Source organism: Anopheles moucheti, chromosome 3, assembly GCF_943734755.1.
Source record: "Anopheles moucheti chromosome 3, idAnoMoucSN_F20_07, whole genome shotgun sequence".
Taxonomy (NCBI): domain Eukaryota; kingdom Metazoa; phylum Arthropoda; class Insecta; order Diptera; family Culicidae; genus Anopheles; species Anopheles moucheti.
Genome location: NC_069141.1, coordinates 88,930,266 through 89,073,985, shown reverse-complemented (window position 1 = coordinate 89,073,985; position 143,720 = coordinate 88,930,266). Strand labels below are relative to the sequence as shown.

General features: G+C 43.7%; 8 protein-coding genes across 11 annotated transcripts; 3 read left to right on the top strand and 5 right to left on the bottom strand.

Moving 5' to 3' along the window:
- Positions 1–26,246: 26,246 nt before the first annotated feature.
- On the top strand, positions 26,247–34,517 carry LOC128305241 (troponin C). 2 transcript variants are annotated; one of them, XM_053042607.1, is made up of 5 exons: positions 26,247–26,261; positions 29,425–29,452; positions 31,846–31,989; positions 32,102–32,353; positions 33,846–34,517. In XM_053042607.1, exons 1-5 carry the CDS (start codon positions 26,247–26,249, stop codon positions 33,869–33,871), a joined length of 465 nt encoding a protein of 154 aa, XP_052898567.1. In that variant the 3' UTR covers positions 33,872–34,517. The 2 variants fall into 2 exon arrangements, with proteins under 2 accessions (XP_052898567.1, XP_052898566.1); XM_053042606.1 differs by lacking the exon at positions 26,247–26,261 and adding an exon at positions 28,487–28,625.
- Positions 34,518–34,630: 113 nt separating this feature from the next.
- On the bottom strand, positions 34,631–36,719 carry LOC128305240 (mitochondrial sodium/calcium exchanger protein-like). Its single transcript, XM_053042605.1, has 7 exons — positions 36,645–36,719; positions 36,354–36,574; positions 35,870–36,285; positions 35,451–35,783; positions 35,038–35,391; positions 34,906–34,973; positions 34,631–34,852 (listed from the first exon to the last, which is right to left on the bottom strand). The coding sequence occupies exons 1-7, from the start codon at positions 36,717–36,719 to the stop codon at positions 34,631–34,633; spliced, it is 1,689 nt and encodes a 562-aa protein (XP_052898565.1).
- A 147-nt stretch (positions 36,720–36,866) lies between these two features.
- On the top strand, positions 36,867–38,752 carry LOC128303109 (mitochondrial sodium/calcium exchanger protein-like). The gene is made up of 4 exons (XM_053039965.1): positions 36,867–37,112; positions 37,175–37,958; positions 38,010–38,366; positions 38,430–38,752. Exons 1-4 carry the CDS (start codon positions 36,867–36,869, stop codon positions 38,750–38,752), a joined length of 1,710 nt encoding a protein of 569 aa, XP_052895925.1.
- A 325-nt stretch (positions 38,753–39,077) lies between these two features.
- Positions 39,078–47,865, bottom strand: LOC128301878 (myosin-4). The gene is made up of 8 exons (XM_053038541.1): positions 45,353–47,865; positions 45,095–45,278; positions 43,245–43,599; positions 42,567–43,176; positions 42,326–42,497; positions 42,090–42,260; positions 41,866–42,024; positions 39,078–41,802 (listed from the first exon to the last, which is right to left on the bottom strand). Exons 1-8 carry the CDS (start codon positions 47,710–47,712, stop codon positions 41,518–41,520), a joined length of 4,296 nt encoding a protein of 1,431 aa, XP_052894501.1. The 5' UTR covers positions 47,713–47,865; the 3' UTR covers positions 39,078–41,517.
- Positions 47,866–83,297: 35,432 nt separating this feature from the next.
- On the top strand, positions 83,298–89,854 carry LOC128303178 (E3 ubiquitin-protein ligase Bre1). Of its 2 annotated transcripts, XM_053040045.1 has the most exons (6): positions 83,298–83,394; positions 83,719–84,192; positions 84,280–86,246; positions 86,375–86,566; positions 86,831–87,417; positions 88,438–89,854. In XM_053040045.1, the coding sequence occupies exons 2-5, from the start codon at positions 83,808–83,810 to the stop codon at positions 87,401–87,403; spliced, it is 3,117 nt and encodes a 1,038-aa protein (XP_052896005.1). In that variant the 5' UTR covers positions 83,298–83,394; positions 83,719–83,807; the 3' UTR covers positions 87,404–87,417; positions 88,438–89,854. The 2 variants fall into 2 exon arrangements, with proteins under 2 accessions (XP_052896005.1, XP_052896004.1); XM_053040044.1 differs by having other exon boundaries at positions 86,831–89,854.
- Positions 89,855–89,975: 121 nt separating this feature from the next.
- LOC128304908 (tektin-1) lies at positions 89,976–91,352 on the bottom strand. Its single transcript, XM_053042151.1, has 3 exons — positions 91,207–91,352; positions 90,618–91,133; positions 89,976–90,555 (listed from the first exon to the last, which is right to left on the bottom strand). Exons 1-3 carry the CDS (start codon positions 91,350–91,352, stop codon positions 89,976–89,978), a joined length of 1,242 nt encoding a protein of 413 aa, XP_052898111.1.
- A 1,706-nt stretch (positions 91,353–93,058) lies between these two features.
- On the bottom strand, positions 93,059–126,455 carry LOC128300240 (ribosomal protein S6 kinase beta-2). The gene is made up of 12 exons (XM_053036239.1): positions 126,314–126,455; positions 124,611–125,353; positions 98,454–98,494; positions 98,244–98,370; positions 98,039–98,170; positions 97,816–97,949; positions 97,536–97,727; positions 97,356–97,446; positions 97,032–97,280; positions 96,851–96,958; positions 96,227–96,708; positions 93,059–96,153 (listed from the first exon to the last, which is right to left on the bottom strand). Coding segments are annotated over exons 2-12 (1,638 nt in total). The 5' UTR covers positions 124,692–125,353; positions 126,314–126,455; the 3' UTR covers positions 93,059–96,152.
- A 543-nt stretch (positions 126,456–126,998) lies between these two features.
- Positions 126,999–134,158, bottom strand: LOC128303222 (rab GTPase-activating protein 1-like). Of its 2 annotated transcripts, XM_053040098.1 has the most exons (8): positions 133,149–134,158; positions 132,227–132,773; positions 131,851–132,050; positions 130,035–131,422; positions 129,249–129,956; positions 128,867–129,187; positions 128,620–128,790; positions 126,999–128,557 (listed from the first exon to the last, which is right to left on the bottom strand). In XM_053040098.1, exons 1-8 carry the CDS (start codon positions 133,822–133,824, stop codon positions 128,327–128,329), a joined length of 4,242 nt encoding a protein of 1,413 aa, XP_052896058.1. In that variant the 5' UTR covers positions 133,825–134,158; the 3' UTR covers positions 126,999–128,326. The 2 variants fall into 2 exon arrangements, with proteins under 2 accessions (XP_052896058.1, XP_052896059.1); XM_053040099.1 differs by lacking the exons at positions 131,851–132,050; positions 132,227–132,773.
- Positions 134,159–143,720: the final 9,562 nt, after the last annotated feature.

The following is a 143,720-nucleotide window of genomic DNA, read 5'->3' as shown; positions in this document are numbered from 1 at the left end:
GCTGATACCACGCACCGAAACGACGACCGACCCCGATAGGGCTTTGACGTGTATCAAGTGACGGACTGTGGACTGTGTGCCGTTGGCCGTACCGTCGAACGGGCTGTCCATCACTACAACTTGACTGCAACTCCACGCTAACCGAGAGTCCGCTATGAGTGAAACCTTCTGCATCGTGACATTGACGCTGGCGCTTGTCCTCGTGCGTGACGCGCTATTTGTGACAATCTGTCACTTTTGTTTTGCGGGATCCATCAAATGGAAATTTAATGTACATTTGATCAGTTTGACAGTGTGTCCGGAATGTATCTTTCTGTATGTGTGTGTGTGTGTGTTTGTGGACGTGATTCGATCGGACCGACTGTCGAACAGCAATTCGAAAAAGATGGATGATACTAAATGGCATGCAAATGTGCACACACTATTCCAGGGGTCTTCAGGGTTCAATCGATGACAATGGGCAATGGACATGAAACTGCTCATCGTGGCTATTGATCAATCCATCTGCTATTAAAAATCTTTCAGATTCAACACAGACTATGTTATTTTGGTAAAGAATTTATTTCGGTAACCCTTTAAAAAGGATACTTGAAATAAGTTTCATGTTTGTATGGTGTTGCACGGATTGCATATTTAAGAGACGTTTTTAACCTGTTTTGCTTGAAAGCAATACGTATGACATAATTTTCCTTTTAGGGCTTTGCTTACAGATTAGCTTCAATCCAAGTAATCGTTGTGCTGCGTATAATCTCCAAATCAAGCACCATTTTCGCTGGAACGTCAATCAGGTGTGCCGTAACTTTAACTGCAGCTAAATAAATCCAATGTTTGTGTCGCAAATGTCGCAAACCCGCTTTATTTCAACTCTCCTAAACATTTTGGCTAATTGAACCCATTCCCTGGAGAGCCCTGTTTCGTCTAACTGCAGCCCAAAAAAGGAGGTTTTGGTCGGGTTAAATAAATTGACGGTTCTCTTGATTGGGTGTATAGCCCAACCGGTCCAATAGACGCATGAGAATTGATGATGTCGATTTCATCTCAATCGGTGTTCAAACTTCGACAGCATACCAGCAGCATGAGGGTTGCCAGAAAGATACGTACCATCAAATAAATCGCAATGGAGACACGCTCGGACCCACTTTGAAATGGTTCTGTGCTCTAAAATTGAAACACACTGCGGGTGTAATTAATTGACGAAAAAAACACCCCGCTTTTCTGTCCCTGATGGATCACATGCCCAATTCGTTGACTTTTTTAGCTTTATTTGGCTACAAAGCAAACAAAAAACCAGCAAAATTTAACACTTCGATGTTGTACTTAAAACACCTCCATATGCAAAACACCCCTTTACAGCCGGTACAAGAAAAAACAAAGTGGAACACTGTTTATGGGACATTGGTCTCGTGAGATTCGCTCTTAATTAAAGTGTTCCCGTGCTTGATGGACCAAATTTATTTGCCCGGTCCAATTTTTCACGCCACAAAGCGATGGATATAAATATTCCCTCACTCGTTCCATTGGGTGTGCAAAAAAAAGGGAGGAAGAAAACGGGTGAAAATAAAAAGGACAACCACAACATTTTTGCTGACAGAAAACGGGGCTGCCCGGGGTGGTGTTTTCCACTGGTGCATCGCGGCATACATATGTGAGAGGGAAAAAAATCGCCGCATTGTACGGTGGCCCACAATATCTACATTGTCCACACCTTCGGTGAGAAGGCGAATTGTCACACAAAATGGTGCATCCAACAACCGCCCATCCACCTATTGCCGCCCGCCCCCCGTTTTGTGTTTGGAACGTTGCCAGAAATGGTCGATAACAACCGATAACTAATTGCTTGCGTTCGCCTTCGCCGGATGTGATGGCAAATGCAAATGTACCAATTTCCGTGTCCGTGGGCGCATACTGGCTCGTCGTGTGGAAGGAAGCCACCGACGGAAAGCGGAACTTCCCACCGTTCGAAGGTGGAAGTCGTTGCCAACTTCATAACGCTAACAGATCGCGACGAGATACAAAGGGATCGAAAGATCTGGTACTTTATTTTCCTTACGTGCCGCCTTTTCTTCACACGACGTAGGATAGGGAAGGCTTCCACACAACACAAAACCGTATCCTTTTATCAAAACCCAAAGCGGAACAACGAACCGGGAGGGGAAGAAAATGCTTCCACTGTCCACGATGCAACGATGTGCATATAGGCGGCAGCGAGGCGAGAAAGAAGGGGCTTAGAATCCAAATAAACTCCAGATTCAATCACCGATCGCTGTGGGTGTTCCGCAAGGCAGAGGTCGCGATAACTTCGTTCACTGATAGAACCTGATTCTTCTGGCCCGGGGTTTACGGTCTGGTGTGACGACGACAACTAAAGCCAATCCACCAAACGAGATTCTATTCTATTTGGTTTTTCCTCGCCGTCACGCCGCACGCCGTGTGTTCGGAATCCGTTTTGTCGTCGGTTTCTTGATGTCATTGCATAGATTCAGGCGCTGTGCATCGGGACACTCGCCACCGTAAAATTCTTTTTTTCGCAACGATTGTTCGTTCGCGTATCTCGTTGCTAAAGATCTGTACCACGATGGTGTCCGGGATCGCTTTTTATTTGATTTTTTTCCAGTCGTATTCTTTTTTGCTCGCTTTTCTTGCATCTTTCCTCTCGAATCGGTATGAAGTGTGTGAAGCGGGTGTGGAAAAGAAAAGTCAGCCCAAAAATGTATCCAGTCAGCTTCTTCGTAAAGGCAGCCGAAGCTTCCGATGGTGGAACCACCGCGCTTTGGGGAATGCTGAAAGCCTTCTGCCAGCAAAGGCCACATTCGGCTCGTTTGTTCGTTTGCATGTTGGTTTTATTTTATTCCTTTCTCTATCTCTCTCTCGCACACGCCTAGCCCTTTCCCTTTTTAGAGGATGAACGTGCACGGAAAGCCTCACCACCATTTTTTTCTTTGCGTTGCTTTGAATCACGTGAAAACACAAGAAAACCACAGAAAATGACAACTCTCCGTTTGGGGTGGATGTGGCCACGAAAGGCACTATGTGACGCCTGCTAAAGACAGGGTGGTTTAGGTGTCTACATTTGCACAGCGAAACGCGAACGATGCGGGAAGGCTGCAGGATGCAGCGAACAGATGCACATCGCACCTTCTTGATCGATTACGGTCGAACGTGGAGGGGCACCACAACGCGACCTATCGTCCAACCGACCGACCTACAGGCAAGACAGACAGACATTACCATCGCTCACGATCGATCAACGATTTGCATAACCCCGTCGTTGCTGTCCAAAGCCGCTGCAATAGTGACATTATTCTGCTCATCCTTTTCTTGTTGGAAATTTGGCATTGACAAGCTCAAATCGATGTATAACCTCTGTTATCCTAAATCGGGACATCTTTTCTGTTCTTCGTTTTTTTTTTCATTTCACAGCAAAGCTTCTCCACGCTGTGAAATCATGCGGTCTTGTGTGAACAAATCAACTCACAGTCAGTTGAACGCCGTAGTAGGAAAGAAGTACAGTAGTAGAAAGTAAAATAAAACATCATAAAACTACCAAGTCCTCACAAGCCACTACATCTCAGCAGGAGATGTCTGCAATAGTTGTGAAAAACCCCGTCAGACGTGACATATAAAAAATGCTCCGCTGCAACAACCGACCCTAAACAAAAACAGCACCCAACCGGAACATATTTTCACGGTACATTTTGCACCAAATCTGGCTGCTCTTCGGAGAGCTTTCTTCTGAAAGATTTGTCAGCGCTTGCTTTTGCTGCACAAAAGGATGAGTTTTAATTTAGCTAATTGCAACACAAGCGCAAATGGTGCAACGCAAACTGCAGTGAAGTATCTGCTATTTGATCTTCTTCTGCATAAGATTCGAAACGTGTGGGGTTCACTAATTTGAAAAATTAGTGATTTCTGTGTCGTAGGAAAATGATCTTGCGATTGTACATGGCAGAATAAACGACTAAGGAGTTTAGCGCCTAAAGCTATGCAATTTGCCGACTCAAATTTTTCTTTTAAAGGCTCTCGTTACATCTTTTCCACATTTCTTTGAGCAAAGCTTTCAACGAAGTAAGAAACAGCTCGAATTGCTAAGCTTTCCTGGTCGGTTAAGCATAGAAACTATGAACCGTTTATCGGGAAAAATCAGGACACACGATTGAATACAAGAAACTGAAGAACTACACAACCATTTCTCATTTCTTATCAGTTTCTTTCAGTGCTATTTATCACGTAGTAGAACCGGCAACATCTTTTCTCTTGTGTGAACACGTACAATTCCACGGGAACTTCGAACCCAATCGTAGCCCGTTCACCTCGAATAAGCTCGTTCTCTGAAACCATCAGCAAATATATATATATCGTTACACAGCAGCTCGCACTTATCTCGAAAGGGCACCCTGGAAAATAATTTTCACCTGCATCCAATGAGCTTCGGTGAATGTGCTCGAGAGGGCTACCGTGGCTTACAGATCTCTTGGAGCAGTTTCATCTCTGCACAAAAGTGTGGCCGATGGCTCGATACCGATCATACCGAAAGCTCTCGAAAGAAGTGCACTCCTGAACCGGGGACTTGGCCGTACATTCGCACTGTATTCGCAAGGTGTAGGAAACGTTTCAACCATTCTGTCACGAGCGTTGGACTGACCGATTACCAATAAAGTCCTGACCATTCACCATTATTTTTTTGCTGGTGTCTCGCCTCCAACCCAAACTCACTTGAGCTTGTAATCGTAGAATTGGTCTCGGTAATGAACGCCTACAGCGGTAAAAGGAAGGATTTTCTTCCCTGTCTTGTCTTGTCCTGCTTTCGTCAGGTGGAAAAGGTAATCTTCAGCACTCAGCACAAGAAGCGTCCTTTAGCAGCAAAGGAAGATTGCAACGAAAGAGATTATGAGACACTGAGCTTCGGACTCTAGAGAACGAATAAGAACCATCCCCACCGAGTCGAGTGAATGAGTTGAATGAAATCTGCCGCCTGTTATCGTGCTTTATGCAGTACCCGAGAAATAATACCTACTTTATAACCGGGGTTTTGCCCCGCCCGGGCGGAAAATAGTTGCTGATAAAACGAAATTAATAATAGTTTGAAATGGATTTATGGTGCTTTGCGTTTGAATTTATTGCCCGACCGGGTTACCACCGCCAGCTGTCGACGTCAACGTTTATTACGGTCAACACTCCTGGTCACGGCACCACGTCATCACCCGCAACCAGTTGTTCAAATATTGGTCAAGCGGAGTAAACTTGGAAGTAAACTTGCTTACACAACTACTCGCCCGTCCAGCAATTACACTGCCCTTCTGTGTGCAACCGCTCGGAACCGATGTTACGTTTACTGCCCAATTAATGTGTCAGAAAATGGGTCCAATCTTAAACCCCTCCCTCACACACACACACTCACAGCCACATGGACGTGTCTAGTTTAGGGGGAAAGCTTTGTAATAGCGTTTTGGCCTCGCAGTGTTTGGTTGACGCGCCCGGAGAAACCCCGAAAAGGAGCAAACGATACTTTATATCGTCCTTTTTTTGGGAAAAAAGTTAGCCCTGGCGTTGGATAAAAACTGAAGACCATCATCATCGGGGGCAGTGATTGTGGTGTTTTTTTCCCTCCCCTGGCGAGCACATAAATCCCACGCTACTGGTGGCTGCTAGCTATTACTGCCCTACCACTAACACACTAGCGTGCCAGAGTTCGGTCCGGAGCGGTCCCGCATTCAAAAGGCGACCCCACACACTCACTCGAAACCACACGCGTTGTAGCAATTAAGGAACGATCCTCCAGCGTTTGAGAGTACCCCCAAATATCCTTTTCATCCTCCGGTTTGGTGGCCACCTTCTCGTGGTGACACCAGTCGGTCAGGATTTTCTCACACGAGCAGCTAGTCCAGCGCGCGGCACGGGACCATCTTTGTCCGTAATAAAATTTACACTTTTACGACCGACCTAGCAGAATCGAATGGGCGGGGAGTGTTTAAGTAGTCAGGACAGTTTCTTGCCACATGACTCTTTTTTTTGGAGCATTGAAATACGGGTGATCTTTTATTTACTGTCCCAAAAAATCCAAACGTCGATAAGTGTCGCTATACGGAGCGAATCGCTTGGTAACTACTTACACTACACTACGTCAAGCACGGGGTAGTGTACTCGGTGACACCATTTGCGTCACTAGGCGATTTGTGATTGTATCTTACAGAAGGCACTAGTAGTCCTCTACAGAATCCAGCATTCTAACCCGCTGGTCCATCAAAGTGCACCACCATAGACACCCAACGTCCAAACCGTTGAATGCATATGGATGGATGAATAACGAGTGGCTGATTTATACTCCTGAATCGTATTGTACGGCTAGCTTGTGCTTCAAGGCACAATAAAACCCAGGCCCAATGGCTTTTTCACCGTAATCGTTAGCAGACGATGACCGACAGTGTATGTGTGTGACATATAGTCAAACCGTGCTCGTTCGGGACCTCCCAGTAGTGCGGGTTCACTGGGAATCCAAATCTTTCTCATCGTTACCATCATCAGTGGGCCGTCGGTCAAACCAGTCGGAATAAACTAACCTAAACCAGCCAGGCCAACCGTCGTCAGGTTCCCTGTTCCAAAAGGTACCCCCCATAGGTGCCTTGCTTAAACCGAGAACAACGGCTAACAACTATTGTAACCCAACCTCTCTCCGGGACCGTGGCTCGGGTATGACGATGGCGGATAACATGGGTTTTATATTATTTCGTCCTCGTTTTTTTCATCCTCCTCTCCGTTTCATCCTTCCAAATCCCGGAGTCCTGCAAACATTCCGAGATGATCCGAATGGAAATGGACCAGCGAGCACTCGGGGCCCTGCTGGCCTTGGTTGCATACTCGTACAGGGAAAAAAAACAGGGACCGTGCTGCGCGGGGGTAAAATGTACAATTATTTCACAGCTCCAACAGCCGCATCAGTGCCAACCCCGATGGGTAGCGGTATGTCCTCTGCAGAAACTTTAATAATTCAAAATACTACTGCTGCTACGGCTCCACCCAGCAGCGCAAGGGATGTCCCATTTCTATTCCAGCCCAGACCAGGCTGAAAGCTTCCAAGAGCAAACGGCTGCAGATAATGCTCTGTGTGCTTCCGTTGAGGGAGATCTGCTTTCTGCCGGTTCACACGCTCGGGCTCCGTACTCTTGTATGGTCAAGTAGGCTCAATCATTCGCTATATCTAAGCAACCTTTTCCGTTGGCAGGTCGCTGCACACATACGGTGTGTGTGTGCGTGCGTGAGATGACATGTACATGAACATTCCTGCCATCACACACACACACACACATACAGCAAAGGGAGTCGAAATGATGATAAAATGTAACTCCTCCTATCGTTCTCACAGTTTTCGGTGTGTCCCACTATTTGTCTGCGTACTTTCCAGTCCTATTTTGGTTCCTTTTCAAGAATATCATGACCCTTCACCAACTGGACGTCACGTGGCGACGTTTCTGGAAACATGTTCTAGTTCCACACACGCACTGTGGGCAAGCAGTGGGTTTCTGTTTTCGTTTATTTCTATTTTCCCTTGTAAAATGATGCGAAATGTTGTGCAGTTTGCCTAACCAAAGGCGCGTTAAAGAAATTCATGCGATACCGCATCGAGTTTTCTCTTCTACGATTGGGTTTTAGTGGTAGTCCCATGATTGCTCTTTTTATTTTTATATCTTTACGTCCTCGCAAACACACTCACACACCCTGTCCACCCTGTCTGGCCTACGTTCTAAAATGGCATCAGAGGACTTGATTGCACCTGAGCACATATGGGGCAGAATTAATGGCTTCCGGGGAAAGAATTTTATTGCACTTTACTGGAATAAAAGGAAATTGTCAAAAAAAAAACTAACGTCTATACGCTTGATGGGGTAGCAGCTGTTTTGAAGCGTTTGAAGTAAGAATTTGGTACCATTACTACAAAACCTTGTCTGCAGATTCAGGCTTACTGGTCCTATGACCACACATAGAACATGGACTTACTGGTGAAAAACGAAACTTTTGTCGACATTGCACAACGAAAGTCGTAGTTGATATTAATTTCTAAAGAAACAGACGAATTTATGGATTAAAATACACACAAGAGTTCTGCATAAACTCGTGCTAGATACTACGAAGAGAAGCTTCCCCTGCAATCTCCTCTTTGTGTCACACTTTGAACCGATTAGATGTTATTTTTCTAGTTTTCTTTAGAAATTCCACTTACACGGTATGGTTTCTGTTGGAGATTGATGAATTTTTCCGTTCTTGCTACAGGTATCAAGGATATCAGCATGACATATCTTCAGCAACATTTCACCCCATCCAGCAGCGTTCATATGGGATGATCATATGGGAAGGTTAATACTTTGTATGAATCCTTAATCACAAAATGATATGGAGGGGGGGGGGAGTGTGTGCTGGAGTGATACGCTTCAATACATGGGTGAGATTTCTTTCACCGGTGAAATAAAGCATGAAAGAACCCGTTTTGATATGGGATCTGTTTCTACCGAGAACAGGGTAGAAACGTTGTAGCACAGAAGTTTAAATCTATTTCATTGGAAAAAAACAGGTTTCATGCTGAGCTTACAGATTTGCTCCACCCAGTACCGATAATCATAGGAAGGATTTTTCTCGGTAAAAGGGAAAGAAAGAAAAAGGTTAGCTTTGATTCTATTTGAATGGTTTCAAAATTTCATCATTCGTTTATTTTATCAAATCTGTCATCAGAAATCCAAACCTGATAGAGTGTTTATGTGGGAGAAGAAAAATAACACAAAATTGGGTTTTGTATTGCGCATTGCATAACTGTGGGCGTCGTTTCGTTCTAGAAATATAGCTGGTTCTTTTTTCCACCACTCGCTCAAAGGCAATATGTATGCAGATATTATACCCCATCGAATCGAACGCAAACGGGAACATATTTCCTGACCAGAACGATGGTTTTAATGTCCTCCACGCGACCGTTCCCGTCCGCCTTTTCGCTTTGCAGCTGATCTGCGGTTGTTCGATAATGGCGTAAAATTGTCATGCTTTTTAGGATTATCGCGCTTAGATAAACGATCTAATCGAGCGGCTAACATGCCACAAATCCCGCACCCCCCCAAACTCCTCCCCCGTGTGTGTGTGTGCGTGTGTGTGTCTGACGGGAAATTGCCACCCAATATGGCTACGGAAAAGGAACGGGGTCCTTCCAACGAATGTCGCTTTATCCGCTCAATTTGTGGCTCATTCTCGCACTGTGTCTCGGTAATTTTGGATTTGGTCAATTTGCTGGAAAATCTTCGTCCAAATGGAATAGTATCGTCGTGTGGGTCGCATACTGACCACACCCTTCTCGCTCCTCCTTCCCCGCCAACATATCCTTCCAGTTTAGAAGCTTTTCGTGCGTCGGTGTGCGTGTATATTTGTGCGAAACAACAAGTTACAACAAGTTCCGCATCACTAAACACGAGCACGCATTCAAACACAGCCACAGCCGCCCATGAGATGAGGATCAAGTGAACGGAACCACATCACAAGCGATTGCTAACGTTTAGGTCAACCTATCAATCAGGATTAGGAACACGCTTTTCCTCTCCTCCCCCACCCCGTCTCAGTTCCCGGAAATGGGTTTCCCTACCTGTCCCTGTTCCTAAACACCGAAAGGTCTAATTGCAAAGGTGTGAAGTTTACTGCTCATATTGGCTGTTATTTGTACTGCCAGAGAGGGAAAAGTTCCGACGAAGAAGACGAATAGAATCGACAAAAAGAACCACTCAACCCTTACCCGTTCCCAGCACAGGACGCCGTCGGGTCGGGTCGGGTCTGGGAGTGGTGGGGAGAATTGAGGATTTTTGAAGTTATTTATCGTTGTCAAGCTCGCCTAAGCTTTCCCGGTAAGGTTATTTGCTACCGAAAGAACGGGATTAGAGGCAAAGTATGAAAAGCCTACACCGGATCAATGCCGAACAAATGTGGCCCATTAGCCGGTTGGGATGGGTCGCAAAAAATGGCCACTCATAAATGTGACCACAGTGGACAGGTGACTAATTTGAACCATTTACGGATATACCTAATCCTTTTCTGGATTAATTGAACGCATTCAGACAGCGTATTATAGATGCTGGTTAATGACCAGGATTCAAAGCGTGATTTTACAGCTTTGGAGCTTCGAAAGTTCGTCTAAAGTGCCTCGCCCCTAGAATGTTGAATTTACAGACACAGATTTATGCCAAACATGTTATTTCGAGGTTATTTAAGCATCTAAAATAGGCAAAATATAGAAGAAACGAACTGGAGTATCTGGTTTGCATAACGTTACACGCCAAAACAGCCTGAAGGTATGCAATCCGCAACACTTAATTCGCTTGAGCACGGTGTTCCGAAATGACTGGGAACATTCTTTATTGGACCGCTTTTTAATTGACTTTTAATTCTTATTCATACAAACACATTATCTAGTACCTTGCATAAACGTCCCCATTCGTATTCAAAACCCGTATCCACTACGTCATTCTGGAGACGACCATCTAATTTCCTGCACCTCTTGTTCGCATGTCACAAGAAAGAACTGTGCTTAATGTGTAGCTCAGGTTTTTGGAGCAGTGTTCGTGTCTCATCACTGCGTTGTCACGGCACACTGACCACCATTACGGCGTGACAAGTAGAGCGATGGGTGGAAGTGTGTAGCCTGGGCGCCATAGTCGACCCCTGACTGAGTTGGGTTTGTCAAAAGGTACACCCGCCTTACCGTTACCAATCTTGCGCGAGATGTCCCGTCACGAGTAAGGTTCTTTTCTCGGTACACATCAGCGCCGGTAACTTTCACGTGACCGCTCAGTTGTCGTGACCATGCAAGAAAAGGGAAGCAGAAAACGAAAACGAAACAAATGGCACAAATGTAGCACCGCGGGTTGTCCCATGTCCCACCGGTAACTGGGACACGCTAATTCGTGCACCACAGCGTGAGGTTTGTTAATTTTCCAGCTCGCTCGTGATGGTTCGTTGATTTTTTCCTGCCTTCGCTCGCATTTACTTTCCTTCATGCAATTTCGGTACCCAAAAAATACCAACCGGCGGTGTGGTGGTGGTACCACCGGACCTAGAATGGGACTTTATTGGAAGTCTCATAATCGTGACTGAAATTGCTCAACCTTTCTCAAATTCCCGCTTTTTTTCCTTGTGGAGCAAAGAAGGGTCAGTGAGTTTATAAAAATATATTTACTTTGCTGTGAAATGAAAAATGTGTGACAAGAGTTAAATCCTTTCCCGTGCTCCCATGCTGGACATCAGCAGCGAAATGGGTAGCTTAATAAATAGGGGCACAGAGAAGAAAATACACCACACCGCAATCCATTTCATCAAACAACCAAAAACGCACGCCAAAAAATCCAAACCCTGATTCGTTTGCTGGTCAGTCACTAACCTCCATGTCTGTCACCCACTCAGCAAGTTGTCAGTTGGGGTAAGCTTGAGCCTTACACTGCCCCGCAGTACTTAACACACGGCGCAACAAACCCGTACAGCCGTACCCGGGACTATAATAATGAATGCGATGTTAACTCGCGATTTCAGCAAAATTCATCTGACCGCGTCCAAGGCCTCCCTCGATTGCCCACACCCGTATATCGTGGGAATGTAAAGTTGTGGCAGAGAGGGGATGGCAGCGGGAGGGACCGAGGGTTGCGTAAATTGTCACATTATCGTCAGCGAACCGTGTGAACATCAGCGTCATCATCGTCATGGCCGTATTATCGTTATCATCATTCGTCACCTCATCGATGGAGACGCCTGGTACCCCGTTCGGTCTGCTGCCAGCACTGGGCACATGGAGACGCCTGGTACCCCGTTCAGTATGCTGCCAGCACCGGGCACATAAAAGGGATGAAATCGGACCGGAAAAGTGTGACGACGTCATCATCGCTACCGCAACCCGTTAGCGAGGTCATCCTGGGGGCAGAGAGTTCTAGGAAGCGGACTGTTCTTTTATTTTTTATTTTTTGCAGTCGCTTTTTTGTTGTCGCATTTTTATTTGCATGTAACACGTCCAGTGTGAGCTTTACGGGCGAAAGGAAGTCACAAAAAGCGGGGTGACACAAGCGGGAACTCTAGGTTTATATAAATATTACTTTCCATTTCTGGATACCAGGAGTTCTCTCGCTCTCTCACACACACCGCCTGCTTCGCTGTTTCCACCTCGGGCAACATGTTACACGCTGTGCGCCATTCGTGCGGACGTCATCAGTGTAATAAAAATAAAATTTTACAAAAAAAAAAACAAACCCACACATATCCCTTTTAGAACGGACACATTCGTGCACGTCCCTTGGTCCTTTGCGATGAAAAGCGAATAATGGATGAAGGAAGCGTTTCGGGAACGTGGCAGGTTGCGACCCGTCATGGTCACAGCAAACTGCTGGACATGGCGCTGGATGGTGAATAGCTTCCTTTATAATTTTCTTTTTTAACACACAAATCTACACAATTTCACCATCTCTAAAGCTTTCCCTATCGTCGTTAGCGGGAATGATACGAAACAGCAGTGGAATGTTAAATTAAACTCTTCTGCGCCTGGACTGATGTGTCCTGTTGCGAGGATGTGCAGTAACGTTCTGCAGTGAAACAAACTTTTTTCTTTTACTTCTTGTATAAATTAACGAGTTAGAATTTTAATAATACCACCCTCAGTATTTTTTCGCCCAAAAAAAGCTTCATCCTACTCATATGTTTTAAATTATTTTCATACGACTTGTCGACCAGAGAATGTATTATTCAACAGTGTAATTAAATGTTTTTGCACAGAAAATTACTGATTTTTCTTCTTTTCATACTGCCATTTTTGTGCGACCATCAGACCATGTATACTACGCGTACCGTGAAGCTAGACTTCATAAAAGAATGCTCTCATTAGTTTCGTATGTCATTAATATACTCTCGTCTCTCATGCGCTGCCTCATCCGAGCAAAAGATAAAATATTCTTTACAAACCATTCCACCGGCGGAACTTTCGATCATTAAAGCACATGTCCAGCATTAACGACCGTACCCGAGAAAGGTCGCAGCCCGCCGTGCTAGCAGCGAGGGTCCACCGAATTTCATCAGCTTGCAAGCTTGCATTCCTAGCGCGTTGCTCTAGCGTTGGGCGGCGGTAAATGGGGAACCCTTCGTGCGGTACCACCACCGAGCGTTGCATTCTAATTATTATAATTAGCGTCAGTGAAAAAGATGGACCCCGTAGCCTGCAAGCTAATGCGACGCGCGAGCTGGCTGGGGCGCTCATCCCGTTCGGGGTCAGTGCAGACGAGCGAGCTAATAAATCCTAACGAGCTACGTCCACCACGAGCGTTGATGCACTGAATATTGAACCAATTCTAGCGCCGCTTACGTCAGGTCTACACCATCCCAATCCAATGTTGGCAACGAGCTGCTCCTGTGTGTGTGTGAGCGTGTGCTTAGTGTTCGATTTACAAAAAAAAAGTAACCCCACTGAAGTGGCACACGACACGCTCCAGCTAGTCTCATGTTGCCATAGCTGGTTTTGTTATTCGATAGCTTTTCCCTCTGCACGAGATGAACAAACAGCACACAAACGCATTGGTCCACTAACGTACGATTTGGAAATAGCGTCAGCATCATTTCGCGTACCATTTCTCGTAGTCCCGGCGTAGTCCGGCATGCTGTGCACATCGAAATGCAGGACCGCGTCCCGTCGTTAGGTGGAATTAGCGATGTGGATTGGAAAATGCTTTGTGTGTTGCACTCGATTAATCCAGACGCATCGGGGCTAGCGATGATTAGACTTTATTGCAAATGGTCTGGATGGTTTGCATTTTGATCAAAACGCGTTAAGTTAATCCATGGGCCAATTTCCATTCCAAAGCATTGGTATATTTCTGTTGCTTTCTTTGGAGGTAGTAGCGTTGGAAAATGTTTACTGTATCGTTTCGCATGTAACGTTCACTATAGTTTCCTCAATGCTCAAAAGATAGAATTACAAACTCCCACTGAATCGTGTCATGTCATAAAGTATTGCTAAACAGGATTAAATCCATCAAAGCACAGTGAGTTGACATTAGGTTGTCATGCGGATTGCACATTTCGAGGAGTTTATGCAAGCCATTTAATGTTCAAGGGTAGTATACCAAAACGCCTAAAGTTATCCAATATGGCAAATGAATATGTCACAAACAGAACTAAACGTATCAAACATTTTGATAAAAAAATACTTCGTAGTGTGAATTGCATACTTTAGGGGAGAATTTGTCCGATTGCTTTAGCGCTTAAAGTTATGCAATAATCAAACTTCAATAAAAAAAATTGCACAGATTCTACAACTTTAGTCGAAATGTTTTATCTATGTGGTAAAATAGAGTCATAGATTCAAAGCTATGACTTCTCCGCGTTGTGACATCGAGAGGAGTCCTGTCAGGACTACTGATATACCACAACGAATATTTTCTAAAAGAATCTTTTCGTATCAAAAACCACTTATTCTCCACCTTTCTCCCCTTACATTACAACTAACAGATTTGGAAATAAAACTCAATAACATAGAATTCGAGTCAAAAAAATAAACCCAACCCAACTTCAGAACCTAACACAAAATGTTCTCCCTTCGAAGGGGAAAACATCACAAAAAGCTCCAGCCCTCAAGGCCATACGACCCATACTCTAGCAGAATAGTAGTAGGTGCCCACTGAACTTCTCAAAGAAAGCTTGAAGTTTCGACCCCAACAAAAAAAAACGACATCAAAATAAAACACCTGCAAAACTTACCTTGTGCCACTGGCGATCGGGATCGTGTGCTGTGTACGGAGCGTATGTGCGTTTTTTCGCTTACTGCTTTCCTTGTGACTCCTTTCTTCTACACTTGCCAAATGGCTCGAGGGCACCTGGAGTCGGCACCACGCTGTTCACTTGCTGGACGTGTCCGTATACTACGTTTGCCACCTTCAGGGAGTCTGCGGACGTTAGAAGTTTTTACACGTTTTGCACATATTCACATACAGCACTGCCAAACACATACACGAACCGGGTTGGTGGGGGGGCTAACGAATTTTGCTGTGCCCCCTTATCGAATGTGTGTTCTGCAATTTTTCATGCAGACGTAGCTGGTTTTTTTTTGCTTTTTGCCCTTCGGTTGAGTCTTCTAGGCATCCGATCGCAGGGTGGTTTTACACACCCTCCACACTACAGTCCATTATATAAGGTTCGATTTTTCAAAACAGTTAAACAGTTCTTAACACAACGTTACCACGATGTCAAACTCCACTAACTCACTTGTTTTAGCACTCATTTGTCTTCACACGCCTTTTTTTCCACAAACACTACGCACTCACTCACGCTGAAAGTTATACCGTTTTGCGGAAGGCAAATAAAACGCCAACACTCCCCCGCCACACACTTATGCCGATGGTACCGATTTAGAAAATTTACCAAACACTCGATAAAAACTCATCACCAATCAATAATATACCTTTTCAACACTGAACTGCTGCGCGAAGTTGCGAAGAGAGGGAGAAAGAAAGCAGAAGAACAAAGATGAAAAATAAATACGCCCAGCAACACCACGGCGGCCCTCAAAACCCCATTACTAGCAGTACCGCTCCGTTAGGTATTGTTTCAGCTCAAATTAAATCGATTCGGCCCCGGCCGTTCAGTAATGTTTAAATATTCAGGGTGTTCGGCTTTTGCTTTACTTCATGTTCCCGCCTCGCGCACAAAGCTTTCCAATAGAACGTGTACGTGTACGTGTGTGTGTGTGTGTGTGTGTGTGTGTGTGTGTGTGTGTGTGTGTGTGTGTGTGTGTGTGATTAGGTACTTGTGAGCGTGTGTGTTGGGCCACACATATCCGCAGTCCGCAGAATGTGGTATGGCCTTCTGGGTGTGTGTGCTGTATGTGCGGAACCGACAATCGAAGGCCTAGTGGCCTTCTAACCGACCAACCAACTAACCAAAGCCAGCCAAAGTTAGTCCCACGTCCGTGTTACGCGTGTGGAGTGAGTGTGTGTTTTGTTGGTCCTGGCAGCGAAAGCACTGACCCACTGGTTCATCCTATCGCGCTTGGTTCCGTAGCATCCCAACAACCGAACATGGGGCTGCTCATGGGAACTGCCTCGTGTCAGCACCACGGTTTGTGAGTTACTGTTTAGAGGGTGTGTTTCTCTCTCTATTTCTCTATCTCTATCTATCTCAATCTATCTCTCTCGTTCGTTCCTTAAGCCGATTTTCCTGCACCGACAACAAATGGCTTCGGATTGAAGTGGCCGAACCGCATGAAAACAGGACATGTTCACTAGCAACACACACACTCAGCAACACCACACGTCCTGAAACACGACCCGAACAGTCACGTTCGGACGCATGTAATGGGGAGCTTTTAATGCTGAGAGTGTTCCTTGTTTTTGCTGTGCCAGTGTTTCCACCCAGCTCAGTATGCTGCTCACTCTCACTGCCGCTCACGGTTCTCCGCAGTTCTCACAGTATCGTTTATGTTGTCCATGTCCACGAGCAGCGCCAGTAAGTCTCTCATACCCTGACTTCGGCTGTTCTGAAGGAATGCTCCTCGCCGTTTACCGTCCAAAGCTTCTGACCCCGAGCCCTGATATATCTGTCCGCCTAACCACGAATACGTCACTCTCACCGGGGATACCGCTTGCGTTCGGTAGCAGAAACATCATCTCCACCACCATCACCACCAGCAACATCATCATCATCAGCAGCAACAGCAGTAGCAGTACTTTATCGATATTTTTGGGGCTGCGTCAAGGATCAAACGGAATGCCAAACAGCGTGCATTAGATGTTACACGCAGCGCACGAGACATGTACTTCACAGAGTTTACTAGATGCTAGCGCCGTGAAGATCCGCGTTGTATTGAAGTCTCTTCGGAAAGTAGGCTCACTCTTGGGAGCACGTATTGCGGACCACTGCAGATGACCGCACGTTCTGATACACCCTTGTATTCGTATTCACACCTGACACGAGTGACATCCCTGCTACCCTATCCGCATTATGTATGCCATGCTATCGGAGCTTCCCTTAACATACCTTCCCATCAGGTTGGCTGTGGTTTTCGGTCACTAAACAACCATTTTAGGCTGTTGTTTTTCCCATGCACCTATCAACCTGCCTTATCGTCACAAGCGCTAGTGCACAATAATACGAAACAGTATGAGCAATCACCTCCTCCACAACACCATCAACTTCACGTGGAAGCGGGATGTCTTTTCATTCGAAAACGAAAACTAAAACACTCAACCATCATCACCACACGCGGCCAGTGTACACGCACTGGAGGGACACACAGAAACTGGGCGAACTACTGGGAGGATAAAACCACACACAAAACACACACCGGAATCGGCGAACAACAGTATATCCCTGGTGTCGCTGCTTGCGCCTTGCTGGTTTGGTGCGGAACCGCCCTAAAACATCACTGCTGGGCAATGCTCAAAATCGTGTTCTCACCTCAGTGTGGAGTGTGTGCGTTTGTTGTGAGAGATGGTCTCTCCCGGGGGTGGTGAGATCTCGCAGCGTGAGAGAGCTGATAGCTTCCCGCAAATGGAATAGCAAAAAATCCTCCTCCCAGCAAGGAGCCAGTGGTGGTGTAGAAGAAGCATAGGTGGACAACACCGGAGAGAGAGAGAGAGCGCGAATTTATTCAAAGCAATTCAAAAAGGAAATGAATGAGCATCGCGGACGGACCACTCGTCGGGCATAACCGTATGTTTGTCAGTTTCGGAAACACTCACCAAACGGATGTTGAGGAACTGACGGCTAGTGGAGAGCTTTTGTGTAATGCTTTTCTTACATTTGTTTTTTTCTTCTCCACTGTTGTATGTGGAGAAAGTACGGCAGAAGAAAAATAAAACAGATTCAATGGACAGCATGGCATTTTTCTTCTGGATAAAAGGCCGAAGCCTTGAAGGAGTAGTGCGGAAGAACTTATGGAAAGAACTCTTGCATTTGATTGCAGAAGGAACCGGTTGCGACAAATAACCAAGGGCATGGACAGTCGCAAATCTAAACACTCCCTGCCTTTCAATCGCATACAAACACGCCCGTTCGCGTTAGCCAATCGATATGTTCTGACGCGATTCGTCTAAACTCCTGCGTAGGTAACAACGTGGACATCCTTTCTTTTTACCCTGCCCTGCACTGGCTGTCATTTTTCCTCGATTCAACCAGATGCTAAAACTTCGTCTCTAAGCATTTTCATCATATTTCCTTCGAATTCGCGTAACATTCTGCCACATTGGATGCGCGCCACCAATACAGGTACCACTGCAGCAGGGTGGCTCCACCGCAATACACTCACACAAGCCGACATACGCAGGCCTCTCGCACACACAGGCGAACACCCTGAAACACTAGAGCACTGAGTAGCAGGTAGCAGTAGAGATCAATATCGTCATGCAGAGGCCACTCGGTCGAAACACATGTCACGAACGCACAAAATAACACGAGAAAAGTCGCTTGTTGGACACTGTTTGAAGCATTTGCAGACACATTTAACACATGCACCACTTAATAAACAACACTTTTACATTTTTTCTTACATTTTCCTACGGCGATCGCACGTATCATCAAACATTCATCCAGCACGGCATTCCTCCGCTTGACCCTCTATCGCTCGCACGCTCTCTCTCTTTCTTTCTTTTGGGATAGCCTTACACTGACAGCCCACTGTTGGGAGGCCCCGCCAGTAAATGGCAGTGTCTCGACGGGTCCTGCCTCACTGTAGCATACACGTTGTGATCACAAAACGGCCAAGATAAGGTTAAACGGAATGCACAAACGTTAGTAGATGGGCGCGCGTGGGGCACGCGGGCACACGCTCGCACACACACACACAGAAAGAGAACGACGAGGAAAAGAGGAGCGTGGTGTCTTCTCACGGCACGACGTCACGTCCTTCACGTGCGGGATGGCAGAATACAACTGAAAGGATTTGGGCTGCTGCTGCTGCTGCTGCTGCTCGGAATCGTTTCACGCTTCACGCAGGAGAAGAGATCTCCAGCAGATGAGCCAGAGAGATAGATGAGAAGGTGAGAGAAACTGTAGCATATTGGGAGCGAACAGATAGAGGCGCCTGGTGAGTGGTTTCCGTGCTGTGTTTGGCAAATGAGTTACTTTTGGCGGAGGCTGAGCATGGTTGTGATACACAGCTCACTTTTCCTCGATAGTGTTAGTGCCGCGAGAGTTTCTATGTGTTGAATGTCAGGAAGTTTGACGCGAGGGCGAAAAAGCGCGAAGGACTGTCAAGTTTTCGCCCGCAAAGGAAAAAAAGCTCAATCAAAGTACCCCTCTGATTAAACGTACCGTTTACTCAATTTATGTATGTTTTCATACAATGAAAATGTTTCTTTAACAAATGGATTCATATTACATATATTGCAATGGCGTGAAACATATGAAATAGACTCCCACAACGAATAGTTAAATAAATTTGTTAAGTTAAACTTTATTAAAGGCTACATGTAATGTAAATTGCATGAACTTAGGCTGTTTTCTAAATGGTGGAGTTTGTTATACCACCAGTTATAAATCACAAAACATAGCAATGGAATAAAATATTTTTGGAGCCAGCAAATGCGGCTTCATAAAATGTGAATACATGCAAGATGAGCTTAATACTCTCTTAAGACATCTACAGTTAAGCTCGCAAACGTTTATCTTTAACTTTTATGTTCTTTAATCACACCGCATTAACCACCGATAATTAGATTAGGACTTCAAATCCACTACTTAACACTCGCACCAACTTCACAAACCCAAATTGTACAAATAGTATCCCCCCTTGCAGAACATTCACATCCTTACTATCCAAATAATCGACCCACATCAAGCTGCATTCCTCACAAGTCCTTACTCTCCATTTGCGTTTTTCCATTCCATACGAGCGCCACACGCAAGTTGATCCAAAAGCGGAACCCATACAATCCGCATATTCTCCGCCACCCTCTGTCCCATCTCTACCGTTAGACAAATAAACGTTGACCCAAACCGTTCGCCGGAGATGCCGACAAACGTCACCAGGACCGGGCCGTCGGGAAAAGTTAAAGTTCACATAACATAATCCTATTAATAGCTTCCTGATGCTGCCAGTAGAAACAACCGCTTCAACTACAACCACACTATCGCTGCTAATACTTGCCATTGTGAAACATCCAGCCAGGACAGCATCACAAGAGAGGACTCGACAAAAGGTGTGGAGAGACGGCAGGGAACGCAACCGAATCGAACCGAACCGAAGGAACGGTACGGCAAACCGGGAGCAGCATTAAATGAAAAGTTTGGCATAGAAAAGCACAAACCGTTTGAGAATTGGTCGTACGATTTCCCACCGCACACCGAAACGTTCTCCCGAGGGAAAGTGCTTTGATTGTCTCGAGCCCAGCACGGCCAGTGCGGTGGAAAACCCCGGGAAAACAACCCCACCGGGAAGCCCTGGGAAGAGTTTGGTGGGCCTTATCCCCTTTTCTCGTCATCTGCGCGCTCAAGGGAAACAAAGTCACTCTCTGTGTTTGCGACAAACTTTCCTTTTTTTCTTTCTTTTGCTCACCCTCGTTCTCTCTCCCTCTCCATTTTGCCTATTCGATGTTGCTCTCGGTGCGCTCATTCCCTAAGGTCGCAGGACATGATGCAACCCGTTTGGCAGAACTTTGTCCAAAAACTTCGCTTAATAATACCAGACGGAGCTTAACCACTCGGCCCATTTGCTTATGGTCGACGCAGTGGAAACCATTCTGAAGCATGTTTTGAGTTCCTCCTGTAGGCTTCAGAATAGTGGCAGTGTCAAGGAGATTTTTGGAGACTGCTCATAGCACGGACTACATTCAAAGCAATGTAACCGTAACAGTCAACCGTTCAGGGATGACTTACATATTGCAAACAATAAAACTTCTAAAAACGGAAATTCTACGGGGAAAATACATAAAATTATACTTGTTCGATATGCTTAGTAGCTCAGAGTGAATAAAGTTTCCTGAAAGTCAATGCAATCTGATTCACAAATCAGCCCAATTCATCGCTCCTCGCCAAACGACCTTATTAATGTGCATCTTCTTTTATCCATAAACTTGTTGCTCGTGCCGGCTTGGTTCCACCATTAATCAAGATGTGTTTAAATAATGAATGACACCATTACACAAAAGGATTTGTTGGCAGTGTATTGCCTCTCCGACTTCCTCGGCGTATTACGGTGGTCGATAGGTCAAGTCCACACCGATAAGAAAACCGTTCATGGCATACCTCAATGTTCAATAAATCACTCATAGACCAGAACCTCTTTCTCCACATCTGCTGGAGCCTGTTGGCGCTTCCAGCTTGAAATGATCCCTGGAACTTGAGAAAAAATTATATGACCGGCAAAGGCAAAACTTACATCCCATCGACCGACGTAAAAACACGCATCCATTTGGATTAAATTTTATAGCTTTACGATTATTAAGCAAAGCCATGCCCGGATTGGCCCGAGGTTGAAGCAGACGCGGCCGAGTGTGCTGATGCCCGATCAGGAGCTGAAGTGGATGCAGTCGTAAATATTGCTCCGATAGCGCTGCTTTCGGTGCAAATCTTGCTTTCAGCTTTCCATCGGGCGAAGTAAATGGTTGGAGGGGATGTGGAGCCTCGGCGTGCACACCCCACGTTTCCTCATCGGAGCCGACCATTTTGAGCTCGTAAAACCTGTGATACGCTAGAAACAAGCCCCGTTATTGCTGGTGGCCTTTTCTTGTTCGTGAAAGTGGACGAAGGAAAAAGGATGTGTTGAGTGGGTCTCATTGAGTATTTTACGACGTACCTATCATCCGCGCCACAGCCGCCCGATAACGACGTGCCAATGCTGAGGTAGCTTTAAATTTCAAGCCAACGAAACCTTAAAAGAAATCTGCTTATTGTTTGTAATCGTGCAACGAGCTCTTATTTTTAGCAAATATTTGAACCGCAAAGCAGTTAAAAAATACTCCAAAACTGCAATCATCCGCGTTCACTGTTCTGTTTTGTCGTGAGTTTCCTTGCTCACCATTTCGTTTCATTTCCACCGATCAACGCCTGATAGTATGCAATTTCATTTCATCTTCACCCAGCAGAGGGTGCGTCTCATTTCCCCATTTTCTTTTTCCCCATCTTCAACCCCTCGAACGCACCAACATTCAAGATCAAGAGCAACTTGTTGGATGTCATAAATTGAGCCAAAATTATGTTTCCTCTTTCTTCACACATGGCACGTGTGAAAAGGAAAACTCATCATCACAAGATTGCTTGATCGCATTCATGCACAAGCTCAAATTAAATTGCATCATTACACATCATTATCGTCACACCATGATGTTGCTAGTTTTTGCAAAATGCATTTAGATTTCTCCGAATAAAAAATTGCAAATATTTCAAGGCGTTTCAAGTCGAACTGCTTCGGGGAACTAAATCGAAGCAGATGGTAACAATAAAAAAGATTACACAATCACTCAGCTGGCACAGATTGCCACCATTTTATGGGCTGCTAATTGTGATCTCTTACACTATGGACGTAATAAAAAAACAGACGCCATGAGGTTCTATTTATTACCAGTACAAAGAAATAATCGCTGTGCTGATGGATATGAATGGGCTGAAGACATAGTGGCGGTTTGAATTGTCGCATATAATCGCGATCTTCTCGAAACGCGATCTACAAACCAAACATTTGAGCTAGTCAAGTGTACCAACTGTCTTAATTCCATCCCTAATATCGTTTGTCCTGTCTGGAGATGAGTAACTGTAACGCCGCTCTTCATTCCAATGTACTTTCTCCAATTCCATTGAATATGCATCTACTTGAAATTTATTCAAAAGGCTTGCAAGTAATTTTGGCTTCTTGCCTATTTCCTCTATCTGCTCTCTGTCCCCTATATAATTCCTTTCTCATTTCATCCCTTGATTAGCAGCCAAATCTGGATTAAGATTTGTTAGGAAAATCAAAGTTTGTTACGCTGCGTTGGCAACGCATCGCGATCACTCTTTTACAGCAATATGTACATCTTAGTAAAGCAATTATCTTCCCCTGCGTCGGTCACATGGCTGGCGTGTAACAAACCTGTCAACTCTGTTGAAAGGTGATTCACAACACGGATCACAACAGGTCGCTCAAGTGTGACGACGTCTAATTTTCCGCCGCCCTCTCACACGCCAAGTTCAGCGACTTTCCCTTGCACGCGATCATCACCGCGGGACAATCGACCGCGCAGCGTCAGCAAGTCTCACAAACAGCCAACCCACCACGCCCGCCCGAAAAGTGAGGGACAATAAAAATAAAAAAAAAAAAACAAATCAACAAGAGCGCGAGACAAGTCGGTGTCTATTCCAATTTTAAAAGGACGGGATACAAAAATTATGGCTTCTCTTCTTTGCCTTTCCTTTTTTTCGTTTGTCAATGAAAAATGAAGCTGTGTAATCGTCATCGTAGCGAACCGCAGAGGTGACGATCGTACAGAGGACTTTATAAATAGCTCGCTCATCCAACTCTTTATGATTTATGCGTCCTGAACCGTTTCCGAGAAGCGATAAACGAAATGTTCCTGCTGGTTGGCCCCGTCGAAGATTTGTCCCCGTCTGGAACTAGCCTTGTGGAAGCGCGAAGAACCGGCTATGTGCTACACGTCCAACGCAGATTAGTTGTGTCTGGAGAAATGGATATTTTGGAATCTTCCAAACCCCCAACCTTTCAGCACGTTCGGTTCCCATCGGAAGATCTTCAAGCGTTTCACTCGCAGTACACCCACTGGGGGTTGGTGGCCATTCGGCAAGAGCGCATGTGAAGATCACAACAGTTGTTGATTTATGCCAGACAACAATACCAGAAGCGGACGGTGCTATGTTGTTGCACGATATCTACAAACCTTCGCCTCTCTTGGACCAGATAGTTCCCAGGAGACACGGCTCGTTAGTTGAGGGAAAAAAACTTTTGTTAAGCTACTAGCTAAAATTAAATTTTCAAAGATGATTTTTTCATGCAGATTGCATACATTTAGGCGTTTTAAAGAGGTAATAAATTTTCCTTACAAAACAACCTTTTAGTGAGCTTATGTTATAGCTTCATGTTTCCCAATATGGCCGTCGGCTGGGTGGATTTAAAGTCAGCACTCCACGCACGCCTTGTCCGACTGGTCAACCTGTCGATTGTTTGGACCATAGATTACTATGTTTAATTACCATGGCCGGATCATTTTCATGCTTTGTTTGGCCTCTCTGGGGACCAATAGAAGATCGCATGGGTCGCGTCTCTCCCATGTTTTGCGCTACTTCGTAGGTGTTTAGCGCAATCTTTTGTCTAAGCGTCACGCGTCTAAAGACCCGGCCCCGGTGTGTGCCCGCCGTACGGGCTCCGCGCAGAATAGCCAATAAATATTATGATTAAGCGTAATGTACACAATGTAAATAAACGAATGCTACAGTTTAGGTGCGTGTCTTTTTTCGCCCCCACGACCATTGCTCACAGCCTCCATGGTGTTACAGTCGCTTGCAAACACGGGCGCAGAAACAACTGTTGGGTGTTGGGATTATTTTTGAACATCTTGTCACTGCCGCCGCTGGACAGTACAATGAGGCAGTGCAGCTCGGAGTTTGGTCAAAAACCGACTATACGCTCGTAGGTGTGTGCCATGAGCTATGAGCTAAGGTAAGAATGAAGCAATAAACACAATTCGCTTCACTCATGACTAATTCGGGCCGTATGTGGACGGACTACTTCCAGTGTGGGTTTCTTCTCTTGTTGCACACCTGCCATCAATGTCACACTTGGCCACACTTGGCTGCCTTTCGTTAAATTAAAGGACATCCTATCGCACAATGGGGTCCATTCATCCCGACGGACATTCGAGAAACGTGGCCATTTCACATTGACCCATATTGCACATCCCTGTGCGTTTCGGCAGGAACTGTCCGGGTGCATACCTACTATGTATGCGCACTGCACCCTCAGTCGCAATCCAGTTCGCACCGGTGCATTGGAAGCTATTTTTATTCCACACTTTCTCCGCACTGCCGTCGGTTGGCAACGGATGATGGAAACGGCTGCATTTTTCCCATGGAAGGCACCCACAATAAGGCAAATGGCGAAACAAGATAACACCAGACACTTTTCGGACAATGTAAGTCCTGACCCACTGTGGATCTTGTTTTTGTTCCATATCTCCATATACATCACCACACAGTTCGTTTGAGTCAATCAACACGCGGGACTTTGTGGCAGTGCGACCGAGAAACCTTGAACAAGTTAAACGATTCGAATAAACTCGCCGGTCGCCTGGCACCGAGCAACGTCACCGAAGGGTGCTGGACGTACACTTGCACTTGCAACTGTCATCTGTCAATCTTGTGCATGTGGAGTGGTACCGTGTAGTAAAAGAGACGACCTTTTACCGCTGGATGCTTCTTGAAGCTCTTGCCATGTGTTGGGCGTAAAAGAAGGCAGATCGTTTTTAATGAAGTGGAAATTATGAATACAGACACTGGAAAGTTCAGAGTTTAATACTTTCTTTGCAAAATGTAGATTCGACAATCCTTTTTGTCCTTTTTGAATAGTAAATGGATTATACTTTCGATTGATATTCGCTTCATTTAGTTAGAGAGAATCTCGTGTTAATAGTCTCATGCATGATTAATGACTAAAAATGTTCATCACAGCGCGTTTAATCTACAATGACCATCGTCTACCTTACTGTCATTTTTTTCCCGAAAATAATTGTCATAATGGTCTTAGACCCGACTGTAATTTGTCATTCTTCTTCATATACTTCAACTGTATACTGTTTATTGCCTCTCTCTCGTGGGTCATTGTGCGCTCTTTGCACCCACATCCACAGCAGCACTAGACAAATAACGCATCGCCATTCTGCCATGGCTCGAAAGTGGCGGGAAAATACTCATTACCGTACATCATTCAAGACGACGTACCGAAACGACAACACGTGTGCTCACAACAAACCCAACACGCGGGAGGAAATTGAAGAGAATACAAAAAATCGAAAGATGAAATTGTACGCCAACTACAACAACCGTACACTTTGTTGCCGACGTATTCCCCAGCGACGAAACGCCACCGAGACAGGATGCAAAATCATCCCATTCAGTTGCGGATGGTTTTTTGGTTGCTTTTTAATGTGAAATTAATTTGTTTCACGCTTGGTTTGTAAGTTTTCCGTGTACCGATGATCGTCAGAGTGGACAGTGGTTCACGATCAAGTACATCCTGAAACCCCTTTCGGTTGAACGATTTACGCTTAGCCTACGGAATGTCGTCTGTCACGGCAGTGCATCTCGATTAATCTCATCCGTTTTTTTGTGGGGCTCGACTCATCTTCGCGTCACGATTTCTTCTCCTTGTTTGCATTGTGTGACTATGTGCGCTATGACGATCCCATCATCATCGAACAAATGACGTGCTTTTCTCGTACATTGTTTTCCGTTCCTGCAGTGTACAGGGTCACGATAATAAAACTACAGTTTTCTAGCCGATTTCAAATGACCAGCCCTTCATTATTCGCCACGACGCGTTGTCCACTTTGTTGATCAACAAACTTCACCTTTCCACCCTTTCCTCAAGAAAGTTAATCTCTCAGGCACCCAGTTGAAATTGACATCGACAACAAAACAACAATCGACCATTGTTCCTGATGCGGCGTGTGCGTAGCCAATATTCTAGAAGTAACGGAATTGCGTTGTCCCCCGCAAGATTTCGCTCTTCATTGATATCGTTTTCTTGGTTTTGTTTCCTTCTTTTTTCATCGTGTCTCCCAACGACACAAACAAAACCAACAAAACAAGCAAACAAATTAACATCACCCATGATAATTGCGCTTCTTCACTACTACTGTCGGGGCACTGCAAAGCAGCTCGTGCGGAAGATTTCTTTGAAAGAAATGCGTCGCGTCGTTAAAGATTTAATGTCTAGGAATTTATGAATGCACTCAGTGGAAGCTGACATGTTCTTTTCTAGACTTGGGACAAACTTTTATGGTTCTGACGTAGTGGAGAGAAGTGGAAAATTTAGATGATGGAGTAATAGCTGCCAAAGCCATAAGCATTGGCAAAAAGTGTTGTACGAAGCTAAAGCGCTATGGTGGTTTTTGAAATGGTTTATTTTAGGCTTGAAAAAATGTCCACTAATGATAAGATTTCAAAGCTTGGTTATTTCATAAAATGTGCAATAAAATCATTAGTTGTTCCCATTCCAGCCGTACAATAATTTATTACTGATGTTAGATACTTATATCCCATTAATTCAATAGTCTATAACGAATAAGTAATCATTCATACTCCTGGTCCAAACACTAATGTTTGATACATGGATAATATTCTAATATTTATTACATGTTTGTCGTATTTCTTTTCATTCCTATTCAATCAAAAATTAAACCGCGCTTTTCAACGACTTCTGGAAAGTCCCCGGACGTCCAGAACAGACGACAGTTTGAGTACGATCATAGATCATCAATCTTTCCCTTGTAAGCCTCCCAAGACGGGTGAGGGAAAACTCTCGACACGACCGTGTTTACAATCGTTTGACCCTAACCCTCACCGCCATCTCTTCCTCCACACTCTTCCCGCCCCATTCCATCTCCGCCGACCACCTTGCACATTCATCGCAAACAACAACGACTGCAACGACTGCGGGTGAGGTCAAAATCTCACTGCGTACGGAAACTGGCCGCCATCGCACCCTGTCGCAGCAGCTTGGCAGTGCAGTGGGCTAACGGCGATACAAGCATGACCCACGATTCGGTTCCATGAAGGTGGTGATCGTGCACAACACCACACCGACACTGGGGGCCGATTTTCCACAGGTGGAAAACAGCTATAATGAACCGTGCACGAACGCGAACACGATCGCCGTCCGTCTGGTTGTGTTTACCCATTTCACACACATGCATACACACAGGCAGGAATGATCGTACGCTTCGAGTGGGTGATGCTGAACGATGAGCGTCTGAGGAAATGTTTGTCCCAATTTTCCCTCACAGCGAAATCACACTACAAAATGCTGCTGCTTTCTGGGTCCGATTCTAGCTGGTGCAGTTTACACGCGCAGTAAAGCGATCGTGTGTGCGCACATCAAGCACAAACACACTGGCAGCGATCCCTTTCCTTTTCCACAGTCCCGCGATACGCTGGGAAGAGGAGCAGAAGGCACGACGAGTGTTCCATTTGAACAAGCTAATAAAAACGAACGGTACGGCCGTGGGCAGCGATAGTTTGTTGGGAAATTTTGCAACCGCCAGGCGACAAGCGGAAGAGGCACCCGAAGGGAGCAGCAATACAACATCGTTTTTTTGGAACAGGAGATTTCCATGCGCTTTTGAATTTTGGTCAAAGCCGAAATCAACTACACCACTACATATCGGGCAATCGTCCGAGGGCAGAACAAACAAGTGTGTCTTTGTGTCGATTTTGGCCTACGGTTTGCTACGGCGAGCGTGAAGAGAAAGTGAATTAAGATCCAGCGATCGGGTTCTAACGATCAGTCGCTAGTGGACGATCGTGTCGGAAGCAACTCGTCCCCCACCAAGTGCAAGTGCAGTGAGAGAATTCGTTCGACCCAACGTTTTCGGCTCGACGGTTGATAACTTGCTTTCAGTGATCTTTAACCCGCAAAAGCAAGCACACTAGTCATGGTTAGTAGAAGACGGGGTGAATTGTGGTTCCGTTTGTTTCTTTTGTTGGTGAACAATATGATAAATATTGTTTAAAATGTAACCAAGGAGGAGTCGAGGGCGTTTTATATTTTTTGTTCCAATGAACTAGTTGTTTCATTACTCAAATAAACGTGAATTTGTAGTGATAGTGCTATGTGTGATATACTACAGAAATTCAGTTCAAAACAGGGGTTTAAAAATATTTTGATATATATTATGTAAATATTTTTTATTCAACGTGAATTTTCCGATAATTCTTTAATAGATAAAATCATGAATTTCGTTAAGCGTTCATTTGTAAATTATTATGGAAGTGTAGATCAGTGCGAATATCAGTGTTTTTATCTGCATACTTTACGCAAATTAAAATTAAAAATGCTGATAAACATGATCATTTTAATGAAAAATTTCCCACTAACTATGAAAAACACCAGGCGTCTCCATGTAGCTTGCATTCTTTTCCCTTCGCATTGCTAAAACATAAATTCCATGTGACGTATTTGACAGAATGCCTTACATGACACTAGAGAAATGGCTACATGAAATTTGAAAATCCAGGTCAGCCAAGTTCGTTTTCTAATTTTCGAATCACTTTCACCTCCCGCGCCCCCAGTCGTGGTGGGAGGGAATCTGACACTCGGTTACAACCCAACAACAAGTGACCAATGCGACATTTCTAGCATACCGACATGCTGTCAAACCCGTATGCTAAGAAGATTTGAAGAAGCGTGGTTTAGTTTCACTTTCCTTTTTTCTTCCATTTTCTTTTTTGTTCCAGGATGATCTCACCCCAGAGCAGATTGCGAGTGAGTATTAGCGACGGGTTTCCAATCAAATAATTCGCCTGCTTCGATCTGTTCGCCGATGATGACACATGAGAGAAAAAAAAATAAACCGGGCTACAGTTTTGCACGACAAATTGACCAATAGGGAATACGGGGGTGGAACATTTAACAACCCCCTTCACGGTATGACGTTGGTGCTGTTACACATTACACCGAGGCGCCATCTGTTTTCACATGTTGTATGTGTGTGTTTCTTTTTTTTGTGCTATGTTTTGTGTGCCAAAGTGCGACCCACGCTGACGACACGCGACACACACGCACCGGCCTCAAGGTCTCGTGGACGAAGGTGACAGCGTACGGATAATTTCAAACGCAAGCCGCATGTGACTAATTGCCTGTATCCGGTCGTACGCGCATAAGGGAAACACAAACCGGATGAGTTTTGTTTTGACTCGTGCCAAGAAGAAGGACTCCTTTCCATTTGTTGCTTTGTTTACAACCGTATTCCCGTACACGTATTCCACCCGGCGGCTAAGTAAGCCATGTTTTGACAGCCATCATTCATCGCTTAGCAGCGATCACTATCGATCTGCCAACCTGTCGGAGCGTATCCACCGAAACACATCCGACGAAACAACCAGATGACTGGCTGCACGTGAATCATCACAGGCGCGCACATCCCATAGCTTGCTTTGTTGATGTTTTCGCCCGTTTTTTCCAGTTTTCAACACGGCATTTTCCCCCGTTCTCTTTTTTTCACCCCGAGGGAGTCGTACTGTTTAATGAGCAACTGATGAAAACCGTTTCATAGAGTGACCGGTTTCGGGCTGGCTTTTCATCATTTTCTTCGCTTCCCGCTTAAAGCCGTGCCCGATGGTAATTTTTGCCATGAGTCGTGTTTCCCTATTTTTTTGTGGTTGCTTGCTTCCACAAAACCGATCCAAAATTTGTAACCGTTCCAAAAATAAGCATCGTGTGTTGGTTGTCTTTTTTTCATGCTCTTCGCCACGCAAAAGAGATGGATAGTGTGCGTATTTCGTGCGATGGAAGTCTTTTTGCTGTTGTTTTGTTTGGTTTAACTCCAACCTTCTACCGCCTACTGAGGTTTGAGGTTGGTGTGTTAAAAGGAAAAGGTGCTAAATGTATTTATCGAGCTCTGGGGTAGCTGTTTGGTGGGAAAATTAAAAGTGAATTATTTTCCTATTTGAAGCGTTGATTGGCCCAGATAATGGAACGGATGATGCATGATGGATGGATTTTTTTGGTGTTGTTGTAAAAAGTCATCACCTTTCAGTGATGATCTTTAGGGGGTTGAGGAGTTGGGTGATTGCGTAGGGATAAATTGCCTTAAAAACAACTACCATGCTCCTGAGTTTGAGAACGAAGATCCTCAGGTTAGAAGAAGTTAGATATTTAGCGGTTTTCGCTATATGAGCTTCAATAGGCCATGAGTTAGTCCTAAATGTCTGGACCTTAAACTTGAGAGCAACATTAACCACCGCCACTAAAATTGTTCCAATGGGCAACGTTCCAATCTAAATCTCTGAAGTAACTTCTCGATTCTTTGTAGTAATAACGCTGTTTGGTAAATAAATGAGCATTATCTTGAACTTTGTTGTGTTCGTCTGAATATCAAGTAAAAGTGTTCATTAACACACCATTTATCCAGAGAAGAAAGATAGGATTTGAACTTAACCATCCTTCGTGCTATTTTTTCCTTCAGGAAAATCAGGAACACATCACATCAGTACCATTGTTATTCTTCGCTTACAAAGTTCATTAACCTCCACCAGGTAAAGGCTTTACCGCCATACACAACCGACCAGACGGTCAGTCTTTCACGGTCTAACTATTCATTTTCGCTTGATTGTAAGCATTTATTACAACATTCAGCAACAAGAATCCCACCGGCACGCGTTCCCCGCCGCCGTGCCGTAATTAAAACTATATGGCAACCATCGTACACTACATTTCTACGATAAATGATTCAGCAACGATGACGGTCGCCCAATATGTCCGACGCCGCACCTCATGACGATCCGGTAGACCATTTTCACTTTCACACCGTTGGCACTCGGCCAACCATTACAACTGATGATTTGGGAACGTGCATCATGTGTGTTCCACCAAGTCATCTCATCGTCTTGCTCCTTGCGTGAGCAAAAAAAAAAGAACATTTATACGACCGCTGACGGGATGGAACGTGGGAACGGATTATTAAATCGAGCCTGTCTCGCCCGATTGACGACGCTAATTGGGCGGAATTTATTGTTGGCAACGGCACACGCTAATCCGCCCCATAGCGAAGGACGTGTATAGCTAGCCTCTTATTAATGATCATTCACTAGCTGCAGCCCAGCTACAGTGTTGCTGTTTCTTACCCGGCTTTATCTATCTCCCTTTTGCACGCACAGTCCTGAAGAAGGCATTCAACAGCTTCGATCGCGAGAAGACAGGCAGTATCTCATCCGACATGGTGGCGGAAATCCTGCGACTGATGGGTCAACCCTTTAACAGCAAGATCCTCGAGGAGATGATCGAGGAGGTTGACGAGGACAGTAAGTTTAGAGGGCGGGTGATCTTTTGGCTGACACTTGTTGATGTTTTCCGTTTCTCTTTTTTTTGTCCCCCCCCCCCCCCCCCCCCCCCCCTAACTCTCAAACTAACCAGAGTCTGGACAGATTGAGTTCGCCGAGTTCGTGACCCTTGCCGCCAAGTTCATCGTTGAGGAGGACGAGGAAGCGCTGCAGAAGGAGCTGCGCGAAGCGTTCCGCCTGTACGATAAGGAGGGCAATGGGTTCATTCCGACCACCTGTCTGCGGGAGATCTTGCGCGAGCTGGACGATCAGCTTACGGACGAGGATCTGGACATGATGATCGAGGAGATCGATTCGGACGGTTCCGGTACGGTTGACTTTGATGGTAAGTGGTTTGCCGCCAAACACCTCAACAGCGGTTCTGTTTCATTTGGCTTTATCCTTGCACGAATACAAAACTCACACACCAAGATCCCGCATTGCCTCCGCCGTGGAAAATTGGAACAGTTGATGTTTATCTCGAAAAACCGAACAAATAAACCTCTACGAAAATTGAATTTTCCAACCGGGTGATGTTTTGCCACACCACCGCCAGGCCCACTCCAGACGGCGCTTGCTATAAACATTTCATAAATGCTAATAATAACACAGCCACGTTGACTCCGCGCCGCGGGAGTTGCGCAAACAACACTTCCGGCCCAACTCTCTAGCCCGCGGCTCGCGGAAAAATCGATGCCGAAAAATTGATTGTGAGGAAAATAATTTCTCATCAAGAGCATCGAAACGATAGTTCCTAATGGGTTTAGGAACGTTTCTCGTTGTTTTAAAAACTTTCAACATTAATTATGTGGATATGGTTGCGAATATGTTATCCGGCTTTCTTTGGTTCGTTTGTCTGTGGCTTGATTGGACATCGAAATGAGATCAGCACTGCGAAACCGCGTGTTGGGAATAATCGTAAAATTGTGAGTTTTATCCTCCCCTAAAGTGGGTCGTGGTGTGAAGGGAACACTACTTTGCTTCTGGCGCGCCTTTTATTCGCACATAAATTACATCCGAGCTCAGACGACGCTTTCCAAATTATGACACTGTTTTATCCACCCGGTTCGTCCCACTGTGCCATAAATCATCGTCTGCTTTGGCCTGTGACGAGGCGACAACCGAGTCAGCCATTGCCTTTGGTTCAATTATAGTTAAAGCATGTTTCGTGTTTTAACGTCGAACATGTAATGGTTGTAAAGCAGCTAGATCTCGAACAGAAGATCAGCGAAGATAGATCGTTGACAAAAGGGTTCTCAACCGAACGAACACACTGCGAGAAGTTAGGGGAACCACTACACGTCGTGTTTGATTTTCCATACATTAGGCCACCAGAGTTGTCTAAAAATAGTGGCATGACTTTCCCATACCCTTATTGTGTCATTGTCCAGCGTTCAAACGCTCACCTTACTACATCTTTCAACGTACCTACTGCCGGGAGCAGCTCAAAGTGAGACATTCCTTTCAAATTTCATCCAGATGTCTTTTGTACCACTACCCACATCGCGCTCGAGTCTCCCGTGGGTCGATTAATTTCCCTCCGGAAAAACATAAAAACCTCCGACACCGAAAGCGCGGCTGGTGAAAGAAACCATTAACGTCTTACTCCATCGGTGTGTACAAATACACGCAAAAACACAAGAAATGCAGCTGTTCGCATCCATTTCATTGCCACCGTCACCTGACGACACACATGCCATTGCATTCCGCCGATTTTCACAGCTGCATCAAAAGCTGCATTTGCAAACTGTTTTGCAAATCACTTACCGCTTGCTGGGAAGATTCGCATTAAAAGCTAATAAAACCCTCTCACACTTCCTTTACAACCTATTTTGCAGAGTTTATGGAGATGATGACCGGCTAAGGTGATCTTGAGTGCCGGCAAGCAGCGCACAGCCGCCACGCTGTGTGTTTCACTATTTATTGCATCTTCCTATCTCATCCGACCTACCCTACCACTCGCCCTACGATCGATCCCGCTTCCCAAGCTCCGGAGCAAATATCTTCACCACAAATACTTCATTATTACACCCGTATCTCATGCAGTTTGTTTCATTGTTCATAACATTAACTGTACTTAGTTTCGATATACTATGAGCACCCCTGCCTATGGCTTGGTACGGTGATGCATAGCAAATTCTTAAATTAAGAATGAGAACTTGGTCTGTACTGGTATCCACACACCACTTGTACTGAACTTTGCTACCGTGGCACTGTCTTCTCGTCCTTGCGACTCTAGAGCACATTTGTGAAAAGTATTTTGAACGTTGCGTTTTGTTTCGAATTCTTCCAAAAAACACACAGTAGCTCCGTAACGAATCTTTACAAAGCCAAATTCAGGACTTACAGATAGGCAGTGGTTCAACACGCATTACATAAGCTCAGCAGTAGCCACCAGACTGTTTCATTCTTTTTACTACACACGGAGTTCGTCGAACGCTGGTTCTGATTTGATACTGTTTTTCTTTCTGTACTGTATTATTAATATTTAATAAAGCTACAAGTTTAATAAAGTTTCGCTGTGAATATTGTGTGAATATTGTGAATAGGAACTGGATGTCTGTTGGTGATATTTCCATCCCGAAAAGCTCACCACATCCGAACAGCAAGAGGGGGTCTTTAGTTAGCCTTCGTTTCGATCCGGATGATGATCCGTTCCGTACGGATGGATTAGCTCAAATTCGCCCAAAAATGAAAATGTCAAAAACATTAGGTACGTTACAATCATAGCGAGACCAACGCTTCGGCGTCCTTGAAAGTTAGTAAACAACAAACACAACCAGGTTGTGGTGAGAATCTGGAACAGATAAACCTCGCAGTTTTCTCCCATTACTCCTTTACGGACCTGAAACAGGTTGTTAATGAGCGTTTAATTTGAATAAAAATTGCTTTACTTACATCTGCCACAAGATCATGGACACCGAATGCTTTTGTCATGAGAGTTAGACCCAATCCTAAGCAAAGATCTGCAAGAAAAGGATAATTAGCATTGGAGCAATTCTCTTGTTTTTCTCAACGACCTTTACTCACTCAATAACGGACCTCCGAAACATGCCGCGAATGCCATTTTCCCGTAACCTAGCCGTGCCAGAGCCACGTTCGAGAACAAATCTCCGACACTGTTACCCCAGGCAAGCAGCGAGAGTCCCAGCACAGACTTGGACAGCTTCAGGACGATACCTACCGTTTCGAGCACACTCACAACTTCCTGTGCTATAACGTAGATAACTTGAATGCAGCCTAAGAAGCTCAGCAGCGTAAACAGCTTGTGATACCGTGGACATCGATCCGTTCTTGATGTGTAGTAGATGACAACCATCACAGGTAAGGCGAGTACGATGACCAACACAAAGATGTATACCTTTACAACCCTTAGAAATGCCACTGAAAAATAAGCAAAGTAAATTACTAGCATGTTAAAGTGCTTTTCCTGATTTTCTCACCTCCATTTACGAACACTACCAGCAAAGGCAGTGTAAGGCAGTGACAGATATTTAATAGCTTACACCATCCGTCACGTTCGACATCAGTGTCCACGATAGGAATTGTGAGTAAAAGAAGCAAAACAAAGGGCGCTTTAAGGAGACAGAAGATTCGCATCACCCATCCTCCATTATTCCAATCTTCCGGATCAAGAGGATTCAAATGATTGCAGAAATCGACCAGTAGTCCCTCATTTGCTGGATTGTTTGTTTCTTGTTGTTCACTGCTACTTAGGTTTGCTGTAGTAAGCTGCCTGTTAGTGACATTCACCGGTCTTTCGCGAGTTTCATTATCTGAGGAGATATTAGACACGTTCGATCAGTGATGTCCAGTTGTCTGAATAGTAAAAAGGTAGAAATAGTAGTAAGAGCTCTCTTACTTGTTAAGTGTATCCTGGCCATTTCTTGTCGCTCTTTAATGAACTCCCATATAACCAGAGATAGAAAAAGTATATACATTCCAATCAATATCGCACTGTCGTACAGGCTGAACCTTTCGTCAGCCGCTTTCAGCGTTATCCACACGATCGCAGCTATAAAGAACGCCAAATCTCTCGAGATGCTCCACGGTGAAAAGTCGAATGGTTGTATCAGCAACACGGTACCACCAATCACACCAATCACAAACGCGGCAGATCCGAGCAGTTCCGAAAACATCAGCTCCGTGTCCGCATCTGGATTAGCGACAGCCGTGAACAGATCTGGTGATCCATTGCCGAACGCGAGAATTGTTACACCGGCCAATGCTTCACTGATGTTTAATGCTTTCGCGATGGCGGCTAGTGTGGGACAAAAGCTTGAAGAAAAATATACTAGACATTAGAATACAATCAACATTAACCATAACCTTCAATAGATACTTACAACTTATCAGCCGTCGTGCCCAGAATGACGAAATAATAAACACAAACGCATAGCAGTAGTACAAATCCCAAGTTGAAGAGATACACTTGATCGGAACCAATAGTACAATACAGATATCCGACGTAGTTGAAATAGTATTGACTCTCCGCACAAGCTTCTGTCATCTCCACAAACTCACACTGCTCTCCTATCGGTAGGGTGTGTAGGTAGGAACAATCATCCTAGAATGACGAAAAGGTAAAGAAATAAGACATTTAAGCGTTGCTTAATGAATCGCTATTAAAAACTTACCGGACGCGGGAAGTTCACGTACGTGGCGTGACGAGCGAACCTCTGGAGCAAGGAACCATTTTGATGAAATATCATCGTGGAATCGCTTCTCAATAAGCAGTAGGCTACTTTAATGACATCACTTCCATTTCTTGTATATGCACAGCAGAACTGTTTTACTAATCACAGTAGTCCAATCTGAAGCACATCCTTGATCTCTCCATCAACAATCGAATTTTCGCAATGTATCCAGTGGAACCCTTTCAGAACCTAACTCCCCGTTACGAAGCTCACCAGAATATCTTCGTATCACTCCGGGCTCAGCCATGCAGCAACGTCCATTCTGTGCTTGATGATGAACGTTGTCTATTCGTTCGGGAAACCGAAGAGTGTCGTGAATCGATGCATTACATCGATTATATGCATTTTATGTACTGCATCGTTGACAGCTCTAATTTGGTTCTCTTCACATCGACCATTATTGCTTTGGTACGAGAAAATGCAACTCACGAATGTAAATTCGGCTAATAACAGTTCTTCTTCTCCAATAGCTCCTATTCGTGGTGTGTCTTGGAACGGTGATACATCAGCTGTGCGTAAATCGTTACGTCGATAGCGTCCTTTATGTGGCTAAAGCATGGCGCTTGAATGAATACATCGCCGGTGTTACACTGCTCACGTACGGCAACGGGATGGCACAAGTACTGTCGGAGCTGAAGCACCACAAATCTGGTGACACCGAGTTGATCTACAATCAGTACCTTGGAACGGCCGTCTATCAGGTTTCCTTCCTTGCGGCACTCGTCATCTGGCTGGGACCGTTTGCCATCTATCCGGAGGTGATCGTTCCAAACATCGTTAGCCTGTTGATCGTTTCCGTGCTGGTGGAAGTGTTCATGTACGACGAACAGGTGGGCATCTTTCAAACGATCGTCCTGGGTGTGCTTTATGTAGCATTCCTTGGTGCGCTGTACACAGTAGCCCTAATGATGGATCGTGAGGGTAATCGATCACGTAGTCAGATAGCGATACGAGACGTCGGTGGGAAACTTGTGGACATAAAACTCACAGAAACTATGTCGAATGTGGAGGGCGTTCCAAGTGTCAGTTGGCTGGACGGTATCTGGCGAACGGTGAGGACATTCCCAACCGAACATTTTCGTAATGCCAGTTGGTACGGGAAGTTATATCTCATCTGTAGCATTCCTGTTGAGGTTGTTGCGGTTCTGCTCTTACCAAAGGTGAACTATGCCCTGCCCTTACATGGATGGAACAAGACTCTGTTTGTGATTAATCTAAACCTGTTTCCGTTATTCCTCATCTGGACTGCTCTTGGTAAGTTACGAAATAGTTTTCTTATTCATGTTCTTATAATTCTTCTCGCAGTTGATATGCTCTCCAGTACTCATCTTGGATGTATTTTTTTGGGAAGCATCGTAACCACTTCCTGCATGAGTGTCTTCGTCTGCGGCATTTCTAATGACGATCGGAAGCCATCCTTTTTCAACTGCATTGGGCTGCTAACCATTTTTGGAACATCCTACTTGATCATGCTGCTATCTTACGAGCTGATTGCCATCTTGGAAACATTATCCATCATTGCAAACATCTCCTCAGCTTCGTTTGTCATAACCATACTTTCCTGGGGCAGCTGCTGGATCGATTTGGTCACATTAAGGACGCTCGCCATGCGTGGTTATCCCCGACTAGCCTTCGCTGCCTGCATTGGTGCACCCGTTTTCAGTAAGTATGCCTTGTCCAATTGTTTTGTACTACACGACCACTAACACTATGCTTCTTTTGTAGACATTTTAGTCGGACTGTGCACCGTATTTTGCATTCAAATGATACGAACGGGCTCTGCCACGATTCGCGTTCGCGATGGTACATCAGGGCCCACCTGTGCTGTGTATCTTTTCACCATTTCATTAACACTTTTACTGTCGGTGCTGTTCACACGTTTTCAGGCACGGAAAAGCCTTGCTCTAAGTTTGACAGTGCTTTATGTCACGTTCATCACGTATGTTGTGTTCTGTGAATTGGAAATAACGCATGGTTATGGAACAGATCACAACGATGAAGGGGAATACTTCCAGGACCGTATACTCCACCATGGAGCTAGTAAATAAATCCGGTAGCTGGAATTAAAATGATGATAATTACTTCAAAGCTAATTCGTATTAAAGTTGGTTCATTTGCAATGACGAAAAATTTATACAATACAATGGAGAATGAAATTCAACGGTGTGATTTGAATGAGTAGAAAGAGATGATCAGAATAATATTTAAGGGCTCGTAATATTTCACGAATAATTGGGCACTTACTCTTTTCGGAGCAATGTTGTTTGCATTACATTAAGTCATTTAAAATTCAATGCATGCATGTAAAGCTTAACTGTGGACGCATCCACTGTAAAACCCCAAAAATAAATCACGATCACGATGCACTTTATTTAACTTTTATTCACAAAATAGTTAGGTAAAGTTGCTGTACTTTATTAATTTTAACCTTTCGAAGAGTAATATCAAGTATTGTGTGGGTGTGTCTGTATCGATCCACTATTTGCAGCATTCTTAGCCGTATTATACGTTGCAACATTTTGTCAACCTTCGACACTGCTGTTCTTACACAACTTTTCAACAACACATTACATGCAATATATGCTAGTTGTTTGTTGCGGTCTCTCCCACACTCTCCCATGCAAATGGCATATTTTGATTACTGATTGGTTACTTTCATGTTCACTCGCAACGTCTAGTGCACATTTACTATACTTTAGTCTGTATTATTACTTTACGGACAGGGGTATCCAATTACAGGATATAGCATTAAGATTATTCCATACTGTCGCGTTTTCTTTTTAAAGGCTTTCCTCATCGTATTTTTTCAAATTGGCTCGATTAGGGTTTTATCAATGCTTATTTTTTAATTAAATTCGAACGAATTTTGTTTTTCCGGAAAACCGGAAGAACCGGTTTTGTTGCGGTGTTTTAAAACGATTTTGTTTTTATTTGCTAGCAGTCCTCAATGCTTGGCTTTGTTGTTCGACAATTTCACGATCTGGCGCTAATATCAGTTTATGGTTTGTTTCATGTCTACACCATCACGCCATATGCCTCTTTTGCCGGCATGTTTCCACTATTTATTCTTCCTATTGTTTGCTCTTTGTTTTCTGTAAAGTTTGATACATCGTGCAAACTGTGTGAAAGCTAGAGCAGTTCGTTTAATATTTTGTGAATGTAGGTGTGTATGGTATGGTTGTGTGCTGTTGGTATAAAGGGGTATCTTGATTCAAACACCAGTGCCAAAACGAACGCATTATCCCGGAGCAAGGAAAAGAAACATAACTATACACCAAGGACAAATTTGACATAAATTAATAATGTAAGAAGAAAACCATGAAAAAAGATTCCAAAACAATAACATAAACTTAGCATGAAGAGAAATAAGTTAGATAAGAAAAAGAAAACAGGACAACCTAAAAGTAAAATGTACAAAATTTACATCTTCATGTTTCATGTGTTATTGTATGCCAGAAATATTTACAAAGCACAACAAGAAGTAGGGCCCGGGTAGAGCAACACATTTTGGATTAATTTTGACAGAAGAACCGAACGTAATCGTAAAATACAAATCTACATGACATGGTGACAGCGTGCTTGCGTCTCTGTTGAGGAAAGTCAACCAGAATGTACTCTCAGCAGTGAAGCTTATATATAGATACGTTTTCTCCTACACCGAGAAAAGACTATAATAAATGCTAGAGAAAAACAAAAACAAATGAAACAACTAACATGGGAAGGATTTGGTGACGTACTACTGACGATAGGGTTTCGTCACCGCGGTGTACGGATATTGCATGGTGATGGTGTAGACAGAAGCAAACTGCATTATAAAGGCTTTCGGTTATCGGTTTCGTCACTACGACATTCAATTCCGTTTGTTAAAATCGCTTTCAATACGACTTGTGTGTCGCGCCGCCAATGAGAGGTTTCTTCTGTTTTCCTCTTTTTGTCTTTTTGTAACTATCTACCTTAATGGAAGGAATTCTAGAAGTGTTTCATATTTCCTACAGCTAAAACGTACGGGCATGGAACTTTCAACGGAGTAAGGAGAAATATTGTCGCCCTCGGTGGAATACCAGACGGAGGGTACGAACGTGCACATGGCTAAAACAGTGTAGTGTGGTGCAGAAGTGGGACTATCAATGGACCGATTTCTTGCTCTTGCTTTTGTTTATTCTACAACATAGGACCTTATCTACTTAACAGGGCTAACAATCTTTTTCCCTTCCATTTGAAGTATGCATTAAACAGGAAGTATGCAAGTGTCGCCGCATATCCAAATGCGTTTAAGAAATAAATTATTATCTTAACACTTATTTGTCACCAGTAACACATCTGCAATGGAGATAAATCGTTTGATACTCTGGATTTCTACCTTGCCTGCTCTCTAAACGGCTTCAATAATCGAGTCTATGCAATGTCAAGAACGGCGAATCACAATCATAACCTACGATTTAGCATTAAACTATGGAACTAGTACGGGGCATTGTTTATTCGTTTGCTATTGTTTAAGAACCTCTTTCTCTCTTCTTTTCATAATCTCTCTCTAATATCTTGGACATTCGTTATTTGATGTGAAGCTCGAAAAAACGTTTTGTTGTAAACAAGTAAATTAAATAAACAAAATGCAATAAATCGTCACTGCAGTGGATGCCAACGATTAATCTTGAACAATAACAAACAGAAAGATGGACATTTACACAACCACCGAAAGTAATGTGAGAAAAAATCACGATAAAACTGAATGCCACACAATAATCCTGGTTGGAAGGTGGAAAAATAGTAATAAATAAATCAATATTACCTATTAAACTGGTCCATATTAAGATTAAGCAGTCGAATCAATGTAACAGCTCGGATCAGCTGCAACAACGCTTCCCGCCTCATTGGCGAGTGTCGTTTCGTTCGCATTCAAATCTATAATACCGTTGCTGTTCACAACACCGGCCCCGTTGCCGTTCGTACCGACCTGGCCACAGTTTAATTGATTAAGCTGGGCTGCCGTTACAAGCGGGAAGCTAGACGCTGAGGCAAAGTTCGTTTCCTCTAGATCGCGCTGCAGTTCCATCAAGGCGGGCGTTTGCTGTACTATCGATTTTACGCTGTCCAACGTCTGGAAGATACAAACAAAATTATAAGCTTCAATAAAATCTCACAGTTGTTGAAGGAATTATACCTCCAACGCGCGATCGATTGCCTCGTATTGACGCTTCGCTTCGTTCAACGCTTGGTGCCAGCTGGCAGTCATCACAAAATTGGCCCCATTTGTAGCATTGCTTGCCATCGTGGCTAACTGCTGTTCTTTTTCGTACAGCTTTGCTTTTAGTTTTGGGATCTAAACAGAGGGGAAAACTATATTCAAACAAACCTGAGGGTGATAATAATCCCACCAACAATTACCTCAGTGCATGCCTGTACGATAAACTGTGACAGTTCTTGCTCCGGCACTACACCATCCTCGTTGCAAAGCTTAAATGCGCTCAATATCTCCTCCCGATCGATCACAATCTTCTTTGCCTGCTTGCTATCACTGCACAGCGTGCTCAACTGGCAAATGTCTTCATTCAATTTCTGTAAAATAAACTGTCTTAGTCATGTTTAACTTCTCATTAATGTCGAATAACTAAACAACGTACATCAATTTCTTGACGGTGCTTAAGCAACTCCACCTTGTTGCTGTTCAGCTCACTGCCTCGCATCTGCAGCTGGTGATAGGCATCCTTCAGATCATCCTGTAGCTTATAGTTTAGCTCCTCATAGTCCTTCACACGATCCTGAATCTCTTCGTTTGAGATCGCCAGTTTATTCCTGAGAGAAAATACATTTTAGGATTGTTCCATTTATCCATTCCTTCAAACTATCTGCAGCACAACTTACTTATGGTTGATCAGTTCCTGTATGCAATGATCGTTATCCATCTGGACGATCCTCAGTACCTTCAGCAGCTTCGTGATCAAATTGTCCACATCGATCACTTGATCCACCAGCGATTGCGCATTGCAGTACTCGCAGATGGAAGGCATTTCGGCCATGGATGCCTCACCGCAGCAGCTGTTTTCTTCGTCGTCCTGCGATGAAGAATGGCTAGCGGTTGTATGGTCCGGTGCTGTCGTTACTGCGGCCGCAGCTGATGTTACCGCAGACGCTGTATTGCGAGCTTGCTGCTGCTGATCATTACTACTGACCGAGTGATGGAATCGGGACGAGCGTCCACTAGCGATCATGTTCGACTGCAGCTCGATCTGCTGCCGGTTGGCGATGGCCTGCGAAAGGTTATCTAGCGATTCATCGTGTGCCATCGTCATGACGTTACTGTTCGCTCCGACTCCACTCTCCAGCGACGATGGCATCTCGATCTGCGAGATGCGAGTAGACGATGAAACCATGTTGTGGGAATGCGAATCCGGCATTGTGACGTCCTCCAGTACATTGTCCATCATTAGGCACGGTTCCGTTTCCGAGTCGAGCATCTCCGTTGAATCTGATTCTGGGAGAAGGAAAAGGGATGTTAACCACAATAGTAAAAGCAAAGAACATATCTACAAATTCACTCACCATGGCCATTATTTTCACGACACTCCTTGTTCGCAGCATTTGCACCGTTCGTGGTGACTGCAGTTGACTTGGTGGTGGCCGTTTTACTGGTCGCGTTTTTGATAGCACTAATGACTGCCGCTATAAACGATTGGCCACGCTGTGGGGAAAGCGGCACGGCACATCCATTGCTGGTTGTCTTTGAACCGCCCTTCGCAGTCGTCGATTGTAAATCTGAGGTTTGTTGCTGATGGTACTGCTGCTGCGAATGTTGATGCTGTTTGTCCGAGTAAGCGTCAGCAGTTTGCTCATATTCCGGACTACCATCCCCACTACTAGCGCTATTTGTGTACGCTTCATTGTGGTAGATTACGTCCTGTAAAGGAAACAGAAAATGAATATTGTAAATTAAATTTCATGGAAATATGGCGTACATTTCATTTCAAACTTTTGAAACATCAAACGTGCAGTTGGGGAAATATGCGTATATACATATGGAATCATTCGCCATTCAATTAAACAAATAATAAATTTAAAAAAGTCATGCAAAATACAAATCTCTGTTAGTGAAAGATAGTACATTAAACGCAAACTTTAACTAAACAACATACAAGAGGATATGTGACTAAAAGCAGGGTGAAATATTTCATGTTCACCTTCAAGCAGTGAAAACTTTCATTTGTACTAACTCTCGCAAATAGAGGGCGCCATTGTATTCGTTGAATAGCATTTTAAACGAATTGTTTATTAAGAAACAATTTAGAGTGCTTAGTTTTGGAATTATCTATGTTGATGACAATGAAATAATTAGTTCATTTTTTCCAAAGCAATCTCTACCTAAATGTAACACACAAGCATAAATCAATTAGGGCATATTGTTGGTGATTCAGTGATTGTCATGCTGCCAATAAATGAATTATACGCCATAACGATACACCTTCCAACATGCAACAGTTTTCCCGTTCGAACAAAACCACTGGAACCTTTCCACCCGCAACCACTCTTTTGCACTACATAATTGAGAATCCCACCCCAATCATGGAAAAACTTATTATTGCACGACTAGTGGTTTGTTTAATGATTTCCAATGGGCAAATCAAAACTATGGGAAACGACAAAACTAAGGGTCAAGGACTCGCCGCAATTCGTGTGGTCCGAGGACGTCAACCTCTTCCAACAAATTGGCACAGCGCTACGGGCAATCCTTCAGAGGAAAGAAAAAGTCACACTCACTCACACCCGGCAGCATGCAGGCCTGGCTCACTCGGACTTACCGTATGGCTCGCAATCGCTACAAGCAGTGTTTGTACAACAGCGTGGTTGTGGTACCAGCGTTTAAACATGTTTTACATTTTGTGATGCATTTCCATTCGCACAAAACGGTAACAAATGCGCATGGAAAATGCAAAGTTCCGGATGCAGCGGGTGCATCGTGGTGAAGATAAGATAAACAAAGTGCACAATTCCTCAGTGGAAGGGTTTGGCGGAGGGTAGCGTGTGTGTAAACAAAGTTAGTTCCACCAAAAACCAATACACACATACGCACACATACACACAAGCATTCGAGAGCGATCGCACATAATCGAAACGGGAACACATTCAATGCAACGAAATCGGTTTTGGTCCGGTTATAAAAAAAAACAGAGAACAAGAAAGAAAGAGAAAAAGAGTAGCATGGATGAGAGGGAAAACAGGTTAGTGATGAAGTGTGAACAGTTGTACATAGAATGATTATAAAATGGTCTAGTCATTTGAGATAATCTACAACCATCTAGATGACACTACAGTCGAAAAGAGTGTTACTAATACTTAGCCTTAAACATTAACAATTTGAAAGATCATTATCCAAAGAGAACCATTACGGAACTCACCTCGAGATCCTGTTCTGAGATGTTATATGATGCTATCAACTGTTCGACCAGATTGTCTAGCCGCGAGCCCAATCCCGAGAGCGCAACGGACGCTCCGGACACGGCAGCTCCCTGTTGTAGCAGAATGTCCTTGGAACGACTCTCCAGCGCATTGTACTTTGCTTGCATTCCCAAATATTCTTGTCTGTAAAAAGAATGGCGAATATCATAGTAAGTACGTTAGAATTACATCCAATTAGAAAGACTGCGCTTCATTACCTCCTCTGTTCTGCTATACGGACTAGATGACGACATTCTTCCTGCTGTCGATCAATGTTGCTCTCCTTCAGGAGTAAACTCTGCCGCAGCATGCTAACCTCCTGCTCGGCCTCCTTCAACGCGTCCATGCACGATTGTTTCTCCACCTGCAAAAAGTCCTGCATTTCGCTCGATTCCTCCTCCAGCTCAGTCTTCTGGCGCAGCAGCTCTTCCTGGTTTTTGAGCGATCGCTCCATGTCCATCTGCAGCGCCCGGCAGATCGTCTGCAGACGTACGATCTCCTCCTGCTTCTTCTCCAGCACTGTACCGGACAGTTGCAGCTGTGATTCCAGCATCAGTAAACTATCACACTCTCCCGTATCGTTGCTGCTGGGAATGGCCTGCATCGATTCCAGCATTCCCAGCACGCGATCCGTGTTGTTTTGGAGCTCTTTCTGTGCGGCCAGCTTTTCTTCGCGCTCGACCAACAGCTTCTGCTCCAGCGACGTCACCATCTGCGATTTCTCCGACAGCTTCGACATGAGCGACGTATACTCGCCCGTCACCTTCTTCAGCTTCTCCTCCAACCGTTCCATCTCTTTGTCGCGTATGTCGGACTGGGTTTGTTTGCTGACCATCTCGACGGCATCGATGCGTACATTGCGTGCGTTGCCCCCGAACGCATCCTCCACATCCTTGCAGGTGATGGCCGTCTGGACGCTCGTCTCATGGTAGATCTTTGTTTTCTGTGCCAATTTCTTCGTCGACGATGCCAACCGGGGATGCGACGAAGCTGACAGCGATGACATTTTGTTCGAACTGTTCAGTTCACGCTCCGTTTTGGTGTTGGGAGGCAACTTTTTGAACAGCGACATCGCCATACGATTGGAGACCTGATCGCGCGTCACAGAGTTGCTGCGCGAACCGGATCCACCCCCAACGAGGCCAGCCTTCAAATCTTCAGCCGAGCGTTCTTTTCGTCGCCGGGGAAGGGTGGCAAACTTATCCACCCCACTGGGTAAACTCATCGGCGCACCACCGCCGCTCCCTCCTTTACCACCATCCAGCGATAAAGGTCCGATGCGAGTTTTAATCGACATGCCCCCATCCGGCGCAGCGGAACTCGCTCGCATGGAACGGGGTGTCGTATTGCCACCGCTGCAGCTGATGCCGCCCTTGCCGCCCACCGACGGCCACCGACCATCGTCCGTCGGCGTTCCCAGAGGTGTGCGACCTCGGGTAATGGATGGAGTGCGCGACACGGTTACTCGCTGACCGGACGGCGAGTCCTTGATGCCCGTTGGAAGGGAGTCTGGTTTCATTGGACGTCTCGGCGGTGGCATCGGTTTGGTCGGAGTTTGAAGAATGCGATTCGTGCTGGCCGACATGGAGCTGGAAGGAACCCCAGCACAAACGCCGGTGGAGGAAGCTGATTTATCTCGCGAACGAGCCCGTTCCCTGGCGGCCGCCGCAGCAGCAACGTTCGCTGCCGATGCCGGGATTGTTTTCAAATTCAGCGACACCGAGCGGCCCAACGAGGAGCCTCGCGATCGGGAGCTACTCCGTCCGCTGCTCGACACGCTCTCGGTCGATTTTCTCGGCGAGCGATTCGAGGGTGGCTCCTTCACTGCCACCTTCTTCTTGATAGCGGCCCCGGCCTTACGCAGCGAACTCACTGGTCCACCGGTCACGGAAGAACTTTCGCTACCTCCCTCGCTCGCACAGTAATCCGTGCTCAGCCGTCCGCACAGCACAGTGTTGCCCGTTTTGTCGTAAATATCCGAGCTGTAACTTATCATGCTCGAATTGCACGACATGCTCATTCCGGTCGGTTCGCCGTCCAAACCGCAACAGCTACTTGCGTAACCGGCACTATTGTTGCTTAGCGCACGTTGCAGCACCCCGGTGTCGGTGAGGGAACCGGATCCTGCGCCAAATTCTACCCCACTATCACTGCCATCCCCGCTGCCCACCACCGTCACCGTTCCCTTGCCGCTGCTGGCCACGCTCTCCACCTCATCGTTGATCGTGAGAACTTTAAACTTTTCTTCGCAACCTGCCCCAACACCACCGGCGCCGCGTTCCTGCTCGTGCGGCTTGATGAGATCCTCGATCAGTTCGGTCACCTTCGCGTCCAGCTGCAACTCATTTGCGTCCAGCTTTTCCGTGCGCTCGATCAACGACGAACAGTTGCAGTCGGTCACGGTGAAGGAGCTCTCCATGGAAGATTTGGTGGAGTCAACATCCTGACCCAACAGCCGATCCGGCTGCTCCACCTCGAGCTCCTCGGTCGCGTTCGTCTCGCCGTTTGTCGGTGGCGTTTCATCGCCATCGACGGCCGGTACCTCCGGTATGGTAGATTCTTGACTCACGTCCTCCATCGTGGGAAAGGCCAAAAATGGGTACTTAAGATTGCGTCATGCAGCCCGCCTGGGTCTGTATCTTTACGCTGCTTCACGCTTCACCTACCACGGGGAGTATCATTTCATTCATTCGCCACGGAATCGCCACTAGCAGTCACGAGCACGGCGGTATACATTCTGCAAACAAAGCGGAGTGGAAAGGAAGCGATAACGAATTATTAGTTTGTTTTTGGAGTTCTGTGAGATTTGTGTGTTACAAAAATTAGGCACAACAGTTCAAACAACGATCAACACTTCCGGACGTTTGCGCAGTATAAGCTGCACTTTGATACACACGGAGTCCATTGCATGACATTTATTTCCTGTGATAGACCACCTTCTCGAGTGCCTTATCTTATCAACACTGTCAAAGAAGCGTTAATGTCGTTGATAAACTGATACAAATTGGAGCAGGTAGATTGATAACGCTATGACTTTCTACCTTTTTATTGTTGTATTCGAAAAAAAAGCAGACATACGGATATAGATTGGTTGGTGTGCCAAATTAATCTACCATTTAGATATCGATAAGAGATAGAATTTTTAGTTGCAATCTTCCATCAAACATATTAACTTTCTTCACTCTTCCTTCCATAGAAAATGCACTTTGCCACAAGGCACCGGACCTTCCATATCGCTTCCATACGCTGAATTGCATTCGTTTCCCATGCAATCGAGATCTGGGGGCAACGGTTGTGTCCGTGGTGTGAATTTCGTGAGAAAAAAAAACACACTTCAACGACCCAACCGATGAGGCACAATTTCCGCTGCTGCTTATGGTGCAATCTGAGCCATAATTCTTCAAAATGATTTCTTTGCTCACGATTTGCACATCAGTCGTTGGTCGCTTCACCTTGCTTTTTGAAGGTTGCTGGCTTATTGCACATAATGTCTCTTCGAACCGACAGGCAGGACTAATATCATCATAGTAGACATTAATTTCCTAAAGTAGTTCAAATATCTGCCAAAGTAAGACATTTTCGTCTGTTTGTCAATGCAAATAAAATGATAAATTATTCAATGAATTTGATTGTTTTTAACCATCCGGCTCAAACGGGGAAGTTTACAGTGGTATACATTTAATTAAGATAGCAATTCACCGCAACTCCGAATAAAGGTCCGGATGCACACAGTGGAGAAAAAAGCAACACGGTAAAGCTGCTTTCTAAAAACACTAATAAAATACGCTATAAACACAAAAACATTTCCGATACGATACGTGTAAATGCGAGTAAAATCATTTCATTCGCTGCAATCATTTGAATAATCGTATGCGAATTTTTGTACCAAGCCGTTGGTTTTGTCCAGGGCCCTGGCCCAGCAGAAAGCAAGAAAGAGAGTGAGAAAAAAAAATCAGTTCATACAGGAAGCAATTCGTTTTCGATTTCTGCTATAACCTACGGCCTTCCGGTGGACAGTGGAAGTTTTACCATATTGCCGCTGACATATCGAAACGGAAGCGGCAAGTGAGTGGGATTTGGGTGCAATTTTTTTATGAAATAGTAGCAACTTATAGTTTAGCAACGTATATTAGTACGAAAAGCGATGGAAATTTAGCGACAAATTTATCCTTTACGAGAGAGAGGGAGAGAGACCACATCTCCTTATACAAGCAACCCGATCTACCCGAGGCGCCAACTAGCGTACACCCTCACATCTTATGAACCCTCCTGCCAGCTGATGATGGTACTGCCCACGTTTTCCCGTTGCAATAATTTCAATCTAAAAACCCATCCCATCAACTCTGTTGCCATTCACCGAGCACGAACTTATATTGAGCATAAGCCGATAGCAGACAAAACCCCTGTACGATTCTGTCTCGTTATTTGGAATTATCCCTCGGGGCATATGACTTGTGTGTGTGTGCTGTATGTGGCACACGTTGGCTGAATATGAAACAAGCTATTCCACACACGATGGATCGAAAAATATCATCAAAAATGGGGGAAAAACAGTGTGCTTCACAAACCTCCTGCGTTGGAAAACTCAATTAGTTGTACGAACAATTTACTACCCAAAGTCCCAAAGTATCTCAAAGCAAACAGAAAGACAGTGAGGGCATTAATTGAATTTTCCTTGGACATTAAACATTTAACACGGACAAATTGAGATCTTGTACAAATTGCCCTACTGCTCAGTGCATCAAATCGGAATGGATTATCAAATATCTATACAAAATCAATCTTTACCACTACAAACCCCGTAAGTAAAAAGGTCAGAACTGGTAATATTTTCCTCCAATGCACTACTACTCTCAACACGTGCTTCCACATGTAAGATATCATAAAATTACTTTTAACTGTTTTGGAACAGCTTTATGGGGGACACAGCGAACCGGGAACAACCACACGTAAAAGCCATTGTGTAGCACCGTTTTATGTGTACCGGTCGAATAAAATTTGCTTTTTGTATTGGAATAAATTTTCGCCCCAAAAACACGCCGTCCAAAACTGTCCGTTCCGGTGAAGCTCGCAATCGCATGACTGACAATAAAATGAAAGAGGGAAAGAGGAAGAGAGAATAAAAACAATCTATTGAAGACTACAGCTACAGCAGCAGGAGGCCTTTGTGCTTCTTTTAACATGCATTAGCAAATGCAGAAATATGTTTATTTTGCCAAGCTGCAGTCGTACTCACACCGTACCCATCCTCCGGAATCGGCGCATAAAATCACAAATTCCACTGGTCAAAGGTTGTGCACAGTACTCCATTGGACCACTTTCACTGGCAGTACCAACTCCAGTTTCCTCCCTTAGTTCTCCCAGGGAACCGACTCCGGAGCACAATGCACGAGAAGCGTAACGCGATCGATCGATCAGACACGGGGTACTCTATGGTTCAGAGACCGCCTTTCGGTACGCTTCCATTCCCATCCGTACCATGTGCAATCGATTTCGACACGTGGAGACGACGAACTCCCTTCGGTCGTGGAGGTGCTTCCTTCACACTAGGCCGCGGTTACACAAACGCGCTTTATTTTGCCAAACCCTCCGTGCCAACCGATTGCTACCAATTCCCAGTGGGAACACATAATAGGAACAACACACCGACGGTGCACCTTTTCCTCTTGGATTCGCATTTTACGACGCATGCATTATAGTGTATCGATTCGAAAAACCCCTCGGACAAGGAATCGTCTTAGGCATGCAGGATTTATGTAATGAAGAGAATTGGGGTGGCGAGATGTAGAAGATGGGATGGACGCATGTTTGCCGAAACATCAACTAAACCAGAAGATGTTTGAGGTTTGTTTGATCATCCATAAAATGTTCTACAGAAATGGCACGGCCAAGGGATGGATAGTACAAGGCGAGTTCAAGCCTAATGGCTTCATGTTCGAGATGAGAATGAGCCCTTATGAGATAAACGAAACAAATAAATTATGTTTCATGATGTTAAGGCCTGAGTATTACAATGCTAAATGAGGGTTTTGAAGCACTAAATAAATCAATTATTAATAAAAACACTAACATAAACAATCCACAACAGGTATTATGCAACGCGGCATAAATTTCTCAGCTTGGCAAGCAAAATTACAGCCTCCAATACGCAATAAACATTCTCCACATTGCAATTACCCAGCAATGACACTATTTCATTCGTTCGTGTTCGCTAACGTTTTCAGTTGACAAAGCAGCAAACAAACTGTGTAAGCTTGCCGCGTCAAACTGTAAACCATATTTCACTGCATTAATTAAAACAGCTCGGAAATTAATATCCACCAGAAGGTAAAGCGGAGAATGACAACCCCGGCTTGTTGTGTCCTCTTCGTTCAGGCCTGCACAATCCCCTGCAAGAGGTGTGGTTGGTTAGTTTATTGCATGATCAGACGGCATTCCGCCTTCGTGAGAAAAGAAAAAAGGACTCCGTGTGCCGGGACAAGCGGTAACTGAACAACCAGCAACAACTTGCATTGAAAGAAAATCTGATCGTCCGATAGTTTGCTGGTGCGCGGTGTCAGACAACCCCCCGGAGAACGAAGGAAAGTATCAGGAAAAATTACTATAACTATCCGACGACACGCAACCTGATGAAATACCCGCTGATACTGTATTGAAAGGAGGCAGCAAAAAAAGGGCAACTAACAGCGTTTCGGATCTGCATACCTTCATCACACGTGTCACTCGGTTGTTTGGCCCCCCAAGGAATGGGGGATTTCTGTGGAGTATGGGCTGTAATATGGCTCAATCACGAAATAAGATTTGCGTTGATATCGATTTAAAATTTACCGCCGACAAACTCGGCCGGCGATGGAATCAAATTGGGACACAATTTGTATGCGAAACCCGTGATGAAGGGTGATTTGGCAAACAAGATTTTCGATTTCGATTATTTAATTTAAAACAGATGATCTTTTCCAACATGGAATATGTTTTGAATCTGTTCAAAAGTTCCCATCGAACCGAAGAACCGCAACATGTCGGACCACATTAACGACTTGGATAATTATTTCATTTACCTCACCCATGTTTCGATGGAGCACGCTACCCGACAGGGTGGAATTAATTAACCACCTTTCGTGCTCAATGATGCCCATAGATGCTGTTTCGAATATTGTAAAAAAAAAAACAACAACAAAACTGCCGCCATGACCGATCAAAGTGTCGATCGGTGGGGAGCTCTCCATGTTCGGCGAAACGCAATATACTGTTTTTCCCCATCCTACTTGGTTCAACGTTCATTGCTTGGGTAATTACAAACGCACGGCTTGCTGCGGTGTGAAAAGGAAACACATCTTTTCATCTTTCCTTCTTAATATTAACCCCAAACTTGACGCATCCACGTAAGGTAAAAAGTTTCAGCAAATTTAGCACCACTACCGGCCACGGACCCATTTATGACACCCACAATCTACATTCTCAAACTCGCATGGGAAACGAGAGCTAGCCCAAATATGGTCAGTGATAGATTAACTTTGCCGAGCGCACACAGTAAATTGACTTTTGCCAGTGCCAGCGTTCATCTTTGCAGCGTTTGAGTTCAAGGTACTTGAAGTTGCCACCGAAAACCTGAAGCAAAAAAAAAAAACGATTGAAGACGGATTAAAGTGGAACCGTTGGGATTGCGTTGTGGTGGGTGGTTGGACCACATACTACCCTGCCATGACTTTGTGACATGCGCTTGGAAGAGATCCCAACAATGATTCATAGCGAGGAAAGGATATGGTTTAAAATAATTAAATTCTTTCATTTTAAGTTCAGTCAATATTGGGTTTAACTCTGCTGCTGTCTCCTTTCTCAAGCATGAACAAGTATTCTTGGATACTTTCGTAATGTTTCATACTTTACAATTTCGTCCAACATGCAACAAAAACGATTTTTAATAAAATTTACCTCATTCCGCTTACGTACCCAAAGGCATGAAGAAAGTATTGGTAAGCAAAAAATGAGCAAACAAACACGCGTTCATGAAATATGTTGAGCAAAGGAAACGACGAAAGGTGAAATAATTTTAAACCGTAACATGACACCCTTTCGTGCGAATGGACAGGAGAAAAGCAAAAGAAACCTTCGAAAACTTCTTTTCCGAACAACTGATATTGCTTTATGTTGCTTCTTCCATCATCAGTCGCCTCTCGTCCATGCGAGGACGCCGACACCTTTCGGGAAGATGACCTTCACAAGGCTGGTGTGGTTGGGCGCTGTTCGTTGTTTTGCTGCGGCGGCTCATTCGCGCTATTTCCCGAGTTCAAGCGAGTTTGTGTCCAGTTGTTTTCTCCCTTTCGATCCATTCGAACCACATCGTCCAATATCTTAGTGGCCTCATTTTATCGTAACCCGTGTGCGTTGCCTTCTTTATGGCGCCGCAGCACTAAATATTCTTCTGCTGCCAATGCGAACCACACAGCGCCGGAGGTGCCAATGCGAACGATCGGGAAGACGAAAACATTAACCTCAAGTAATCAACGATCCCAGCCAGCGACTGACCGATTAAATTGGTCGGGCTGCTAATTACCGCTCAGGTCCCTGAAGATCGGTCCAGCTCGAACACCGAAAGTCACTTTATAGATCCGGCCAGCATCGAGTCGAAATGTTTTCTCTTAAATGAGACAGCTGCAGGGTGAGAATTGTAATTGGATGGCGTGGCAAGCAAGTAAAATTTCAAACCGTTTCCATGGATAAATGGTTTCATAACTAATCCTCCGGAAGCAAACTGAAACCAAAATCTGAATGAACCCTGTACACGCCAGCGGTACGGCATTGTAGCAGGAAACCCGTGTCTAATGAACACGCACAGAACACATCTCCCTTCGGAAGACAACAATAGAACAATCTCTACACGGAACGAAAACGTTCTCAGACATCGCGGGCAATTTAGCTATCAAAGTTGGTAATAATCCTACAATGATGGTGATGATGTCTATGCACTTGGATGTGGCTCCGGTGAATAGAATAGAACATAAAACGCGGCACTGGACGTTGCGCTCCTGCTCTCCCAGAACTCGTTTGCCTCACAAATCTCGGCACTCCTTTGGGTGATAGCTCAAGTGTTGTTACTGTGTGGCTAACGATGGTTGACGTACGGACGACACTTTGCCTTCATTTCCCAATGCACTTGAGCGGCTTCGGAAGTGTTCTTCCGTTTGCCGCCCCGCTAGAAATGATTGCTGTTGCGGAACCATTTCAAAGAGCTGACGCCTTGTACCTCACGAAATGGTATCTTACTATCAAACCAACGCAATATTTGATACTTTGATGTCTGGACTTCGAACTTCGAATTTAGTGTCAGCGTTTTTATTGCGTCTACATTGTAGATATCTTCCAAGGGATAGCTGCTAACGGAACTGTCATTTAGCTCACCAATTTATTTTGAATACCCCAAGAGCACCGGAAAACCTTCAATAAAACCCTCGTTTTTGCCAAACAGAACCATATAATTCGTAATCAAATTAAATCCAAGTCACTAGCACCCAAGGACGTGTGATGGGGTAAGGTGGAGAAATACCTGCCCGCGGTTATGCGATAGACCTTAGATAACAAAGGGAAATCTCTCCCCCCCCCCTCATTGGGGCCGTAATTTTTTCGATTCATTTTACAAAAGAAAGAGGCACAATAAAAACTGACGAAAGGTGTCTCCCCCTGAGGGGGTCCGGTCCACATTCCAACCATTGATTGATACCATTTTTGGCCCACTTTACCTGGCCAAATGAGCTGCTGATTAAATGCGTCTGTTGCATCTCATGCAAGCGCAGCACAGTTGCGGTAAGGTGTTGCATAAAAATTGACAACACTCCTTACGTCATGTCGTCAAGCAGAAGCAGATGACGTTGCGAGATGTGGCCGGGGCTAATCGTACCAATGGATCGCGGATCCAACGTGCGCACAGACGCACCACGTAAAGGTGCACGCTCAACCCGTTTGATTGTTTTCGGTGTTACCATTAGCTGGCGGGTGGTGTGCGTAGTCCACAACGAACCCACAAACCCGGGTGTGTGTGTGTGTGTACGCTACGCCACGAAACGTCAATCAGGAAAATGCTCGAATTTGGTGTGAGTCGAGACGGTGATCGCTACTGATGTGCGGCAAATTAATGCATCACCACCACCGCGTCCCATTCCTCTCGCATCCCATTCAGAAAATCAAAGCTGTCACAAACCTGGGAACATGAGCCCGCACCGGGATGGACACAATCAGTAGTCGGACGGTAGTCGGCGGCTGATCGCGGTTAGCGATAAATTTTCTTTAACCTGCAAACCCGAAACAAATGGTGGGAAAATTCTGACATCATCGTACGCACGTGTCTACCCACCCTGCCGCTGGGGTGAAGAAAGGCAACAACCACCTCCGCCCGTCAGGTAAGCACCCGGTCACACCCGGTGATTTAAAGAAAGACGATCCGATGCTCCATCTCGCCCAGTGGCACACTGAACACTAGTTAGCATACAATGCCACATTAAAGCAGCTCATCAAAAAGACAACCCACCGAAGCGCATCTCGGTACACGGGAATCAACACGGTACCGCCGCGGTCACGATCGTTGGGGCTCATTTGTTATGCTTTGGATAGAGGGTGATGGTGAAGGTGACCGAACTCACATCCGGACGCAGGAAGGCAACGACGGTACGGTGCATCTGTTTGATAACTATTTTAACGCAGATACGATCGGCAGCCCGGCCCAGCGTAACGATGTTTGCGGTTGCGGTTTCGGTGGGAAGACAGTTTGTCACTTTGAAAAGTGATGACAGAACCAGGGGATATAGATATTGTATTCTTCATTCTCTTGGAAGTACGGAAGGATCGAAGGAAATTGGTATGTGATCGTTTCTTTGTTAAATGGATATCTTTAAAATAGTTTGAATACACCAACAAGATTGAGAGGTTTCTTCATCCTTCAAAGGTAATAACAGTTGAAATTGATGTCAGTATTCGCATATATCTCTGTTACTGGCCTCGTAACCGATGACATACTAAGCTCATCAAACGTTAGTGGTTCGGTTACGTCATGAGAACAACACAGTACAACTACAACGAGGACAGTAAAGGCAAAAACAATACCCCTAGAATTACTTTAAACGCAAAACAATGCAATAATTGTGAAGGAATTGTAATAAATGATAAGATAAAGTCCCACCAATGTTTTAGAAGTTTGCCTTATGTTGATTTTATATTTACATATTTGTTCCAAATCAATCGAGCTCTCAATTCTCAATGACACTCAACAAGTGTTTATCAAAACACTCCACAAGTTACTACTAAGACAGTTTGCAGAACATCCACGGGTTCCTGATAGTGTTCAAGAAATAGTAAATATCATCTGTAAGAAGTACTTTGCAGGCCTTTGACAAACAAAAATCGTTGTAAATGTGCCAATATTTGCATTAATTTCCTGTTCTTTTAAGTTCTTCTTCTCAGCTGTTCTACTAGTCACATTCATCATTATCGACGACCATGAATGAGATAAGGCTCTCTACCGACGTTTGCTTCTTTACCGAACGAGATAACACATTACAACGACCTACTAGCCCTGTTAAAGCAAGTGTGCACCACCATTCATCACCATCATGTTCTCCAAGCACATGTTCTAGCCCGACGGAGACCAACTGTCTGTGTCGCTTGTGCAAATTACACATCCCCGAATGATCAATTATGTCTTTCCGATAATGATACTCGCATGTTCACAATGCATCCACGAAGGAAGACATCCGAGCCAAATCGTTAAATGTGTGCCACAATTGTTGAAGGTCCGACATGCTGGAAACTCGAGCTACACCCTCTTTAAACACCATACAAGGAAGCAAAAATGGCCTCGTAGAACAATTTTGCACTGAGCAATGCAATGACGATGGTGCTAAGGCACCAATCTGATGCACGTAACGCAGTGTGTATCGATGGTCAGATCTCCGGTAATCATAAACCCAACCGCGACAGGTGGTTAGCGCCTTGTTGTGCATTTCCTTCCATTGCGGTCTGCCTTCAAACTCTGCAAACGTGCAAAAGTTTACCACAAGAAGTAAGCGCACGTAAGACCGCTCTTCCGAGGAAAGAGAGCATAAAGAGCTGCCCAATTATAGCTTACAGGACGCACAAACCCAGACGCGATAACTTCATCAGCCCGAGCTTGCTGCGCGCGGTCGCGTTAAAAGCGTACCAAAACGATCGCTTAATCGATGATCGTGCGCACCTATGATCGCTGACGGAGCCGTGTTGAGAGCAGCCGTGTGTCCTTCACCTACCGTTACCAACCACAAGCACGCGAGTGTTCGTCTACCCACTTACAGGAGGGGACCTGCTGCAGCTAAATTGAATCCTTCCTTAAATGGCTAAAAGTTCACCTTCGTCAGTGGACACTGGCCGGAATCGACACCAGCCATTGACGCTCGCCATCTTTTCGCCAGTTGCACACGCTCATGTCGAGCGTTTCTAGGTGAGCAACCGAACGGCACCATGAACTCGTCCGGTAACGGATTTAAGGAGCAGTATCGAGGACACGATCTTCCGAGGGGCGATCACTCTACCTACTTGTTTTCCAGTCAGGAACATTCATTGAGATTTGTCTCGTCACACTAGGAGGTTTCGACTTCCGGACTGACCGTTGGCAACATAACCTGTCCGTCGGTCTGACAGCTGGATTGAATGGATTACCTTACAATTCATCTCCTACCACAAACACATAATGGCGTCTGTAGGGACCGATCTATAAGAATTCTGAATTGAAAACCAGAAGAGAGCGCTTTGCCAAATTCTATCTGGGTGTATGCAATTTTCATTTTCAAAGACGATTCCATTGAAAAATGTATGCAATTGAACATGAAATCAGTAAAACATTATGCGCGTTTGACATGTTTCTCATATTCTTTTTTACAATGATTCCAGTTGGCTCCATACTACACTGACACTTGATCGGTTTTAGGGAGACAGAAATAGGGAAATCGGGAATTGGCTCTGAGTAAGATGGATTATGTTGGCCCATTTATCTTCCCCTGCTTTACTGATTTGGCTTAGGAACATACCAAAGTCACGGAGGAACCGTGAAATGCAAACAACAAATCACGCCCGCTCGAATCGTCGTGTTTCTCGGCATTCTGTGGAGGGGACGAGCAAACTTATCCAATTCTAGCATCACGGTGTGTCTTGGCATTGGGTGATTTACACGCTCAAACGGGGTTCTCCCCGTTGTTCGAATGGAAACGCTCATCCGCAGTTCTTTTCTTTCCCTCACCTCTCAAAGAAGCGCTGTCGTTGTCGTGTTGTACAGAAACTAAGTCACACTTTCTAAAAGTACGCTTCTCCATGACGCACAAGTCCTGCCGAAGACCTACAAAAACGTGACCGTGGTGCCGTGGTAACGCAGCGACTGCAGAGCACGGTGCAGCACCGCACTGCATCCAGAGTGAAGCGAATCAAGCATGCAGAGGCGGTTGTGCTTCACGGAACCCGTGGGGTCCCACATGTAGGAGGACCGGCCTGGTAGTTTGGTTTCCAATCGAAAGCCTACAACCAAACGGCAACAAAAAAATACGGACCCCCGATGCCGTCCTTTCTCGCAAAATCGGAATTGATTTATTGACGCTGCCGATGCAATGACGGCCTCGGTGGTTTCACGCTACGTGGGAGCTGTATGACGGGGCCGCTAGCAGGAAGTGGTACTTAGTCTCAGTTCCTTCCATTCCTTAATCGTCCGTCCCACAAACTCGTGTCACAATGTGTCAAGCGCTCTGCCAACGCTGATAAGATAAAATGGATGCAAATTCAATCGCAATCGCAACCTCTCCGCTGTGTACTATCGGTTATGGGAAAGTTTGCTCCACTTTCGATTGCTTTCACTCATTGAATTCTGCTCGTGAATTATTTTTTTACCGGCTTGGATGATATTTTTTCCCTGCTATTGCATTTTAAAATCCCCATAAATACAGTAGCTTTAATGCTTTTTATCGTGTGTCTCTCGTCTATGTTCTGCTACGTTCAACACCGTTTGGCATGATGTAAATCGCGAGAAGTGCTCTCAATAGCGAGAAGAGTTTTTTTCCTTTCTTATTTAATCCTCCTTTGAGTCCGTTAAAACATTTTTACTAAACCTGCTTTCATCGCTTAAAAAAAAGAAGAACAATTGTAGTAACAATAAAAAAGTTTTAAAATAAGTCTCTCAAGAAAAAGATACTTACAATTATGCTCAGAAAACGATAACGCATTTGTATTCTGAAAAGAAAAACAAAACCAGATTTAATTAAAATCTATAAAGCAAATTCAATTAAACTTGCTGCTCCGACACTCAAAGAAACATTAACTTTACAAATATGTTTATAAGCAAGTGCATTGCTGTCATCCACAGATTCTGAAGGCAAATCGGCCAAGGAAATAAATACATTCATTGCACAGCATCGGCCGAAGAATGATCGACCATAAAAGCGAGAGTTCAAGACCACAAACGGGTAGGTCAGGGCTCAAGTGAGGACAATTCGCAACATAACGTTCATTAATAGTCCCCAGCAATCGGCATTATTATCAATAGCTTGCATATAAAAAATCGCCATCGCCATAAAGTTATCATCGACCACTCGTTCGCGGCCAGTTTGTTTTACGACCGCCAGACAGATGAAAAGGCTCCAACCACACGATTGATATCTCCCCACCAAGCCGAGGTGTCCGGTGAAGGCTTCTTTTCTGTCACTTTGTTTGTCTACTTTCCTTAACCCATCTTTACGACTCTTTGGCAGTGCTGCATTGTGCGGCTAATAGGTCGTGCAAACTTCCGCAAATCACTAGCGCATATGTTGCGCTTCCGCGATCCTTTAACCGTAGCGGCGAACGAAAGCCGTGAGGAAATCGCAGACACACGAATATCCACAAATGATTTGCATACGCCAAAGCGTACCCACACGCAATCGATCGGTCAGCGCGACGGTGGATTATAATTTCATGCTTCGATGGATCAAATTGAATATTTATCTAGCGGTAGCAGCAGCAAACGAGTCCGAACCGATCGAGTGCGTGGAGCAGATGGGACAACATAAAACCGGCATGTTGTTGTTTTGCGCGACAACAGTGGAAATGTGTGCGGTGTGGAACAAGCTTTCGAACAGTAAACCACATCATCGCAACAGCCAGCAGCAGCAGCACGGGGGTTCACTTCCGCTCCTGGTTAGCCACGGCACCCGGCACTGCACCCTTTCACAGCAAAAGCCCTTTCTAAACATGCCCCGCACGCGATTTACATCATGCACAGCGATGTTGAACGTAGCAGAACATTAACGTACGCATGTCCATCATGTGCTGCCGCGGCTGGTGTGTCTGTGTATCCATTTTGTTTCGTGCTTTTTTTCACTTTCATGTAGCCACCAATGTTGCTTAAAGGTAGATCAATCGAATTAAGCGGCACTTTGTGTGTGTTTTTTTTTTAATTCGACATTAAGTTAAGATAACCGAAACAGTGGCAGTGGCGTTTGTAATCGAATCAATCCGAATGAAAGTAATTCAGCACACTTATCGGTTTGGGTGCATGTAAGCATTTTTGCCCGCCCCTCTTTGGGAAGACAATATTGTTAAAATGTTGGAGTTAAGCCTCGGCACGGTTAACTATATTAAGAGACTTTTTTTTGTATGTTGGACCCAATCGCATGGACTTGGACTTAGAACTTACGCAATATTTCTGAAGGACTTTTAATAATATGCAGATAAGTTATCAAACACTTGTGATGCATGTTAGACTATGGCAATTAAACTTCCAACTTCCAAAGTTGACAGAATTTAAGAAACTTTCATCTCAAGAAACAACCCTGTGTTGAAGATCAGCAGCATAAGAGAGATTATTCATGGAGTTCGAATGTTCGTTGCATTTGTAACCAGTAAGTGACAGGACTAACTTTGCTGAGCGCTCGAGAGTCGTGCTGCTCCTTATTTGGATAGATTATATAAGCTCAAAATAAGTATTTATACAAGCAATACGTCGTTGGATTTATTTGTACATATTGTGTATGTTTTTAATGTAGAAGTGTTGTAAAAGTTCCGTAAAATTCACTCATTTTCATTACAAATCCCAATAAGTTAAATATTAATAAACAAGTGCGAAGGTAATGTAAAACAGCACACCGAAAGCGTTCACTGCACTCTGGCACAAACACAAACTCACTTCCAAAACAAGACAACACTTGCCGCCACAAAGAGACAAGCGAATGACAATCGCAACATAGCGATTCAAATCGTGCACTAATTGTAGTCACGTTTTGGTTTTTTTTGTTTATTGTGTGGCTCTCTGTGTTGTGGCTCACCGGTTGAAGGTTTCGCTATGCTTATGCTACGAGCTGGAACTGCATACACCAAGCGCGCTACGTAAAACTCGTTCTTCCTCCTTTCTCATGCTGGCCACACACGAACACATACAGAACCACACACTTACGTGACACTATTCATTGAGCTAAATGCCAAATGCACACGTTTTGTCGCTTGCTGTCGCTAAAACAACAACAAAAAATGGTGGAAAATGGTATCCAATTTTTAATGGACCACCTTTCTAACAGTGGCGGAAAAGCACAAAGGAAGGCAAAAACAGAGTAACATGCAAAGCAATGTTTTTTTTTCTACAAACCGTCCGAAAGTGCAGCAGAAGTTGTAGTTGGAGTGTAGATTAAAAGCGCATTGCGCCGATATGTTTCACTACCGGCAATGGTTATGCTTTGCGGAGGACAATATTCCGCTTGCCAGTGTGGAAAGTCCGGTTGAATGGAGAAATTCTCGAGGGGGAACATGGAAAAAACAACAAATTGTTGGCGACTAATATTTCCAACAGAAAAAAAACAGACACAAAACTTTAAATACAATAACACAATTGCACCATTGGGTTACATCGTACGTGATGAGAAGTGTCTCTTGGTAAGAATGTCTTTGAAAAAAAGTACCAACAGACCACCAAGCGAAATACCGCCATAGTATGACACTGAACCACTCCACTCAGGAAAAATGTTTTTTTTTTTTTTGTACATTCAGCCCTTAAGCAGAAGCAGAAGACTTCCTTCCGGTTTCAAAATGCATACAAGATGCAACTGTATTCAATTGCATTCGCGCGTCGTTCCTTCCCGTTCCGAGGGTCTCCCCTCATGTCAATGCGCTTTGGCGCATACAATTGGCGTTTAGCGTTTTGGCGTCTTGTCGGTTCCTCCGTAAAACTCTCTTCTTTTGAAGCCCACTCACAGCTCCACTCCTCATTCGCGCGCAATCAAACACATAAACAGGAAAAGCCAGTCGCTTTAGCTGATTAATTTTCGACGCATGATCGGACCGCGGTGGTGACGACGGTACCTCTTCCTTTTTGGAAAAGTGATGAACACAGCTGAATGCGTAAACAATTTGCTGCTAAACCGTACCCGGAGATACGAAAAACTCGGCACAGCTTTGGGGCTGTATGGGCCCGTGTGTCGATTGCGAGGAGTGTACATCAAGAATTCATTCTGCTTTCGCCGAGACTCAGCCGCTGTTATTATGCTCGTGCATGTGTGATCTTCGCTTCCATTACACAAACAATCCGACAGTGTCTCGGTAACAATGCGCGAAAAAGAGATTGTACTTTGTGTGTGTGTTGTGTCTGCTGCTTGGAGCGCAAAGAGATTGGACATTGTGGGGCCGAAATGTGTGGTTCCGTTGTGGAAAACCAAGACGCCATGAGGTCTGACGCAGTTAGTCGTGGCAAAAGGAAATCAAGCCGGGAGAAGCAACTCTGTTATCGTCTTTTTGGTCTGCTGTGTTCGATGAAGGATCGTTGAACGATTAATATTTGATTTGGTATTATTTTTAGCTTCTGAACGTGCAGAAGAAATTCTTAGTTCTAGTGCCTGGGAACTTACTTGCTTTCCAATGTTTATTCAAAGTTTTATTCAAAAGATTGGTCATCAGAAACTACAACTATTGCTCAAGATTCTGACCAATTACGTTGCGATTTGTGAATAGTCTCATATTCTGGCAGTTTTTTTCTTCAAATTTGAAGTGAGTTCGATTCCAACCTCCAGTGATGGTTTGACCCATTGGAAGCAGTTCAGATAGATTAGCTTTTGACATTAAATTATCCTTGTAAATGTTTTTATTAACTGATTGCACAACCCTGCCCAGCTAAATTTAAATTTAGTAAAAAAATTCAAAAAAAAATCACAAACCAAATGAAGTGCGAAACAATTAAAACTTTCATTTCCACTTCGATTATCGCCTTAAAATAATCATCGCCTGCGTAAACATCGTAAACGCAACAAGTCATACAAAGCCCGGAAACACATGTCTTCATATAATCAACAAACCCGCACGAAAACAAACAAAAAATGATCACTGAAAAATGATTTCTTTCGCGGTGGAATGTACCAACAACAACATCACCAACATTCTAGAACCTCATACAACCGAAACCGTTCCGATTGATTTACACCAACGTGATTGTGACGCATAGTGCAGGTTCATCTGCGCTTGCACAAGAGCTTTAAAACACGCACGCACACAACGAGCTACAGTATCGATGATATTTAAGCTTCCATTAGCAAATTTGGCTGAAATCGTTGTGAAAATGGTGTCTGTTAAGACAACGGTTGGGCGCATTTTTTCGTTTAGTCCAAACCATTCACCAAGACTCACCCACCGGTGTCCGCTAGTGGGAGGCTTACATTATGGCTTCAAGAAGAAAAAAAAGCTCGAAACCAAATCATTCAAGCGTTTAGCACGAACCACACAAAACGAAAACGAAACGAAAAACTCGAGCCACAAAACAATATTCACAACAATAATAAAAAATGAACCAACAAAAAAAAAAAACGACCAGCAGCAACAAATTAATCGCACTTAATTTACCAACATTTTTCATTCACACAACGGCAACACAACCGAAACGTTAGAGGGAACAGAAAAACACAACACCCAAAACGCTAATATTGAAGAAAAGCTCCATTTCCGCTGACGTTTCTCGGGCTGCAACTTAAAACCGTTGGTAAAAGTCTGCGCGTGGTGGATGCAACGACGGAGTAGTGAGCATGCCCCCGGACGGGGTAGAGGAAATTATGACCAGCTACCTTATTTTTTCTGTATCTGTATCCCGCTTTTTACCAGGCTGCCGGTCAGTAATACACAGATAACCGTCGTCAAGCGGAAGGCAAAGGAAAACAGTCCAACAATTAAAGCAAAAGCGGCGATTACGCGCTGGTTCCACCTGCTAGTGTGGCCACCCGTCCGGGGAGAGACGTCTTTGGTCAGTCTTTAGGGCCCTCCCCGCGGGGACCGATAATGGCCTATCGTATTGCTGCAGTCCAAATCTTCCGATGCAGTTTACGGTACGGAGACTTTCCCCGCCCGGTGGTGGTGGGTGAAGAAAAACCCACGTGAAGTCGTTGAGATGGAACGCCATAAAAGTCTAGTGGAAAGGCAAAAGGGTTTCATTCAATATGAAAAAACTCCACCCTTTACATGCCACCACGGTACAGAGACTGATATTAAATTGTTACACAAGTGCATCGAGTGCATCAATAGCATAATAAATAGGTGTTTAATAAGAGAAAAACTCCTTGAACACATTTCCTGACTGGCAAAAGTATCTGGCGGAACTGTTTTTCAAATGGTGTAAAATCGATTCGATCTCCTTGACTCCAACGTTTCAAGTGACAAAATTCAATTAAACCCATACCATGTCTCATTTGCGTTCGCTATTATGTTGCCATTGAGAAGACGGAAAATCTCTTACCAATTGTAGATTATAAAACAATTGCAAAACTTTGCAACGCTCGAGCATACCCTAGACGAATAACACCACTAACACACGGTTATTGCTAGGTAAAATAATTAGCATAAATATAATCTCTTTAACGCCTGTTGCAAATCATGCAATTCATAAAAGCCCACCTCTTCGGTGTTTTTATTACCCATTTGTTTACTCCTCTTTTTATGGCTGCCTGTAAACGATCGCGATATGCGCTCATTTGCTCGTCTCGTAAGCATTCACAAATTTAACGCTTCTTTGACAAATTGAAAACCAGCATCCAATGTTCCATGGCAGACCGCAACATACCTCCTCACACCGTGACGGTCTGCAAATAATCAGAATTGAATCTGATGCCCTCGGTTTGGTCCAAAGTTAATGCTAATAAAATGGACATAAACTTTCATCAGCACAAACGCAATTTAGCAATACATTCATTCGAAATAGCATGCGCAGGACACGCAAAACCTACATATATTTAGCTGAGGATGTATGGATTATGGTGAAATTGTTGCGAGCGTAAAAGAACATCAGAAGCAACCTCTTATTCTTAACATGGAATTTACAATAAAAGTATGCATTTTTATACAAATTTTGACACAAAAGTGAACTAAAAATCCAATCAGTTTTGACATCATCATTATCATACGATTCGTTGCTTTAAATTCCGAATGGCTCTCGCGTTTAAAGATAGTATGTAATAAATATTTCCCAGATTAAAATCATGTTCCCTGTCCCTGGCTACACTTGGGCAAAGCCAAAATGGTTCATAATTTTAGATAACCAGATTTTTTGGTGTCATCCCACATTCTTTGGCGATACTTCATCCCGTGACACGATACAGGCGCGTGACGCGAAAAGCAGGTAGCCGCCCCACCAACCACCGATGGAACGCTGCCAGAACGCATTCTAGCGCTCCAACATAAAAAAAAACACTTTTGCATCACGAGAGCACGTCCACGCGACCACAGGCACGACTTCGAACGAATACCGAAAAATATCTACACCACAGCATAAATCTGTGCTGCGGCCTCCCCTTATGGCCGCTGTTATGCTGAAGTGGTGTTGTGTACTACTGCAAGAAATTAGTTGTTTTTTGTTTCAAAATAAACGAACACACACTCAAATTCCCGTGAGTTGTGTTTTAAACGATGACGGGATGCGCTGGGATGCTGTTGCTTGCTGGTTGCTGTATTAAAAATATATGCTCCGAAGATGCTTATTTTCGTTGGTTTGTTTAGGTGCGAGAGCGCTGAGAAAACCGCACAAAAACGATCAGAGCAAGCGGGATTTTATTTTGGCTCTTCGGCAAACTTTGCTCTGGAATGCGTACGGAATGCCGTAATAGGGTGGCCAAAGTTTTCGCGAGTGCAATAACTTGTAACCCAATGGTGCAGGTGAGTGCAAGAAATGTCATAAAGAAGCGAGCAAAGAGCATACGATGACGATGAAGAACATCCATTCGCGAGACTTTCTTTTAGAAAGAAATATTTTTGAAATTTAATAAAGATTTCAACGTATTGGTGCCATGACCAGGATTGAGAAGATCGAAGAGCGACTTAAAATGTTTTGCAAATATCGTCTTACAAACGTTATTTTCCGATAAATGAATTGGGATCGAGAGAATCTCCGAACCCGCTGGACGGTTCGGAGCGATAATTGCGAATCAATCTCGATACAATTGGAGCCCTAACTTCGTTCGCCTTGATCCCGTCGTACCATAGTAACGAACGCAAGCAAGCAAGGCCAGAAGAGAAGAAGAGCCCGTAAAACTTTGGTGACCTACATTCTCGCCACTTCGGTCGCCCATGGCTGTCCGGATTTATGTGCAAATCTTATCCAAAAGAGTCAGAGGGGGTTGGGGGATGAAATAAAGTCACCTCAAATGGCGCCAGTCGCCACAACACAAACCCCTTCGAAATGCCAGACAAAGAACGAATCGGAAAGTTTGTTCATTCCGATAATTCGTAACAAAATGCGAAAGCTTCTAAAAATGGACATTAGTGTTGCAGCTGTGGAGGTTGCATTGTATTCTGCATAACTTCCACGATTCAACATTGCGCGAGTACGAGGGAAAGGAAAAAGTACTGTAGAAAAACAATTTCCACTGCTTCTACGGAACCTTCACCGAGAGTGCTATTGAGGGTTGAGACATTGACCAGACATTTTTTCTGCAACTTCCTCTAGTGGTTGAGCAGAGAGAGACGGATCTTTGGGGCGACGACAGCGCACTGCAACTTCTAATCGGATTGTGCAGTGTGCAGCGCCGCCATAGACGACGAAGCAGGATAACATTCCTGCACTCGTTTTGATGTCGCACACGGGCAGACACTCGAGTGAACTATTTTCGTTCAACTCGGTTCCACTCGGTGCGTAATCAATCTGTCCACACTTCATTCCCGAAAAAAAACGGGATACCTCTCTCCCGCGGTTGTGTGAGTCATGAAAGCATTTAAAACACTAAAAATAAGGTCAATACAGACAAGCACTCCTTGTTGCCTGCCGCAGGTGTGGCCCTCGGAAGGAAAGCGACTAAATGCCATCCCGCGATGCCCACATGCTGACCCCCGGGAGCGCGTCATGCTGGGGATGAAAGGAAGGTTTACAACAGGCCCAGGCCCGCAGTTGCTCGAAAGTATTCCGATCACGATTCGCGCTTGTGATAATTGATTTCACACCCTTCACCGACAAACACTGACCTAACTTTTTTTGTTTGCCCCGTGTTTACTGTACGTACGGGTCGACAGAAAGAAAGCTTCCCAAACCACTGCACGCAGTATAGCTGGCCGGACATCTCCGAACATCGGGGTTAGGGTAGGTCCAGCTGCAAGAGACGTCTGACCTACTTGAGTCGCTTGGTGTCACGTACTACGGCGAAGCAGCCGTAAATCGATACGTTTTCACTGGGCCTTTTTCCGCAAACAGTGAGACACTAAAAGAACCAGATCACCTCAAGCGTATGTGAGGCGTGAGGACAAACATGCAAAGCGGTGACGAGACTCGCGATCGGCGGGCGAAGAAGCTGACGAACAGAACCCTCCGGTCCTATAAAACATAAGAAGCGTTTTAGCAAACAGATTCACGTTCAACGTCCTTCAACCCTTGCGATAAAAAGGCTTCCGAAAATAGTGACTCAAGGTGAACAGACACGAGGTGCTGCCTCATCAGGCCCATGATCCGACTCCCTATCGAATGTTCCAATCGGTGCTGTTGCGGTTCCTTGCTATCTGATTGAGGTGGCGATGATGAAGGTCAGTGGTACGCCATCAGAAGCTAACCTTCCGAATGCGTAAGCATCTATTAACCTTTTTCGTTGTTTTTCGAATTGAAACACTGGTATCCGCGAGAGTAGTAGTACATCAATGTATGGTCCGTTGATTACATCAAGTGGCTTCACCTGGCTGAGATCGTATCACGGGATTGAGATTGACAAGCTTTCGAACACACAAAAACACACCGCACATGATCACATGTTTACACTTGCCGGCGGAAGTACCGCGTGGACCACCGCGTGTAAAAAGTGAAACTGATACGCACGACACTCTGGACGCTAACAAAACAGAGCGTGAAACGAAGATTTGGAGCTTAATTTTTCGCCTTCCTCGTGGAGGGGTGTCTCAGATTTAACATTACTTTCAACGTGATTAAAATTGTTGTTAAAGTGAGTGCGTGTACCCATTAAAAGTGTGCGGTTCGGGCGTAAGTGGGGCTGGTAAAACGGTTGCCGAATTTTGTGAAGTGAACGGTACACCTTTCCCCGCCGGCTGCATGGGGTGTTATTAAAAATGCAAGTGTGACTTTCACTAGCAATAAACATTATTTTATTGACGTATCGAATCGACACGTGTGGACTAATTGGAGTACGGTTGGATCAAGCTAACGCTTTAATGTAATGATGATAATCAGCAAAGCTTTTAGTCCTAACTGCTTGGTTAATTTACGATCCGTTTCAATGTTAATTACGCATGCTACTCTCCTTCAGTGTCTTGGTTGCTATTGCACCTAAAAGCACGCAATTACAGTTTTAGGATCCCATAGACTTAGATGTTCAAGAATTTGAAGCTCAGTGCCATATTCAAGGGTACGAAAGCATGATGATCAACCGATCTTGTCTTGACCACCACTAAAAATCTGTTTTATCAACACCTCATAATTTGTGACTCATAAACTTAGACCGAGTTAGCATTTAAAATGGTATTAATTTCCTCTTAATGTATCTTTTCTCTTCTGCTGCTCAAATCACAATCACACACACCTAACAAGAGTTGGGACAAATAAATCCCCAAGAGTTCTCACGGTCGTTTCAGATTTGAAGCTCTTTAGCCCATTGGCTGGCCTGACTCGGGAATAGCTATCTCCGATTGCCTCTCGCTTGCATTTTATGTCTTTCTTTTTTATGATCCCCAATAGTAACGGCAGATTAGGAAATAAAACTACTGCCCCTGCTCACATTATCACAAACGTTCCCATTCCAACTTAGCGTACTACCGATAAATCATCACACACCTCCAACAGGGTGAGCTCCTGAAGTGAGCTCTTAAACTGGAGTGCATCGACATAAGAGAACCCAAAAAAACCCAATCTCCCAAGCCAAAAAAAACTTCTTCTTGGGCGGTGGGAAATATTGCACGACAGGAACAAGTTCGTTCAAAGCCCCGAACTGCCCCGTACGGTGAAGGCCAATAATACGTAAGAGGGCGTTGCAAAGGGCTCACTTCCATTTGGTTTCTGAAAAGTTCAAACCAATTACCTCGAAACCACTCGAAGCTATCATAACTCATATCAATTATGGGACCATCTCCCACACGTACCCATGTGGCAACGAAGAACTAACCGAAAGTAGTTCGATTCGCAGTTGGGAGCAGCAGCAAATTCCAACCAGAGCACCAGAGCTAAACATATCATCAAACAGCCTGCTAGATTTAAGAGGGCTTTAAAAGTCGACTTCTCTTGCGAAGAGTAGTTGCCGCTCCCTGCAACGTCCATAATCTCACTTGGCCTAATAATAGCTCCACTTCGATGCTTGAAACAATCCGCAAAATGGACGCAACGTTTTTGGAAGCGAAGGATTTGGTAGATGCGTTTGACGCGTTCTTGCGCTCCGTCGGTGCGTAGGGTCTTCAGCTAATTAAATTAAACATTCATTTATAGTGATGTACCCAAGAGCTAAACGAGCGCGGTCGCTTCTTCTGGGTGGTTAGCGACGACTGCTAGACTTTGATGTTAAAGATCATTGTCGGTGGGTCCCAGGCTTTTTCCCAGCCATTTGCTCCAGTTGCTCAGGGTTTAGGGGCGGAGAAGAATCATATCTAGCAGAAAACAGGCAGCACCATCATTACGTGCGTTATGAGTTTCACGATCCGTCCTCACGATCGCTGTCGTATGCATTCTAAGCCAACGGATTGGAACAAGTAACGTTCTACATCCGTGGCACAGACTAGGTGGCAAAGAAATTCTTGCACACAACAGACAAACACGCGCACCATAAGCCTTCTTTCGTTGCTATCACGCTTAGCCTAACGCGTACAACACGATCATGTGTGCGCCTGGTAGCGATGCTTCTTTATCTCCAGCTGAACGTCGGGCATAAACCATCGCACGCACATATGATGAACCACGCTTCGGACGGGATCTCCGAACCATCCACATGTATCTGCACCGAAGCGGTAGACAGTAAACACAAACATGAATATTTATAAATAACATATCCCTCCCATCCTGTCAGACCCGTCCGCTGTGTGGCAGTGTCAAGAGAAACGATGCGAGATAGTGCATAAAACATATTAACCCCCTCGCGCATGGTATGCTACCGATCCGAGATCCTGTCCTGTCTGATCTTTTGAATTGTGCCTGTTAGAACGTTTTTATTTTCGAACACTTATTTACTAAGAAATTAATTTCATTAAGCATGTTAAGTATAAATAATAAAATATCACTTATATGCTTGAAAATTATTTCTGTGTGCAGCAGTGTTCGTGACTGTCATATCTTCTCTCTTCGAAAAACCCACCGACCAGCATCAGTTGCATCGAAATACGGCAACGTTGCAACCATTTCACCCTCATCCGCATAACGCACATCATAAACACCGGGATCAAAACCAGCAAGTTCTAACGAATGCGCAGACAAAATCAGTCAGGCCGAACCAACAAAGCATAAACCATCCACGGACAGAACCGCACGCACACATGCATCGAATCAGCTTTGAAACGCCGAATCATGCTCCACAGCATAAAACGGATCGCTAAATTACGGTCGCGCCACCGATGTGTGCGTGCGATTGCGAATGTTCTTCTCCCGGCATCGGAGGCCAATTTTTAAGTGGATAATGAGACCGACGTCAGTTAAGACTGGCTGATGTGTGGTGGAGGGTGAAAGATTTCCCCAAACTACGCGTGTCTGCTGGATGCAACATCGTCAGAATGAGCAGATTGATGTTTGTTGTACGGTTTCGAGTCAATAAACCGTGTTGTTGTGATGTTTAAGCGAATGTTCATTTACATTTCATAGACAAAACTTGATTACAGCAATACATAAAAGCCTTCTCTTTGATTTCCCACAGTCAAAACATATCGCATGGTGAAATATAGTTTTATATTTATGCCAGAAAATTTCAAAAACCACTTGTGAAATGGCAGATGATCTACATAAAACGACATTTTCGTTTCTTATTCACCTTATTAACAGTCTAACTCCATCCAACCGTAATCACATCACACGAACAAATGAAAATAACATTAGAGAAATCTCGGGTCGTAATGATTCCATCACTAAATGTATTGCAAACGCCCGTTTATGAATTGTGCTTTGTTGTCCACCTTCATCCAAGACCCTTTTTCACACCTTTTCCCTCAATTTGTGAAGGCGAAAGTTTACAACATTCAACCTTCAGCTTGTGTGTCGCTCATTCAACCAAATGAAACACAATTCGGTAGTAAATGGAGCATAATGAAGCATAATGTTTTTTTTTTCTTTCTTTCGGTACAAAACTAGTGGCACAATGAAAATAAATAAACAGACAGCAAAGTAAGCACGAATGCCAACACCTCCGGAACAAAGCCCAACGAAAAACACAGACGGAGGAAAATCTTCACACCTTTGGACCAACCGTTCGAAAGGTATTGGAGAAAGGAAACGATGGATGAAAGACCATTAACATTGCATCACCGTGCGCTGACCGGGGTAAGGAAAGAAACCGTTTTCCTTTTGTCAAATTTCGGTGAAAATTAAAGGAAAATAACTCTCCATCCCCAAAACGGTAGAAGCAACAGACGGTGCACACACGCGCTCGCTAATGTATAAATGCACCTTCGGATTTGGGGGTCCATCTCGCCTCACATACAGACGCGTTCGGTGACTTGGATCGGTCACTTCATTACATCGCTCAAAGAGCCAAATAGTTACACCCGGATGAACGCTCGCTCGAAGGAAGGTGGACGCAATTTTCCACGACCGAAACAACAAAGAGCCCCATCCCCCAAAAGTCATCAACGGGTGCGAGGAGCACGAGATGTTGAGCAATTTTTCCTTCGCCACTCCGTCGGAAAATGTCGTAAAAATTTGGGCCATCGAGACAACCACAATCACACACAGCGAATGTCCGCACCGGTTCACAGTTTTAGCGGTAGTTTAAACGAGCTTATGGCTACCACAATCAACGGAAGCAACAGTCGTCGTCGTCGTCGTCGTCGTCGTCGTGTGGAGTTCGGACCAAACGCCTACCACAAGAAATAATCAAACCTCTCCCGGTACCGGTCATCAGCTTCATCCGCATCATCAATTTTTCATTTTCCATTTCCTTAACGGTCGCGCATCCGAATTTTCTGGTAATATGTGCGAAAGTTTTCTGTCTTGCCCCTGTTCCAACAAGATCTCTTTCTACGTTTAATCGAACTTGTGGTGTTCGCCTATCCTATAACTAAAACTCCAACTTGACCAACTTGACTAAAATATCAGTTTCGTGTATAACAGTCCGCGATGTAGGATTAAGTGTAGGATGTTAAGGGTTAAGTAGGATAACGAATAACGAGAGAGTAGTAAATAACGGAAGAGTCGGGCAGGACACGAATAGGACAGATGCGTAAGCTAGGATAGGTGCGTATAAAAAGGCGTCCGATCGAAGAAGCGACCTCTTTCTCTCGATATACTCCTGCGTGCGCGAACACCGGTATCGCCTGATACCGAGAATAAAATACTTTGTAATAATAAATTGTAGAAACCTACAAACTCTTCTCAAAATGGATCCACTCCGAGCGCAGTACACTTTTGGTGCCGCTTCGCCAACACGCCATTGCATAAGCCACAGAGGAGGAAGGATTTAAATCATCGCCGTGATATGCGCCGAGTGCACCATTAGTGCTATTTCCTGCAATGATACAACCGAGCGAAAACAAACTGATAATGGCAACGAGTGTCGAACGGCGATAAAAGCACCAGAAGTGCGGAGTAACGACGAAGTAACCGAGATTCACCCCTAAACTGCACGGAAATGCGGTCAGTGCATTAGGCGAAATTACCGATATTCAACCGGTAGGAAACCGCCACAAGACGTTCCTCGGTGCGGTTGGAAGTACCATTTCGTTATTATGCAACGGTGAATCATTTGAGCACGGTGGTGCGAAACGGAAAGTATCCTGCAGCGATCCGATGAGGCAATTTCGGCGCGAAACAACTTCTTGAGTAAACACAAACATACATTCGGATGGATTGAGATGGTTGGCGTTGGATTCTGTAGTTGCCCAACCGACGTACGCGATACCTTCCGCGGCTAGATCATTAGCAGTTCGGCTCGTCTTCATAATGTTCACAAAACCGATTGACCAAAGGGCACTACATCGCACGTGCTTACCTAAAACGAGAAAAAGAAAACAGATTAAAATTACCAAACAGAACGGAGAATGTTGTTGTTATTTTTTTCTAAACATTCATTAAGTTTAATTTCGACACTACGGGGGCTGTGCATGAAAACATTTAAACGTCACTCAACAAAACGACTCGCGCCTCGTCTATAAAGCTCGCTTTCTAACCACAAAACCAACTCGGCAACGCGAACCATATCAACCACTTTCCCTAATTGCGATTGATGATACATTAATTGGATCGAAACATGTCCCCTATCAGTTTACCCACCGTGTTTGAAGACCTACAATGACAGACCCATATCCCTGACTGACTGGATCGTAAATCGTTGGAGTATCGGCACCAAACGCCATTCGTGAGCTTTTCCGAAACCCTAGCCTCAACGATCGAGCATGGAAAAACGGAACCACACCAGGAGAGTGATATATAACAGAAGCTAATGCGAAACGACACCGAACCACCGTCCCTGTCAGGCCGCATAACTGAAATAATAATTGATTTACGGTGTCTCTGCTGGATGTCAATCAGCAGGGAGAGCGAAAGTAGGAACATTGTTTGTCGGGAAGTCGCAAACCAGGCGAAAGAATGTTTGTTGTTCCAGTTGGTAGTGGAAGAAAAATATTTTACTAGGTCAGGGCAAGTAGCGCTGAAGTAGGAGCCTCTGCACACAAGCCCACTCGAGGATGCATTCTGAGCGAATGCCGGGTGACATAATTAACGGTCAAGTACTGTGGGCCCTGCTGCCTTCACCAGAAGCGCTTTTCCTTCCCGAATGCTAATTTGTCTTCGAGGCATTTTTTTCTTCTTTCAATTCGCTCTCGGATAACATCGATCACTCCGAGAAGACAAACCGCCCCAACTACAACAGGACATGGCTGTTGTCCTATCATTAAAAAGTAGCGGATTTCCTCGAACCACCCTGAGGGTATTGTGGAGCGATCGCCCTTGCAGCTATGACGACTTTATTCTTTCCCGGCAAAGGCGCCGAACCGAAAGCCAAGGAAAACTGTCATCATTCATTTTGTTCACCCAGCATAATCCCACCGTGAGTTGGCTCACTCCGGACGATTAATGGTGGACCGTCCTCCATTCCCATCGCCAAATCGACCCGGACACAACTTCGGAAGATATTGCCGCTCTTTAAAACCCCGAATTCAGGCAAATCGCTGTTTCTTCCGCTTTCCACCACTCGACAAACTATCGGGTGAGGAAGATTCACAAACTTCCGAAAAATCGACTTCCATTTTCAGACGTACCCGGCAAAAGACAAATGTCCGGACCCCGGGTATCTGGGTGCATTTGTTGATTTATGTTTGCCGCTGTTCTGTTTTGGGAAATCAAACACGACCAAGCGAGCTGCTTCTGAGTTACGCGATCGAAACCAGCAAGGGTGCAGACGATGGGTGGAAGAATTGGAGTATAGATCGCTCGGCAAAGAAGTCTTGGCAAGCGAGTACGGTTCGGTTCTCTGTTTTATGGTTGGTGTTTAGGTTTAAGAATTCATTAAAGCATAACTGCTGTCAACGGTGTCTCGTTGGTGGATTTATATGCGATACTGTTTACGAGCAAAGAAACGCCCATCGAGGAATTTTTCCACTTTAATTGTGTGAACTTGTTTTAAGACTCTCGAAAATCTTCCATTTCTTGCAAGAAATGATCAAATGTAAGGTTAAACGTTAAACTAGATGTGGACTAGTGCAAAGTCCAAAATCACTACACGCCATTCGATTCGATCCTCTTCCGGATCTGTACAACAATCTTTAATACCAATTAATGATCACGAGGTAATTTTCAACTTTGAACATCAATTATAAACCACCATTATACCTCCGACTGTGTACTCGCTAGTCGGTACTATTTGATTACGCCGTTTCCACTGAGAAAGAGAGATGATTAGGTCAAACAAGCCTTTCTTCCTCTCACCACCAACAAATGACTCATTAAATGTTATTTTCTGTTCAAATGCACATCCGTTATGCTAACAGTTTTCTTTCACGCTCGTTGATACCACGAAGCTGATTACACCGAGACCCTCTGTTGATAGCAACGCTAACGCATGCCCTGTATGCGTAATAAAACCACGCATGCAGGGAATCCAGTGAAGGCAGAAAAAAACAGACGCACTTGATAAGTGTGAGTTGCTGTTGAAAGAAGGGATCGGGTGGTTTCAATCACATCTGGTAACCTTGTTGTGTATGTCACAGTGGACCTTTAGATGACCCATCAGAAGATCAGAGTGTTTAAAAAAGAGCTTGGAACGGTTCTTTATTTCCTCATTATACGAGAAACACTAGGCCGTGAAACCTTTACCATTTATGGCTTAAATATCAAAATTGATTCGTTTTACTTTTCAAATTAATACGGTTCTTATTCTCCAGCCCCAACAACAGCGCCTAGAATATATCCATCAAGCTAACAAATATGGGCAATTAAAATGACAAAACGCAACAGCCGTTGGTGTGGCCAAAAGTTGCGAATGTCCAGCAGTGAAACAGTCGCCCTAGAGCAACATTGTCTCCAGCACGCCATCGCGGCACACAAATCGCCGGATATAAGAGGAACGTGCAACCTGGTCCAAGACGTCGACAGCAAATCGTAAATCTAAAGCCCGAGACGGCGGCCCAGAAACCGATTTGCCTTTTACGGAACATCGCTACACAAGTTTTGCCCTGCCACAAACAAGAAACTCTACCTTATGATCGTTCTTTTTTTTTGTTGCGTATTTGCTGCCCTCACAACTCTTGTCCAATAGCTGCACAAGGATGGAGTGGCGTTCGGGTGTAATGGGACGTGAGGATTTAAATGCAGGTGACATCAATTTGATTATGCTTCGAACGTACTGAGTGTCACCGCTTATATACATTGTACCGAGAAGCTTACCGGTTCGGCAGATAAAATTAATAGTTCCGTTTCGGTTTTTTTTTTTGCTCTACTGCAGTCGTTGAGAGACTAACCCGAAACGCAGAGCGCCTATGAGACACAGGTCAATTAGAAGCCATTTAACACTTCCTAATATGCTGCTCTAAGTTTGCGAGAACGAGGGCATCGAACCGGCAAGGTTATAGCGCTCGAACGCGGCGTGACATTGATTTCCAACAGATTTGGAATAAATCTACCGAATGTTTGGGTAGGAATTTATATTCTTTTCAATGCAAGAAAAAAAGAGTTGTATCAATAAATTAATTGGAATGCTAATGAGAAGGCACAACATGAGCTGTGACACCTAAGTTACATATTAAAAATAACGAGAACGGAAAACAGAATCAATTGATTTAACAATCACATTAAAAGGAACAGTTTTAGTTCTTTAGTTCTTCCGCAGATCCTTGGAGACTTTCAAAAAGCGAACTAAAGCACCTTCGGAATAATTCAATCATTAACATTCAACAACAATCTCCAGCAACTTTTCTTTTCTTGGTGAAAGAAGAGTAACATTTTTTTTCTGCAGAATCAGCCTGAAACATCATGAATATTGCATGGAATCTTGTCTGGAAAAAGGATACGGTTATCCAGTCCAACTTGTCCAATATTTTTCTTATCAGCTCTCTCTCTCTTGTCAGGACTGTTGCGTGTTAGACAATTTTACTACCAGTCACGGCGTTATTCAATAGCTACAAGGTATTCAAACCAATGAAACTCAAACCATATTCTTGCTGTACCTACAGATATATTGGAAATTAGTTAGCAGTCACTGGAGCTCTCCAGGTCCGTTTATGCAAATAAATCCTTATCCAGCTTTGCTAACCTTGCCCCTTATCGACCCTGAACCGGAAGGAACAATTTTCTGCCGCATTTCAAATGGTTACAGAAAGAAATTTCCGAATGCCTCAATGGTTCATTTGCATAGCAATGCAACGAAAAGGCTCTAGGGCGAGCCACTGCTGCAGAGCCTTTTTTTCCCCGAGACGGTGTATTACAGCTGTCGACAGCACCATCATCATCATCATCACGGGCCAGGTATGTGTGCGGTTTTTTGCACACTTACAACCCACATAAACACACACACACATTGAAAAATATGTCATATCATCGTGGCTCCCATCATACGAACAACTTTATGCGGTCCGGGCCATCTGGCCGTCGCCATTGTTGTCGGTTATATTTATTGTCACACGGAACAGAAGCAAAATAGAAAGGATAAACCATTTATCGTTATGCGACACGAGATTGTGTTGTCAGTGTTGCATGTTTCGTAGGACCCAACGGCAGTACGAACCTGTAAGACACGAACAAACACCGGAGAACACCCCCGTGACGGCAGGGGGGACGACCAAGGGCAAATTGGATTTTCAACTCAATCAAATGTGGGCGCAGACGGAAATGTAAAGGAATGGTCCTTTTCTACGGTTGTCGTTGCTGGGAGGGAAAACAGAACATTGGAAAACTTATGACAGACGAAAATGGACGGTCGCGTGGGACCGTAACGCTAATGGGACTTTATCAATATTTTATGGCAAAACTTGATTCTTCAGGAAAACATAAGCTAATCTTAACCTGAAGTTTGCAATAAGACAACAAATCCGTCCTGACAATAACTGGGCAAAAACTAATTACAAGAAATGTCAGAATCTGACTTTTTCAACTCAACTGGATAAGTTGAAAGAGAATACAACAGTGAACACTGAACAAACAACAGCCATTCACTTGACGTAGAGTTTTCATCTCGGATTAACTACCACCGGCATCGTATCGTTTTATGTAAAGGTCACCAAAAGACCTCGGGAATGGCGACATCACACCATTGCCTTCGTTTCAAGCGTGAAAACTTACGGTGAAGTATGAAGCTCCACTCGATTCAGGTGTTTTTCGATGTGCATTATCGATGCACCTGAAAGGTGGCCCTGCAATCTAAAGACAGGCAGCACCAAACACCAAAATAATACCGGTTCGTTCGTAACGGTAGGTGTGAGCATTGTTTGCAGAATCATTGAACTTGCCCACACGCGAGTCTAGTTGGCGGAAAACCCCCATCACCCAACCGAGCCACAGACAGACGCAGTCAGAGTCAATGCACAAAAGCACCCTCGTAAAACAGCAGAACCGGTACAGCAATCAATAGATCGATCGATCGATTGAAATTAACTCCCAAAGAACATCATCCAGGGGAGGAGAGTCTAGGGCACGTACCAGGAGACGCCTGCCAGCTGTAGCTTGTGCGGGTTTTGGCTCGGCCGGAAGGAAAGCATAATCCGGAAACGTGCAAACCCCGCACCGAGCTGGTAACGGTCGTTCCGGCGAGGGAAGCAGGCGAAAGATGAAACCGTTGATTTTTCGAACGTTTTTGCTGCCCCCTATTTCTCTTGTGTTCCAACAGGCGCGCTTCTCCGCAGCTTCACCGTGTGGTTATCGATTGGTCCGGTTTTTGGGCTAAGCTTACCGCTCGCTTAATCCGCTCCGATTCCATTAAGCGTTACTAAGGCCGCGCATCCGTGAAGGGAGTTTGTATTGTTGAGCTTGGAATTGGCACGGGACATTGAGAATCTGTCCAGGAAAACAGAGCTGTACCGAAAGGGGAAATGGAGAATGGGCAGCAATAGCATTTGTCTCTGAGCTGATGACGTACATTGTAGCAGGTGTTGCTCTTGCATGAAGAAGAAATTGCTTTAAAAATCTTTAATTTCTAATGAACTTTCAGACTATCATTACTGTTCGATAGTACCTATGTTATGCAATATGTAGCTAAGTCCCATTCCCAATGTGTCCTAAAGAAATCCCATTGAGAGTTCACCTTCCTCACTGAATATTTGAGTCTCTATATTAATTTGCCGCAGAGCAATGGAGTAGTTGCGAAAGTCCAAATTCTATCAGCTGTGCTCTGAAGATGTCTAAGGTTTAAATCATTCAGGTAACTCTTCAGATTCCGGTAGACTTCATTCTCACAATGATAAGAATGATGCACAACGGTTCCAATCCAACAATTCAAAAGGCGTTTTTCAAATTTATTATTAAACTTTCAAATTAAACTTATACCACCTCTACCTCCTTCTATCACTCCCATAATTACACCATTGTACAGTCGGATATATCATTACGCAACATCTTCCCAGTTCTATCATATTTAACATTTTATTGTTCGCCCCAAAGGTAAACACTCGTGACGAAAGCCACCAAAAATAAAGTAACTAACGTACGCCAATCAACCTGCACCACCTAGACTTGGGCAATTATCGACCCATCAAGTCCCCCTTCTACAGGAAGAAGGAAGTTTTCAAAAAGGTACCTCATAACATGGATTCAAAATGACATTTTCGAAAGGGAAAAAAGGTTGGAGACTTCGGCCACGACGTTCATGTTCGGTTGCTAGCAACAAAACAAACAAATGTTTGTCAGGTGATAATAAAGGAAGCGGAATAAGAATGGGTACGCATTTCAATAAAAAAAAAACTTCGATCCAGTAGCAGCAAATATGAGAAAGGCTCTATTCATTTCCAGCAATCAATTTCATCAATAACAGACCTCATACAATATTGCAAAAGCTCTCTCGCGCGGTAGGCTTTCCCTAAGTGCCCAAACGTCCTTCAGAAGAAACTTCGTCCTTGCTTGGTCGCCGGCTGGAACTCCTCCCTTTTCCATTTATTTGCACAAGGATTTCACAGCTGGCCGACAAGAAGCAACATGCGCGCGGAAAACAGGGAGAAAAGCGTCCGTTTGCGTTTGCGATTCGCTTGAAGGGAGAGAAAACTCCCTTCGGCAGAAGAAAACTTCACACAGCACACGCACACACATCCTTTCCGCTTGTCGCTCGGCCCTTATTCGTATCGTCCTGTCCTTTCCTGACGATGGTAACCATGGCAACACAAAAAAAAGCCACAGCCAAGCGAACCTTTATCTGGAGGAGAAGACTGCTCAGGAGATTTACCTTAAACGATTGGCCGGAGAATGGCAAGCACAAGAATGCTCGAAATCTGCAAGACCTTGAACTCACAGCTGCGCCGCACACCGTAGTATCCTTCCTACCACATATATCCTTCCACGAGCCCGCAACACCGCACGAGGAGGCTTTCTTCACATAACCTTTTTTACACCTAGTTTTGCATCACACACCAACGAAAAACCTTCCGCTAACGAGGTGCAGCCCGTAGCAGCTGAATGTGTGAGACCCCGCGAATATGCAACTGTACGCACGCAATTTCCACACCTTTTTTCACGTTTTCCAAGGCTCTTTTCCACGGCACTCTGCTGCGGTAAAGCAATTTCACAATTGGAAGCACGTTTAGCTTTGAGAAGGCTTTATGCATGCACCAACAAGAAAAAAAAGGAACTACACCACACTGCCAACACAAATTTAACGCAAAAAACAACACTCCATGTCGTACTTCATTTCATTCGTTGAGTTTATTCGATAACGCACAGAAGAGACTATTGACAGTAATTCTAAAACGGGGCGCTTGCCGTACAATTTTGGTTTGATAATTTGTGCCTAAAAGTTTGGTATCTGATTGCTGAACAAACGAAAGGAAAAGAAACAACACCGGACGCGCACGCACCACCGTTCGCTTTGAAAGACTTCGAAATTGTGTGAGTGTGTTGATGCAGCGAACTGACATGAGGCACAAACGATGCATGGGGCACCAAAACACGGTACAAAAAACACTCTCACTGTGGGTAAATATGAAACCGGTACATTATATTATTATCATTATATTAACCTACGTGGCTTTTACTAAACGAAACGGGAAAGATTACATATCAGAATGTTATTATACTTGTTATTACGGGATGCAACTATTTAGGTCAGTAAAAACAACCCCTGAACTGCATAAGAGTACAGATGCATATTTACACATCCCACTGAAATATGTCCGCATTTTGGAGCATAGTGTAAAGTGAGAGAGGAGAGTTGCAATTAGAAAAGGGTGAAACTTTTCACCAGCAAAATGACACCTCAAATTAGACCGGTAACAAAATCGGATCATTTTGGATGACGAAGATCGCAGATTAAATTCCCAAAAGGGAACAATAATAATTTTTATTTCGTTCTGCAATTTCTCTCAATGCAGCGTGCAGCTTGTGTTTGAGTGTCGACGCAGTAATAAATTGCATTCGATTGTCGCTTGAAAATTTACTTCATATCAATACTTTCTGCACTGAAATATTTCAGAATCGTTTTTCTAGTTAGCCCGAACGTTTAACCGTAGAGTTGTCAACCAAATTTACACACGTAAGTTGGCAACCGGCATACCACGGTATTCCATACGTTTTGACGTATACAATTAACGGTTTTCGTAGGTAAACAATGCTTCCTATACATTTATATTCTTGCAAATCTGTGAAAATCGGAACGTTAAATGAATATAGAACTATAATGCAATACTGTATACATTTTTTTATATCACACATATTATAATATAAAAAAGAAACAAGTAATAGGAAATGCGTTGTATTACAATCCATTGTTTACATTTTCGCTAATTCAGCATAACCATTGTCTTTATACTTTTAATTTTATGTAATGTATTTATTTACAATTTATTCATTTACTCTAGACTTTTTGTTGCTTGTGTGTATCTAAAATCTATTTCATTCATTAATTATGTTGTTGTATGTTATGATTAACCTAACGATCCGTTTCAAATTTTAAATCGATTGAATTTGAAGAAGAAGAAGAAGAGAAACGTCATTCTCCATACAAAATGTATGGAATACCCGGGTATGCTGGTTGCCAACTTACGTAGTAAAGTTTAAAATAAATCAAAATAAAATACATACTGCTTGTTGAAAATTACAATTTATGCACCAAAAAATCGGAAATAAAAAGTTGGGAGGCTACATAAATTTTCAGGTCAATACAAGCAATGAATCAAAAGTAATTGCAGTTTAAAGTTGAAAAAAATACCCGGGTATCCGGTTGCCTACTTGAAGGTTAAACATGATTAATATTAATCTCAATCTCGGATTAATCTTTGATTAACCGTAGAGTTATCAACCAAATTTACACACGTAAATGGGCAACCGGCATACCCGAGTATTCCATACGTTTTGAAGTATTCAATTATCGGTTTTAGTAGCTAAACAATCTATAGCATTCCATCTATTTATATTCTTGCAATTCTTTGTAAATTAGGATGTTAAATGAATATAGAACTATAATGCAAAATTAAATACATCAATTATATCACACATATTGTAATATAAAAAAGAAACAAGAAATAACATTCGAAACAAGTAATCATTCGTAATTAATGAAAAAATAGAATGTAAATATAAAAATTTTATTCAAATCTCCTCGCAATAACATATTGCTTGGTGCTAACATATTGCTCTTATTCATTGTTTTCCTTGTTTATACTGCGATGCATTCTGATCACCATTTAATTTAATTGAAAATGAATTTCAGCATTTATCGCAAATGTGATAGTTTTTTCACCGGTTCGAAAATGGACGAAACATTTCAAACTTTCGTTGATTTGCTCCGAAACAATTTGACATCCAAATGTGGCTGGTTACTGTCAAGACGGGCGCTTGGATGTGTTGGTAAGAAAATGTACCATGAACCAACCTGCTTTGATTAGACTTTGATTATTGCTATTATTATTCAATCGGGACTGGCTGGCTTGGCTTTGTTGATGTGAACCGTTTTCCATTTTTCTTCACTTAATTGTTGAAAGAAAGAGTAATACGTGCGCAATTTATGCTTCCGCGAAGGTAAGTGTGCAATTCATTCTCCACATGAGCTTCATTTCCAGCCTCGTTAACTCATAGGGTCGCGTAGAAAAAACACATCTTAACCCCAAGCGCGACAGGATGGTGTTGGATGGGTTTTTCTGGTCATCATTAAAGAAAATAGCACATTTTTGCAAAGAAAAGTTTACATTTCGCACAAAACATCTAGATTAAGCGATTAAATGCAGGCTTCTGTCGAATTTTAATTAAACAATCGTTTGTTTTCTCCTCTTGCTTTTCTTTCCGCACCCATTTGACCGGATGGGTTGTGGATGACTTGCCGACTCAATTTCGCACCCTTGACAGGTCGTACGGTTCGGTTCTCTAGGTTTACAAGTTCCCGGTGCTGCTGGAACCGTAGGAGAATCCCATCCACCGTCCCAGCATAGGCAACGATGTCGAAGCGATCGGCAGAGGAAACGGCCGGTGGTGGCAGCGGTACGGTGGGTGGTGCTGCAGGTACAGGTGGCGCTGGTGGCCTGCAGCCACCGATCAAGAAGGTACACTTCGAACCACACCTTATCGGACCGATTTCCACGCTGGAAGAGTTAGACATCAAGGTGCTGAAGTTCCAAAACAAAAAGCTGGCCCAGCGGATCGAACAGCGGATACGATGCGAATCGGAACTACGGTCACGTATCGAGCAGCTGGAAAAGCGTCAAACGCAGGACGACGCCGTACTAAACGTGGTGAATCGCTACTGGAATCAGCTGAATGAAGACATTCGCGTTCTTCTACAACGTTTCGACGCGGAAACGGCGGACGAATCGGAAAACAAAAGTACGAGCTTTCGCAAGCGTCTGTTCCACCGGGCCAAATGTGACACTAATGCGTATTTCCTTTTTCTGGTTGTATTTTCCCCCCCAGATGAGAACGAGGTGACGACCTCTTTTCTCATGCAGCTATCGACCTGGGATAAGGAGGAGCTCGATGACAAGCTGGCGAACCGAGTGCAGGTTTCGAAGCGTGCCGTGGCCAAAATCGTGCAGGTATTCGACCGGTTAATGCAGCGTAACGAGAAGCTGATGCTAGCGATGAAAGGTGAATCGGAGGACGGCAAATCGCCGGCCATGGCACCGCCCGATCTGGACGAATCCCTTCGCCAAACGTACATTGACGTGATGGCGGAGAATCGTAACCTGCAGACACAGAACACGCTGCTGCACGAAAAGTTTCACACAATATCGCTGAAAATGAGCGAGTATCAGGATATGCTAAACGGCAAAGAAACAGAGGCGGCAGAACTACGCAACCAGATCGACGATCTACAGTACGAGCTGGAGAAGGTGAGGTGTCGTAACGATAAGCTGGAGAACCATCTTGCCGAGGCGATCGAGAAGTTGAAAGCGTATCATCAACTGCACGGAGGTGATCCGCTAAGTGGTGGCGCAGGTAGCGGTGATTCCGGGCGGCAATCTTCCTCGGCTGGCGGTGGTTCGAGAGGGTCCGGCTCGATGACGAGTGTGGCTGCCCAGCACCTGGAAGATCTGCAAAAAGAGCTAGAGGAATACAAGGAACTATCGAACAACCGGTTGCAGGAACTGGACAAACTGCATTTGCAGCACCGCGAAGCGCTAAAAGAGGTGGAGAAGTTAAAAATGGATATCCGACAGCTGCCGGAATCGGTAATTGTCGAGACGACCGAGTACAAGTGTTTGCAGTCACAGTTCTCGGTGCTGTATAACGAATCGATGCAGATCAAAACGCTGCTAGACGAAAGCCGGAATCAACTGCAATCGAGTAAGAATCAGCACCTACGCCAGATCGAGATGATGGAAAGTGAGGAACTGATAGCGCAGAAGCGGGTCCGCAGTGACATGATCCAGATGGAGGACGTCATGTCGCAGATCCGGAAAGAGTACGAGATGCTGCGGATCGAATTCGAACAAAACATGGCGGCGAACGAACAGACGGCCCCGATAAATCACGAGATGCGCCATCTCATCCTGTCGCTGCAAAATCACAACGGCCAGCTGAAAGGTGAGGTGCAGCGCTACAAGAAAAAGTACAAAGACGTGTCCGCGGACAACGGGAAACTGCGGAAAGAACTGGAGGAACAGACGACTAAGGTGACCATGATACAGGAAGCCCATCAACAGCTGGCGGATTCGATCAAGATGGAAAACTGTCTCTCGATGCGAGATGCCGGTGGTGGCGGTGCCGCCGTTAAGGAGGAATCCGGCGGATTACTGCTCGAACGCGATGGTCAGTGCGCGATCAAGGAGGAGGATCCGAATGGATCGATCAATTCGTGTGGCACCGGTGGACTGGGTGGAACTAGTGGCAGTGGCGGCTCGCTGACGAGGTCCGATTCCGGCGAGGAGGGTGAAATGGATGCGAACGGTATCAAGCGGGAGGAGATTATGGGACCGGACGGGATGATGGTGGTAAAGAAGGAAGGATCGATCGGAGCGGCAGGCGGTGGCAGTCTCGGGATGGACGGGAAAGCAAACGGGCCCGCCGATCATCATCGGGGCGTGAAGTGTGCCGAGTCCGATCTGGTGCGCGACCTGCGCAATCAGCTGAAGAAAGCTTTAAACGATCAGAAAGAGATGAAGCTACTGCTGGATATGTACAAGGGTGTGCCGAAGGAGCAGCGGGACAAGGTACAGCTGATGGCATCGGAGAAGAAAAAGTGCGCCGAAATTGAGGACCTCAAGTGTCAGATGAAGAAGCTGCAGGAGAGCAAACGAGAAGACCGGAAGAAGCTGGCGGATGAGGAAGCGTTGCGGAAGATCAAGCAACTGGAGGAGCAGAAGTACGAGCTGCAGAAGCAGGTTCAGAACCAGAAGCAACCTCCGGACAGCAGCTGGACCACCGGCTATCGACCATTTGTAGGGATCCTCTATTTACTGTTTACGATACCCTATTTTTAGAACTCACCTTGTTTAGTGGTCAACGTCTTTGTGGTCAGAACACTAACGTCTTTCTTTTCTTGTCGTTATGCCGATTAACTTTGCAGGAAGAAGAGGCCCTCCTGAACGAAATGGAAGTGACCGGGCAGGCGTTCGAAGATATGCAAGAGCAAAACTCAAGACTGATACAACAGTTGCGCGAAAAGGATGATGCAAACTTTAAGCTGATGTCCGATCGAATTAAAGCCAATCAGATGCACAAGCTGCTCAGGGAGGAAAAGCAACTGCTTGAAGATCAGGTATGTCACCACCAACCCAGAGGATGCTAGGATACGTTTGAAAACTTTTATTCTTTAGTTCGATTTCTAAGATATCGCATGTATTGAAGATGACGATCATAGCAGGTGTGTTTTATTGTCTAGATTTGGGTTTCAGGTGTCGGGTATTTGATCGTACAGACGTACAGATTTTATATTCTCTTATTTATTGATTTGTTTATTCGGGAGAGACGGCCTGGCCGTATTGCTTACACTCACTTATTAATATTCATATTCCCCCAACAGGTATCAACACGAGATAGTCAAATCGAAGCGATGCACGTCGTATTACGAAAGCTCGAGGAAAAAGAACGCATACTGCAGAACACGGTCACAACGATCGAGAAGGAGCTGGTCGCACGCCAGCAAGCTATGGAGATGCACAAGCGGAAAGCTATCGAATCGGCCCAGTCGGCGGCTGACCTGAAGCTACATCTGGAGAAATATCACGCCCAGATGAAGGAGGCGCAGCAAGTAGTGGCGGAAAAGACGAGTTCGCTAGAGGCGGAAGCGTACAAAACGAAGCGGCTGCAAGAGGAGCTAGCCCAGTTCAAACGCAAGGCGGAGCGCATGAAGAAGATCGAAATGTCCGGCACGACGATCGACGAGGTGATGCTGGAGGAAATCCGCGAGTACAAGGAAACGCTCACCTGCCCATCCTGCAAGGTGAAACGAAAGGATGCGGTCTTGTCCAAATGTTTCCACGTGTTTTGCTACGACTGTCTGCGCACGAGGTACGAGACGCGCCAGCGCAAATGCCCGAAATGCAACTGTGCATTTGGTGCGAACGATTACCACCGGCTGTATCTGTCAACGTAAGGCTGTTCCCGCAGGTGTGTCCCTCTGTGAATGTGTGAGTGTGTGTATGCGAGCGCGTTTGTTTCCGTATGTCCGTGTGTGTGCGTGATTCTAAGGGAATCTGGTCTCCTATCCTACCCTCCAACTTCTGGTGTCTGTTTCCGGTATTTCCCTAGCACTAAGGGAATTCTTCCTCTTGCTCGAAGGAAGTGTATGCGCGGTACTTTCGGACTAGAAACAATATCCGCCTATTGTAAAGTATGTACAGTCTGAATCTGTTCCCGGGAAGAGTGTCCTTTCACTGAAGAAAGGAGCCACGTAAAAGCCAAGTTTATAAAGTCCCAAATCTAGGAAACCTTTGGAAGCGGTCGAACCTCTCCGACACTGTTATTTGCTACTAGCCGTGTATAATGGCCTCATGTTTTAACTACCCCCTATATCAGTCGAATCTATTTCAGCAGCAGAAGAAACCAAGCATTGCTAGAAATACACGGTCTAGCAAAGATATTGAGATAGGGGGTAAACCAATTCCAAGACTCTAGTGCTGAAACCCACGATCGTTAGCGATCTGTGCGTGATCAACAAGCAACAATTTACGCTAAAAACCATTACATTATTAGGGAAAGGATTTTCTGATAAGTTTTGCTAGTCTATTCATAGGCCGCTTCTCGATAGACGGGCTGCACTGCCTCCCGTGATCTAGATAGAATTCATGCTGCATTGTATTTTTTATATTTTTATCTACTTTAGATCCCCAAAACTCCTTCCTACATATTTTTTTATATTGTTGTAACGCCTTTTATACCTTCCGTTGAAGACAAAACATATTTGGAACAAAACCCTCCATCTCATGGTCATTGTGCAAATGGTTCTTACACCACTGTTGAATATGTCCTGCCACTCGGGATCTGTTGTATTTCTTCCCCAAAATCCTCCCTCCCTTCGTTATCCTGTTCCGTGTGTACGATCTGTACGGATTCAACCTGAATTGAACACCCTAGACTTATTTCTTGGACAAGTAGAAATGGATACTAAGAAATAGCTCTCTACCTCAGCCTCAACCGGAGTGTGTACGGAAGCCATATTGGAGAGTACTGTCTGTGAGTGCGTTGGCCGGACGTGTGACGCATAGGAAGCAGTCTGTTGCAACTACTAGCCGTTAAAAAAAAAAGTAAGCTCGAAAACAGGTGCAATTGTGCAAGAATAGGTTATGCGAATCGAAAAACTAGACGATAAGAACTTTTCATAAAATATCCTTCCTACGTCTTCTAGCGTGTAAAAGTACAATAGAGATTAGTGTTAGGGAAGTATTACACCGGACAAGTAGAAAAAACAAATACAATCAACTGTCAGCAGCGTTGTTTTAAGGACCGAGCATAAAGAAAACTCAAACGTACTGTGTATAGGACAATTTTAGAGTAACTCTTCTAATCTCCTACCCCATCCTTGGTTCGGATTTCATGAGGAACCATTACAGATTTTAGAATGTTCCGGTCTAATTCCAGATGGAAGGATTGCATATCTCGATATTTCTTTTCCAAGTCGTTTATATAGCCTGAAGGATTCAAACCTACATTGGTGGTGGAACCTTATACAGAACAAGGATGTAGGTCCAAAGCGGATAGCATTGTTAAAACTTTCCAATAAACTAGTAAAGAAGCAAATTTGTCACACGGCTTAGCGCTACAAATAGCTATTCACTAAAGTAGCGCTTTAGTACTAATGCTACTGACGTGAAGGACAAAATCGGCTTATTTACAGCATATTTGTGAGCTTTAACAAGGCTGTGGAAGAGCAGGGCGATATCATTGTCCAAACAACAGCAAATCCATTGTAGCAATGGGAGAATGAGAATTGGTAACGCGTTGCTATGCGGTAGACAGTCTTCACTATGCTAGTCACAACCGACCGATGCAGTCACAGCCAGGTTCGAAATTCCGTATCACACGCAGTCAGTTCAACTGCTGCAAATCATCTCAAGAGACGGAGTAAGAGAGAGAGCGAACGTGGAAGCGCATAAGGAATGATGTTAAGCAAAACAAAATAAAATCTAAATTAAACTAAATTAATGTGGACAACCGTAAAAAAACAAAACACAAAAAACTACAACAAAACATAGTAAACAGCAGCAGTAGCAGCAGTAGACGCTACTTGATATCGTTGACGACCCGTATCGTTAGTTATTGCTGAGCTGGACAACCCCAGAACCCCCCAGAACAGTAACAACAACCACTAGCAAACTTCAAAATAAAACTTCACCATCACACTCCAACACACCTAACTGCATGCATGTTAAACGAAACGTAAAGGAAGAAAAAGGTGAAAAAGATAAACAAAAAAAAGGGAAAAGATAGTGATACTATTATCTAAATGAGTGAAGAAACAAAACAGCATACAAGACAAGCAAAGAACAAGAAAAAAAACCAACGCGGCAAACACGAGAAACCAACAAATAATAAAAGCAAATCATTATTATCTAGCGTTAACCTTGCAGCGATTTCGAAACGTAGGTGCTTTTATTTACTAATGTTGGTCAAAAGTAGTAGTAGTAGAAGTAATTTCCTGTCACACTTAGGGTGACTTTTTCGCGTCCTTAAAACGATTGAAATTTGAAGCTTTCCCTCATAGTGATGCAGTCAACCTCGTCGATGCGTAGTGATTCGGTTTTGAGATTAATTTCTTCCTCCTGCATAACCTGCGTGTTAAGCAGATAGCGCAGGGTCGCTTTCGACTTGACCAAACTGCCATCGAGCTTCGCGATCGTCTCACGCAGTGCGGCCAATTCGGTCTTCAACCCTTCGTACACATTGTCCCGGCAGAGTTCGATACCGGGTCGTGTCGATCGGTTGGCCAGTCGCGTTTGAGCAAGCGCCACATAACCTTCCTTTTCGGCTATTTCACGCTCCAGCCGTGTGACAGTGCGTGTCAGCTCGTTCACCTGCCGTACCGTTTCCTTGTGGACGTTCTCGAGCTTAATCTTGGTGTAGCGCATCTCGGCCACTCGCTCCCCGAAGGCGGCATTCGTACGCTCGACCTGTGTTCGGATATCTTCCGCCACTTGACGGAGCAGCTGATCGACGTACGAACGCAACGGTTGGGCGGAATTGATTTCCTTCGCCGTAGCCTCAATATTTCTATTCGTTACCATGATCCATTCCTCATCGGTTGAGTTGCTAAAAGATATCAAAGATATTGAAGCCATCGTACCAATCGAACTACTCGGTGGGTAACTTACTAAGGATCCAATGTTACTCTCCCGGCATAAATCTTCAGCTCCATCTGATTTGGCCGTAGCTCAAGATTCTTCGCATCGATCTTGATCGACCGATCCTTGTCCGCGAGGTCCCGATCGAGCAGATAGATGGTCGCCCGCAGTCGACGGATCTGCTCCACGCACTGCTCCAACACCTTCTCCAGCAGCGCTATACCGCCCTCCGTCACGTCCAGCTCCTTACGCAGTTCCCGATCAACGCCATCGTTTACCAGGTCGGCTCCTTGTCTTTTCTCCCGCAGCACAATACACTTCTGACACAGAGGCACGGCAATCTCCCGCAGCGTGTTGATCGCATCGATCGTACGGCGCTTGTACACCTTCAGCGCTTCCTCCTCGATGTGGGCATCCTTTTTCTGCTGCTGCAACTCATCCCGCCGGAACTGAATGTCCTCGATGCGTTCCTTCAACCGGAAGTCCACCTCGCTTTTGCTCTCTTCCGTCGTGTGCTTGGTCTCATCGATTATACGATCACTTTCACTGGAAAGAACGTCAAAATACTCTCGGGAAGATTACCAAACAGGACCTTTTGTAAGGTTTTTAGTTCCTCCACCTGATTACACGATCCGCCAATGCTTGCTGTTCCAACGAGAACACATTCTGTCGACGGTTGTTCGCATCCCAATCGCGGGTTGTGTATTTGGGCTGCTCCGGCGGTAGAAGGACCAGATTTTGCTGACGTAGATACCTTTCGGACATTTTCGGTTAACGCTCGACACAGGGCACTACACGATTTTTTGGAAAGAAAAGCGATTCTACGTTGAAGATTACAGCACGCTAGGAAAAGACGCCTACTGGGAAACAAATAACGAGCGCAGAAAGTGTTATTGGTTGCTATGTTTTTGTTTACTAGCAGCGGATGGGAAGGATTTTCCGGAAAAGCGTAGCGATATGGAAAGAAATGGAACACTGCGTGCGCATCAATTACTGGTGTTTGAATGGAAATTGCCTCGGAAAATTTGAATGACCATCCACCGCCAGGACTTCGATACTTGGTCATCGCTACTGCATTAATTGAAATCCTCCCCCCTGCGTTTGTCACAAAATTTGCTAGCACTGGCTCGTTTAACCGTAGAGTAAATAGACTTTCTTGTACAATTGTGTTTTTAATTTTATGTAATGTATTTATTTATAATTTATTTATTTTTTTATACTTTTTGTTGCACACCTGCAGCGTGGAATAAATTTGCCTATCCCTATTGCATTGCATACCATCAAACCCGCGAGAGCGATCGCTAGGGTAAGGAAGATGGATGAAACGGCATCCTTCATCTCGCTCAAACTTTCCATGCAATGGAATTTCGCTGCTACGCAATTCTATACAAAACCAACCGTTTTCAGATTTCCGACACCAAGAGAGCATGTTTTTCAAGAGGTGACACCTGAAGGCGTGGAATAAATTAGCCCATCCCTATGCCCAAAATTGCCCAAACTCGTGAGAGCGATCGCTAGAGTAAACTAGGCGTGGAATAAATTTCCCCATCCTTTACACTGGCGATCGCTCTCACGGGTTTGATAGTATTGCCTAGCTTCGTCCATCGCTCTCGCAATGCAATCGACAGTGAGAATGCGTGAAAAGAGATGCAAAATGCTTTCTCCTCATGTCACATACATTAACAATCTCTCAGCTGCTAGCCACAGCTGATAGCAGAGCGAGAGTGTTAGGCGATGATAAACGATCGTCCATCGTGATAACACGAGAGAAAGAGAGCCATTACGAGATACCAGATAAACATTAGTTAGCGTTACCTCCCGCATTGGATGCTCTCTTGGTGTCAGAAACCAAAACTTGGGCCGTTTTTAAGAACGGAGAATCCGTTCTTCATTCGGTGACGCAAAATCGTTCTCAAATGTTAACTACACGTCGTACCATACTTACCATATTAACATATCTTTTGTTGTGTGCTTTTTCTTTCCATTATTTCGCCAAGCAAGCTAATAATTCAACGGATAATATTTCTTTCATTCTGTTTATTTCCCTTTTTCAGTGTTGTCACACTATTTTTTCTATTGTTACATATGAGTACGCTCTTTGTATCATCATCTTCCTATTTTCCCATACTGTTCGTTCGCAATTGTAGTAGTTCCCGTTTCAAACGATTTGTCTTGCATTTTGCTAGCTTGAACTAAACTTCTTGTTTATTTCGCTAAACACTACCCATTTCCATTCCCTTACGTATGCTAACCACCTCAACTGTTTGTTGTTCATTGTATAAAAGAAAATGGGTAGGTGGTTTGTAGAAAACGAAAATGCGAGTTTAACATCTCCACTTTCTTAAGCCATTCAAAAACAAACTTATGATTGTGTAGTTGCGTGCAAGCGGCGCTCAAAACGGAAGCAATGTCACAAAACACTGTAATAAGTTTCTCATCTCATGTTCATTAATGGTTCAGATATTCAGATATTGATAATGGTTAATTTATTAAGTGCAAACAAAGGCAGTTACCACCAGAACGGAATGAAGATCGGAAGCAACACGTGGCAAGGTTGATCATGAAACCGCGCGCGCACCGCGAATTGAGTTCCAACGTTCTCTGTTTGCTTGCCTTGCTTTACCTACTTGCTTGGAACTTTAATTAAGGCAGAATTATGTTAAATTGTGTGTAGTTGCTGTCACAAATTGCGAACATGCGTAATTGCTTTGATTTGCTACGTACAATGTAATGTACTATTAGTGCACATGAGTGGTTTAGTTTGCTGAGGTGTTTACAGTGTTATAGCGTTTGTATAACTTTATCTTGCAGTATCTAAAAAATCATACCTACCGAGGGAAGAGAGGGAAATAAACAAAAGGAACACACGCGTCAAATTGAGCTAGCACATAAAAGCTACAAATGAAACAATAATCCCGTTCCGATTCCGACATAGTTTCTTTAGCAATAGTTACACATTAAACTTCGTTACGATACAACACCTTAATGGTAAATGAAAGAAACGTTCAGAGCATCCTAATTCGAAAGGAAAACTGGTACTAATGAAGTGTTACATCCGTGCAACGACAGCCGGAAAAGTCGTTAATTGTGAAGCCGGAAGATACATTTAGCTAAAATACAGGATCAACGTAGAACAGCGCGCGTTCCTTCTCCTTGTTCTGTTCTGCTGTACATTCTTTTGGTAGTTGACAAAGGCGTCTTCCGTCCTTTCTCTGCCGTTTTGTTTGCACTGATTTCTCTTTACTCTCGGCCCATCATTACACTTCACCACACACCCGCGGGAGGCCAGCGGTTTCGATAAAAATCAGTCATATTGGTTTCCATCTCTGTTACACTATTGTTTTATTTTACTTCCACGTAACATATGTGTATGTGCTCTGGCTGCAGCACATTTCACAAGTAAAGAAACTTAATTTGCTAGTAGTTTTACCACGTTGGATGCAGTTTGAATAATGGAGAGTTACTCTGAGTTGCATATCCGTAGAACTGCTCCGGATCGGTACGTCTCGCCGAATCCATCTCTTGCCATTCTCGCTACCAGGTTTAGTTTACTACTCGATTTGCTACACTTTATTCACATATACCTTCTTCTTTGTTTTGCTAAATTCAGACTATTGCAAATGGTAGTTTTCGTTTACGTTTTGGATTTTTGGTTTGTTTTGTTTCGTTTGCTTGCTTTTTGTTTTTGGGTGTGTTGGTGTGTGTTTTTCTTTTCGCATTTACTTCACCTGTTACTTGACTAATTTGCTGTCAAAAACCTTTTCATGCGGGAGGCATTCCCTGTTTCCCTTCCGTGGGGCAGTGTACGAGTTTTCTTTTTGCTTGAATCATTTCCCAACAGAGGAAAAGTTGGATACACAGGAAGGAACATAGTGTTATTTTTGCATTTTTCGCTTGTTAAATTTAATAGATTGAATGCATTAAAGTCGAAGCCCATTACTTCGCGAAATGTTTGATTGGTATCAGTTGTAAAATAAAAACAAAAAAGGAGGAAGAAACAATTTTACAATCTAATCATTTTACGAACGATTTTAAAGTAATTAATTTCCACTTGATGTCTTCATTTGTTATACGCACGCGGTTTGCATTTCGTTTGTCTTCCATTTTCTTTTATGTTCAGGTCTTGTTTGTAAATAATCTAGGAGGGTTTCTTTTTTCGAACAGTTCACACACATAATCTGTTTCATCTTTACGGTTTCGTTCACTGTCGGCGCTTCTTTCTTAATTTGTTGAAAATGCAACATCCTTTTCGCTTCTTCTACTTCTCTAAACCTTCCGCTTGACCTTCGTTTCCTTCCCTGGCGTACTACTATGCGCTGCTGTAGTTATTAATATTTGCGAGTGTAAAAAATCCTGCACCAGGTAATTTAAAGAGCTTAGCGACAAAACCAATAATCCGCGGACGAACTGGAGATTTTGAGCGGTCGTCGCTACAGCACGCACACAAACAGACACGCCACACGATATAATACAATTTATAAACAATTTTTAATCAATTTCCTGCCTTACAAAAAATCTCAAAATATGCCACTACACCTTCGGTATGCGTGCCTCCTACCTCCGCGCAGAGGATGGCCCGTGTCGTATTGCAATGAAATCGATAATTTTCCACTAAAGCTGCTATATATCATTTTGTCAAGCAAGGATTCTAAGTAATTTCTATCAGTAATATCTTGCGAACCGTGTTCGAAAAGCATAACGTTGAAAAACCAAAAGAAAAAAACTGAATAATAAAGGTTTCAATATCAAAATATCAAAAATATTTCTAAATATATCCCGAAAAATGATTGTTAACAGAATAGAAACTACTATTTCTCTATCACGCGCGCGCACAATCTAGCACTTAGACAGACGGTAGAAGTTATAAAGTATCGCATTCTCTGCTTTCGGTCACGGTCACAATTCTTCACGTGTAAAACGTCGTATTTGCACCATTTGCTAGGTATTGGATTCATAACTCTACTGGGTACACCCTTTCCTTTACAGCCAATGCAAGTTTGCAGAATGCTGCCTAGCCTAAACGGGCACTTGGCTTCCACCTTTCTTTTATATGGGGAGTCGCTGGATTAGAATCTTGTGTTCGCGAGTCGAACATTGTAAAAATGAGTAGCAAAACATAAAAGTGCGTAAAACATTGCCCTGACGTAGCGTGCATTTTGGTAACGCTTAGGCAACATCAGCACACTAATCAATCGTTCATGGTAAATACCGGAATTTCATTACACAGGTGGAAAACAAAATTTACCTAGCCTGCCTGCGAAGGAAATGAAATATGTGAGAGGAAAATTCGTTATTCTAGTTATTCTTGGTGATTTGTTGCCCTTGCTTCCTCCTCCCAATTTCTCGCACTGTATTTTACTAACTTACACTTCTCATTCGTTTCTAGAATAAGTTGCTTTTCCTATTGTTTACGCTAGACTACGGGGTTAGTATTAGTTTGGAGATGAGCGTTTATGCTGCTTTCTGTACAGCTCCTCCAACCATCATTAATGGTGTCACACGCTGGACCGCACACACTTTTTAGGTGACAAATTTTCTATAACTGCTATAATCTTCCAACGTTGGCCTAAAGCGAAAGGAAAGGAAAAGACAAACACATTCAACAAGTGCTCTCGCAACTCTCCACGGCGACTACTCACTAAGAGATGGACATTTCCGGATACACATCCATCATTTCGTCCTGTGGCGAGGGTCTCGGTGCAAACGGTTGCAGATGTGGTGGCGTTCGTCGGGAAATGGATGCCGCGTTGAACGGTCTGCTGCCGGGCGGACCGGCACTGACACCGGCCTGGCTCGGTTGCGTCTGATTGTGAGGTTGAGTCGGTTGGCCGACTGATTGTTGCTGCTGGTTCGGTGGTACCATCTGTCCGCCCACCCGTTGCTGTTGATGCACGTGCGGATGATGGTTGTGCAGGTTTTGATGCGGTGCCATCTTCCACGCACCACCATTTTCCATCATTCGACTGTTGCCTGCACCGTGCCCACCGACGGACGTGCCAGCGCCGCCGTGATGGTGATTGTGTGGATAGTGATAGTGGCGCGGCATTCGACGGGGCGATCGTGGCGTTGTGATTCGCGTCTGCATGTCCTCTAGCACGGAAGGTGCGACGTAAGTGAAACCCTAGAACGAAAATATTTGGCCATCATTATGATACTCTCTAGCGAATTGCATACATTCAGACGAAGCGCGAGATTCGCACGATTACGATTAAAACCTTATTTATAGCGAGAGCTGCTTGTGCTATGAAGATTTTTTTTCTCACCTGGAAGATTAGATTGACACTCTCACTCAGCGTTGTTTCATCGGGGGAATCTACAGGAATCTCTTTCGTGAACTTGGTATCGAACTGGGACACATCATCTTCACTGGCCTGTTGAAAATAAAAAGGAGCACCCATTAGCCACCTTTCCTTCAAACGCGACTTCAGACTCCCCTCTACCTACCAGCATGGGTTTGATTGGTGGATCGAGCCTTCTCTTCACAACGTCATCCCAGTTGACGTTCTTGAAGAACGGATGTGCCCTAACCGCCTGTCCATCGGTCGGTCCACTGCCGAGACGTTGTGAGACTTGACGTTTCATCAACCGGCGGATTAGGTCGCGCGAATCCGGCGTAAGATAACCCGGAATGTTGAGCTTGTCCTTCAGTATAGCATCGACTGTTTTCTTTCGATTGTCCGCACAAAATGGGGGCTGCAAATAAGCACATTCACAGACAGGTTCAGCACATTATCTTCTTGCTATAGATGGCGCTCGTTCCAAGCTTACCGTTCCCGTTAACATATCGTACATGAGGGCACCCAATGACCACCAATCGACCGCTTTACCGTGTCCGCTACGGGTTAATATTTCTGGTGCCCTGTAGAGAAAGTGTAAGCAAACCCATTAGCACTTCAAGCTATTCGAAGACATGCTCAACAGAATTGAGAATGAAAAAAATCCACTCACATGTACTCGATCGTACCGCAGAACGTGTGCGTTACAATGCCCTCCTGGATGTGCTCCTTGCAGAGACCGAAGTCGGTTAGCTTCACGTGTCCTTTCGCATCCAGTAGCACATTTTCCGGTTTCAGATCCCGATAGATAATGCCAAGATTGTGCAGGTGTTCCAGCGCCAGAATTATTTCACATAGGTAAAAGCTGTCAAATGGAACCGAACGGTACACAACAAGAGGGTTATTTGAACGTTGTATGGTATCTTGTCCCGAACGGGCGTTCAGATACGCACCATGCAGTATCCTCCAAGAATATACCCTCACGCTCTAAATGCATGAACAGCTCGCCGCCGCTCAAGTATTCTAGGATTAAATACAACTTGCCACCGGTCTGGAAGGCGTACACTAGCTCTACTATAAATGGATGCTAAAAATGATAAAGAGAAAATCTCCAATTAGACATCACACCTTCGTGCAAAACTGGGACGGGGGGCTTTCTTGCCGATCAACGCTTACCCGAACGGCTTCTAATATGTTTCGCTCGGCGCGTGTGTGGGCTGTGTCTTTTTGATTTCTAACTATCGAAGCTTTTTTTAACACCTTCATCGCGAAGTACGAATTCGCATCAGCACCAGTGGTTTTTCTGACCTAAAACGAGTGAAAAAGCGGAAACCCTTAGCATCAATCCATCCAACGGAGCATCGCGTAACCCGATACTTACTTGGAAGACTTTACCATATCCACCTTTTCCTAATACTTTCTTTAGCTCGAAATCCTGCGGTCCCAGCTTGATTCGTCCCGGATTCACAATATCTTCCGACAGTGGTATTGTTTCAGATCCTTCGGTACTGAATGGGGATGGCAGAATAAGAAAAGGTATCGTTAGCTTATTTTCTCCGAGCACTTTGTGTAATGTGTCTACCATACTTACTCTAGATTTGTGTTGATGTGAAGTTCGGGCTCGAGGTCGACCTGAGGCAAAAACGAGAGAAGATGAGATAGAAACGTCAATAAAGCACACCATTAGCTTGCTTCATTATGATGATTATTGTGATTGATTTTTCATCGTGCATTGGTGCACATCAGAGAAATTACAGGAAAGCCATACGAAGGAGGGTGAGTCATTATTATGAATCATTGTCAGTAAGTACTTTTATAAAATCATCCAACGGTGCAGCAACGTGTATATATTCTAACAACTATTATTTTAACCAGACAACGCATTTGAATCTCCAATACAAAACGAATTATGTCCCTTCCATGTTCATCCTTCAAATATCATCCTATAAGTAACAAAGAAATTCCGCATATGCTATAGATAGAACCCACGGCCGGTCCCGTCGATGCAGTATGTGTGCTAGGTAAGCGTATGCATCGTGAGGTTGCATTTTCCGTTGGCAGAGGGGAAAAACAATCCGGAAACTGTATGCCTCTGTCTCGGGGCCAGGACCAGATGCACTGCAGCAGTTGTGCACGTAAAAGTCATTGACCTTCGCAGACTCCAGACAACAAAACCGCTCATCTTCCTTCAGCGGCCGCCCTTATTTTTCGATATATCCGATTTTATTTCATTGTTGGCTTCTCCCTATGTGTCAAACACGCCCCTATATTCCATCAGTGGAACGAATTTTCCCGCTTGTTTTGAAGGACAATACCGATAAGAACTGTATCTCAATGATGCAGAAGAGTTCAAACATAAAACATAAATGTTCTATGCGAAACATATTTCGTTATTGTATTGTAAATTCTATATCAATCAAATTACGTCACGCAAAATGCACATTTTCATATATTTACAGGCTAATTTTGCCTGCTTTTGCTTTCTAAATAATTAATCATTTTCAACGGATCTGAACCAAACATAAACAGCGCCACACGGAACTCGTTTCGCCATAACACTTAGCGCATTACCCATGGAGAACGATTCTGCCGCTGTTACGCGATTATCAGCAGCAAGGTCAAGCCATACAGCAGAAAAGCTCATCCTTATCCCATCGCCCCAGCTCCATTTAGATGTTTCGAGCAAAAGTGTGCACTGCAGCAGTACATGACACTGACTGCTCTTTATCACCTATGAAGAAATATACCTCCTCATGGCCGCAAAGTGAAAACATAAACCTTTCCTGCCTGACACCGTCCTCCTCTTGCTCCCATTATTATCATCTGAATCTCGTGTGCGATTCACAACTTTTCAAGAATATATTAAGCAGCAGAATGTACAACCGCAAGATCATGATCCTATGTCCGGAATTGTCATTCGATTCGGAAGTGAGTCCAAAAACTCATATCGCGATCGGTTGGAGGCGGTGCGCGAATGGCAAAATCAAACAAACCAAAATTACCAACCAAACGCCAGCCCGAGATACAGTTATGCTGAATGATGATGTATTTTGGAACTCGATTTACCAAAAACAAAATACATTCATACAGCGTCCTACCTACACCAATTGACGTCTCCGCGGGACGTGAGGTGAGACGCAAAAAAAAGCATCACTGCCCAAATGTTTTGACCCTGAAATTATCTAATCACACTTCGTCCGTGGTTAAGTGTCCATCAAACTTTTGCAATCAGACGGTTCTCGCTCAGGGGGGGGGGCGCAGGGAGTTTTTATTTTGTCTAAGGAGAGTGTGGCACGAAACGTGGCACTCGACGACGGCAGGGCAGAGCAGAGGACTTCAATTAATTGAAGTGTCGTAACCACTTCAATTCAACACACACAAGCTGCCGTTGTTTGAACATTCTATTGATTTAGCCCGATCTCCCGATGCCATCATATGTTGAGTTTTATGAACATGTTTTTCTTCTAAATTGTAACATTTCCAGCAAATTTTCAAATACTATTCCGTCCCTAATTCCCTCGCGATTGTTCTATTATGAATGGTCCCTCGCTCCATAGGCTGAAACTGAGCGATGAGACTTCGGCACGTGTACGATCGACACACACACAGTGGTGTCAGCGTACGGTAGAAACACACACCCATGGCATCCCGGGCCCGGTACAACACCCAACGACGAGCCGTCTAGAGAAAAACCTTGTAAGGTTATTGACATTACTTCCGAAACCGGCGGGAAGCAACCCCTTTCTCGTTGCGCACCCTCCCCATTGGTTTATTCAGGAATTACAACGACGACTACCACAACACAAATCGCTTCTACGACGACCCAGGAGAACGACACCACCAACAGTGTGTCCAGCAGTGTGGTTGCTGCTACTACTACTAGTAGTAGTAATGGTACGAACGTGTGCCCTTAGTTAATGCCCTGCGAGACCTGGAGGAACGAAACAATGTTGGAATCCAAACACGATCGCACAAAAGGAAAAATTGCGTCCGTTATCTTTTTTCTCACGACAGCATAATTGAAGGCAAATCCATCAATTATTGACCGAATATTGATTTGTGGAAGACTGTCCTGAGTAACTCCCTATGTCTAAGAAACGAAATTAAACTCATTCTTAACTCGTCAGTCATCGAGTTGCTTCCACTACTGGGGAGCAATTAAAAATCTTGGAGCACAAAGATGATCGTGCCCAATAATGTCTTCTCACACCCTCTGTCCCTCGCGCGATCGCGATTTCAACTCGATCACTTCCGGGTGCTGTGCTAATGTGTTAACTCGGGCGAAAATTATCGCATCCGCACACACACTGAGAGCCGAAGTTTCCACCCAACCACCCAACGGGGGCAAGGACATCACTCCGCGGTGGAAGTCGACGGACCGAAAACTCGTCGTCTAATCGGGTCGATGTCTTAAGCTGTCTTATTTTCGTCACCTTCTACTTGCACGGAGACAATTTTAGAAATGTTTGCTCCGTTTGCTGCTTACAAGTATGTCTCCTCCAAATGTCCCCACCCGCGACACCCACATACCACCCCTCTTCTTTTTGTTGTGTCGTAAGGGTTGGGGTTGTTTTGTTGTGAGTGTGTGTATTTCTTATTTCTTTCGCTTCCTAAAGAGCAACGGACTTTTTTGGCGGATCGTATCTCATGTGGCTGCCGGCACCACAGAACAACACAGACACTCACTCGCCGAGGAATGAGTCTCAAATTGCTAACACAGAAGAAAAAAAAACCCACACACAGACAGACTGGGGGGGTTTTTTGGGGTGGGTTTTGGGGAGTGGCGATAAATTTTTGGCTGCGTCAAAATATTCCACTTGTGGTGCGCTACCTTGAACTCGCGCGCGAACAACTTGGACCTGGCCCGGTCTGCGTTTCGTTATCGTTCGATGAACGTCTTTTGCTTCGCCGTCTTCATCGCCGTCGCAGTTGGCTGACTTTCGGACCATCCGGAAGGGGACCTTTGTAAAGAAGAAGAGCGTGGTGGTGGTGAAGGAACAAAGAGAAAGAAAGAGAGAAAAAACACGTCGGGTGCAAACCAGAAGGAACCACCAAACAGCGCAAAAAAAAACCTTCCTTCTAATCGAATGACGGAGCAGAAGCATTTTGCTTGTGGCAAATTTCGTGCAACCCGCACACCCATCGGGGGAACCGGGCACCGCTCTCGAACGAACTTTGCTGAAGGGATTGATTGTGTATTTTTTGTCTGGCAGTGGCCGGGTGTGCCGTCTGTACCGGTAGTATTCAAGGGGGGGGATCCGAGTGAAGACAACGTTGGGAAAATCGGACACCAATAAATTTATTCGGTGAGGGCAGTTTTTGGTTTCGCCTGGCTGCATGCCGGAATAATATTCAATGTATTTTATTGGTTCTGTACCAACGGTGTTGGCCGGTAATAGTGATGTGTGTTTTAAAATAACCGGATGTGATTCATCGGGCTACACGATATGCCGGGCATAGATCCGGCTCTGAGTAATAATTAGTAGTAGCTCGTCTAAAATAAATAACACAAAATAATCATCTATGGTACTTCCATAAAGAAATATTGTAAAAAATACATTGTAACTACAGTATTCAGTTTAATCATTTAAGAGTCTCCCAATTGACTACTAAACGCCACTACCAGTGGACACACCTGATAACGAAGCAGATAAATGCATCGCTTCACAACATATCTAGTCCGAGTTCAATTCTTGTTTGGAACACATGCCCAAAGGATGTCCAAAACTCATAATTTGCTTGTACCAAAGGGGGGAGCCATTATTCCTCACTTCGTAGTCATAACACGTAGTAATGCGGAGACAACAAGCATCTCGAGTAACACTAACACTACTTAACACAAACCACCATCCTTATGAATTGTACTCTCGTTAAACGTAGTAGTAGTAGTAGTGGTAGTAGTAATATAGTAGCAGAAAACCACCCTTTAACACCACCCCACACAACAAAATTTCCTGCCCCCTTTACCATCCAACCAACCTACGCACATGCGCGAAGCTTTTCTCAACATTTAAAGCATTGTGAAAGGATCTTTCCGTGTTAGACGCGGATGATGTGGTGGCGGGGACGAGCGACTCACTAAGAAATGCAACAATATAACCTCCCCCATTTTTATGAACGAATTTTCCATCATAAAGTCAACCCATTCGGGGATCAGTTCCCCCCTAGTTGCATGACACGCCGGTGGTGGTGGCACAACTCTTTCTATTTTCTCTATTTTGTCACAACTCGCATACATAAAAATCGTCTTATCGTGCAATATACACGGGCAGAATACAGTTCCGCGACATGCGCTAATCATCACTGCATACAGCCGCGCGTTGGAACGTGCGTTTTTTCGTGGTTCCGCCGTGGCGCCTATCATCATTCCCACAATGTTGACACTGTGTGCCGGGCTCCGACTCGTTGCCGTAGATGTAGATTGTCCTTGTACGCTTCTGGGGAGTGTGGTGGGGGTACACGTGTACTAATATTTAGTTATATATCTGTTTTTTTTTTGTTCTCTTGTTTTTTTTGCTGAATAATAAATCAGACTCGTCGGTTTTAAGGCACGTAACAGAGTACAACAATAATTTGCGATATAGCGATTCAAAACGGAAATCAAAGCCTTTGTAGCAGAAGCCACAAAAGCCCTTAACTTCCTTTTGTTTTAACAAAATGCAATTACAAAACCAAAGCGTAAAACTAATCACTTTTCACAACGCTCCACCACCACCAGGATTCAAGTAGGTAAATAGTCATAAAGAATTATCGACCACCCGCGTGTCCGCTCGTTGTGCTTGAAAATAGATTGTATTGTACCGCGCCATAAAATATAAAACGCTATAGCGAAAACAGAAACGAACGTCGAAGACGAGGTCGATTACAACAGACCATAAAAATGGCTCATCCAGCCTTAACCGTATGGAGAGGATCGCGCACGATTCAGATACTAAGAGCAGGTGTTTGCTATAAAAAATGGGTGAAACATCCCCTTCAGTGTGATTTCCCATTTGATTGCGCAGTTCCATCAGTTTTTTTTTGGTTGATTTACAACACAAAACTTATAGTTAATCAATTGGAAACAATGGCCACACTCGCCTCTTGTTAGTCTTGAGTAGATATCGACTTTAATAATTTAAACAACCTATATTATATAGATAGATCGTATGAATTGCGACTTTCTACGTATGGCAAAATGTTGCAACTCGCTTCTATCGTTCAAGTGTCCCATTCATCATATTGTAATGGCGTAGTAATAAACCCGTACCGAGGAGGCCTACAGTTTGTAATTAAATTTGCAAACGATTTGTGAGCGCAGCCATCGCGCGTTCTCCTGGCTGTGTGGTGTTCCGAGTGCATTCGCCGCAATCAACCTGTTACGGGGCGTAAAGCGTACTACTCTACTTGCGTGGGCTTTTATATTTATGTTTATGATCACACGCGCATTAGTGTTTGAGGTGAGACTTGGCCCCCCCAAAGGTGGTGGAAAGAACAAAGAACAGGAGGTAGCTGTCGAACGATCGAACTCGTACAACGTTTGTTTGTTTATTTGTTTCCTCGCATATAGTACGTTTCCCTTCGCTGCTTCGCTTATCGCTCTGCGCCTCCGTAACTCATGCAACAATAATAACTCTCTTCGCTCTCTCCCTCTCTCCCTCTCTCTCACCGGCACCCAAATAACCCGATCGAACTGCACACGCCCGTCGTGCATGAAGTAGATGCGTGTGCAGCAAAACTTGCAATTGCAACCAACCCCACCACTCACACACATTAATGCTGTTGTTTTGGTTCGCGGCAATATTCACGCGTGTATCGCGCATCGCACTCTTCCATTCATTATACAGTGCGCGATACGCGCGTTATGATGCACACCGCCGAATGCACCATCATTGTAGTGCAGAGCTCGCGTAGTAGTAGAAGGCAAAAAGGTATCGCAAGAAGGCGGAAATTCCGCTACTGCATTGGGAAGGGGGGGGGGGGGGGGGGGGGGGGGTTGCAGCACGGCACGGGAGAAGGTCACGCGCAAAAGAGGCGATGACGCAAGCGAGATCCCATTCTCATCCCTTGCACACACTTCTGCGACGTAGTACGGGCGCTATCGATTTATGTGCGCCTATGCATCCATCTTTCTCTTGCATGCCACGGTGACCTCATTCTCGGTTCTCGTGTCTTTTCAATGGTTTTACACCCGATGATGACGACACCATACGAGCGTGCACGCTCCGTGAGAGAAAGTGAACAAAAACAAAACTGCTCCCACGCACAGAAACACATCGGAACGCGTTTATACACGCAGAAAGTTACACAAAACCACCATTATGTTTTGGGAAATGGGCAGCATATAATGGGCGGAAAACCCTTCCATGGTCGTGACAAACCAATATGCACACACACACACAGCGCCGAAAACCTGCAGCTGGCGCAGTCATGCAACGGTGCATCGAACACGCACCGATGAAATGCAGCCGCAATAGCAGCAGCAGCAGGCACGATGATTAATGAAAGGGATTTGGATTACGCCAACGCGCGACACATAAATTATGAAATCATACATAATGCACGATGGAAACAAATTGGATTAGTTTTTAGCAGCGGCGGATCAAACGGTAGGCGGAGTAGGCGGTCGCCTAAGGCCTCGCCGTGTTGGGGGCCCCAAAAAATTTGTGCCGATTGCACGATTTTTGAAAATTTTACAGCAGAGTTAATTTACAGCAAAAAAAATTAATTCAAAAGGTAACAAATTGATCAAACATATCTTCCTTGGTTATATAAAACATTTGTTTCTATGTGATAAATTAAATGCAGAGAAGAACATCGACTTTGTGACTTTAAACTATAAACGAAATTGCACCAGAACCAGGAACCCTAATTTTCCCGTTAATTGAGAAAAATTTCTTCGAAAACTACCAGTTTCCGAATGTATAGTACCAGGAGAGCATCCACGGAAGAGGTAGCACCAAGTACAGCAATTTTGCTCAAAAACCGCCGAAAGGTATGCAATGTTTAAACACTTTCCATACAAACCAGCTGTTTTCAGATTTCCGATACCAGGAGAGCATGTTTTTCAAGAGGTAACACCTGATACCAGCCGAGCAAGCACAAATCACACGCTTCCCGGTAGTTGCAATCCCAAGTTGTTGCATGTAAGATGTTGCATGCCAGATGTTGCGCAACATATGTTGCGCGACATATGTTGCATACCAGATGGTGTGCAACATATGTTGCGCAACATATGTTGCGCAACATATGTTGTGCAACATCCTGGTACTCGGCTGGTACCAGGTGTTACCTCTTGAAAAACATGCTCTCCTGGTATCGGCAATCTGAAAACAGCTGGTTTGTATGGAAAGTTAGTGTTTAAACATTGCATACCTTTAGGCGGGCAAAATTACCAGGAGCTACCTCTTCCGTGCATGCTCTCCTGGTGCTATAAATTCGGAAACTGGTAGTTTTCCAAGAAATTTTTAACGACCAACGGGAAAGTTAGTGTTTAAAAATTGCATACCTTTCGGCGGTTTTCGACCAAAATTGCTGTACTAGGTGCTACCTCTTCCGTGGATGCTTTCCTGGTATCGGCAATCTAAAAATAGCTAGTTTGTATGGAATTTCGTACCAGCCGACGGAAAGTTTGAGCGTGATGAAGGATGCTTTCCGGTTTATTGATATTACTTATTAGCGATCGCTCTCACGGGTTTGATAGCATGCAATGCAATAGTGATGGGAAAATTTATTCCACACTGCAGGTGTCACCTCTTGATAAACATGTTTTCCTGGTATCGCAAATCTGAAAACAATGGTCTTAAACATCAACATGAAAAGAAACAGGATTCTACGAAATTTTGCTGATTGTTACTGAAGAAGTAAACTGATTTGAATCTGTACTTTGGGCGAAAAATCGTAGAAGGCGTTGGAATAATCAGGAATCGTAAATGTACGTAAATCGTAGAAAATGTGCTCCAAGTAGTGGCGTTATGGTTCTCCTTAGCGCATACAAACGTTTATATATAGAGTAGCTTACTAGGCCCATTTACAGGGCTACGCAACAGAACTCTGAGATGTACGCAAGGGAGCTTTCTTTCTGAGACTTTGCTGGTGTTGTTAAATCATATTTGAAGTACACCTCCCTAACACCGATAATGCAGTAGCAAAATTATAGGCCCCCCTTTAAAAAATTCCGCCCTGGGCCTCCAAGGGGATTGATCCTCCACTGGTTTTTAGTAACGTTTTTTAGCTTTAAAAAAAGCTGTGAAAAATGTACAAATTTAATTGAGAAATTCTTTTTATTAATTGCATGGATTTAGGAAAAAATAAATTTAAAGCATGCTCAAGATTGCTTGGAAATGTTAAATCATCAAATCATAAAATCAAAATAGTTACTTTTAAGCCATTATTATATGCTATAACTGAACAGAGAAGTGTAAACATTTAAAAACTGCTAGTACTATTCTATTAATCTCGATCAAATTACTAGGAATGGACTAAATAGCATTTGTCCCAAATCATTTCCCAGCAGTAAGTCTTCATCTCTCTAAAATTGTTTTACAATTCCAAGAGATAACTTCAACATTAATAGCATTCTCCAATACTTCACTGATTGAAACGCTTATCTTCCTGAATAACACGATTACCATCCAACAAAGCTCGAAGTTGTGAGTCGCATGGACTTTCTCCAATGTTACCTTTTCCCAGCTTTCCTCTCACCCTTAAAGTGCACGCAAAAGCTTAAATGAAAAACCATTGCTGCACCATTGCAGCAGCCCACACACGTGCCAAACATGAATGACGCACTGGAAATGAGAAGTGAATGGTTGTGGACGGAGCGCTTGGTAGTGTCGCGCATTTGCGTCAGTAAATAAGCGTCCTTTTTTTCTCTCTCTTTCTCTGGTCTGTTCTAATTGTTTTACGGGGTAATTAAAAACGTGCAAAGCTGAGCTTACGATGCAAACTTTGCGTCACATTTCAATTTCACTCAGCATCATATAAACGTGCCGGATACTATCGATCGTACCAAATATTTACACTATTGCCACTTGCCGGTGCAATTTCATTGTAAAGCCGGAAATGCGTTATCGACGTCACTGTTCGAGTGCCATGCGCCGTTGTCTCGCGGAGTCGTAGTAGTACAATAAATTTTTGAAATTGAAATAAATAATCCCAATTAAGTGGATAATTGTTTGATGCATGTTTTACATATGGCCAGCGTGCTCCCGCCGCTCGCCCAACAAATCAAGGACAGACGGACGGACGATGGCAGACAGCGGGATTCCATTTTCTCTCGACAGCTGTAAACAGTTATTTGAGGAATGCGAATCATCGGAAACTGTGTCACAATTGCCCTAGAGCGGCGAAACCGTTGCAGCGAGGCCCCACCGCTGTGACCTACTGATACACATTCCCCGACCCGGTGCGGTGCGCGGCCGAGCGAGAGACTTTCGGTTTCTTGTGTAACGGACGACAGTATATTTAGCCGTTAGGCGGGCAGGATAAAGCGGCATGGGTTGCCGGATGCCGATAAGGGACCGGGAGGGGGGGATCGATGCAAGTGAAAACCCTTTTCCTGAACAAAACAAAATACACACCGCTTGATCCAACCATTAACCGTCCGCTTGAACGAAGCGCATTTGCAAGTGAATAGACTTCTTCAATCGCACGAGCTCCCGTAATAAATATGCCTGATTGATTATTCAACAGCAACTATGTTGGTGGTGGAATCAGGTTTTTCTTGTGTCTCGCGCATTAATAGGACCACTTTTTCATTCCAACCGAACCCGACCGCTGTTCCTGCCCCTTTTGCGCGCGGTGGTTTTTTCAGATAAGCGCCGTATCTTATCACTACTGTGCGCCTTTATACCTCGCCTTGTCCAGCACAGCAGCAGGTACAACACATGTTTGGAAGGTGCATTTAAAGTCAACGAAGGCAACGAGAACTTTCTGTGCTGGTTAGTTTGTTGTTTATTAACAAATGCATCCACAGGAACAGGGTGAACCAAAAGACTCACATTGCTAGGTAGTAAGAATTCCACCTCTAACACCAAGCCCCAACTAAGCGAATTATCAGCCCAACAGCTCAAAACATATTTAGAACTGATTTTAGATACGATTTCTATTTTTTTCGCCTGCAAGTCTGCAATAACAATGCTTTATGGCCTATTAATGATATAAGAAGTGTTGTTTAAGCGTCCAACTTTTGATAGATTTTAGAGATAATCTAAATCAACGATTCTTTAACACTCTCAACAACACAACAGCTTTTGAAGATGGCCGATAGTTTAAAAAATTAATTGCATACTTGTAGGCGTTTTCACCCAAGGCAAAATCCAGTGTTGAATCATCGAAAATAGCGGGCAAGAAAGTTTCTTTGAAGAACGAAACAATACGGTGAAAAATATTCACAATTCACAATGGTGTTTTACTATGGCAATCACTTAATACCTCATGGAAAAATTTGTTTGTAAAGTTTGTTTCTATTAGTCAAAAAATCGAAACAGTTCAATACAACCTTTAACCTTTAACGAAACGGAAAACGAAACCACCAACTGTCTACCCTTTCGATTCTCTTCTGTTTTCCAGTGCGCTAATCGCCGATTCCACCACTTTTGCCGCGTTGTCTCGCTGTTTCTGTGGCATAATCGCCGTGAATCAATCCAAACCGACAGGAACACACAAACACGTGCGCACACATACATCCATAGATCGTCCGTCGGTGGGTCGTTTTCCTTCTCTTCTATTATGCTGCTGCTGCTGGCCCGGTTTTTTTTCGTCTAACACAAACCATTCGTCATTGACCTACTTTTTGGCGGGTTGGTGGTGTGGTGTATCTACTTTTTCGCTTTTTTCTGCCTTGGGTTCTTTCCCACATTTACGGTGGCGTTGGGGGAGACGAGATGCCCCTGCGTGGGGTGGAGCGGGCAGAGCGCGCACGCGATAGATTGAATGTGTGTCTAGGTGGGGTATGTTTTATGTGTGAGAGGCTTTTTTTCTGTGGGGCGATGTTTTCTTCGTTCCAGCATGGTCCAACAACGCGCCATTGGTTCATTCGTGTTACCGGTTGGTAATCAGTTGGGTGGTGTCGATAAAAAAGACCTTCCTTATTCGGTTTCACCCTGGAAGGGGCGCCACACTACACAGTCCATACTAGAGATGTGCACGCTGAGTAAGAGTGAGTGAGTGATTTGAAACCTTCGAGGGAGTGAAAGAGTATAAATCAGCACGAAGAGTTTTTATGACTCCTTAAACCACTCTTTTGTGCCTATACTCACTCTCACTCTCTGTGCCGACTAGCAACTCACACAGGAGTGAGTATAACTGTTTTATCACTCTTTGGATTATAATCACTCTGCAAGAGTGAGTAAAAGAGTATTATCACTCTTTTGAGATTGAAACGCTGATGATGAGAGAGCAAACGTGGTTTGTCACTCTCTTTGGATTTTAATGCCCGCCAGGGGATTTCGGGTTAGCAAGAGAGAGTAAAATGTGTTGTTTCTCTTGTTGGATTGTAAACATTGAGTGAAATAGGAAGAGTGTAAAAGAGAGTGACAGTGTTTTATTATTCGTTTTGGAATGAAATCGATGAATAGGAGTAAGTAAAAGTGTTTTATCACTCCTTTTGGATTCAAATAATTCTGTAGGTGTGATTAATTATTCTTTATAAATTTTTAATACATAATTTTGTTAATATCAGCATATTTTTTGTGCATGTATTTTCCGCTAGCTTTGCTAATAAATCTATCAAGATTGTTTATTGTAAATCACAGCAAAAATATAATTTCATTCAAACTATTTTTTACCAAGGACTGTTAAAATTAATGAAATATGATTTATTTTTACAATTTTGCATTCCTGGTTAAAGTGATAACGATTTGGAATACGACTATTATTTCCGGTTTTCGGTATCAAGGTGAATGAAAAAAATCTTGCTGTCCCTCGGTGCCCATAAATGACCGATTGCATCCTATTGTTTTACAATATACCATGTTAACTTTTTACCATTTTTCTTTCTTTATAATAAACCATTTTAAATAAAAAGATTTTAATAATCAATTTTTTTTTATAACAGCATCTTTTATTAGTTGAAATAAAGAATCAAGAGAGATCACTTGGAATAATCCATGTAATATATTCAAGTATAATAATTCATATATGCCTTAATTATAATTTTGATATAAACAGTAATATAAGATTTAGTACTTGGCCATTCCTACGCTAATAAAAAAAAAATACAGAAATAAACAATTTAAATAAGGAACCTCTTCTATAACTTAAGTGTCATAGTTTTGCTGAAGAAATAAAATTTCTTGCAATCTCTTAGGAGCTAACCTGTTGCGTTTTTCGGTATATATTTGGCCCGCCTTTGAAAATATACGTTCACAAGGAACCGAAGTCGCTTGTATGGAGAAAATTGATTCTACAATTAAGTGTAGTTTTGGATAATTTGACGCTTCTCTTTTCCACCAAAGAATAGGATCGTTTTCGAATGCTAGTCGTGGTGCTCTTAAATATCTCTCCAGCTCTCCAACTGCGGTATCTGTAGCATCATAATTTTCTTCGCTTTCATCGATGGTTTTAAAAAAGTCGTAGAATATGGAATCCGAACCTACAGTGCTCCTTGCTGTAGAAGCAGATGTTGTTTCTGGATACAAAGCTAACAGTTCGGTTAGTAAATCGTCGTATGCAGATTGAAATACCTCAGGTTCATTTTCAAATGCATGTTTTTTCATGCGTGGGTCAAGAATCATCGCTTTTGTTATCAGTTTATCATTTTTCATAGGTTCGAACCGTGATTCTAGACCCTGAATTAGATGAGCCACTAGAAGTTTAACTTCTTCTTCTAAATTTTCTGTCCGCGTCTGATATCCTTTGGTCTGTTTGAGTAAAACTCTCATTAGCAGCCCCATCTTGGATAACGTTACTGACTTTTGTGCTGATACGTGCCTTGTAGCTTCCTCAAAGAATTTAAGTATACCTATAGATTGTTCCATGATTACCCAATCCTTCCCTACTATATTGAAATTTAAGTTGAATGTGTCTTTGCAAACACCGAGAGCTACTTTATTTTTTAAAAATCGTTCTATCATCACGTAAGTGGAGTTCCACCGTGTTGCCACATCTTGCTTCAGCTTTAGTTCAGGCATTTTAAAGCTGCTCTGAACCTCGGCTAGTTTTCGGGTTGCAGCTGAACTCTTTTTAAAATATTTCACAATCCTTTTTACTTCATCCACAGTTTGTTTAATTGAGTCATTAATTGCACCTTGTACAATTAAATTAAGCGTGTGTGCAAAACAAGGAATGTGTTTAATTTTGAGGCCGCTAACTGCTGTCTTCATATTGGCTGCATTATCAGTCGTGATTGCAATAATTTTGTCATTCAATTTGAATTTTTTCATAACATCGTCTATCCACTGACCAATTTCAGACCCTGTATGCTTGGCGGAGAACTCGGAACACTCAAGCAGATATGAAGAGAGTTCAAAATTTTCATTTATAAAGTGTGCAGTTACTGCGTGAAAGCTAGTGTTGTTAATGTTACTCCAGCCGTCTGCTGTTAGCGAAACAGATTTTGAAACATTCAACTTAGCTGTCACCCTTTCCAAAATTTCATTATATACGCTAGGGAGCAATGCATGCGTAACAGTTTTTCGGCTAGGCAGGATGTACTGTTTGTTTAAGGCGCTTAAAAAATCTCTGAAATATTTGCTATCTACTAACGAAAAAGGACAACTGTCCTTGCACAGTGCGAATAGTAGTAATTTGTCCAGATTTCTCTTACTTTCACTAGATATGGGGCGGTTTTGCGTAAAAAAGGGTACGATGGTATTTTTAACTGAGCTTATAGCGCTGACTGTTTCTGCCAAAGGTTGAATAGCTCGCGAGGTAGTACCTTCTTCCGTATTGGCTGGTGGCGAGTCAACTGCATTAGTCCGATTACGAGGTACTGATGGATGAATGTTCTGCAGATGTCGAGTTAAGTTGGATGTCGATCGGTTTTTTATATGCAATTCCCTTTGACAGTATCGGCATTTAGCTGTTGTCCCGTCTGTTGTGCTGGTGAAATGATTCCATACTTGACTGCTACTACCGATTCGAGGCATTTTTTTGTCAGAAATAGCAACAACCTAGAAAGAATAATGGTATTACTATACTATTTACAAAATATGTATAATTTTGGATCGAACACATGCAAATAAAACATTTACGTAATACACCACTATATGTTTAACTTTCATACCTAACCGGTAAGGCTGTTTAAAATCAGTAATTATATGAAACTTGTAAAGCATGTCATTTGATCAATACCTCTACTAAACAAAATATTACACAAAAAAATCTCCTAAAAAACTGAATTGTTTTTTTATTATTAACGGAGTATATATAAGTTCTCAATAACTGATTTTTTTATTCTGGTATAACTAAATTTCGTTTAACAAATCACATCAATTTTAATTTTTGCATTGGTGTATCTATTAACAGATCAATAAAACAGCGTCTCTTTAATTCTTAGCTCATTGTTTAGTCTATTCATCGCACTCCCGGAACAAAATTGTGGTTAATATAAAAGGCACCAACACATATGTATTCTAGCATACAGCCTAATCGGAATATTTCACTTTACGCATTTATGTATATCTTGGAATCTTCTGGCTATTTTGCCAGCGTTTTGTCGTGAAAATAACTTTTAAGGTAAAACACTTGTAATGTACAAGAAAAGACTAAATACGATACGCCTTTCATCAATACCATTGTAGAGTTTCCGGAATGTATAATCAGGCAAACATATAATTATTAGAAAAATCGCACAGAGTACAAGATTTTTTCTTCACATTTACCTGTTTTCAAAGAAACACAACACGAGTTTGTTAGAATAATATAATAGTTTTCTCAAATCTAAAACACACTAAAAAAATCGTCAATTTTATCTTCACATCCAATGCCGCATGTTGTTCTGGCGCTAATAATTTTGGCAGAACCCGTGATGAGTTTATAAACGAAACAGTTGAGTTGAAACTTGGCATGATTGAATTTCGAATTAACTGCTTTTCGAAATCAAATTTAATTTAACAATATAACATCATAAGAGAAAAATGATTGTATAGGGGATGTTCGGTTTGTGCTTTTTTGACTACTGTTACTCTACCGGAACCGGTGAGTCTGCCCCTATACAATCATTTTTCTCTTATGATGTTATATTGTTAAATTAAATTTGATTTCGAAAAGCAGTTAATTCGAAATTCAATCATGCCAAGTTTCAACTCAACTGTTTCGTTTATAAACTCATCACGGGTTCTGCCAAAATTATTAGCGCCAGAACAACATGCGGCATTGGATGTGAAGATAAAATTGACGATTTTTTTAGTGTGTTTTAGATTTGAGAAAACTATTATATTATTCTAACAAACTCGTGTTGTGTTTCTTTGAAAACAGGTAAATGTGAAGAAAAAATCTTGTACTCTGTGCGATTTTTCTAATAATTATATGTTTGCCTGATTATACATTCCGGAAACTCTACAATGGTATTGATGAAAGGCGTATCGTATTTAGTCTTTTCTTGTACATTACAAGTGTTTTACCTTAAAAGTTATTTTCACGACAAAACGCTGGCAAAATAGCCAGAAGATTCCAAGATATACATAAATGCGTAAAGTGAAATATTCCGATTAGGCTGTATGCTAGAATACATATGTGTTGGTGCCTTTTATATTAACCACAATTTTGTTCCGGGAGTGCGATGAATAGACTAAACAATGAGCTAAGAATTAAAGAGACGCTGTTTTATTGATCTGTTAATAGATACACCAATGCAAAAATTAAAATTGATGTGATTTGTTAAACGAAATTTAGTTATACCAGAATAAAAAAATCAGTTATTGAGAACTTATATATACTCCGTTAATAATAAAAAAACAATTCAGTTTTTTAGGAGATTTTTTTGTGTAATATTTTGTTTAGTAGAGGTATTGATCAAATGACATGCTTTACAAGTTTCATATAATTACTGATTTTAAACAGCCTTACCGGTTAGGTATGAAAGTTAAACATATAGTGGTGTATTACGTAAATGTTTTATTTGCATGTGTTCGATCCAAAATTATACATATTTTGTAAATAGTATAGTAATACCATTATTCTTTCTAGGTTGTTGCTATTTCTGACAAAAAAATGCCTCGAATCGGTAGTAGCAGTCAAGTATGGAATCATTTCACCAGCACAACAGACGGGACAACAGCTAAATGCCGATACTGTCAAAGGGAATTGCATATAAAAAACCGATCGACATCCAACTTAACTCGACATCTGCAGAACATTCATCCATCAGTACCTCGTAATCGGACTAATGCAGTTGACTCGCCACCAGCCAATACGGAAGAAGGTACTACCTCGCGAGCTATTCAACCTTTGGCAGAAACAGTCAGCGCTATAAGCTCAGTTAAAAATACCATCGTACCCTTTTTTACGCAAAACCGCCCCATATCTAGTGAAAGTAAGAGAAATCTGGACAAATTACTACTATTCGCACTGTGCAAGGACAGTTGTCCTTTTTCGTTAGTAGATAGCAAATATTTCAGAGATTTTTTAAGCGCCTTAAACAAACAGTACATCCTGCCTAGCCGAAAAACTGTTACGCATGCATTGCTCCCTAGCGTATATAATGAAATTTTGGAAAGGGTGACAGCTAAGTTGAATGTTTCAAAATCTGTTTCGCTAACAGCAGACGGCTGGAGTAACATTAACAACACTAGCTTTCACGCAGTAACTGCACACTTTATAAATGAAAATTTTGAACTCTCTTCATATCTGCTTGAGTGTTCCGAGTTCTCCGCCAAGCATACAGGGTCTGAAATTGGTCAGTGGATAGACGATGTTATGAAAAAATTCAAATTGAATGACAAAATTATTGCAATCACGACTGATAATGCAGCCAATATGAAGACAGCAGTTAGCGGCCTCAAAATTAAACACATTCCTTGTTTTGCACACACGCTTAATTTAATTGTACAAGGTGCAATTAATGACTCAATTAAACAAACTGTGGATGAAGTAAAAAGGATTGTGAAATATTTTAAAAAGAGTTCAGCTGCAACCCGAAAACTAGCCGAGGTTCAGAGCAGCTTTAAAATGCCTGAACTAAAGCTGAAGCAAGATGTGGCAACACGGTGGAACTCCACTTACGTGATGATAGAACGATTTTTAAAAAATAAAGTAGCTCTCGGTGTTTGCAAAGACACATTCAACTTAAATTTCAATATAGTAGGGAAGGATTGGGTAATCATGGAACAATCTATAGGTATACTTAAATTCTTTGAGGAAGCTACAAGGCACGTATCAGCACAAAAGTCAGTAACGTTATCCAAGATGGGGCTGCTAATGAGAGTTTTACTCAAACAGACCAAAGGATATCAGACGCGGACAGAAAATTTAGAAGAAGAAGTTAAACTTCTAGTGGCTCATCTAATTCAGGGTCTAGAATCACGGTTCGAACCTATGAAAAATGATAAACTGATAACAAAAGCGATGATTCTTGACCCACGCATGAAAAAACATGCATTTGAAAATGAACCTGAGGTATTTCAATCTGCATACGACGATTTACTAACCGAACTGTTAGCTTTGTATCCAGAAACAACATCTGCTTCTACAGCAAGGAGCACTGTAGGTTCGGATTCCATATTCTACGACTTTTTTAAAACCATCGATGAAAGCGAAGAAAATTATGATGCTACAGATACCGCAGTTGGAGAGCTGGAGAGATATTTAAGAGCACCACGACTAGCATTCGAAAACGATCCTATTCTTTGGTGGAAAAGAGAAGCGTCAAATTATCCAAAACTACACTTAATTGTAGAATCAATTTTCTCCATACAAGCGACTTCGGTTCCTTGTGAACGTATATTTTCAAAGGCGGGCCAAATATATACCGAAAAACGCAACAGGTTAGCTCCTAAGAGATTGCAAGAAATTTTATTTCTTCAGCAAAACTATGACACTTAAGTTATAGAAGAGGTTCCTTATTTAAATTGTTTATTTCTGTATTTTTTTTTTATTAGCGTAGGAATGGCCAAGTACTAAATCTTATATTACTGTTTATATCAAAATTATAATTAAGGCATATATGAATTATTATACTTGAATATATTACATGGATTATTCCAAGTGATCTCTCTTGATTCTTTATTTCAACTAATAAAAGATGCTGTTATAAAAAAAAATTGATTATTAAAATCTTTTTATTTAAAATGGTTTATTATAAAGAAAGAAAAATGGTAAAAAGTTAACATGGTATATTGTAAAACAATAGGATGCAATCGGTCATTTATGGGCACCGAGGGACAGCAAGATTTTTTTCATTCACCTTGATACCGAAAACCGGAAATAATAGTCGTATTCCAAATCGTTATCACTTTAACCAGGAATGCAAAATTGTAAAAATAAATCATATTTCATTAATTTTAACAGTCCTTGGTAAAAAATAGTTTGAATGAAATTATATTTTTGCTGTGATTTACAATAAACAATCTTGATAGATTTATTAGCAAAGCTAGCGGAAAATACATGCACAAAAAATATGCTGATATTAACAAAATTATGTATTAAAAATTTATAAAGAATAATTAATCACACCTACAGAATTATTTGAATCCAAAAGGAGTGATAAAACACTTTTACTTACTCCTATTCATCGATTTCATTCCAAAACGAATAATAAAACACTGTCACTCTCTTTTACACTCTTCCTATTTCACTCAATGTTTACAATCCAACAAGAGAAACAACACATTTTACTCTCTCTTGCTAACCCGAAATCCCCTGGCGGGCATTAAAATCCAAAGAGAGTGACAAACCACGTTTGCTCTCTCATCATCAGCGTTTCAATCTCAAAAGAGTGATAATACTCTTTTACTCACTCTTGCAGAGTGATTATAATCCAAAGAGTGATAAAACAGTTATACTCACTCCTGTGTGAGTTGCTAGTCGGCACAGAGAGTGAGAGTGAGTATAGGCACAAAAGAGTGGTAAAAACATTAATGCAGTGTAATACTTTTAATGAATCTCAAAAGAGTGAGTAAAGGTTTCAAATCTTTAAACCCACTCTTTGACTCTGTTTCAAATCTTTGAAAAGAGTGATTATTCTCATCTCTAGTCCATACACCTTCGACTATCACACGGAAGGTGAAGCTCAATGTTGAATTTTGTCTCGCCGGTCTGCTAGCAAGGAAGTCGACCATTTCTTCTTGCCTTTTCTTTTCATGGTTAATTATAGTTATGGCTAAACTGATTTGGTGGAAAATTCATTGACAACGATTTGCCTTTCCATCCATTTCCACAATCATTGCCAAGTTTTTTGAAGGAAATTCCAAATGCATTCAAGGAAAAATTTGTCTCATTCGCATATTATATGCAGCTGAGTAAAAACCACCGAATTTCGGGAAAATCTCTGACTAAATAGGCTGATGATTCACAGTGCACCGCGAAGGAAATCTCAACATGACGCATCTTTGCAAAATCCACAGCGCTACTACAGACGAATGCAGCCAAGAGTACCGCGAACTAGACGATCAGCCAAATGGAAATTCCTTAAATGCTTTTCCCTCTATTGCGGACGGATGCTGACAGGCCGGAAAGAGGAGCGCGAGCTAGTGCTAGAGAAAGAGAGAGCAAACTCAACCACGAAAACCACGCGTCTGATCTCGTCTGACTGATTTGCAAGAAGTAAAACATTCTAAAAATAATTCTACCGGTCCCCCAAAAAAAAGAAAGCGAAGGCAGGCAGCAGAAAACGGAAGCACCGTAGCGCGGACCGACGAACACGGTGACAAGTCTCGCTCCGCCCGGAACTATATTTAGGGTAGGACGATTCGGCTAAAGAGACCGAACACATGCAGGCGTCCGATGTCTGGCGAGAGAGTTTACAGGATGATAAAAGCACTGAGGGATAAAAGAAGGAGTGGGACTTCCCAGGCCACCGTCAAAACTCCTTAATGGCTAAATAATGGACAACAAAGGAGTAAAACACCGAAGGCGCAAGCGACTGCCTACTCACGGTCACCACCCATCCCTGATCCTTGGGACGTGTGGGAGGACTTCGGAAAACGGCTCCAACCATTGTCACCGTGCGCTGGCCTCTAGTCCCTAGACGACGCAGTACTCCTCTCCCCCGGCAAGTACAACACTCCGGGGCATTGAAGGGAAACGTAGTACTCCACACCACGGCCGCGCGTTGTTCACTCGCGCCGGCCGTGTATTTTTAGTTACAATCACGCTCTAGACGGCGCCACACGTCTTCTATTATAATTTCCGAAGATCCTAGTCCTTCTGCCAAATCGCTGGGGTAGTGCGGCACACAACCACACGCCGACAATATGCCCAATCGCCGTATTTTCGTTCGCCGGTACAGGCGCGTGTGTGGGCGGTCAGGTTGCAGCAGGATGGTATTGTGATGCATAAATTTAGCTACGGTAAGATATTCGACACCTACTACACGCCACACGCGCACAGTATGATTCGGATATACTACGGGTTTCCACCGGACGGAAAACGATACTAAGGGTAATAGCCGTCTGATGGAAAATTAAACAGGTTCGATTAAAGTGATCTTAAAGACGCTTGATAGAAAAAAGAAGATAAAAGCTTAGGCTCTTTAAAGAGGATCAACCAAATAAGTAGAATACATTGTTAAAATAGCCCTAATAACTATAATTGGAGCTCAATATTTATATCAACTTTTTTTGGTGGGTGGGTGGGAAATTCTATTAATCTTCAGTTGGTTATCCACGCAAAACTTGACCCTAACTGCAAAATCCAAAACCTATCCTACCCTTACGATTCGCTCTTCAGCTTAAACTAAGCTTCAACTATCATAACACAAAGCTATCTATTAACGCAACGGCTCACAACCCATTTGGACTTTGCTCGACTAAAGGGAAAGTAGGCGAGTTGCAAATTCCATTCTCAGCCAACATTCATGCGTCGCAGTGCAACTCCTTGCTCCTCCTGATCCACCTCCCCACTCGTAGTTAGCATCCACCACAATGCATTACACAGGCACTACAGGCCGCGCGCGCGTTTGCGTAAGCCACCCTCCTCCTCCCGTCTTACGAGGGAGCTTTCGCATCCCCAATCGACTTGGTCTTGTCTTGTGTGACGGGCGAATGCAAAAGTAGCGAAATACAAACCACGATGATGATGATGATGATGATGATGGTAATGAGGATGATGATTGGGACCCGTTACTACTGTTACTTTTTGCACAGCCTCTGGGTAACTTTGCGAAACACCACAAGGTGGAGCCAACCTCACACAACCGTAGCAGCAGCAGCAGCAGCAGCAGTACAAAGTAGAGCATCGGTTAGAAAGGTTGGAAATGGGGTCAGTTTTGTTGATTTTTTCGCACCTTTCCGCAGCTAAGCTCACTACACTTCGTTAAGGTAGAAGAGGGATGCTGAACGCAAAAATGGCCAAAACTTGATGAATGGTCCTTTGCATCAACAAATTGATAAACCATTTTGAAACATTAAACGGAAAACAGATTTTTAAAACAACAAATCAAACAAACTGCAAACTTGCTTCGACGTGGGGCAAGTTCAAGCTCAAGGAAAAATGCCTTCGAATGGTGACGCAAAGGTAAGCAGCAACACAACACAACGCCTGATTTGCATACGACCAGACAATGTCATGCGCATATATACAAACACAAACGCAAGGTGTCCTCGCAACAAAGGGCAAAAACAAAACCGAAAGCTTTGGCCACCTTCATTTTCATACTTTCTAATGGTGGATGGGGGGGGGGGAGCAGCTTTTCCATTTCTTCCAGTGCCTTTGAGAGGGATGGCATTTAAAGAATGGAACTAGCGGAGAAGGAATGTGAAAGCCACAGCTAAAAGCATACTTGTGCCTCCGTTTGCGGGCCGCAGTACACAGGTACCTTGAGATATTTATTCCGTGCCGAAATATTTATTATTTCCTTTGAATTTATTCCGCAACCTGGTTCTTGTCTCAAACGCAAGTCGTTGAACTATTCCCATGCAAAGCTCTTTGTATTTTTTTGGACATTCCCAAGTATTACTGTATCTTCCTTCTCTAGATCAACCTCATATCTCATGTAGATATATAAGCGAAGCCTTCTCATCTCTGGCTTCTGCTTGGATCGTTGTCAGCTACTGAACCTGTTCTTCGAGTAGTTCCGTAACATTTTTCTATCCTCATCCAGACCCATGGATTTTCCCTGAATAATAAATATTAACTTCTCTCCTGTCAAGCTTCTTCGGGTTACTGTCGATCCTCCTGCACATTTCAGCGATTAATATCCTCAAGCACTCGAATTTTAAAGCACATTGTACATTGTATTGTCGATAAGGGATTTACCAAAGCATTTGGACAGCAAACTGAAACATTTTCTATCAAAACAGGGAATCGCATTTATTACCGTCCATGTCCAAGAGCAAGTACAAGTTGATGTATGACTAATGTTTGTGGTTAACGAATCAAACAACATAACAAATCCAGTGAGTCACACACAAATAATCCATTATTATGTTTATGGAACGAACTACAGCTGCTGGCAACATGGCAAACCGAATGCCACCAGCAAAACATTATAAAAAAAACCACCAAGATTCCTACTTTACGTCGATGAGTCATTCAATCGATAGCAAGAACAACATGAAAAACAACAGAAAAAACAGTGTCTCAGAGAGGTCATGTACCACGTGCATTCCAACCCACACACACACAGAAAGAAACGGTATAGAAGCTTGCCTGTGGTTCTCTTCTCCTTCATTTAGGCACGATGCTCCATTTCGCATCAAGCCCAAAAAACCAATCGAATCAAATCGACGGAGCAACGGAGGTTTTGATGGTGTGATTTTCCCCCTTCCGTGCACCGTTCGTGGAACGAATTCCATGCCGGGGAAACCGGGAAAACCGGCTCACATTTTCTTTCCATGCTTTCTTGGCGCTTCCTTGAAACATGAGTCAAGAGGAATTGCTAGACGAACATTCCAAGCGGACGCAATTTTGCGATCCCTTTTATCTTTCCGTTACACGGTTGCCTTTAAACAACAGGCCACGGTATAGTGGCGGCTGTTGCAAATTCAGTTTATCTACGACTCATTTGTAATGCCTCCATGACGTCAAGACACCGTGCTGATGTCAGAGTCTCGTTTTTTTTTTGACAAACATTGTGCTGCGTCTCTTGGTACACCGTGTGTCGTCGGAGAGTTTAATGACCATTGTGGCACAGACTGCAATGTAGCTATAATTCCTACAAGCCTTCAACTATTCCACAACCGGCCGTGTTGATCGGGACACTAATTGAAACAAAAAGCGACAAACGCGTCAAGGGAATGGAGAGCCACAATGGACCGGGGGACGACACCCTGTGAGTAAACACAACCAAGAGGATGTCACATGGTATGAATGGCAAGCTGCAGAGCAGACTGCGCGGGGGTAATGCAGTAGCGTACGTTGCAGCGGATGCAATCCGTAGTACACGTTGGCAATTATGGAACATGAACCACGCGCGTACACAGCGAATGAAGCGGGATGGGGATGGAATGGATCAATCAAAAGGCTATTAGCTACAACCCTGTTTTCTGTACGGCGTGCGGAATGAACGATGACGAATGCTTGAATGGTTCGGGGATTTCCAAGCGATGGGACAGACGATAAAGCAACCCCACGACCACTACCAAAGGGAAGGAAAAATAATGTCAAAACAGCTCCCAATGGCCAGTTGTTATTCAATCCGAATAACATTATCGATACTACTGTCTGCAAATTAACTTCCTGTACAACGCTCACATATAGTAATTTACACGAGGGTTAGAAACTCGTTGGATCCTTTTAAAATCGATTTACATATTAATGGATACGGTTCCTATTCCAGCTGGAAAATAGCATCTAAATAGGAAAATAATTTTGCTTGCAAATTTGTTACAAATTCATCATCATTATGATCAATCCAATAAAGACCTCCAATACCATTCAGACAATTAAAAGTAATGTTAAATATGCGACAAACACGCACACTGTTTGGTGCAGCATTCGCGAGAAAATTGCATCCCAAGCAACGGACGAAACCAGTTTGTTAAAATACGCCGCCCAGTGCCAGCTGCTGCACATTCGGATTGCCGAGCGGACAGGGAGGATGATGTTATTGAACTTTTCGAAATTGCGTTGCGAAATGAAAGGCCAAAAGGATGGCTCCCCTTGATGGGGAACCGAAATGAAGACACTGCTGCATGCCCTGGACAAGTTGTATCCCCCGCTCCCCAACAGCTGCCAAATGCAGGGTCGCCGCGTGTAAGTGCACGCGTTCTTCAAACCCCCGGAAGGCAAATAATCCACCGTCGCCCATGCTACCAAAAAAGGGGGCAGAATCGCGCTAAACCGAATCGCTTCCCTGTGCAGAACACAAGTGAGATGCCGGGGTCCGGCGTCCTGCAGAATATTATGGACGTGAGGGTTCCCCGCTCTCCCCTATGCCGTGCAGCTCGTTGCCACGAATGCCGGGTCAAAACAGAGGACAGACAACACATTCACCGTTCGTTCGCCCGAATCCGGCCGCATTGGGGGTCGCCGACGCCGCCGCCCAGAGCATTGGCTCTTTCTGGTGCGTCTGGCAAAAAGTAACCGCCCAAGCGCCATACACCGCCATTAACCAAAGAGAGCAGCAACAACAAACCGCAACACACCACACAACAACAGCAACAACAGCAACCGCGTCAGGTGTCAAAGAACTTTCCTTTGGGCTGCGTACTTTGTCTACAGTCGTCTTTCGCGTACTTTTCTTCCGATCTTTCGCGCACTCTCGCTCTCTCTCTCTCTCTCGCTCTGTTTAACCTTGTCTGGTTGAGTGCGTTCTTACGAAACAGGAGGAGAGATAGAATGGAGTACATTCAACCGACGAGGGGGGTACAGTCAGTCCGTGTCTTTCATCCGGTTTTTTTTTTTGGGGTGAAGATTAGTTTTTGTGCGTGTGCGTGTGTATGTGCGAATTTGCCCTCAAGAAGTGAAGCATTCCACAGCATTTCATTCTTGAAAGGTTCGGGGGACTGGTGCGTGTTGTTTGCAACCACACTTCCTAACATTCGGGTGGCCCTTGTTCTTGAACTCCTCTGACCTCTCCGGCGTATATGTCTCCCTGGTAAAGGCAAGCTACCCTTCTCTTTACTTGAATTTTGGCGAGTCAATCCGTCGAATGGAAACCCAGTTTTGAAAGTGGGGTTTTTTAAGCTAGCGAGTTCAACTCACAGTTTGAGGTTTTTGGGTTTTATTTGTTTTCTACCATTAGCAAACAGGAGGGATTGGCGAGTTACGATAAAAAATGTGTCCACGTACAGTGTTAAAGGCCGGCAAGCAATAAGACGGACGTGCTGATCGTTAACCCGGGGGTTGGGTTTTCCACCCATATAAGAGGGCATTGCTCTCCGTTTGGAAGGTTTCCGATCCATTTCGTTACACTTGGACTGTTTTACATTGGACTGTCTGCACGATTGCATTAATGCAGGGCATAATAACTTTATGAACGAACTCTCAACAAATTTGTCCATATTACTTCTTTGGTAAGATTGCGAAATCGTACAATTTATTCTCAGTAATCTGGAATACCGTGCAGGAATACCAGTGTTTTCAAAATTTCTACTAAAAATGCTTGTTCTTGTACTAAACTCTCGACTCTGGTAATTTTCCTAACATATCCCCCAAATTTAGAAGAAGAGTCGAATTTAAATATCTCCACCGGGTTGTCATCAAGATTGCGGAACTTTTTACTTACATCCTCGATCTCGATAACGTCGTCATCCGAGTCGTGAAGGTCCTCCTCCTCGTGCAGCTCCAGATCGAACACACCCGCCATATCGTCGTCGTCACGGTAGGTGTATTGGTGAGACGTAAAACAGGATGACGACGTTCTGTTGCGAAAAGGCAGGAAGAGTGCGATGCTATTTTTCACACAATACCAACACCAACACCACCACTACTACTACTACCACTACTACTTAGCAGTACACGGGGGATGATCCTTCTTCTATTTATTTTTCTTCTGGAGGGAAATAGGCGCGTCGCCGCAGTGCGGTTTGTTTTGTTTGGGTTTTCTACAACGTAGAATATGCGAGCTTCGCACAGCTTTTTCCTTTCCGTTACTTCACACAAACACTCACGCACTATTTACTCCTTTAATTTTGCCTTGGGGGTGTACTTTTTCACACCGCACTGTAACCTTATATAGCACGCTTTTCTTTCACTTTTTGTTTCATTAAACTTTCATGGACTGCTGAGTGAGAATTTTCATCTCAGTAGTTTCAGTTGAGATGATTGAACAAAAACGCACACACACACACTTGCGGAGGCTTACCTTGGCAAGCACTGCCACGCACTAAATGAGGTAGGTTTTTTTTGTTTTACTTCTGGGGAAACAACATTCCACACGCTGTTAGCTTTAGCTTTTTGTTACTCCAATGAATTTTGTTCCAGCTATCTACGCGCTGGGTTTTATCTCGTGATGATGCACTTTTTTGGCTGCAAAAATAGGGAAATAAAATCAATAAATCTACATTCGACGAACACGATAAACATACATCGATGCCACAGAATATAAAGAAGGCGCAATAACTACACATCACGAATTGCCGGACCGGCAGAAAAGTGACCCTTCTAACATTCAATTGCACAACGGTGGAAAGCCTTCTCCACGCAATGTAAACAACAAACACACACACGCGCGACAAATGCTGAGATGGCAACAAAAGCAAACCAGCAATCCAGTACAAACACAGGATGTCTGGGAAGGTGTTATCGGGAAACGCGTCAACGGTCTGCTGACGGTCTTTTTTGCGTTTGTTCGGTGTCGCATGCACGGGAAAAGACAACACACTACCACCATTGCACAGCAGAGACACAGCGGATGAACGACACTTTCGCGAAATATAATGTGACGCACTTTCTGAGGTGACGTACAGGAAAAAAGGGAAAGAATTGCACCACTCATTGTAATGTGTCCGGGCGGCCCACGGATGAACTGTAAACCAACAACGGAGGCGCTTCGAAATCCTTCTTGGTTTGCAATCTACTCTGGGGAATGTTATAATGGCGCCTTCGGGCACGAATGCTTTCACTCTTCGACTCCAAGCCAGACACGGGTTTCAGGACGACAAAGTGCCCGCCACGGTGACACGCACACAGGGACGCACAGTTGTACAAAAGGAAGGGAGAAACCATGAAAGGACACTTCTCATGATAACTTCGCCTTAATTTAAACCAGAACAACACCAAGGATGTGGAAAGGATATACAGAAAAGACAGAGAACTGGAGCTTATGGCATCACTTCTAGCAAAAAATAAGCACGCATATGCATTCCGTGTAATGACGACACACGTGCGTCCTGTTTGCTATTTGGTGCCCGATTTCACATACAAATAATGACACCACGAACACACAACACTGCAATAAAGTGACCATCTTCTACCATCGACGCTTACTTTTACGGAAAATCTGCTTCACCCGTGACACGCAAATTTTTTTGCTCGTTGTTTTTCACATGACGCGCACCACGAACGCAGTCTGCACGCATTGAACGACAATTTACTTCTTCTTTCCCGTGCGTACGCTTGCCCTGCTAGGGTACAGTTGAAGCATCGCAACGGCAAGAGAAGGCTGGTGTATGGTGCGTATTATGACAGCTGCCTTGTTGACGTATGGGATTGCCGATTGGGATTCGAATGGCAACAGAAAGCTGGTTGAATTTCTGCTATTCAGTTTTGTTTTATGATTTTCTATAAAAACAATAATTATTACATTGTAATACAATGTGATTCAATAATCGCGATTTTTCCGCCAAAACCTCCTGACAGTTTCTACAACAAAATGGCGAATTGGTGAAGCGACCCGTGTTCCGTGTGCAAGAGTTGCACATTGAAATCGACTTCGTTTAATTTTAGGTCAAATTTGAGCAAACTGTAACTTTTATTGCAGTTTTAAAATTGATATCCGAAATCACAAGGACTGCTAAAAGAAATAATGTATCTAATTATTTTCATGAACATGTAACTAGGATACTGAATAATAATTCCCATACATGCAACACGCTTTTGCGATGTATTCAGCAAATGGCTATCGGATATTCATGCTAACGCCTCTCTGCATTACAGCCAGGTGTTTTCCCGCGTGGTTCATTTATTTGAATTATAAATATGTGGAGAATGTGAATATGCTCTTCCTACCGTAAGGATCCTAAATCGTTTCTTCGTTTTGCCTTTTGTGAGTAAGCTTTTTCCGATGTAGAGTAAGTAGCCGCTATCAAAACTAGTTGCGTTGCAAGTTCGGTCCTTTTTGGAACAACTAGCCATTTTGTGTTGAGATGGGGTTGGTGGTGCACCATAAGACGGACAGAGTGTGAGATTTCTTTTAGAAATGCCAAAAATATAACCAGTAACAGAGCTAACTAACCATTTGACTGAAACATTGCTAACCAATGATATGCAAAATTCTCTCATGTGCCAAGTGGGAAACAGGCAAAATGGTGGAGAGCTTAACCTTTCATACCAAAGCCAAAACGTAAGATCGTAAGCTCGGTAAACATAAAACGTTATCTAACAGCTGTTCTTGAGAGTATCCTTTGTTTCTAACACAACATTCATAGACGATAGAAAACTTTCTTGTGCGAAGAACGAAATTCATAAAACAATCTATGAAATGAAAATGAATGAACAGAAGCGATTGAAGTGAGAAAATATTCAAATCAAACTTAACAAAAGAAGCGAACGTTTTTTTTCAGAATTATTCTCATAAAGTTCAGAGGGAGAAAATCTATTCCTTAACAATCATGAGCCTGCCCACCCATCTATCCACACTCTCATCTTACATTTGAAATAAATGCGAAACCAATAAACAAATATAATATTAGCTCCAAATATTGTTAAATATTAATTCAAACGCGATCCTTTTCGTTTCGAAGTGGTTCCATGTACAGCCTTAAAAAAACAAGCTGAAACTCATTCTCGCGCGCTTAAGTTATTCGGTAACGTTCGTGAACATTGTTTTGATTTCAGAACCCTATCACAAGGAATGTTTCTTACTAGTCTCATAAAAAAATAATTATACGAAATGGGAGAAATAAATGAACGACGTTTGAAGAGATTGTGGATAATGAGACAATTCTAATATGCCCATTTGCTTTGTCATGTGCTTTTGTAAAACAAAAACAGTAATAATATCGAGTGCTTTCGCTACGCTTCTACCATCCGCGCGCACTTATCTGCGTGCGCTCTTACAGATATCTCTCCTGCCATAAAATACACTAAAACAACAAGAATATTGATGATGATGGCTGGTTTGACCGGTTGTCTACTTCTCGAGCACCTCTTACACAACTAGCGCTGCACCCCTCGAGAATTACTGAGCTTGGAATTGGACTATATAAAACAGGAAACGTATATAGCAACACACATTTAGCTGCAGAAAGCCTGGTGTCGTACATATGTGGCCCATACATCCTACTTCAGACTATTGCACCGTGCATCCTTGTACAATATGTTTACGCTGCTGTCGTACTTTGCTCTGGCAAGCACCTGTGGATCACCGCTACCGTCTGCATCTGTAGCTGAGCCGGTCGAGCTACAGTCCGAGCTAGAAAAGTTCACCTGCGCAAGGCTGTGCCGTTGTGCTAGTGCCGCCTTATTGTTATTGTTTCGCACGTGGGGCAATGTGTTTGAGTGATTTTTCATCTGCAAGTAAAGTTATTACGGAAATAAACGGAATATCCTTTAAAAAGCATGTTTCATCATACATTTCCATCCATAGACGCGTAGGACTGGAACGAGGGAGCGGGTGGATTAACTTCGCGCTTTGTGACCACTTTTTCCTGTATCGAGTTCAACGTCTTGGATAGCCACGGTTGCCAGCTGCTCCGAGTGGCTTGCAGCTCGGTAACGGTTGTGTTTAGCTGGTGATGAAGATCCTGAGGATGACGAAGGTTAAATGAAATAAAGATACTACAATCGGTACCTTTTGCAATCATTCTAACCCATTCTTACCTGATTCTTACACTCTGCCTCAACTTGTGCGAGTTTGGTTTGTGCCAGCTCTAGCTCTAACTCGCGTATTCGCTGCGATGCAATTACCAACGGATCGAGCGGTCCAAGACCTCCTATTATTGCGGACGCACCGGAATGTTTGCCTCCCCCAGCAGGTCCAGTCGAACTTCCACCGTCCGGTTGATCCGCCAGAGGATGTGTTTGTTGTTCGTTATTATTGTTCACGGTGTTCGCCTGCTGGAAGTTCTTGCCATAGTTCTTATGAAGTGGAGACGACTGTGGTATGCTCGCTGTACATTTGCTGCACGTTGAAATAGTTTTCTAAAAGCGATAGAATAATGTTTTAAATGTACAGAATGAAGTAAAATACACTCCGTCTTACCGTCAGATCGTCAAGCATGGTGTGAAGCTTGCCCTGCTCTGCTTCTTGCCGTTGAATAATCTGCTTGTAATCCTGTATGATACCCGCGTTCTTACGATCTTTGCGTGCCATTGCATCAATCTTTTCATTCAGCAATCCAATTTCCTGCTGAAGCTTCGCTCGTTCCTCCCCATATCGCAGCTCGTACTGCTTCAACTCCTGTTCCTTCCGTTCAGTTTCTTCCTTTTTAGCCAGATATTCCATCTCGTACTTCTTCAACTTCTTCACCTTACACTCGAATGAAAGTTTCATCAGCTTTTGGGCCTGCGTTTCACTGCGACACTTTTTCGGCAGTGTCACACGGAAGTACTTCAGGATGCCCTCGAAATCCAGTTCCAGCAGATCCTTGCGGCAAACGCTCAGCAGCGTTAGAGCGACCTGGAACAACACCGGTATGCCATCGAGCAGAAACACATCCAGGATGTAGAACACAAAGTATAGCGGAAAGCGGGCGGTAAACAGCGTCAAAAACCATTGACTGGCAAACATGTGCGACTCGACACCCATTTGCACGAAATGCTCGTACAGATCGGGCAGCTGATCTTTCATGAGCCGGTTCAGCTGGTACAGGCGAAGGTAGAGCGACTCGAACCCCATTTTGTACATATCGCGCAAACCGTAGTTGTACATCAGGGCCACCAGTACGCAGAACGCTTCCTCCTCAGGCATCTGTGAAAAATATGAAATTTTTCGTTTATATGTGCGTTTTCTATCGGACACCGGGAGTCCAACGTGCAATACACTTACATGCAACAGCAAACTGGCTGCTATGAAGCTTAACCCCTGACAGTATCCCACCTCCGTATCGTACACGGCATACGCTTTCGACACCTTGTACAGATTCTCCTGGCCCGTGCCACCGTTCTCCTTGAAAGATTTGTGCGCAGGAAACGTACGATTGATATCCCGCTGGATGACGGTTTCGCAGCTACTTTCCTTCGTGATTAGCACCCGATACGAGTCGAACATTTCCTTGCGATTTTCCACGCAAGCCAAACGTTGCCACACCGTCCCGCGTAACGGTTCAGGAATACCCATCCGCACAAGGTTGGGTAAGTTTTTGGGCCGCTTTTCCGGGCTACTTCCCTCCTGGTACCACTCCTGTATGATGACATGCCACTCGTCCAGCTGGGCGGCGGTGCAGTTCTTCGACACTTCGCCCGTTCCGCTGAGCAACGGTTCGTCCCCGTCCGAGCTGTAGTCGGTCGGGCTGGGATCGTCAAAGTCCTGCATCGACTGTACGCTAGCCGAGTTGCGGAAGGTCCAGTTTCGGAAGTTGAAATTCAACGACAACGATGAGGTGGAGGACGCTGCCTGCGGTTCCACTATTTCATCTGAATGGTTAATCGCGTCCACCTCCCAGGTGCCTTCACCATTTTCGCGCAGCGTCAGATAAAAGTGTAGCAGCAACGGTCGCTTGTTTGTGAACATGTTCGGCACGATGCGCAGCTCGCTCTGGGACAGTATCGCAACGGACGTTTCTATTACGAACCGCACCGGTTCCTGAATACCCTTGATGACTAGATCGACGGCTACGGTGAGTGCCATCTTGGGAGTTTCCATGTTAAGCGGCTCGAAAGCGTTCGCTTTCCATTCGGCCTTGATCTGGTACGGGAATTGAGAGAAGTTCGCCGGACTGGTAACGCTGCTACTGCTGCTAGTGCAGGCAGCGTTAGCACCACCACTGTTGCTATTGCCCGTTCCGTTCGAGGAGGGATTACCACCGTCCAGTGGTTTCACGTACCCCATGCTGACCATATCGAGCAGCTGCATGTCGGCCTGTCGTACGATCCGACCCGGGCTCAGCAGTACTCCAAAGCACCGCTCGATCAGCAGGGAAGGATACCGATCCGACGGTACCTGGCGCACGGTAATGCATACTTCCTTGTCCGTTTTGCAACGCAATCGAAAGCTGGACTTGACGTCACGTGGCACCGTAACGTAGCTGCTGTTCCGTTCTTTCTCCTTAATTTCGAGCGACACCGCAAAGTCATACGTCGCCGATTGGATCGGATTGCCGGCGGTGTCGGATGTGACTGAGGCGAGCATTACGTTTACGCCACTTTCTGCCAGCGAGGTGGTCATGCTGGGTGGTATGCTGGGTGGCAATCGTTGGAAAGCCTTCGCAAAGCATGCTAAAAATAGAAGAGAATTTTATGTTAGAATCAAATAAATGTTGCCTAATAATGAACAATGCTTCAAAGAAAAAGGAAAGAACCATGCAAATGTGAAAAATAATTTAAGTTCCAAATAAACACATCGCAAACTAAAGGGTAATAATGATTTTATGGAAAATAATTCGCGATAGCCGGTGAGAATGACTAAACTTGTGAATACTTCTAATATGCTCCCCTTACTACGTTTAAAACTAGATGTTTGAATAGGTTCCTATAAATCAGTTTTGAGAAGTGTAAAATTATATAAAAAATAAAATTATAAGAACTAAATTATAAGATAAAGCATAAAGCAAACAAAATGTGAATAAAACGAGCAATGATTGGATGAACGTGAGGGCCTAACAAACTAACTAAACGACGATGGTTCGCCTACTCATAACACTTACTGCTGACTTGCGTGACCGCTTCCGGGATGTTGCAGCGAAACACATGGCACTGATGGACGGCCGTTTCCTGTGATTCCCCATGGGACCAGGTGAAGGCAAAGCAGGCCTGATCGGTGGAACCGACCGGCCCGCGGGCAAAGAACAGTATCCGCTGCACTTCGTACGTCGCTACCACGCCATGCGATTCACAATCGTACAACCTGCGAGGGATGGTGGATGCGTGTGCGTGTAATCCGTCCGGAAGGATAAAGCATGAAGGAAGCGAATAGGTGAGATGTCCAGGTTAGTTCTATGGCACTCACACCAAAACAAGCGGCACAACCCCGCTCTCTCACACGAGTTTTTTTTTTTCACAAAACCATACAGGATTACTTACACAACGAGCCCCTCGGAACAGGTGGGAACGCTTACGGATACCTTCAGCCCGAGCGGACTGTCGGATCCGGTCCCGGTACAGCTACCGTCACCGCAGCCACCATCACCGCCACCATTCATTTCGGCAACTTTCTGCAAAATTTCCCGCTCCGACTTGGGCGCATTGATCCGAGACGCACCAAGATACGTGACACCGCTGAATATTGTGCAGTCCTGGTCGATATCGGACAATTCTTCGTCAGTTTCGCCGGCACAACTCCCCACCGGTTTCATATCATCCTTCTTCTCCGTCAGTGGACTGCTGTCCAGACAATCGTAGAATACGGACTGTCCCACACCACGACCGATGCCTTCAGGAGAAAGCAGTGCGTTTGGCGTGGTATCCGTAGAACCTTCACCGCCGATCGTGAAATTTGCCCGCATACTTTGAAGTCCAAGACGGAGTGTGGTCGGAACTTGGGGTTTCTTCGGCCCACCGTCAGCACCATGCGGGTTCTGTAAGCTGGGATCGACGGTGTTCCGCATTTCGGGGCTCCGAACCGGTGTCGCTGCATCGGAAGGTTGATTTATTACGTGTACAGACACATAAGGCAAAAGAGGATGTAGTAAAACAAATACAGAGCATAAGCAGGATGAATGTGGTGTGTTGTTGCGTAATGTGCGTAACGCTACTACAACGGGGAGACGATTAGTCAACGCAGATAGATACTACTAAGCAACGCTGCATTGGATGTGCTACTTGAACATAAAGCGAACTCCAATCGGAACCATCTATTTTACCAAATATTCTAACTAAAAAAAACAAAACAAAAGTAACGAAACAAACAGAAAGTAAACATAACCTAGATTTATACCCTATTCAAACATCCCTTGGACTGTCGTAAACGGTTTTAGGGGGAGTTCCATTTTGGTTGTATGTTTACCTTTGTTTGAAGAACTCGGATCGCTCGCTCCGCTCAATGTGCGTTCCTCTTCCAGCTCGTGTATTACCTCGTTCATGTTCTTCTCCAGATCCATCATATTGCCGTTTCCCTCGATGTTCAGTATCGGCGAGATTGCTGTCAGCTTTTTGCCCTCTGATCGCTTCTTCGCTGGCTCCTTTCCTTGCTTTGCTTCCAATTCTCCGTCGTCCGCAATGCACTCGGCTAGATCGGCTCCAATATCACCGCCAGGATTGCCATTCGCTTCGGTATTACGGATTGGTTCGCTTCCCAGCTGTTTGCTATGTGACGTCGTAACACCACTGTCGACGAGATCTTCGCCAATAGAAGGTGCTTCCGGGACAATCTCGTACTCACCACTCGTAGTTACCGAGTCGGATGATTTGATGCTCAAACTGTCCTCGGACTTTGGGCCCAACGATGGGCTGTCGGTGGTACCACTGGCGGAGGGTTCCAGCTGGACGGGTGAAGCACCACCGTTCCCGGAAGTACTGTCGGGATTAGTGTGCTTTTCAGAGCTTGAAATGTCTACACCAGCGCTAGTTACGCCTCCTTCCTTCTTGCTTACAGATGCTGCAGCGACGTCGTTCTTTGTTGTTGATTCCCCGATCGGTGTGCTACTACTACTGTTGTTCGCCCAGCCCGACTGTTTTTCCATACTGGAAGCACTTAGATCGGGCGAACTTCTGGTGCGATACCCTAATGTCGATAATGCCCCTGTGTGTCGCTGGCTGGTTGTGGATATGGCGGGTGGGCGTGTGTTTGTGACAGTGTCACCAATGCGTCTGTTTGTCACGGGAATGATTCACAGGTTTTAGTGACTCAAATACTGCTACTCTTCGCCGCGACCAGCTGCGTACGAATAGCAAGGCGTCAGAGAAGCAATAACGATGGTTGACCTAGACGGCGTCGTCGCTGTCCATAAAAACCATGCACCACCACCTAACAAAGCAACCATTCACAGATGCGTTGCGTTGCGTAGAGATAGCGCCCGTTGGTAGTTTACATTGTTGTTTATTTAATATTTCGGAGAGCTGGGCATTTGTTGGTGATAAAAGATGCGGCCCTTCTTTACAACTTCCTTGTGAAAGTGAACAACTTTCTATTCAAAATTTGCTGCTACAATTGGACGTATTTTGCATACCTCAAACAATTCTGAAAATAAAATTCGCAATAAGAAGATCAGTTACGTGTAACTCAGCTATCGGGCAATCAATTGCCCGTTATCATGTTAATATAGAAGTACTTAATGAAAGTTGCTTAAGTTAATAATCCTACTCAACCCAAACACGTGCGCTTGACGACTTGACGATAGATTAAAAGGGGAGTTTTTCATGAACAACAAATTCTTCTCGACGTTTGCTTCGATCGGTGCGGTTTATTCAAGGGCTTCTTTGACAAAACCATTTCTTAGTCGACAGCTGAATAAATAAGACGAATAGTCTCTGCCAGTACTACTCTCTCAAGCTCTGGTGATGGCCTAAGTATGCGATATACACATTTATGTTGATAATTGTTTGCAAACTGACGCAAAACTTTAACTTCATTATGAAGAACTTTGCACACGAAACTAACAATCTCGTTCGTGGCAAACAAATCACAAAATTCATGCCAAGGTAAGGAATACATAGCATACTTCATTCGTCAGAAAAGCTTCCTATTTTCCTAGCATTTTCAGTCCGTAAGCGCACCTCTATTTGCTTGGAATTTAGCGTTACGTCTCCTTGATGTATATCTCTATGTGCGTGTGAGTGTATGTGGCGCGAATGAAGTATTGATTTTCCAAGGACTATTTAAAAGGAGGAGTGATTCGTCGCCTCTCCGGCAAGACATTCGTGCTCTTTACCCCCATTGCAGCCACAGAAGGACAATAATGAAATATGCACCCCGTATTAGGGATTCTTTCGATTGTTTGATATAAGAGCACTATGTGGGACAAGAATGCAGGTTATACTTCGCGTAGAAGGGTGTAGCTACTCAAAGTTATTTTTTCCGCGGAGATAGTGCGTAAGCTAAGAAATGATATGTTGAGAAATAGATCTTAAAAACACGCTGTTATTAATACACTCGTTTAATTCCATTGCTTTCTGAACTCGGATGCCGGGGGTTTTACTACGCCGCGTCACTACCTAGTAGAAAAACCATCGAAATATGCCGTAACCAGCAGTGCCTTGGAAAAATATAGGTCTCTTCGAAAGCGTGACTGCCGTGTACAATCAGGACATCCGTTATGTCATGATAAATTTGTAGAATAACGCTAGGCTATGATCCGCAGAATTCGTGAGGGTGCACCAGCTTGGATTGCAGAATGAACCAACAAAAAACACACTCAACATAACATTTTTTCACCAACAACAAAAGCACTGATAAGCTCTGACGCCAAATTCGATGTAATCACAGCAAAACCAAAATGGGTTTTCATACTCACTACACTTTTAAGCACTTTAATACATGGCTCACAGGACATTTACTTTCGATCAGAGATTGTTAAATTTGGGTTTTTGGATAATCGTTTCCCGTACCAACAGAGGCAGCACAAAACCTTTTTTCACGGAATGCAAAAACAAACCAACAACAATTGCTTACGTCAAATTTCTTCCATTGCATTAGGGTACATTTATACGGTATGGTTGAAAGCTTGCAAACGCATTCTTGTATTCTTGCGTTCTCGCCCTTTCGGACTATGGGCAAAACATAAAGATTTAGTTTAATTGTTGCCCTTTCGTTACTCTTTCCCTTTGAAGGGAATTTTGTTTTTTCGCTCATCTTATGATTGTATACTACAGGAAAAACATGCGAGAAATTTATACTTTTCTTATCAACCTAAAAATACTTAACCGTAGAGTTGTCAACCAAATTTACACACGTAAGCACACACCGGCGTACCCGTGTTCCATACGTTTTGACGTATACAATAAACGGTGATACGAAATTCCATACAAACCAGCTGTTTTCAGATTTCCGATACCAGGAGAGCATGTTTTTCAAGAGGTGAAACCTGCAGTGTGGAATAAATTTGCCCATCACTATTGCATTGCATACTATCAAACACGTTAGAGCGATCGCTAGTGTAAGGATGATGGATGAAACGGAAAGCATAATTCATCTCGCTGAAACTTCCCGTCGGCTGGTACGAAATTCCATACAAACCAGCTATTTCCAAATTGCCGATACCAGGAGAGCATGTTTTTCAAGAGGTGACACCTAGAACCAGCCGAGCAAGCACAAATCACGCGCTTGCAAGTTGTTGCATGATAATGTTGCACAACACATGTTGCGCAACATGTGTTGTGCAACATCTTCCATGCAACATCTTACATGCAACAACTGGGATTGCAACTACCGGGAAGCGTGTGATTTGTGCTTGCTCTGCTGGTACCAAGTGTTACCTCTTGAAAAACATGCTCTCCTGGTATCCGAAATCTGAAAACAGCTGGTTTGTATAGAATTTGGGATATGCACTGTTTTCATCTATTGGTGGAGATTTAAACGAATGCCCAAGAAACGAAAATAATATGCGTGGAACGATAGAATTCTTCAAACAGAATGTTCAAAATTATCCACGTTAATTAAATAATACACCCCCATTATACTTACATATTGTTTTATCATTAAAAATACTTTCGGATGCTGCTTGTTGCGAAACGAAAATCGCGAATTTAAGAGTCGAAAGACAATAATTAATTTGCATTGCTGTTAGTATTTTCAGTTTTGTATCATTTATTTGTTTGTTCGTTTTTTTATTACACTCTTGCCTTAACAACAAAGTAATTTTGTTTTGTGTTTCGTGCGTATGTTTGATGAATATGGTAGTTTTTTGCATTACTTTCGATTTGTGTTGTAGTGGTCAGGGTGTGTTTTGGCATTTATGCTTCCATTTCGACAAAATGTACTTCATTTATTCAACTTGTGATGCTTTGTGATGCTAATTGTGATGCTTTTAAATATTTGCATGACCGTGCAGGAAAACTTCTACTAACGCAGGCGATTTATTTGTTCGGGAGTTGTATTTTGTTCCTTCTTATGTCAGCGCTTCTTCTTATCTTATGTTATATGAAAAAAAACGTTATTTTTCACAAACTTTGTGATAATTTTATCACAACAATTCTTGCTCAAACTAAACCCAAAACAAAGCCGCTGTTGATTATCTCAGTTTTCCATACACACACACACAGGGGGAACGTACCGTAAAGCAAACAGCAAACTACTTGTGTGAGCAAAACGTGGGTGTTGCCCACACACACGCAACATAAAACCACACAAGACGCTTCCTCTTATCTTATGTTATATAAAAACAACGTTTTTTTCACAAACTTTGTAATAATTTTATCGCAACAATTCTTGCTCAAACTAAAACCAAAACAAAGCCGCTGTTGATTATCTCAGTTGTCCCTACACACACACAGGGGGAACGTACCATACAGCAAACACCACTACTCGCGGGAGCAAAGCGTGGGTGTTGTCCACACACACGCTACACAAAACCACACAAGACGATCGTACCGAGGACCACACAGTTCCACTCGCCTGAGTAAAATGTGGATACAGATCTCATACACGCTACCCAAAGCCAAACATGGCGATCGAATCGCTCGAATGGTGTGAGCGAGATCAGCTGTCGATGCTAAAGCCGAGCTCACTACCGCGCGAATGAGAGAGGGGATTTTCCCCTTAAAGCGATGCAGGGTTGGTGTCGTCTGTATTCACAAGCCGTACTCGGTGTTGTTTTGGTCGGGAACAACTAAGCAAAGGTATAATATGCGTAGACAAGTTCGGTAGAGCTTTCGGCAGACCGTCAAATGTTTTTGCTGCCAAAGATAACTTGCTGAACGAGTCAATTATATGAGATACCAAACGAGCCAAACAACATCACGCGGAACATGTCAAAAAAGACCCCAAGAACCCTGCAAAAATATCCAACGTTGGGGAAACTCCTCTCTCACGGGCAATGATAACACGCGAGAGCGGCTCAGCTATAGGCACGCTGCAGGGACAACATGTTACCTCTTGTTTTGGATGCTCTCTTGGTGTCGCAAATCTGAAAACGGCCGGTTTTGTATGGAATTTCGCAGCAGCCGACGGAAAGTTTGGGCGAGGATGCCGTTTCATCCACCTTCCTTACCCTAGCGATCGCTCTCACGGGTTTGATGGTATGCGATGCAATACGGATGGGGAAATTTATTCCACGCCTTGTTTACACTAGCGATCGCTCTCACGGGTTTGATAGTATGCGATGCAATAGTGATGGGCAAATTTAGTCCACACTGCAGGTGTCACCGCTTGAAATCCATGTTTCACTCAAAATTAACACGTTTATTAAATATACACCCAAATAATTATACTTACATATTGTTTTATCATTAAAAATACTTTCGGATGCTGCTTGTTGCGAAACGAAAATAGCGAATTTAAGAGTCGAAAGACAATAATTAATTTGCATTGCTGTTAGTATTTTCAGTTTTGTATCATTTATTTGTTTATTCGTTTTTTTTTATTACGCTCTTGCTTTTCCAACAAAGTAATTTTGCTTTGTGTTTCGTTCGTATGTTTGATGAATATGGTAGTTTTTCACATTACTTTCGATTTGTGTTGTAGTGGTCAGGGTGTGTTTCGGCATTTATGCCTCCATTTCGACAAAATATACCTCATTTATTCAACTTGTGATGCTTTGTGATGCTAATTGTGATGCTTTTAAATATTTGCATGACCGTGCAGGAAAACTGCTACTAACGCAGGCGATTTATTTGTTCGGGAGTTGTATTTTGTTCCTTCTTATGTCAGCGCTTCTTCTTATCTTATGTTATATGAAAAAAAACGTTATTTTTCACAAACTTTGTGATAATTTTATCACAACAATTCTTGCTCAAACTAAACCCAAAACAAAGCCGCTGTTGATTATCTCAGTTTTCCATACACACACACAGGGGGAACGTACCGTAAAGCAAACAGCAAACTACTTGTGTGAGCAAAACGTGGGTGTTGCCCACACACACGCAACACAAAACCACACAAGACGGTTCTTCTTATCTTATGTTATATAAAAACAACGTTTTTTTCACAAACTTTGTAATAATTTTATCGCAACAATTCTTGCTCAAACTAAAACCAAAACAAAGCCGCTGTTGATTATCTCAGTTGTCCCTACACACACACAGGGGGAACGTACCATACAGCAAACACCACTACTCGCGGGAGCAAAGCGTGGGTGTTGTCCACACACACGCTACACAAAACCACACAAGACGATCGTACCGAGGACCACACAGTTCCACTCGCCTGAGTAAAATGTGGATACAGATCTCATACACGCTACCCAAAGCCAAACATGGCGATCGAATCGCTCGAATGGTGTGAGCGAGATCAGCTGTCGATGCTAAAGCCGAGCTCACTACCGCGCGAATGAGAGAGGGGATTTTCCCCTTAAAGCGATGCAGGGTTGGTGTCGTCTGTATTCACAAGCCGTACTCGGTGTTGTTTTGGTCGGGAACAGCTAAGCTAAGCTATAATATGCGTAGACAAGTTCGGTAGAGCTTTCGGCAGACCGTCAAATGTTTTTGCTGCCAAAGATAACTTGCTGAACGAGTCAATTATATGAGATACCAAACGAGCCAAACAACATCACGCGGAACATGTCAAAAAAGACCCCAAGAACCCTGCAAAAATATCCAACGTTGGGGAAACTCCTCTCTCACGCGCAATGATAACACGCGAGAGCGGCTCAGCTATAGGCACGCTGCAGGGACAACATGTTACCTCTTGTTTTGGATGCTCTCTTGGTGTCGCAAATCTGAAAACGGCCGGTTTTGTATGGAATTTCGCAGCAGCCGACGGAAAGTTTGGGCGAGGATGCCGTTTCATCCACCTTCCTTACCCTAGCGATCGCTCTCACGGGTTTGATGGTATGCGATGCAATACGGATGGGGAAATTTATTCCACGCCTTCTTTACACTATCGATCGCTTCACGGGTTTGATAGTATGCGATGCAACAGGAATAGGCAAATTTATTCCACACTGCAGGTGTCACCGCTTGAAAAACATGCTTTCACTCAAAATTAACACGTTTATTAAATATACACCCAAATAATTATACTTACATATGGTTTTATCAATAAAAATACTTTCGGATGCTGCTTGTTGCGAAACGAAAATCGCGAATTTAAGAGTCGAAAGACAATAATTAATTTGCATTGCTGTTAGTATTTTCAGTTTTGTATCATTTATTTGTTTATTCGTTTTTTTTATTACGCTCTTGCTTTTCCAACAAAGTAATTTTGCTTTGTGTTTCGTTCGTATGTTTGATGAATATGGTAGTTTTTCACATTACTTTCGATTTGTGTTGTAGTGGTCAGGGTGTGTTTCGGCATTTATGCCTCCATTTCGACAAAATATACCTCATTTATTCAACTTGTGATGCTTTGTGATGCTAATTGTGATGCTTTTAAATATTTGCATGACCGTGCAGGAAAACTGCTACTAACGCAGGCGATTTATTTGTTCGGGAGTTGTATTTTGTTCCTTCTTATGTCAGCGCTTCTTCTTATCTTATGTTATATGAAAAAAAACGTTATTTTTCACAAACTTTGTGATAATTTTATCACAACAATTCTTGCTCAAACTAAACCCAAAACAAAGCCGCTGTTGATTATCTCAGTTTTCCATACACACACACAGGGGGAACGTACCGTAAAGCAAACAGCAAACTACTTGTGTGAGCAAAACGTGGGTGTTGCCCACACACACGCAACACAAAACCACACAAGACGCTTCCTCTTATCTTATGTTATATAAAACAACGTTATTTTTCACCAACTTTGTATAATTTTATCGCAACAATTCTTGCTCAAACTAGAACCAAAACAAAACCGCTGTTGATTATCTCAGTTGTCCATACACACACACAGGGGGAACGTACCATACAGCAAACACCACTACTCGCGGGAGCAAAGCGTGGGTGTTGTCTACACACACGCTACACAAAACCACACAAGACGATCGTACCGAGGACCACACAGTTCCACTCGCCTGAGTAAAATGTGGATACAGATCTCATACACGCTACCCAAAGCCAAACATGGCGATCGAATCGCTCGAATGGTGTGAGCGAGATCAGCTGTCGATGCTAAAGCCGAGCTCACTACCGCGCGAATGAGAGAGGGGATTTTCCCCTTAAAGCGATGCAGGGTTGGTGTCGTCTGTATTCACAAGCCGTACTCGGTGTTGTTTTGGTCGGGAACAACTAAGCAAAGGTATAATATGCGTAGACAAGTTCGGTAGAGCTTTCGGCAGACCGTCAAATGTTTTTGCTGCCAAAGATAACTTGCTGAACGAGTCAATTATATGAGATACCAAACGAGCCAAACAACATCACGCGGAACATGTCAAAAAAGACCCCAAGAACCCTGCAAAAATATCCAACGTTGGGGAAACTCCTCTCTCACGCGCAATGATAACACGCGAGAGCGGCTCAGCTATATGCACGCTGCAGGGACAACATGTTACCTCTTGTTTTGGATGCTCTCTTGGTGTCGCAAATCTGAAAACGGCCGGTTTTGTATGGAATTTCGCAGCAGCCGACGGAAAGTTTGGGCGAGGATGCCGTTTCATCCACCTTCCTTACCCTAGCGATCGCTCTCACGGGTTTGATGGTATGCGATGCAATACGGATGGGGAAATTTATTCCACGCCTTCTTTACACTATCGATCGCTTCACGGGTTTGATAGTATGCGATGCAACAGGAATAGGCAAATTTATTCCACACTGCAGGTGTCACCGCTTGAAAAACATGCTTTCACTCAAAATTAACACGTTTATTAAATATACACCCAAATAATTATACTTACATATGGTTTTATCAATAAAAATACTTTCGGATGCTGCTTGTTGCGAAACGAAAATCGCGAATTTAAGAGTCGAAAGACAATAATTAATTTGCATTGCTGTTAGTATTTTCAGTTTTGTATCATTTATTTGTTTATTCGTTTTTTTTATTACACTCTTGCTTTTCCAACAAAGTAATTTTGCTTTGTGTTTCGTTCGTATGTTTGATGAATATGGTAGTTTTTCACATTACTTTCGATTTGTGTTGTAGTGGTCAGGGTGTGTTTCGGCATTTATGCCTCCATTTCGACAAAATATACCTCATTTATTCAACTTGTGATGCTTTGTGATGCTAATTGTGATGCTTTTAAATATTTGCATGACCGTGCAGGAAAACTGCTACTAACGCAGGCGATTTATTTGTTCGGGAGTTGTATTTTGTTCCTTCTTATGTCAGCGCTTCTTCTTATCTTATGTTATATGAAAAAAAACGTTATTTTTCACAAACTTTGTGATAATTTTATCACAACAATTCTTGCTCAAACTAAACCCAAAACAAAGCCGCTGTTGATTATCTCAGTTTTCCATACACACACACAGGGGGAACGTACCGTAAAGCAAACAGCAAACTACTTGTGTGAGCAAAACGTGGGTGTTGCCCACACACACGCAACACAAAACCACACAAGACGCTTCCTCTTATCTTATGTTATATAAAACAACGTTATTTTTCACCAACTTTGTATAATTTTATCGCAACAATTCTTGCTCAAACTAGAACCAAAACAAAACCGCTGTTGATTATCTCAGTTGTCCATACACACACACAGGGGGAACGTACCATACAGCAAACACCACTACTCGCGGGAGCAAAGCGTGGGTGTTGTCTACACACACGCTACACAAAACCACACAAGACGATCGTACCGAGGACCACACAGTTCCACTCGCCTGAGTAAAATGTGGATACAGATCTCATACACGCTACCCAAAGCCAAACATGGCGATCGAATCGCTCGAATGGTGTGAGCGAGATCAGCTGTCGATGCTAAAGCCGAGCTCACTACCGCGCGAATGAGAGAGGGGATTTTCCCCTTAAAGCGATGCAGGGTTGGTGTCGTCTGTATTCACAAGCCGTACTCGGTGTTGTTTTGGTCGGGAACAACTAAGCAAAGGTATAATATGCGTAGACAAGTTCGGTAGAGCTTTCGGCAGACCGTCAAATGTTTTTGCTGCCAAAGATAACTTGCTGAACGAGTCAATTATATGAGATACCAAACGAGCCAAACAACATCACGCGGAACATGTCAAAAAAGACCCCAAGAACCCTGCAAAAATATCCAACGTTGGGGAAACTCCTCTCTCACGCGCAATGATAACACGCGAGAGCGGCTCAGCTATATGCACGCTGCAGGGACAACATGTTACCTCTTGTTTTGGATGCTCTCTTGGTGTCGCAAATCTGAAAACGGCCGGTTTTGTATGGAATTTCGCAGCAGCCGACGGAAAGTTTGGGCGAGGATGCCGTTTCATCCACCTTCCTTACCCTAGCGATCGCTCTCACGGGTTTGATGGTATGCGATGCAATACGGATGGGGAAATTTATTCCACGCCTTCTTTACACTATCGATCGCTTCACGGGTTTGATAGTATGCGATGCAACAGGAATAGGCAAATTTATTCCACACTGCAGGTGTCACCGCTTGAAAAACATGCTTTCACTCAAAATTAACAC

What these genes read in the sequence shown, in the direction of transcription:
- LOC128305241 (XM_053042607.1), top strand. An exon ending in CGAGGAGGTTGACGAGGACA is followed by an intron (nt 31,990 to 32,101) that starts GTAAGTTTAGAG and finishes CAAACTAACCAG; the next exon opens with AGTCTGGACAGATTGAGTTC. An exon ending in CGGTACGGTTGACTTTGATG is followed by an intron (nt 32,354 to 33,845) that starts GTAAGTGGTTTG and finishes CCTATTTTGCAG; the next exon opens with AGTTTATGGAGATGATGACC.
- LOC128305240 (XM_053042605.1), bottom strand. Translation starts at nt 36,719, where the DNA reads ATGATATTTCATCAAAATGGTTCCTTGCTCCAGAGGTTCGCTCGTCAC. An exon ending in GGCACGACGGCTGATAAGTT is followed by an intron (nt 36,286 to 36,353) that starts GTAAGTATCTAT and finishes TTTTTCTTCAAG; the next exon opens with CTTTTGTCCCACACTAGCCG. An exon ending in TTTCGGAGGTCCGTTATTGA is followed by an intron (nt 34,974 to 35,037) that starts GTGAGTAAAGGT and finishes CTTTTCTTGCAG; the next exon opens with ATCTTTGCTTAGGATTGGGT.
- LOC128303109 (XM_053039965.1), top strand. Translation starts at nt 36,867, where the DNA reads ATGTATCCAGTGGAACCCTTTCAGAACCTAACTCCCCGTTACGAAGCT. An exon ending in CCTCATCTGGACTGCTCTTG is followed by an intron (nt 37,959 to 38,009) that starts GTAAGTTACGAA and finishes TTCTTCTCGCAG; the next exon opens with TTGATATGCTCTCCAGTACT. An exon ending in CATTGGTGCACCCGTTTTCA is followed by an intron (nt 38,367 to 38,429) that starts GTAAGTATGCCT and finishes CTTCTTTTGTAG; the next exon opens with ACATTTTAGTCGGACTGTGC.
- LOC128301878 (XM_053038541.1), bottom strand. Translation starts at nt 47,712, where the DNA reads ATGGAGGACGTGAGTCAAGAATCTACCATACCGGAGGTACCGGCCGTC. An exon ending in CGTATAGCAGAACAGAGGAG is followed by an intron (nt 45,279 to 45,352) that starts GTAATGAAGCGC and finishes TTCTTTTTACAG; the next exon opens with ACAAGAATATTTGGGAATGC. An exon ending in TCGTGAAAATAATGGCCATG is followed by an intron (nt 43,177 to 43,244) that starts GTGAGTGAATTT and finishes TCCTTCTCCCAG; the next exon opens with AATCAGATTCAACGGAGATG.
- LOC128303178 (XM_053040045.1), top strand. Translation starts at nt 83,808, where the DNA reads ATGTCGAAGCGATCGGCAGAGGAAACGGCCGGTGGTGGCAGCGGTACG. An exon ending in GGACGAATCGGAAAACAAAA is followed by an intron (nt 84,193 to 84,279) that starts GTACGAGCTTTC and finishes TTTCCCCCCCAG; the next exon opens with ATGAGAACGAGGTGACGACC. An exon ending in AGCAACTGCTTGAAGATCAG is followed by an intron (nt 86,567 to 86,830) that starts GTATGTCACCAC and finishes TTCCCCCAACAG; the next exon opens with GTATCAACACGAGATAGTCA.
- LOC128304908 (XM_053042151.1), bottom strand. Translation starts at nt 91,352, where the DNA reads ATGTCCGAAAGGTATCTACGTCAGCAAAATCTGGTCCTTCTACCGCCG. An exon ending in TTGGCGGATCGTGTAATCAG is followed by an intron (nt 91,134 to 91,206) that starts GTGGAGGAACTA and finishes CGTTCTTTCCAG; the next exon opens with TGAAAGTGATCGTATAATCG. An exon ending in AGAGTAACATTGGATCCTTA is followed by an intron (nt 90,556 to 90,617) that starts GTAAGTTACCCA and finishes GATATCTTTTAG; the next exon opens with CAACTCAACCGATGAGGAAT.
- LOC128300240 (XM_053036239.1), bottom strand. Translation starts at nt 124,691, where the DNA reads ATGGCGGGTGTGTTCGATCTGGAGCTGCACGAGGAGGAGGACCTTCAC. An exon ending in TTCTTGGAGGATACTGCATG is followed by an intron (nt 97,728 to 97,815) that starts GTGCGTATCTGA and finishes TCCATTTGACAG; the next exon opens with CTTTTACCTATGTGAAATAA. An exon ending in GTGTCAATCTAATCTTCCAG is followed by an intron (nt 96,709 to 96,850) that starts GTGAGAAAAAAA and finishes TTTTCGTTCTAG; the next exon opens with GGTTTCACTTACGTCGCACC.
- LOC128303222 (XM_053040098.1), bottom strand. Translation starts at nt 133,824, where the DNA reads ATGGAAAAACAGTCGGGCTGGGCGAACAACAGTAGTAGTAGCACACCG. An exon ending in TGTTCCGAGGGGCTCGTTGT is followed by an intron (nt 132,051 to 132,226) that starts GTAAGTAATCCT and finishes CATCCCTCGCAG; the next exon opens with GTTGTACGATTGTGAATCGC. An exon ending in CAGCCAGTTTGCTGTTGCAT is followed by an intron (nt 129,957 to 130,034) that starts GTAAGTGTATTG and finishes TATTTTTCACAG; the next exon opens with ATGCCTGAGGAGGAAGCGTT.